The 144179-nt window shown below is 36.5% G+C and overlaps 1 protein-coding gene and 1 long non-coding RNA gene across 2 annotated transcripts; one reads left to right on the plus strand and one right to left on the minus strand.

Moving 5' to 3' along the window:
• Nucleotides 1-41727: 41727 nt before the first annotated feature.
• Nucleotides 41728-100671, minus strand: HGF (hepatocyte growth factor). The gene is made up of 19 exons (XM_027711479.2): nucleotides 100643-100671; nucleotides 99919-100078; nucleotides 87753-87918; nucleotides 82945-83057; nucleotides 82182-82296; nucleotides 78021-78163; nucleotides 76264-76384; nucleotides 71722-71840; nucleotides 61986-62160; nucleotides 60405-60532; nucleotides 58902-59004; nucleotides 56916-57055; nucleotides 54843-54881; nucleotides 54270-54366; nucleotides 51514-51588; nucleotides 50773-50919; nucleotides 49928-50034; nucleotides 47922-48067; nucleotides 41728-45718 (listed from the first exon to the last, which is right to left on the minus strand). The coding sequence occupies exons 2-19, from the start codon at nucleotides 99995-99997 to the stop codon at nucleotides 45548-45550; spliced, it is 2184 nt and encodes a 727-aa protein (XP_027567280.1). The 5' UTR covers nucleotides 99998-100078; nucleotides 100643-100671; the 3' UTR covers nucleotides 41728-45547.
• Nucleotides 100672-103810: 3139 nt separating this feature from the next.
• On the plus strand, nucleotides 103811-115297 carry LOC120324205. Its single transcript, XR_005565322.1, has 3 exons — nucleotides 103811-103911; nucleotides 105029-105080; nucleotides 115033-115297. It is a non-coding gene; the product is annotated as an uncharacterized LOC120324205 (long non-coding RNA).
• The last annotated feature ends 28882 nt before the right edge of the window (nucleotides 115298-144179 follow it).

Here is a 144179-nt window from a genome sequence, read left to right on the forward strand (position 1 = left end):
TACATTGATATAATGCAAAGGAACAGTTTACCCAAAGCTTTCTTTACTTTAGAGAAAGCACTACGGAGTGTTGTAACTATAAAAGCGTAAACTTTACCAGGTCAGATGAGGTGGGTTTGAATATTAAATAATGCCCTATTCTGCATACTTTGCATTTCTTAGTCTTTATTATCAAAAACTGCTTTTCAAAATTCAAGAAAATGAGGAAGGAAGAATTAGTTCTTTGAAAAAATAACTCTAAGTATTAAAGCTGTATTCACCCCCTTGACAGTGACTGAAAATGTCCATGTGAGCACGTTTTTTGAGTAACATGACTGGACACGAGAGGTGCAAGCAGAAACAAAGGACAAGTGGCCTGAACTCCAGCAAACCCTTTTTTACTGGGAGGGTGCCTGAACAATGGCAAAGGTTGCCCAGAGCAGTTGTGGAGTCTCCTTTTTTTAGGGACATTCAAAAGCCTCCTGGACTTGACCCTGAGCAACCAGTGTTAGGTGGTCTTTCTTGAACAGGGAGGTTGGACATGATGACCTTCAGAGGTCTCTTCCAAACTCAACCACTCTGTGACTTCATGCACTTCTGTGTCTATCATGTGCTTTTGCTTCTGTTTTTCCACCCTTGCTGCAAACTTCTATTTGCTCTCTGTTTCCAGAGTGCTTTAAAGAGAGTGGGTAACTAATAATTGCTTACAGCAATTCTTTTTCAGAAAGAATAAAAAATGAAGACATAAATTACTACCTGTATCATTTATCTGCCACCATTTTCAATATCATCAGCTGCACTGAAAAGCCTTTAAAATTGAGCAAAAACTGGATAAATCCCATTAGTATCTATTTTGGCTGTAAATCAAAAATAAAACCTGGTTTAATTTGGCTTGTTTTTCAAATATCGTTCATAGGTACTACAGTAAAATGTGAGTAGAGCAGACACAGTTGTATCTGTCTCTTGTTTCTAGTTCCTCTAAAGCTCTGTTCTGCAAAATGTTTCAGAAGTTCAGTCCAAGAGGAAAGTATTTTTCAAAATTCTGGTACTTATTTTAACCTTTTGCAGTGAAAATCCTTTGAAAGTTGATCTGGACAGACTCGGAAAATTGGCCAAGATCTGACTCTAAGGTTTTCCTATCTGTTTTCAACCTTAATAGCTGATTAATTTTGATTAATGTTACTCAATCATTATATTTTTAATTTTTTAAAAAAAGAGATTTTTATTTTAAACCAATGCACATATACCCTTATCTAAAACTTTAACAAGAATGGACAAAAGGCCTCATTTTCATTTAATTTAGCTGTAACTGCTGTTCGTTTGTCAGATTCTGTCCTGAACTGTTTATATGACAATAATAAGAGCAGGAAGTTATTGGTACGGATTTCCACTTACACATGAAACATTATAGGAATTAATCTATACAATAACATAAACAATCCAAACTTCTTTAAAATCATCAATAATCAAAAAAAAACTAGTTTATCTCTGTTTCTAAGTAATTTCTTCTAATTCTGCTGTCGGTGGAGGTAGAAGTACTTCATTAAAATGAGCACTAACTTACTGACAGCCTTTTCTGAGCATTCTCAAAGAAAGGTCGAAATATGGATGCTCATAGAGTTTGAAGTTCCTCCTGTGCACGGAATAGGTTACGTGGGTTATATTTGAAATGTGCTAGCAGAAAATGAGTGGGATATTTTATTACTTTGTGTGTTACTATTTCATAAACGCAATAGACATTGTAGAACTGCCCCTGAGACAAAACTAATGACCATATTTTCACTTCTATACCTGAATTACCTTCAGTAGTACTCTCCTGGCCAGTGTTTGTATGCCCAGGAAAACCCAGCTGCACTTGCTCCTAAATGTTAATACAATATTGTCCTGTGACTGACTTATAGCATGTCAGACAAGATGCTTGCACAGGAGCATTCTCAGGGCCCTGTCCTAAGAGAGTCCCTCGATGATTTGAGAAAAGGACTTGATATATGTCTCTGACAAAAGGCAGGCAGGGTTTTTTCTTCTCAGAAAGCTGTTGTCATTTATATTTCTCATTCAGAGAAAAGGATCTGGGAGAAAAAAGCATCACAATTCACATGTTCCTTCAATAAATTTAGGATCAGTGATATGTGGTGTTTTCAGAATATGAGAAAATAGTTATTGTGAATTCCTTTCAAAGAAATCATTATTTCAAGTTGTTAATTCACACCTTTTTATGCCAGTTTCAGGGTCACATGTCATTGCTTTCGATCGAGCATCAATGAAATAGTCTAGCACAGGTTTTCTGGATCAATGACAAACTGTAATTTTTAACCTATCTTGCAACCTCATGTTTTAAGAAAGTAAAAATTCAGGAAGTGAGCAAGGCCTTACAGTACTGCGGCTCATTAAAGTAACTTTTGTCTATTTCTGCTGTCAATTACGTGTAAATATATAAAAACCTTCCTCTATTGAAGTACATTGTCGTGCAATAGGAACATGTTCTACTTGGTCATACTTATGGAATGTTTTTTGTAAAAGAAACTATTTTGGAAGCTACATTAATGGAATGAACACAGATTTCAAATCTGTCTCTGTCCAGTGAGATGTTAATCAGAAATGTGCTTAAATGATTGAGTAGAAAGAAAATTGGGAACTCACTCAAGTCAGTGCTAAATTCTTGCAGGTTTCCAACAACTTGGTAAGATTTCTACTGCCAACAGCAATAGGATCATAAGTTTGGCTTAGTTCTGTGGCAACAGGTTTGATCCTTCTGAGATTCACTGAGTTAGTGATAAATACAAGTTCAGCTGTAACCTTAGAAGACAAAATAAACAGACTGGAGCAAATGAGCACCCTTTTGAAGACAGAGGAAGTTAATGACATCTTTGCAACATAACAAGTAAACTGATGTTCACTGTTAGAACTTCTTCCCTGTAGCATTACTTGAGTCTCTTAGCTGAACATCTTATTTAGATGTGGATTCCCATGCACCAGCTGCATCAGTTTAAGGTCTAAAACCCCTCATCTTTCCACTTGGTTTTTCTTACAGAAGTTATGCAATGGGAGTGGGGTAATAGAAGCAAATATTCTTATCCCTCAGTACAGACTAATTGGTGCAATTCTGCCACTTCTAGCCCCAGAGGTGCAAACACACTTTACTTTGTCATCCTTTTTCAGACTGTCGAGCAAAGTGGTGAGGTAAAAACTACCTTCAGTCAATCAGTTAGATTTACCAACGGTTTTGCTTCTGTTCTTTTTAGTGACTCTTTTAAGTCCCCTTATTTTTAATCTATTTTTAATGTTTCACTTTCATGGTTTTTTTCTGGGTACATAAGACATCAGTTGTGATTGTAATTTTCATAACAAGGTTCCAATGACAGGACAACACACAAGAAAGGAAATTTCCAATTTAATTTATGCAGAGCTGTTCTCTCTGCTATTAAAATAAGGAAATCAATAAAGACTCAGTTTATATAACCTGGCAAACTCATTAGGCACTTTATGAGAACAAGAGACAAAGTTGTGATGTTCATATCCTTCATTTTTTCATTTTGTTCAGATACAAAGAAGTTACCTTCCAAAAGTGAATGACTACCTAACCCCTCTCAGATAAAAGTTAAGACATACACCGGGAATTTGCAGCAGAAAGAGAACAAACTGAAGCTGGTGTGCTGTCATCTCCAAGACTTCATTTTTTTTATTAATTCTCGGAATATCTACACTTTCATAAACAAGATCAATTATATATTCATGGCCTTATTGCCACAGATCTAAAGCACTTGGACAAAATTAAATACATTTTGCCAGGTCCTAACCAGTGTTTCAAGGAAACAACAACAGGTTGGGCCAGCTCAACATGTACTATTTCCTTTGGATGTTTTTAAGCATAATTTACATTTTTACTTGGCTAGGTAGTGATTTTCTGCCTTCAAAGTGCAGCTAAACAAGCCTATTATTATCAGAAGAGAAGGAAAAAAAAATGTTTCAGAACTGTGTTCAAACCTTTTCCTGCATGACATGCTCAGAACAACTGAACGAGAATTTACATTTTCTCCTGCTTCCTTTATATGAAATTGCTTAGAAACAGAACACACTTGGAACAAACACTTCAGTAAGCTCCTTGAAATGACCCACAGCCAGACTTTTTTTTTTTTTTTTGCTAAGGGCCTGCAAACACTTAGGTCATATTACAGTTGATAGCAGTTTGTTTTGTTTGTCTGCCATAGCTGCAGATGACAAAGATCCAAAAGGCATTGACTTGAATAGGCTTTGGATTGACTGTGGGGAAAGGATTTCCACTGTAGATAGGAATGCTAGAGACATAATCATTTAAGCTCCAGTTTCTGAAGAATTATTCCAGCCTCTGTCTTTCTGCCTCTCTTGTACATGCACACATTTGCTTAGCATCAAATTCTCTCTCCTTTGTTCATGTTAGATAACCATAAAGCCACTGAAGCCATGCAAAGAGCAAGGTGTAATACAATGTGAATAATGCTTTAAACCCTTCCTAGAGGTGGAATTTTCCCCTCCGGCCTTGTTGAAAAGCTGTCAGGCACACTCTCAAATGAGGTCAGCAGATTACTACACATTTTTACGTACAGCATTGTCATCAAAAAACTCTATTTTATTAATATCATATTAAAAAGTGCAGTCAGGTACTCCATGGCTAGAGTGTGCCAGAATTGGCGTTGTACTTTCTTCACCAGAGAGAAACAACCTAGCCTCAGGCTGGCTGTGCTTTTCCAGACTATAACTCACATGTGCAGAGTGATTGGTCCAGACAGCACTCACCAACACGTGCATGTCTCAGACTTCCTCAGAACAGCTGAAAACCGGATTAATCCAGTTACCAAGAAAAGAGGACTGAGGCACAGCAGCCAAATAGCTTGCTGCTATCATTTATTTTAAACTTTCAAAAGAAAAGAAATAATTTAAGAGGGCCAGGGGTGCATGAGAGGAGGAGAGTGATGGGGAGGGAGAGAGGAAAAGGGAGAAAGGAAAGGGAGCTCTGACTCAGTCAGTGAATCACTTTTTTTTCCCCTCTGAACAAAAGTTTAGACTTATCATGAACAACTGAAGATCTTCTGAACTGATAACCTAAGTATCCCAAGGAGACAAACAGTAATTTTCAGTTCCATATTTTTTTTTTTCTGTGATAATCCAAACAAATAATAGTTATGGGTTTCATTAAATCCACAAATTTCTATGTTAACCAGATACTAATCTATTAAGATAGTACATAAATTAACTTGAAACAGAAAAAAACCAAAACAAACCTTAAACATTTTTTTGCAAACAAAAAGATGAAATTTCATGCTGAACACAATAAATGTAATTTACAGAATTACCTTAGCAAACACAGAAACTGAAGACACATGAAGGAAATTAAGAGCTTACAAGGTGACTTGGTGCATCCATCAGGACTTGCTGGGTATTCTGGACACTTGCTGGCTCTGTAACTTGCTTGCTGGATTAATATGCAGTAGCACTTCTACTTGTGTCACTTTACTAATACCCTTTAGGACTGATGGCAGAGAAACATTATATGAGATATGTTTCCCTCAAAGTTTTAAAATATCCATTCCCTAAAAACTTGAAGATTAAATGGATGTTGTTTTATTGTACATGAGCTGTATTTATGGACATGAGGTACACAGCAGTCACTGGAGCAGACAAGCAGAGGAAAACAGAGGCTGAAATCCAGCTCACAAAAACACCTAGATTTGAATGCTAACATGAGTGGGGTAAATAAAGATCTAGTAAATGGAATCTGAAGAGCTAATTGGGATGCAACTTATGCATAGGAACAGGGAAGTAGTGCCACTGGACATATTCTGGGGTAGCCCACCTTGCCTCCAGCTGGCAGAAGGATATAGATTTCCTGGACGTGCTGCGTCATATCTGCCAGCTCCATGCAACTGACCAAGTGACAGTGTTACATGTTCATGTTTAGTCAACTGAATCTTGCCCCAAATAAGGGTTTACTTTGAAAGATGGATTGAACAGCCTCTAGCTGTCACTGACTACAGTTCAGTTGTCCTTATTGGGGTGTTCAGTGCCATTTAAGATGCCTTCAGATGTCTTACCTGGACTACAGCTCATGTTCCAGAAGGGCGTAGTGTTTCCATGGGTGCTGTGTCTTACCTGTCTCATCCATGCATGAATTTGGGAGTCAGGACAGCCATCCCAAATGACATTAGAGGCTTGTGTTATGTTAATAAATGTCAATGATGGCAAAAAATGGGTGTTTGAGACACTGATCTCAGATGAAGTCTTTACACTTAGATGCCTCAGGCTATGAGTTGGGTCTTACTTTCCAAAATCCAGCAGAATTTAAACTTAGGACTGGTGTCAAGTTTCTCTGCAGGGGCACTGAGGCAGACCTGTGAAAGCACAGCAGTGTAACATGAGGCACCTGCAGCACTAGGGGGTTGAAAATCAAAATACCCAGATTGTGGTAATCATCAGTTAAAAAGCAATAGAACAGTATTTTATAGAATTAAAATAATGTCTGCAAATTTTACCTACAACCTCAACTTGGCATCAAACTAATTTTTTGAGTCTGAACCTAATTCACTCATCAACTAAAGAAAATTATTCTCTTGTTAGGTCCTGTTATCCATTTAATTATAATTTAATTATAATTTAAAGTAAATAAGGTGGGAACAGGTGTCAAAATTTCAGTTTTCATACCATAGTTCATAGACATTTTCAATCATTTTACACAACTAATTTTTTTTTATTCTTTTTATTTCTTTTTATTTCATGAAAACTTCTGAAATATAATTTCCTGCAGCCCTTTTTTTTCCATTTTTTAAATTTTTATAAAAATGTATGTCACAAGCGTCCTCCCATTCTTATCAACTCTCTCAGTAAAAAAAAATAGAATGGATTGAAATAACTTTAATAACTTGTGTTCTTATTCTAGGCATTATTTTGGGAAATAGCACTCTGTCTGAAACCAAGGCTTCCTAATTAAAAACCAGTGTATCTATTGTATCCCGGTGATAGTTATATTACAAAGACACATGCTTTCAGTGCTATGGATTACATGAGAATTAAACATCTGCCTGGTATTTATTATAACATCAATATAAAAAAACTATTAGACTATCAAATTATCTCCTTACAAAGCTGTGAGATTCATCCTGTCTCTGGGGATTTTCAGATATTAGACTGATGCAATATTTGTTCTTGACCAAGTAAACTCTCTGCTCCTTTCTTTGTTTCATTATGTCTAAATACGTACATGCATTGTTTATAGACTGTATATTAAGCAAGGTCAGATCTCATTCACAGCTGTGAAATTAATCATGCTCTATGTACAGGGGATTTCAAGGAAAAATGTTTTATATCTGTACTCTGACTCTTCACAGTGTTTGTTTTCTTGCGTGGTAAATCTTTAAGGCCAGGCAGTACAACTGGTAAATTAAATCTACGATTATGTAACAGGCTCAAAGAACAGAAGATTAAAAGTAAAAGAAAAAAAAAAGAGCAAAGTAACTTAAAAATGTATATTAAAATATACAGCATTCAAAGTCAACAGCTCAATGTGTTAACTATTTGCCATAAGAAAGACATTTACCCTTTTAACTATTTCTTCAGCAATCTCGTCCTCTGATGCAGATAAGCAGTGTACAACAACAGAAAGTTGGCAGTCCTGCCTGACATGTGACATGAGACACGTGACAGGAGCTCAAATGCAAAAAGATCAGTGGATACCTCTTAAAGTGTGAATCCAGATTAATTTGTCAAATGCTTCCATACATCATAACAGCGGCAACTGCTTTTTGCTGGTTCATGGCCTGAATTACCATTTTTAAAGTTGTGCCATTGCTGATTTTCTAAAATGAGTTTGATTGTGAGGGAGCATAATACCAAGGGTTTAAAATGTATCTTTCTTTCATAGTCAGGGAAATAAAAACTCAGGGATCTGAACACAAAGACAATTTTTCAGTAAAGTAACATCCATATCTTTCAAATGTGGAACAAGTTCTACTTCCAGATATGTCATGTGGTATTATTGGAAGGAAATCAACAATCAACATGAAGAACTAATCAGTGGAATTCATTGCTAGCACCTCATAACACCATAGAAAATGCAATGCCACAGGACCTATGGGACTGACATTCCCCCGGAAAAGAAGTTGTGGATTGAGCAGGATCCCCATAGCGCTGGAAATGACACTAGACAACGAAGAAAACTGAGTCCTGCACATTGGTGCTTCATTTTTGCCAAGCTGATCTTGAGAGACCTCTCTAGATGCCTCTCCAGATGTAGAAGTGGTGGATGGCAGAGTCCCTGGCAACTTGTGCAAAACACGTTAGTTGGAGGGGGAACCTTCAGGCCCTGGGTGCCAGCCCATCACCTGGAGGTGAATGCTCTTCCCCCTGCCCCCGCCACGTGGCCCGGCGACCCCGTAAGGAGCTCACACAGACCACCAGGGAGGGACGGACAAAAGAGAAAGTTTATTGTGGGGTAGGGGTTTATAAGGCTTTTAGGAGGGTCAAAAGGGGACCAATTACAGGTTCAGGGTCATACAGAAAAAAACCAACCAGGTAAGGAGTTAACAGCCAATAGGAAGGGATTAACAAAGACCAATGAGAAACACCTCAGGATGTCTTCCCAGGACACTCCTGTATGGGAGACAATAGTCCTTCACAGGGGGTATCGGGAAGAAGGGCAATGACTTTGCAAAAAGCAAAAGCCATTTTAAAACCTGTTTAAACCGCCTTACAAACTTCTGTTTCTATAACATTTGAGCTGTTTTCTTCTTTTTCTTCACTAGTCCATCTCTGACAGGACTTCTTCCATCCTACATATGGTAAATCCATTGTCACACACGTTCTTTCTTCTATCTTTTTTTTCACCCTTCTGCTCAAGAAAGACTTGTTCAGAAGTCCTCTGGATCAGGGGCTGTGCTCCAGTAACAGTTCTAAGTGAGATAGGAGAATTAGATAGGGAGCTTCAGAGAAGATCTAACCAGCTGTGCTGCCCACTCAGCAGGTTGACTCAGACCTGACAAAGTGGGTGGGGACAGATGCTTCTGAAAAATAATTCAGAATGCTTCTGTACCGAGCAAAGACCCTCTAGTCAGTGGAGTTTGGCATTCCACTGCAAAAGATCTACATCCTAGGTCTCCCTCTAGAGCCAGGTGGTCAGCAACTTTCTAAAGATATCCTAGGAAGAGATAGGGCAGTTCCCTCTAAAACAGTCTCTACCAGTAAGAGTGCAGTCCTTCCTCTCCATAAGAACAGAGTAAAATTTCTCCTGCTGAAGAGGAGGTTACCAGAATATGGAATCCCCTCTAGACCTTCATTACAGCACTGTCTTTTACTGAAAACAGGTCAGGCAAAGAAAGACAGATGTGAATGTCCAGAAAGCATTATGTAAAATGGGGAAAATCACTACACTAGTAATAATGTTTAAGGAAAGAAACAAAAATTTTGACACCTAAGTCTGGAAAAGTGTTTCAAGGACTAAAGTACAGTTTTGTAGACTTTCTTAACTGCAGCCTTGAGGTGTATACCAAAACACTCTTGTGAAAGAATCTCAAAGAAAACTGCTGTTTTGGCACATCCATCAACTGTCTTAGTGCTGTTAAGCCACTTTTCAGAGCCTCTCTCTGTCTGAGTACACAGGATACAGAGCAGAGATCTAACTCCCATATTTATGGTACCCAAGTTTTAAGCAGTGCAGTGCTAAATTGAACCAACCCCTCTTACCTGAAACTCAAGATAATCAAAGAAATAATTCTTTTTTTGACTCATTGAGCATTGGACTACAGAAACTCTAAATATTTTAATAAATAAAATTTTTATGTTGTTTTTTTTAATACTTTTTTACAGGAAGATGTAGATACATGGTTGTACAATAGAGTGGAAAAGATCTTAAAAAGAAGGATAAATCATAAACTTGAGCTGAAATTTGTATAACTCCTGTTCTTCCTGGAGGCATAGACCCACATAGAGAATAAGATATCATTAAAGTCAATATTTTTCCATTCCATCTATCCATACTAGTTTCAGAACTTTACTGCTTCAGACTTTTCAGCCAATTCTTACTGAAATGATGATGTGTCACACAAAATAGCAATTGAAACATGCTTATGTTTTTGGATCATGACAGTTAAGTAGGTGAAATCATCCTGTTTTAATTACGAAGCAACTCCCCCTCAACTATGTTTCTTATGGTTAATGTTTTTCCCCTAATAAAATGCAAACTATTATTACTAGAAAAACTTATGTCATTTCTTGACAAAGAAGAAATATATTTCCTGTCTACCATGTGTCTAAACACTGCTCACTTTTCTAGTTCAACAATACCACTGAGTCAAAAACAGCTTTGCACAAAGAAGGATTTGACCTTATTTAGGTTCCTTCTGAAGAAAATATTTAGATAAAATGAGTAATATGCTAAGAAAAGTTAGTCTGAAGTCACAGGAGAAGAAAAGTGGCTTGGAACAGACATCTTTACGATAAAAGTACATTTCATTTTATTTTAATTAACAAAAGTAAGATGAGCTATTCAGAACCAGGTTATGTTCCCCATTACAGTGGAAATGTACTACAAACTGAAGAACTGTTCCACATCTGACATGTCAAGCATTCATTACACGTTCTCTATTCACACCTTTAAGTGTCAGCTGATATAAAAGACATTATGTCAAATGTTTCTCATAAGAGTTGTGAAAGAGCCATTTTCTGGGCTCAGAAAATATGCAGTTCTGCTTAGAAGTGCTGACTTCTCAATCGCCTGACTTCACAAATGCCATGGGCATTCATTCAGAAGGACAGCTGTCAGAGAAGAAGGAGTTATGTTCTTTTCTTGATGTCTGTCTTGGTGCCAGAGCACGTATTCAGAGGCAAAAAACTTGGTTTCAAAGCTTCTTAAAACAAAACTCTACTAGACATTTCCTTTTTCCAAGAAGAGGTCCTCAGCTACCAAACTCTTGCCTCCTCCTCCTCGTGGACATTTTGAAATAGCCTCTGATTGCAGCTGGAGCAAAGAAACTTACTTTTGTAAGTTTGTTCCTTTTCTCCTACACTATTCACCTGAGAAGAGCCTCTACATCCAGTATTACTTCTGTGTTTTACATGATTCCTCTTTATATAACAAGCATAAACAACCCTGGAGAAGGAAAGAAGACTCATAAACCTTTGCTGATGTTCAGAGTGGAAGGAAAATCATATTCCTTTCTTCACATTCAATGAATTATTGAAGATTTCTCTGAAAAGCAGAATGTTAACATTTTCAGTAGTAGAAAAAACACCAAGCCAACATTTCATACTACCTGAAATATGCCTCAAATATTGTTTTGCTAATGACTATTTAATCATAGAATCATTTAGGTTGGAAAAGAACCTTAAGATCATAAAGTCCGTCCATGAGTGCTTGTCTTGATTCATTTTGAAAAGCATAGCTTAAAGTTTTTCAAGCTGTGAGTCCTAATCTCAAATACGGTAAAACATATGAGCATCTGTAACACAAAATCTCTTTTTCCCTCAAACACGTTATGAACAGATGTCTGCCTCCCGCACATTCTGCAAACTGCTTACAGGTGGCAAGGAAATTGTTTAAAAACACTATAACAAAGTCTTAGACTAAGCTTGTACCACCAACCCAAAGAGACCTTAACAGATCCCCAGAAAGTCATCACGGAAGAGTAACACAGGGTATTAGAACCAGAAGGTCATTCTTCAAGAAGTGGAAAATGCTTTCAAGTGAGAGATGTGGAATTAAGCATAAACTCTGGCAAGTCAAGAATAATATAGGCCAAAAATCACTTTCTTAAATAATTGCATGAGGGATAAAAACTACGCGTAAAAATTCTTTAAATATACCAAAAGCAGGAAGCATGCCAGTTTGTCTTCAGGGTTGATAGTTCATATAAAAGGTAAAAGAAGAATTTCTACAACAAGATGCAGTCACAGCAGAAATACTGAGTGAATTATTTGCATTGTTGTTCACTATAGAGTAATGCAGGTAAGCTCTGACTTAGCCTTTCCTTATGGTAGACAAATCCAAGGAAATAACTCAAACTGAAGTTTGCTTAGAAGAACTTCAGAGTTCTAATGAGTTTTTTTTTTTATCATTGATAATATGAAGAAAATAAAATAGTTTTGTCATTGAAAATTCAAAATCATATTATCTGAGATTATCAGAATTGCTCGAATCAGCTGGAAGACTGAAGGTGCTGGATGAAATGTTATGTTTTCACTGCATGAATAAATACTCATTATGAGTTTTGCTGAAAGAAATTGTGTTTAGCTACAGATTTAAAGAAAAAAAGAATTACAGGTGAACTCCTTCATATACTACACCTGGATTTTCAAAGAACTTTTAAAGTTCCTCATTAAAGTTCTTATCCTAATAGGGAAGGTTTCCTCACAGATTAATGGTCAGTTAAAAGCTGGGAAACAAATAATGAGAGCAAACAATCTGAAATTTTGCTCCTATTAATCCAGGAAGATCTGCACTTCAAGGCATGTGGCTAAACATAAATGGCCTGGGATGAAAAGGAAAACAAAAATTTTGTTGATATACATCTTTTCAAGAGAGCAATGTCAGAAACTGACGTTGGAGAGTTGAATATGTTAGAAGATATTGGATGATTAAGAGGTCAAATGAAAATTAAATGTTGATAAATACAAAATAGTCTAAGTCTGGTTACACATGGACATTAAACAAACTGCTCTTACAGAGGAAAGGGATCTTTGAATCACTGTTGTTTCTCTACAGTCACCAGTTCAGTGATCATCAGCAATAAGAGGAAAATAGAATGCTGTTAAAGACAGAATAGGAAACCTTGTACCAGTGTAGAAATAAAAAACACCTTCTATGCTGCGGAAAGTACTCCTCATCAATCTACTCTCCAAATAAATGTAGTAAAACTTGAAAAGGTATAGAGAGCTGTGACAAGGATGATGAGGGGAAAGGAATGCTTTCCACATGAGGAAATTTTAAATAGTCTAGAACTCTTCTCAGAAAAAGATGGGACCAAGAGTGACTTGACAGGCTGTAAAATCACGAATAGGCTGGAGAAAGTGACTGGGGAATAATCATTCTCTGTATTTTATAACACGAGGATGAGAAAGAGCCAAGTAGAATTATCATGTAGTAGGTCTGAAGGAAGTAACTGGAGCACTTTTCCACACACCACCTCATTATACTGTGGAACTCACTGCCACAGATAACTTCCCATGCCAAAAGTGTAAATGTGTTCAAAAACACATTAAACAAATTAAGGGCTGGAAGATCCATCAAAAACTAATAAACCTGATGATGTGGTGTAATCTTCAGCCTGAGAAAGCCCTAACAAGAGATGGCTGCAAGCTGCACAGCTGTGCAGTTACCAAAGCATTTGCTGACCACTATCAACAACATGATATCGGCACAGATGAGTTTTAAATCTCGCTAAAACCAGATGTTTTTATATTCTTAACTTTTGTCACAGTTTCTAGTGAGTTCCTTTCACCCTGAGCAAAATTGCTGAGGTATAATACCCCTGTGTTCTGTCTTTAGTGCCTGTCTCCATCCGACAATTTATTTGGGCCTTTGTTTCGCATATGCATGCCCCTCTTCCTCTTTAATGCTTGGATTATACTCGTGGAGGGAAACCAACACTCATTTGATGTTGAATCAGTCCAAGCAGGACCACATTTCTCCCTCCAGAAGAACATGTCCCTTTCCCCTGACCACCTAAATTTTTAAATTAGGCATCTTAGTTCCATCATAAGAGACAGATAGATCTGGATTGCAGATTGGTTTTAGATTCCCTTAAATTAAATTAAAATTAAAAAAAAAGGGGGGAAAAGAAAGAAAAAAAAGGTGTGAGAAGAAAGATGAGAAGTATCTAGAAACAGAAAGGAAGCTATGAACACTAAGTTATAAAAGAAACTGGAATAATTACTTATTGTTAAAATTTGAACTGGTCAAAAATATCAAGATGTAGCACTTTTTAAATATGTAGCTGTAGCACTATACCTGATGAGAAACTTGTTTAAACATGTCTTAAAATGGCTCTTTGTGGTCCCTTTGCAAACACGTGTTTCTTCTTCCCAACACCCCCCACAGCAACTGTTATCTCCCATGCAGGAATGTCCTGGGAAAGGTGTCCCGAGGTGTCCCATTGGTCCTTTGTTTAACCCCTTCCTATTGGCTGTTGACCCTTTACCTGATGGTTTCTTTTGTGTGACCCTGCACTTGTGATTGGTTCCCCTTTGACCCTCCTAAAAGCCTTATAAACCCCTTCCCAACAATAAACTCTCTCTTGCCTCCTCTCCACGCCCGGTGTGCTGTCTCTGTGCCTGCCATGGAGCCACGTGGGTGCTGGGGGGAGGGGAGGGCACCTCTCCCCTCCAGGCTCGGGGCCTGAAAAACCCTGTTTCTGGAGTCCCCCTTCCCCGTCCAACAAGACGTCGGAAATGGTTCATCAGACGGAGAGGGAACTAGAGCTGGGCTCCCCCGCGTCGAGGATGGGGAAAGGGAAACCCATATGTAGCACATTTCCACACATGAAAATTGCAGTCCTTAATTTTATATTTAACTCACCTTTTCCTGTCTCCTACGTTTCAATAAAACACTGAAAATTATTTATTCATTTACCCTTGTCATTGGACTGCAGAGGAACGCTACTGAAGGGGGGGAAATGTCACCATTTATAAAGAATTTAACTGAAAGTACTATAAAGTTTGTTGTTGTTGTTTTGTTTGTTTGTTTGTTTGTTTTTTAAAATATATTTTGTAGAGAAGACCCAACAATACCCACTTTGGTATGCCATCAGCTCCACCTTTTCCTTTTTGGTCCAGGCATACCAGCGACCTCCTCTTGTACAAGAGCTCAGGAAAGCATATGCTTTTGTCCATCAACAGATTTATCAGTCAAAAAGAGATTTCTTCTGCTTTATAATACCTTTAAGTTTACTGGTAGCATTTTCAGAAGGACTCTTCTGATTCCAACTCCAATTCATCAGAGAACTGGTAAATGACTGATCAGTGCTTTAGAAAATGTTATTTTTCTTCACAAATAGACCTATACTTACGTCATGCTATTGCTGTCAAAGAATGCAAGAGAGGCAAAAGCTTTTGTAGAGTGTGTTTTCATACTCACTTCATAGGCAAGTCCAGCCTCATCCAAAACAACTCACCAAGTTATCAACTCAGTCTCACAGACTCTGGCTCTTCACACCTACTGATCAGTTTACATGTGTCTTTGTGGGTCTACAGGAGTCTCTTTTAGGCCTCTGAAGTCAGTTTCCAAAATCGATCACCCATAAGCCAGGTAATATCTTGAATAACTTCATGTATGGCTATAATTTCAAACTATGGGGAAAAATACTTACTTACAAAAAGTGTCCTGACAATCATAGGACCTGTACAATAAGGCTGGATAAAAATTGAAGCCCAAATTGCAGAAGATTCTTTAGGGGCTTCTAAACAGATTAAAATGGTCTATGTTTGAAAATGTTAAATGTTATCATACCTTTTTTTTTTTTTTTTTTTTTTTTTTGGTGTGGGAGCTTCTGCGACAGATATTCTGCCTCTACCATGTCAAAGCGAAAAAAGGGTATGCTTTGATAATAGCCTGCCTGTCTCGTTGCTGGGATGCTATTACTTTGAGTTTCATACAGTTGGAGATTGAGAAAAGGTGTTCCCTTTCAGTACTCAAATTTCACGACACTCTGCTGTTTGTTTTTTTTCCCATCATATGGGAAATCCCACTCAAGGGAGAAGATATATATGACTACAACTTGCAGTTACTTCGAGATGACAAATATCATGGTGAAACAGAAGAAATTTCCCATTAAAATAAACCACATGTCAGATTTCAGCTCAGGTTCAGCTGGAACTCAGCTAAGGAAATATGCCTTAGCTGTAGATCATGGAGTAAATACATATCTGCTTTACTCAAAGTGGCCCATAGAGAAACAAACAGAAATATGAGCTAGCGCTGACTATGAGAATGAGCAGAAAAGCCTTCCAAGAGCAGGCCATCTCGTGCTTTTACTGGTGTACCCCTAAACGAAAGAGATGCACACATCTCCTTGCCTTAGGTAATGTTTAATTACCTTATATCAAGAAAAGCTGTGGAATCCAAGGCCAAACATATCCAGTGAATGCTGGACCTCATGGTGTTTAGGGTATTCCCTGTCACTGGATATAAAATCCTGAAGAACTGATGCTTACCACAAGGTCCAGCAAAATACAGTATTTTTCCTTCACCATAGCTAAACAGATTTCTGAAGAGATCTATTTAACCATTAAAAAATAATAGAAAATAGGTTTAGGAAATAAAAGAAAAACTGGAAATAGAGAAGAAAAATTAATAAAAACACCCCTGTTACAAGTTATTATCTTTCTCCATTCTTTAATTAGGCAGAACGGGGAGAGAAACTACATGCTCAGTATTCAGTTTAGACCCCTTGACTGACTCTATCCTCACAAAAAGAAATATTGAAGTGCTTAGGAATTTTTTGATGGATTTTTTTTCTCTAGTACTTCATTGTTTCAACAAAAGGAAAAGATTTTTCAAAATGTACACATTAACAGATTTTCTTTGGGCAAAATTTCATGTCTACCAGTAAGACAGCTGAGAGCCTGAATGCTATTATTGCTTCTACCTTGCCTTTCTTTTGCTCCCCCTTAATCATCCTCCATTCTCAATTTCATAAAACCTGATTTTGTCTTGACTCAGACATTCAACTAAATCTACAAAATGATTGCTTTCAGGTCAGCCTGCTTTGGTGTAATTCCTTAGATACACATTGGGGAATAAAGTATTCCAGAAAAAACAGGTGAACTAACTTTCCTGACGTGAGAAAAGGAAGTCTTGAATAGCTGATAGGGTTTCAGGCCTGATATTTGAAATATCCTGGCCCTAAGGTACATCTTGTCCTTCTTGGATGAAAAGTCAAGATTAATATTTTTTTAAAATATTCATTTCATTGAGCTCAAGACCCAGTCATGAGTAAATTATAAAGACCTTACCAGGTCATCAAATGTTCTTTTCTCAGCTGAAGCAGTCAAACAGATTATAAGGAGTTCTTCTATGATTGGTACCATCATCACCCACATACCTCATTGCAAAGAAGTAGGAATGGAATGCTGGAGGGATTTTAATCCATATGTAAACCTTTCATTCCAGTTAGAAGTAGCAGAATACAGTAATGGAAGTAACACCAATTCTATTTGTGGTCTTCTTTAGAAAGAAAACCAAAACAAGTGGAAAAAAAAATCATCCCATACATAGTTACATTTCACTGTAAAACTAAATTTAAAATAATTTCTGGTAAAACTGACTTTAAACAAAAGTCAGATAAAGCAAAATGGCTATTGTATATTTAATGGGTATACAGTGGTGCTTCAATGCTCACTGTCCTAAATGTAAGGCTATGACTGTGAATAGTTTGATGACGATAAAAGTGACCTTTTCTATTATGATGTTGACTTTACATTTCTTTAAAAGATCCATTTGATAACAGTTTTACTATTTTATATTTTTGTCTCAAACATACATTTGCTAATGCCTCTATCTAGACATCTTGGGTTTAAACTTAAATGTTAAATGTTTACTTAATTTTTGAAACATTATGTTTATTACATTTTAAAAGCACACACATGCAATCACTGATCCTTTTTGGACCATGACTTGAATATAAGAGCCAGGATAGATTTAAATATAAAATTGAAAATCAAAATGTTAAAGTCATGAGCAATAATAAAACACAGATTATCATTATTCCCAGATTATTATTTATTTCCACAGAGAGATCTGTTTTAAAATAAATTGTAGATCTTGCCGAACCATGAGTGGGTAGATTATGTGATGACTCCTCTGCTCAGAGGGACTTTCCTCTTGAACATTACTGCTCCCTCAAAAAAAAACATTAAGATGACTCCCCAAAAAAATACATTTTTTAAATTCTTATAATCTGTATTTCTAACCCATGTTAAAAAGTAAAAATTTAAAAATTGCTCTTAATCTAACAATGATAAAGTCTGTAAATGATATGCTGACTAAAACCTGATGAAGAATGAACATAAAGATATCTTTTCTTCCAATTTTTTCAGCTTTAAATGCATTCCATGATTGCCTATATTTTTCAGATTTTATGCTATGTTTGGTTTTACCTCTCATAGCTATTTGGAAAATGAATATTTCACATGAATATCCTACCAGTGTCTGTGGGACAGTAGTCACCTGCCTCTCTTTATCTCTTTATTCTCTCTCATATAACTTAGCCAACTTAGCAGCTATGCAGATACCTCCTCCCTTTTCTTTGTTTCACAGTTACTAACTATATTTTCTCCCCACATGTCTAATTCACATGTTTAGTAAACCCTGGAGCAATCTCTTTCTGGCTTTGAGAATTGTACCATTTCATACCTGAAGAAAGGCTTCTATGTTGAAAATCATGTTTATTCAAACTATCTCAACTGCTCTAGTAAAGGCGTTCCCTTATAGGAAGCTGTCTGTCTCAGTGACATGAATTTACTAATAAAAATCTGAGTTTTGTTATTCATTAGTCTATCATTTTTTTTAGCTCAGTAATAAAAAAGAAATGTAATGTGACTAGCAACTGATACAGTGCTAATACAATGTGGTTAGCACAGTATGGTTGGCAAGTAATCACATACCACTAAGAATAAATAATTCATGATGGAGAACAACCACTGAATTTTAATACATTCACAAATATAATGATTAATGGTAATTACAAGCAAAACCAGAAATATACAGAAGTATATAAATGATTTAGAAAAGACTAGCTTTTCAATGAACAACCCAGCTGAGCTTAGTCTATATTGAAAAGTGGGAGGCATCATCATCACAATTGTAGATGGAGCTGTATGATTTCACCTTTTTTGGTATTATATTTCAAAAACCCTTTGTTGAAAGAAATGGCGTGATGGAGACAGAAGTGATGAATGCATTGAAAAATTGCTTCCTGTCATAAATGACTTTATAAACCTACTGGGAAATTTTTCATGTCTACATCTGGTAGATGGTGACTAATGCAGGATAATCAAATTAGAAATCATTCAGCCAGTAGGGACTAGTGACCACACGAAGGTCCAGTGACTAAAGCAAGATTAGAAGTTGATATGTGTAAATCACAACTGATTCTAATCAGAAGCAGATGCCTTATTTCAGACAGGTCTTCACAGACAAGATGTCAGAAAAGATTAGAAATAATTGAGTAGATGGAGACAATGAAATGCAGACATTGTGGTGCAAACAATTGACAGAATTCTTTGCAAATAGGTATGCATAGCTTAAATGCACAGTGTCCCCAGAGAATATATATTTAAAATAATTTCCTACCTGAAGACAGTATAATTTAAATGAATACTATTTAGTGTGTACATCATCTGTAAACACACTTTGAAGATGTGGAATAGTTTATTAAATTGGACATATGAGATATTATTGTCATTCTCTGTTTTTCTTTGCATTAGCACCATTAGATTAAAGCATTTTTTATTAATTTGCAGACTTTTTATATGCTTTTGAGTATTGCATGCTTATATTTATCCTAATATAAGTTGCATTTTAAAATGTTCCTGCCAGTGAACATCCATTAAAAAACATAGAATAACTGCAAAATAATTTTTTATTATATTTATTATCTCATTATTTGTCTTTCTTCTGGAAATTTTACAGTGAAATCTTTCTATAATTATTGACATATATCTTTGTTTTTACTTCACAGTACTACATATAATGTGTATCAGTACTTGATAAAGAAAAAGGGAGCTAAATAAAGAGATAGTATAATTTTTGTCTATTTTAATAATTTTAACAATTCATAGTCATCGTTTAGGAGTACTGGATATAGATATGTGTCTCCATCAGTACATTGAAGAATAAATGCTAAACATAGAACACCTCCTTTTCCTACTACCTTATTCACACAGGCACAGAGAACAAAATATAATGAATTGTATATTGTATTATACAGGTTTGAATTTATGCAGTGCATCTTACATAAACATTGTTCTCAGCCGTATCTGGAAGGAGATGTTTTGCAATAAAGGAATTTCTAGTGCTAGAAGAAGAAAAGTATACACTATCTATAAAGCCATGACAATATTTTACCAGGTTAATAAGCACAATGGTGAGCACTGAGAAAGTAAGTTTTTAGAAAGAGATTTTAGAAAAGTGATTGTGAAAAGTCAGAGCATAGGTTGATTTTACTAAATGAGATATTTGTATGATTCTCCAGTTTTTAGTTATTTGCTGTTTTTGATTAGGTGATTTCTCAGATTCTGATGTTTGCCAGCTTCTCAGTCTGAATATTCATTTGACTCATTGCTCATCCCACTTTTTGATTGGCCAGCTAAGTCTCACATGGCTCCATCTCCTGTCTGGATGACTATTTACAAATTATATTTGCTGATATTCAATTGTAGTTGTCTACGTAAATACTACTGTGAATAGAGGTTTAGAAAAACACATGCAGAAACACTACGCTGACATAAATGGTCTTCTAAGCCAAAGAACAATTTAGACAAAATAAGAGCTGGAGGATATTAGTATAAATGTGAGTCAGAGGCTTTTATGCAAACTGGGTGGGTGGGTAAGGTTAATGGGAAGGACTGAGCTTACAATAAAGTTACACATTTACTTTCACTGACTGAAAAGGGCTATCAAATCCACCAAAGTCTTTCAGCAAAATGTTCTTTATAGACTTTGACAGTAGGATCTTCAATATAGGCTTGGGTATAACACAAAAGCTGGTTTCCATTATCACATTTATAATATGCCTGGATTCCTTCTTGCAGGTAAGAGCAATGACATTTGAGTTAACAATTCTGCTCAACTGAAAACAATGTCAGTAAGAGCAGGCTTTAGATGCTGGCTGCTGCTACAGCACACATAAGTCATGTATACTAAACATAGTGTCACTAATCCAGGGATGAAATCATACTCCAGTGCAGAAAAATAGGAACTTTGACTTACATGGCTATATACAATAGTTTCCTAAAGATCAAGACAAATGTTTGTACTTGTGCTGCTTTTATAATGACTGATAGAATAAGAAAAAAAAAAAGGAATTTCTGTAAGTGTATATAAGATATATTTAGAAGGATAAATTCATGACTCAAAATACACGTGCAATTAACATCTAAGCCCTTTTCAGCTTCTGAATGCAAACATCTAGAAGCAGGATAAATTAGTGAAGGCAGCAAGTATATCACACACACTCAGCAGACAGGATTTTAGGGCAGGAAAAAAACACTCTTTTGTTAATTCTTTGAATCAACAACATATGTTGTTTACTTATTGTTGCATCTTGCAGAAAAAATAAAGTTGGCTTCAGCAAATAATGAGCAGATGAATTCTGAAGAAAGAGGACTGTGTGGCTAGAATTACGAATACCAGACAGTAATGCCATTATACTGTGGGCTTAAGGTTTTTCCACAGCAAAATAATAGCCTGCCAGGCAGACAAACAAATTAGCTGATGATGGACCTCCCTTCCACAACTAAGCTTTAATCCAAGACAGCCAGTTTAACTAATGAGGAATCGTCCTCTTGTACTACAAAGATAATATGAGAGTGGTGTGGAACTGATAAACTGAAAAGAGTCAGTCAAGATTTTGACCTTTCTCAGGAGTGTCTTTGACATCAGCTAGACGAGAATGTGACTTACTTTTGAGTAAGTCTCCAGTGATCTAGCCCCTAGAAAGTCTCAAATAACTTCCTTAGTCATAACAGGCACTTTGGCCTGACTCACAGAACAAACTAGCATGTAAGTTCAACTCCCACTCAAAATTGCTAGTGGTTTGAGTTCATCTCACTTAGTTTTAACCAGCTTAAATGTAGGAGCCTAGCCTAAACTAGACACTTTCCAAGATGCCCACATAAGCTCCTAAAAATCTCTCAGTTACTCAATTTTCCTTTGGAAGTCCTTAGAATTCTGCTCTAAGACATGTGCCCGATTTGAGTAAACTATTATCATATTTTACTCCTTTTGGACTCACAAATGACATCTGTTGACCATCAGATTCAGAGTATACACAAGTCCTCATGGAAGTACTGGGAGACAAAGTGCTGACCTTCTACACAAACTTTTTGCTATTTGATCACTTGGATGGTGGAGCATTCAGCAATTTATTTCACTGTCACATGATACAGCTTGAGCTCACTTCCATCACATTACTGTGACTAAGAACTAGTAAATGTTTTAAGTAATAAGCTCTTTGAAGAGAGGGCAAAAAGAGAGAGAGAGAAGACAGTCTTTCTCTCAACTTTTACTTTAGCCAGTCTAATTTTCACAAAATGAAATAAAAGTAAACCAAGAAGTAGGTGAGGGTGTTTTGCCCTGAGGGTTGTGGAAACATGTGTGAAAACATGTCTTAAATGTAATATAAGTCTACTAATCATAATTTGCATGACAAAAGCAAGCCACTGTAATGGAATTGACAATGTAAAATTAGTACCGATTAAAAAAAAATGGATAGATTTGTAGATGGAAAGTACATGTTTTGGGGCAGATGTGATTTTTACTTCAGTTGCCATTGAGTGCAATTTTACTTTGTAGCAGCCTTGTAAGAAGATTTAGTGTTAGAAAAGAGGAGAAATGACAATATACAAAAGTTTCTTTGCCTGTAATTTTTTAAAGTCCACATTATAAGACACTGCACAAAAAAAAGGAAAGAAAACCAAAAGAAAAACAGAGAATGGATTTAAAATAAAGACCATGGAATCAGAATTTTCCTTCCAATTCAGCCCTTGTGTGACAAATGGCTCAGCAGGTGATTCATTTTTCTCATGCAGTCATGGTGGATCTTCATTGAAGAAACTTCATATCATGTTCTGATACTCAGGGAGGAACACTGTAAAAAAGCAGTAATGGTTGGTTTGTACAAGAGATAAACTGCTGTGATAACTTTGTCAGTCTTGGTTTGCATGACTGTTCCTAATTTCTGAAGATATGTTAGCCACCTGATCCAGTACAACTGTCCTTCCAACTATACTTAATCAAAGGCAAAAGGGCCTGACAAGCATATCATGAAGAGGTTAATGCTTTTGGCTTATTGTTTGATATAATTAACAGGGCTACAATGAAAGATTACTGCTGTTATTGTCCTCAGCTCTTGTTATACCTTTCACTACTCCACGAATTTCCAGAGAATATAAAGTGGACTATGACAATAAGACAAAAATGTAGTGCAGATCTATGGTATTTTTTTTAAGAAACCACCTACCCAAATTGAATATGATTTCAAAGGTCAGAACAACATGGGCTGTTGAAAAAAAATTCTTCAAGATATTTCAGACAAACACAACCAGAAATAAAACATCTGAAGACCCCAAAAGATGAAAGGTTTCTCCAATAATTGCAGGGTTAAGTGTTTTGAATGACTGAAGGAGAAAAGGGTCTTATAAGACTAAGGTAAAAAGTTTGATGAAGATAGACCACAATAGTCAAAACCTGGGAAGAAGTAGTTTTTGGTCTAGAATTCCCTAAAGAACACTAAATGGACTACAAATACAAGAATTTACACTAGAAAGCAGCATACATGGAAAAAACCCCAAAACTTACAACTCCTTGCTCAACATATATACCTTCCCTCAGCTTATTTGATTTTATTGGGAAAAAATACTTTTATTACTGTTTGATCCACTGGTCTAAGAGTTCTGAAGCTGCCTGTAGATGCTCTACCCTGCTGTGTACAACTGAATTAAATACATAAACCCAGTCAGCTTAAAGCTGTCAAAAATGCTTCTAGAAACAGGCTGTGCATACAAGGACAGCAGATGGAAAAAGCTTTCAACTGTAACGAAATAATTTACGCCCAAATCATTCATTCCAGTCAGTCAGTTCTGCAGCATCATTTTTCATAAGACACTTCAAGATGGACTCAGCCTACAAAGTAGTTTAGAAATGAATTATTGTAGGTTTAAATGGCCCTTTAAAAATGCAGATTCTTCCTTTCTCATATACACATGTCATCTACAGGCATTCTCTGTTCTGCTGAAATTCTGCCATCAGGCTGTTATTGGAGGACAGATACAAATGTCGATTGTCCTCTAGATGGATAGGACATGACAAATTTTGTTTTGATCTGCCTTGGGGCACAGGAGATTTCAGTTCTTGTCTTAAAAGGATGCAATGTAGAAGTCTCGATGTGAAATAAATTGGAATAATTACAATAACTGTCTAATTATACATGGCATGAAATAAACCTCAATTTCAGTAGAGTTCAAGAAAATCTAATGAGGTCTGATGTTTACACCTATCTCCTGGCTCCAAATCAAGTTAATGTTCTTATGAAATCTGATTGGCTCTGGCAGGATCAAAATATCTGGTATTATAGCAATACAAACCTTGAAAATAAAGTTTTACAACACAGTATTGTAATCCATATTCATGTTAAAAGTAAAAAGTTTATCTGACTTTACTATCTTTTTCTACTGCTTGTACTTTTTGTCTATATTTTAAAGATTTGGTTTCATTCCCTCAGCAATGTTAATACACAAGGATGCCTTACTTCATTGGCAAGTGGAGAAGTGTGGCACAGGGTGAAATAAACAATTTCATTGACTTAGGGAAAGTATAAAACCCAGAAATCTCAGTTTTGCTCAGTAGTATGGTTTGATGCACCTGTACTCATCATCTGCACCTAACTAACTAGAGTTGTTGTATCAGCCATCAATAATATTCTGGTGGAGAAGGATAGAAGAAGCAGTTATATTCCCTCTTCCACATAAACACCATAATTCTATCTGGTGCTCGAAATACAGGACAAACCAAAAGCAGATGAAATCCTAGTGCTGTTAATCCCATATCAGTTGGGACTTAGATCTCTAGAACATACCACATCCAAAAGAGTAGAACTATCTTCCAGAACAGCATAATCTGTTTTGTAAATTAATCTCAGGTTGATCACAAGTACTTCTGATGACATGGCAGTCTTTTAAATACCAGCTAAAGCTCTGTTGCAGCCCAGTTTATGAGCAACCATACTACAAATCTGTCTAAATGTTCTGGAGAAACCTGGAAAGTTTTATGGTGTCATAATTGAAGCCAATTTTGATGGTGGACAGATACCTGCATTTAGATTAGGTAACTAATCTGGTCTAGCTCAGTGCCTGAAAAGTGATTCAGGTCAGCAGACCATGGTCTCAGTGAGGGAAACATTCTGTTGGGTATTAGACTGTATCCTGAGCAGAGCCTGAAGTCCTGCATATATGAAGTCTTACTTGTTTTTTAGATTTGGATATTTCAATTTCTGCTCAGAGGAAATCAGTAGGGTGCATCCTAGGTGAATGGAGATGAATATTTCCTATTACCTTACTGTATTCTCAATGGAAAAAGGTAGGCAGGTACCTTAGACTGGACTATTCTCTGGTGGTACCTAAGTTACAGGTCACACAGCGGACATTTGATTTCTGTAGCCTGGAACTCCATTTGTAGATCTCAGACGTGTTTATTTCTTTTCAAATCTGTTCAAGGGATCCATGCAGCTGCATTAGGGAAGATCAGATAATCTTTCTTCCTTTTGCTGGGGCCAATGATTTCAAACTGGAAAGGAACCAGGCCCTAAACTGACTAATCTAGACACCACCCTATTATAGTATTACACAGGAAATCCTGGAAGAAGGAACCCAGGTCTTTGGTTCACAGGAGAGGCTCAAGGCCTTGTCTGGGAGGAAAGTTCCACAATTCTGATCAACTTGCCAAGACTCAGCATAAGCAATGCCATGTCAAGAATAAGCACACGCATATGGAAATGGGAAAATCTGTCTGGAAAAAAACTAGGCAAGTCAGATTTTATGCAAAAATATGAGGAAAAGGTTAAGGTTAATCCTCAGCTTCCCATCGGCTGCCAATTCCCCTCTCTCTGTTAGAAGAAATCATTTCTTTAGGATTCAATTTCAGAGTTTAGTACAGGGATTCAAACTTCATCTAGGTATTGATGCCATTGCAGAAATGAATCAGAAGGAAAATTGTGCTTCTGCGTAGTTATGGTGACCCATTGGCAGATGTATGTGGATAAACTGTGGGGAGATTATCTATAATAACACAAACACTTTCTTTTGCCAGCCTAATCTTTCTCACCAGATCCTCACCCCGTCTCATAGCCAATAGTGAACTAATATATAAACCCCAGAAAGGAGTACTATCATTGCAAAGTCAAATATTAGTGTAGGCTGTTGGAAGTACAGCCTGAACAGGGGCTGAGTGTCATGAGTGTCCAAAATAATTTTCAAGGGAAAATGTGCTGTAATCCCACAAAGCTGATTGAGAGTTGAATTTTGCACAGAAGTTAATTTTGCAGAGAAACCAGAGAAAAATCAAGCAGAAGTCAGACTTTTGAACTCAGAAGGGATTTTTTTAAATGGTGTAAATTTTTACGCCTTGGAAATCATATGTACTGTTGTCACTCTTTGTCAGCTATAGGTTTGGTCTTGTAGATTTGGTTGTTCATACTATCAGGAGATTGGTTTGGGAAACTCTGTACATAATATAGACATTTAAAGAGAACTGGGGAATATATGAATATATGATATATGAAAGCTACAGGATATATGAATATATGATATATGAAAGCTACAGGATATATGAATATATGATATATGAAAGCTACAGGAGGCTTCATTCTTGACCAAACAGGTCCACACAGAATTTTAAGACTGGTGAACACCGTTTTATAAACAAAGTGAGCACACTGAAGATACACTACAAATTGAATTAGTATCTTTTCCTGTTTGTCATATTAACTAAAACACAGACTTAAATTTACACCAGAAATCTTTATAGAAGCTTGGCAGAAAAATAGTACAAACCCCAGAGAGAGTCAGAATAATTGTCTTATATAATACAATGAAATACATTGGTCATGATTCAGAAGACATGATAGAAGACTGTACTCTCCATGTTATTTCAATATATTTAGGATAAAATAAGAAGCAGACAGAATAGTACTTCTCAGTGAGGATAATTTTACTGTTCCAGAAATTAAATGATCTGTAGAGGTAACAATAACATTTTCATAACTGTGAATGAAATTTCACTGCTATACAGTTGGAACTAAACCATAGTTTTCTGAACACAGTGATCTCCATGGATTATTTCTTCCAAATGACTACTGTGTATTAGCCAAACAAGATTTCTTCAAACAATACATTTTACATCACTGTGTGCATGTTTGTACAGATGAGTGTCTACGTGTGTAATTCAGATTTTTTACAATAGTCTCATCTGAAGAAAAAACTCATTAATAGTACAGAACATCTTACAAATGAATAGGTATTGTTCTTTTCTGACTAACAGCTGCTTTCAGTTTAAGTAGTTTACTATAGTTAAAAGCTCTGACAATCCAGATACTTTTTGCTATCAAGGTTTATCTCAACCTGCTAAAGTCTAGATAAGGGCTTGCCAGTTTTCCTTCTTCAAAGGAGACAAGAGTAATTGGAACTATAAACTGTCCCATTCATCATTAAAATGTACATTTTTATAGGACCACAGAAAGCATCAGTATCTTTACTAAGACAGGGCATGCATTAGACAGATTTAAAATGAGACTGCTCAATACAGCAGATCACTTGTCTGACATTTACAGATGTTAATGTGCAGACACTCATTTCAGGAGAGGAGAAAATAGCACACGCTTAATCAGAAGATTATTTCACAAAGTGGGGTCCTCCTTCTGATTTACTCTTTGCTTTAGCTAAAGCCAAGGGCCCTTAGTCCCTCACCAGTCATTCAGTACCTTCCATGATTAGGCCCTGCAGTTTCTCTCACTTGTGCCTTGGCATAAAGAGAGTTTTGTACAGCTAGATCCAAGACCTACACAGTTCTGAAGATTATTATAAACACTATATCTTGGCCAAGTCTACCAATTTTTCATTTCCACAGTCCATTAATAAAAAGTGGAAACTACAAAGTGACTAATAGCCCTGGTTTGTACCAGATGTACATACTTCCTAATGGTCAATTTGGTGGAATCTTCACTTCCTTTTTAATAGTTTGCAAATTTGTAGAAGAGTGAAACAGTTTTAAAGTGAGTTAAGATTACTCCTACAGGCTGCCATTACCATCAGAATTTATAAATTCTGCGGGTTTTGTTGGAGAATGAGTAAAGAAAAAAATTGCTTCCTTTCTCTTGTGCTCAATAGTACTAAAATGACTCACTGCTTTTTTCCACTGGAACACTGTTAAGAAGGTTGTCTGATAAGATGCCCATTGGTTTTGCCAGCAAAAGATATTTTAGTGTTCTCAGAAGAAGATTTTTGTTAACAAATCATTGTCAGGTAAACGTATGGCACTTCTAACAAATCTAGGGTTTTCTGACAAGCTTTTTCTATTCAAATGTTCTCTCTGTGTATTCTACAAATAGTGGGGTTTACATGATATGTGAGGAGTAAGCACAGTAAGCAAAATTACTTTTTCCATGAGAATGAATAAAAAAGAACCAGCTACACAGATATTTTGATGATTTCATATATGCATGCTTAGATGAGCTTCCCAAGGAAACAGGATCACAGGATCGCATAATGGTTGAGATTGTAAGGGACTTGGGGAGTTCATCTTGTCAGCTCCTTCTCTCAAAGCAGTGTCACCTACAGCTGGTTGCTCAAAAGCCTGCCCAGGTGACTTTTGAGTATCTTCAAGGGTGCAAACTCCATAACACCTCTGGGCAACGTGTGGGGGTTTTTCTTATCTTCAAATGTAATTCCCTTTATTTCAGTTTGTGCCCATTGCCTCTTGTCCCACCACTAAAAAGTCTCTGCTTCCATCTTCTTTACATTCTCCCATACTCACTGATAAGATTCTCTGTGGCCCATTTCTACCCCAGGCTGCACCGTCCCAGCTCCCTCAGCTTCTTCTCATATGTGAGATGCTCCAAGACCTGACGTGTTTGTGTTCCTACAGCACTGGAGGTCGTTGATCTGCTTTGCTGTGATGGTGCATTGCTGGCTTGTTGTCAACACCCCACTGTTCAGGTATCTGCTGGTCTGTCTTTCTCTAACAACTTTTGAATCTTCTGATCAAATTCACTTAAGGAAGAGCAGGAGTCTCCAAAACAATTCAGTTTCAGCACACACAGGTCTCTGGACCGCTCTCATAACTGCTCCCTGTTGTACAGTGAGACAGATTTGGTGTTACCACATAGAAAGATATTTGAGGGAGACACATCCACAGGAAATCAAACTTCTTTATTTCCTTTGTTAGCAGAACATCATCTTGTTTATTGCAATTACTTGGGTTACAGGCATACTGTAGCCATGCTCGCCGAGTCACAATATACGACATTCAACAATATACGAAAACAGACTCTAAAATCAGTAGACTCCTGGAAAGTTTAAATAAGACTAGGAAACTGCTCCTAAGTTATTCTGTAATCAATATTATTGCTTACACCAGATAATCTAATGAGCCCAAAAGAAAACTGTGGTTTTTTCCTGTAGGATTCTGACAGCCTGTTATAAAACTGTGTGTACCTCTCCTTATGTTAGATGTCCTTCTAGATAGCTTTGTAATCAGTTTTTTTAAAAATGTGTTTTGCCAGTCTCTTAACCTCTTTATGATGGGAATCTGTTTTGTTTGCGTTTTTGCTTTTATCTTTTATACTATTTGCCTGCATGAATGTGGTTTGACTTTTTCCTTTTCTAGACCCCAAATGTTACATAATCGGAGACCAAACTTTATAACAGTCTTTGATACTCTAATCTGAGCCTTCAAGTAGATTTTATATTTGAAAAATCACATAAAAAGAGAGGTCCTTTCATTGTTCTGCAATTACTTTATACATGTACAAGGCCCTACATGTGCCTGGCACTTCATACATCTAAAGTCTTGGGTGTGGTTTGTTCAAGGATACTAAAAAAATAGTGCTGAATTTCCTCTCTTCAAAGAGTTGTTGCATGGTAGAACTGAATGAATTTTAAAACTCATTTTAAGATCTGGCAATATGAACAACATTGGCATATAGTTTTTCAGCAAGATGAAATATGCATGTGGAAGAATAAAGAAAAAAACTAAGATACTTGCAGTCTAATCCATTTAGCAATCTGTCTCTAATTTTAATGATGTATTTGTCATTTTATTACTCACGAAATGTCATTTATATGAAACTGTCACTATGATATTAGAGAGGAACAGCTTGTGTTAAACTGTATAACATCTTTGCCAACTTTCAATGTTAGTTGCATTCTACCTCTTTAAAATTTCCTTTACGCTTTCAATTCAGCTTGGATATATTACTTCAAGTACCAAACTTTTGTACATAATGGCTGTAAAAAATGTGTGCATTTCATCTTCGGGTGGATACAGCTACCATCATGTTTAGTTAATTCAACAATACGGAAATTATTCTGAAAATCACTGTGCAAAAATAGCCGGATGTGAAATTACAAATCAACAGGATCCTGAAATATCTACCATAATTTTTAACATTAATACCAAATAGATGGATCTGTAGTCACTTTCAAAGAGAAAGAATAAAAAAAAAATAAAATAAAGCAAGTCATAGTACATTTCCTTCTCTTTTAAAGATGCTTTAAAATCATTACCTTCATGCCTGGCAATCTCTAAGCTGGAGAAAGGGTAGATTTCTTTTTTTTTTCTCCCCATATATTTATACCAGTAACTGTAATATGCAGTTCATTCCAGTTAAATGTAAAACAATCACATCTAGTCAATAAATATCAAATTTGTAAAATTTTCTTCGGGAAATACAGACAAACACAAAGGCAAAGCTTATTGTGTTTTTACACACATAAGGGATTTTGGGGTCCTTATGTTCAGGTCTGCTGCCTTCGAAAACTGTGCCAGTTTTCTCGTGTTTCTCATGCTCTAGTCAAAATTTTTGATGTAAGTAGGTAGGAGTAACTAAAACCTTACAAATCTTAGAAGCATGGATTCACCTATGTCTTCTTTGTAAATGGAAGGCAAATATCTGCTAATTACCTTTCTACGGTCTCGTGCGGACTCAGGAGAAACCAACAGCATCTTGTAGAGCACTTTGAAGCATTACTCAGACCTGCAGTGTCATTGAACTCAACACTGATATCCAACTGTAGCACATCAGACCTAAGCATGATTTGTCTCAAACATTGAGTATTGCTACGGGAAAGGTGTGATTGGAGGACAGGGTCCCATGGAGGTGGGGTAGTGCTGTTCTGAGCCAACTTCCTGCTCCTCCTTGAGACTCATGCTTGGTCCCCTCCCACCCCCAACTCACTCCCTGGGGAAGGGCTGGCTGTGCATGTGTGAACAAAACATGTGAAAAGTCTAATTTACATGAGAGGTATGTGCCAGGTTAGCTATAAAAGGGAGCAGATCAGGCCCCCTTGCTCTCTTTTTCTCTCTCTTTTCTCTGGGTCTCTTTCTCTTTTTCCTCTCTTTGGCTTTCTTTGTTCTCACAACCCCAACTCCTGACTGTCCATGCAGCAGGACCGATATGGGATCTAAGGACTGGTGATATTCTTTGTTTTCTTCCCTTGCCTTGCCTGGGCAAAGCACAGCTAGCACACTCTGCCCCATACCTCATAGTGGACTTCATTGTGGGAGTGGGGAGATTGTGGCTGGGCGTTGTGGCTTCTTAGCCAGCACTCTGGAATATTGGTGTGTTGTGGCTTGTGAGCCAGCGACTTTTGAAGAGTTTATTGTGGCAGCTGAGAACTTACTGAAGTGTATTTAATTAAGGGCCTGTTGCCCCCACTCTTGTGGAAGTGTGTTGTAAGAATTTAAGGGCTGGTTAACCAACACCTTTTCAGTCTAAAGAGTGGGTTGATTGCTGGGGTCATGGCGACTGAGTAATAAAGCATAAGGGTTCTCTGACATGTGTCCAGTGTCTTTGTTCAGCCTGATGAGAACTTATAATGAACATCACACCCCCTACCAGCGGGTTGTGACATCAACAAAGGAAGTGTTTTTATTACAATTAGTTTAAATTATGCCTGAGTTAAGAATAAAGATATCTGTAAAAGGGGAACATTTCTAAAATTAAGCTTTCTATTTAGTAGGTATAAGCAACTTGTTTTCCCCCCACACTTTCTAATGAGCAGTCTTTGATTTCCATTTTGAAACAAAGTCTGTGCCTCAGAAGTTAATAATTTTTAGTTGAAAAAAATGAATTTGAAAAGTTAAATTACTGAATAGGGGAAGGATATGGAGGTTGTTTCATATCAAACAGAATTATCCAGGTTCACACTCCACAGGCACAAGACCTTGACTACAGCAGAAAGGAGCATCAGGAGTTTTCTTCTTAATTTTGTAACAAGAAATGGTATAATAATAATGAAAAAAAGCTATTGCAATAATTAGAAAATAAAGAATCCATGTTATCATGGTGCTGGGAGGACTGGTGGTTCTCTGGGCCAGGGTTCAGGTGTGTCAGGGTCTCCCTGAAGTAGTAGGGCAGGCAGCAGGGCAGACAGGGCAACCCTAGCCCTGGGCATCAGCTACCTCCTTGGGAATGAGCCTGATATTGGGATGGGGCAAGACAGGTGGTGATAGTGTCCTACAGCCTCCCTGGGGCAAGGACTGACAGTTCTAGCGACTGGAGTGGTATCCCGGGCTATGGGCAGGACAGGGGGAGCCCCAGGAACAGGCAGGGACATTAAGGCCCCTGAATGCACTCAGGATCTCAACAGTCAAAGATAAAGTGACTCTTGACAAGCAAGAGGCAAAGACAAGAACTGAATACAAATCAAATTCTAGTTTAGTGATTAAAAGAAATAAACTCTTAATACTGATAAAAATTATACATATATTGATCACAAATAACTATTTAAGAACTTATTCTTTCTCTAGAGAGGAGCATATCCTCAAGTTCTTCCATGTGAATCCTCACGTGTCATGAACATTTGGTTTTAATGCACAAATCTTTCACGCTAATCTCAAAGCAATTGCCTTGTTTGTAGAAATGTGGAATTGAGATTCACTAAATGCCTTAGCATAACTTCTTGAATATAATTCAATTGGCTTGATCAAACAATTCACATGACTTAGCTATTTGTAGTACATTTTTTCAAGAGTACTTTTCAAGTCTTTTTAAATCTTCAGAATTCCTTCTGAGGATGGACATGAGTCTAATGTATAGAAAACAAGTTTGGAAAGTAAAGATCTGATGCTTTTACTCATGTACAGCTATACTTTTATTCTCTAATGTAATCATAAAGGGGTGTTGACCCTGCCACATGTGAATGTTTTGGTCTTCATTCTGATCATAGATGAAGCACGTATCAGATACAGTTATCATCATGTTATAAATATATCTCTAATTCAATCACATAAATGTCAGGCCTGGTATACAATCTGTCATTTGTAATTCTGAATCCTAAGAGATGTGTCTAGACAAGTAATATAGATGCTGCAGAGATATAAAATCTAAATTCAGGTCCAGAGCACAGACCAGTTATAGGTGCTCCCCACAGACTCTGAAGTAATTGGAACGAATACCATTAAAATGCAACCATATTAAAATGTTCTCTGCATTACCTTTCAACTACACGAAGACATGTAATAAGGCATCTAATAAGGCCCTAAAGACTAAACCACACCACCACATCTATTTTCACAGGAGTCCCACAAACTCTGATTAAAGTAGAAATAAATTTCAATGTGTTTCTCCAATATAGTTTCCATTGTTGAGTCTTTAAGTGTCATTTTAAGCTGTTATTTTGAAAAGAGAAGAGGAATTAAAGGGAGTCACTAACATTTTTAATGTCAGTTTTAGAAGTCTTTTTTATGTTTATAGTGTTCCTGTCTTAGGCACTGTATAAACAAGTCCCATCCCTAACTGGAATCCTTGCCCACATTCAGCCAAAGTCACAAAGCTTTATAAATTCACTGGATTATTTGCATCTTCAAAGGCAGGCACTTGTCAGTGGGTCTTAAGTTTATACTTGAAGTTAAACATATGTTTAATTATGACCCCAAGTGAGGACCTAAGTGCTTTGTTACAACATAATCTATTAATGTTCCTATTAGGGTGCTAAATAAGTCATAAATGACAGTTTAGCTATTCTTGCTGAATTTCTAGAGAGTACATTCAGTGTTTAGGAATAATGTCTATGCAAGAGATCCTTTCTCAGCACTTCGAACATTATGATAGAGTTTGGAAAGCATACAAAACCACAGCAAAACATGATGTGATATGTGGTGGTAACATGTACAGATTCATCTCTTGCTACAGATATGATGGTTCCTGCTGTGGATTTTTAAAACTGGGCAAAACCTATTGTGTTGTTAATCTGGTTCAACTATCTTGCACACTATAAACTGACTGCTTCCTCTCATGTAATCTCCCTAAAAACAGTTATGTTAAGATTTACATCAAAGATATTTATCCTGTTAGGATAAATATCCATCTTTAGGAAAAAAATCCATTTTATTCTTGCATTCTTCCAGCTACCAAAGCTTTACCCAACTATCAGTCTCTAGGAAGGACATCTTAATTTTTTAGTTATCTTCATGGTTTGACAGACTGCAGTGCATCTGCCCAGACAGAAGAATTAATCAAATGAAATATCTTTGGCAAAATTTGCCATCTGGTTTTGACTGCTACATGGCAGTGGAAAAGCTCTGTAAATACATTAATTGAAGACATTTATGGCAGCTCTGTATCATCAGAGCTACGTAGCAATAACAAAATCCAGTGCTGAGCAGGACCTTGGAATATTTCAGACTACTTTTATCCTTCACATCATTATGAAACTGTTTCTTACAGAGATCCTAACTACAGAGATCACATTAAGTTTCAGATTGGTAGTAGTGTCCATCCTGTATGATTCAACTGACCTATCATCTATTACAAGAATCACAGAATCATAGAATCATAGAATTGTTTAGGTCGGAAAAGACCTTTAATATCATCAAATCCTAACCAAGGTGGCAGAATCAGGTCCATTCTATTTCATGTTATTTATTTCAATTGAAGAAAAATTCATTTTGGAGGGAAAACCAAGCCTAGTGTGTCGTACTTTAAATAGTCTGTGCTCCTTTGCAGATGCAGTTTTGTGCCAGATGACAGGCCTGAAATCTCTGTTGTGCAAAAAAAGTCTACAAAATTATAGTTCTCAATGATGTCTAGTACTGGGCAATATCCTGTAGGTTATAAGGTGAAATTTTAGGTACATAAAGATCTTTTTAGAGTCTATATTCTGTGAAATATTTTCCTTTCCTCAGAGCTCATATTTTATTTGTTTTGAATGTAAGACAAAACATTAGGAAAGGCCTGGAGGGAAGTCTAGCACACAAGTGACTATTAACAACCTAATCTCCTTTTACTATTGGAGGAAAATATGTTTTGGTTTCTTTCTTCTTAGTCAAGTAAACAGATAAATATATTTCCCCTGGCTTCCATTACAGCAAGTTGGCAGTTACAGAAGAATCCTTTCAGTTTTGATTTCCTGTCAGCTTTACTAACAAATGACCGCAGAGTACAGTATTCTCTTGGTGTGGTTTTTATAGACTCTGTGCTTTAAAAGAAGCATTTTTGAATGAAATTGCTATATGTTCTCACTTGGAGGGCTTGGTTTGTTTTCTGCATGAGTACATTTCTCCTTTTAATGAATGTGTGAAATTGGGAAAACGATAGGAAGGATGTGACCTGAAAGAGAACATTTTTAAAAAAAATTTCTCTTCCCTTCATCTTCTAAGCTGGAGTCAAAAGACTGGCTAAATTCAGATACAGACACAAACTAGTTCAAGCCACTTTTCCAGTTTGCCCATAGCAGACAGAAATAAGCCAACCAAACCAAACCAGCTCCATCTGCAAAGGACTGATGTCAGGGAAGTCAGTGGTGTGCTGCTGAGTGTTTTCAGCAGAACTTGCTGAAATTTCTCCCTCAAAGTTGAATTTCTTCTCATAGATTGATCTTTCAAAGAGAGAGACCTGACAACGTCTCGTGAGCTGTGGTCAGAAGCTATGTGGTTCCTAAGCTCCTCAGTGGCCACTCCTGTGGCCTAGGACCTAAAATTATTGCCCTACTTCCTCACATCTAAAATTCCCCAAGGGTAGCCCCTAACCCTTTCATTTGTCTCTGTAGAATGTCTCCACTTCAAGCCAGACATCCATTCACTACTCATGCGCAGGCAGTAGCCCATCTTGAAGGGCAATCAAAAGCCTACAGTATGAGCAACAGTCTTTTTTAACAATTCTTCTCTTTTCCAGTGTGAGTTTCCTTTGTCTACTCTCTCATACACCACAGGACTCTGTCTTTACGGGCATGGTCTCTCGAGAGACTGAGGCAAGTGTTGTAGAAATGCCACTCCCCTCAGTGCCTTTGCTATATTTTGTTCTTTGATACATGTGTGCCCAAGTATCCCTTTGCTCCCTTTCTCTGCATTTTGCAAAAGGAAAATGTCCTGCAGTGAGTGCTCAGTTCTGTTGCTGAATGTGTGCTGAGGGACACAGATAGCAGCCTGGGGGATGGAGGGGTCGGGGGCGGGGGGAGAAATGGGGGGAGAGAGACAAAGTGACTTCATCACTTCCACCCGTACAGAGAAGATAATGAGGAAAGCACTTTCCAAATAGAGAAAGTGAAGTGTCTTCAGACAGCAAAGGAGGCCAAGAAAACTGGCAAGAGAGGAGTGAAGAGAAGAGCTTTCCAAAAAGCTGTCCTTAGCAGACCATAAATCTCACCCAGCAGACAGTTCAAACACATCACTTGCACCAGCCCTACTCTTCCCTGTTTATTTTCTTCCTGTCAGCATTAAAATAGAATAATAAAGTACCAGACAAACAAACAAGACAAAAAAGAAAATGAGCAAGAAAACTCAGTAGAGAAGAAAAAGAATTGGAGACCTTGTCAATCAGCAGTGTTGAGGAGTCCCTTGGATCACACTGTGCTACAGCCTCTGCAAGTACCCCTGCCTCACCACGTCTGATCCAAGAAAGGAATTCACAAACTCTTCTGAACTGTCTGAAATAACCATTCAAAGGAATACAGGAATGCCAAGACTATATTCAAATATTTAACAGGGAAGCATATCCAAAGTTTTTGTTTTATGCTAAAGTGAGATGTTTCCCTGTAACTTTTGGCTGCCCAAGATTGCATCGACTTCACAGTTTCCTTCCTGCATTTAGTTGGAAATTGCTTTAAAGGTAAGGAGTATTTTACTCTCCTGAAGAATACAACAGGGAAATGGGAAGAAAAATCCATCCTCCCCAGGGAGAGTGGGGAATATAGGAAACTCTGCTGCCAATTTTGAAAGGGAATGCACAATGCATACCCAAATAGGCAGGGAAATACCTCTTTGAAGGAAGCCACACAGAGCGGGAGTCTGGGGAGGTAAGCAAGCATGCTGGAGGGAAAACAAATGGATTTCACTTGGAAACCAGCCTGGTCTCTGTCAAAATTACCAATAAAACTGACATGTTCCTGCAGACTGAGTTTGTAAGATCTGCATGTCTTGATGGGAAAAAAGTACCGATAAGAAAATTTAGCAGCATTAATTCTAACATCAGTTAAAGAAAACTAATGTTTTCTTTATTTTCCAAGCATGTGTGTAAACCAGGCAGAAAGGTAGGGTTTAAAAAAACCCCTCAGCTGATGGAATTAATGTCAGGAATTAGTTCAGAGATTACTGTTAGGGAGTTATATGAACTAAAAAGTTGCTAACACTAAGTGGCATCATAGGGGATTAGAAAACAAAATGCTTACAAATAAAGCAAGAAGTCAGCCTGCGAAACCCATCCAGAACTTCAGAAGAGACTTCTAACCAGAGTAATTAAGATAACAGCCCAGAAAAAGCTCCAGTAAGGAAGCAGGTTTCTACAAGAAGAATATTTTCTTTTAAGACAGCTTTAGTATTAAGGTCAGACTCTGGTGATACCTACCTAAAATTAAAGTGGAATAAAAGAAAAAAAAACCTCTAGAAGGGTCTCCAAAAGCCCATGCCTTATTTCAGTGTAGATGAAAGTGGTTATCACTGATTTCCTAAAAAGTTTGAGCATCTTAAAGGACCAAGGCTGAGTTTTTTAATTTCTAACTTTTGGATCTTTCACATGCATGTTTTAGTTACACTGATGTGTAAAAACTAGAACACAGATGCCTGAACACCAATCAGGTCTACTTGTCTTCTTCCAGGACGATAAACAGCTTCTATATTGCTCCAGGAAGAATAGATACCTGTGTATCTGCACACATGAACACACACACACACACAAAACATATGTAAACATGCAATCACTGCAGAACTGAGTTTAGATGCAGCTAATCCAAAGGATGGGCAGAGGATATGAGGGATGTAAGACTTTTTATCCCAGCTCAGGTTTACCCTACAAAAGTTTATCATCACAAATGTGCAAATTCAGGATGGAAAAAATTCATAATCCTAGCTGTCATCACTAAGCTTCCCTTTGTTATTCTTGGTTAGTTTGGAAGTGAGATAAGTACTCCTGGTGGAAAGACCTCTCTTCTCATGTTGTCCTGTTCCTATACTAAGGTGCATGTGTTAGCACAGCACTTGGACAGGGAAAACCCCAGGTTATAATCGTTTTCCTGAAGTATGTGTGTAGACCAAGCAGTTCTGAATTAGTCTGAAGATGCGTCCATCATTGTGAAGGCATCTATGTGCACTTGTGTGGGTGTGATGTGCACTTCTTTCTGTGCCCATGTGTGATTTGTGGGCTTTTAGTGCTCAGCCACATCAAGCCTCTGGCTACGTATAGATGGTTTGGTATAGAGGGCTGTGGAGCACGTCTCCAGGCATAGCTAAACCTTGCTGATGTGGGATGTGTAGAATCCATCTAACCCATCAAAAAGTTCTCCTTTCCATGAGTTAATGTACTTGATGGCAAACTGAAGCATCAGGGTGGATAGCTTAAGGCTGATATCTGACTTTGTCAAGGCTGCAATGAGTTTTCACCTCCTAAAGGTATTCTTAGGACTTGTTTGGAATATGTAAAACAGAAAAAATCGAGGCTATGTGTGAACTTTGCCAACAGAAACATAAACTTCAAATAATTACAGGGTCAGGCAATAACTGACTCGACTGTCTTGTGAAGATGCACAGAAATGGAAAACAGAGGCTTTCAAGTGAATGTTTAATGCAAAGCTTCCACAACTCACAGTGCTGTGAACAGCAAATTTTCTGAGCTTTCATTTAATAAAAGTGAAAAAATTAAAAAGAAAAAAGGAGAAAAGGAGATCTATGATGGCAGTTTTGTAACTGCTCTGCGAAGTTAGAGCCCTGTTAAATACAAAGCTGAACAGCAGATGGCATATTTACACCCAAGACATAAGACTATTGTTGACATGGTTTGTAATAGCAATGTTGATGTAAATGCATACTTGCTCAGTCTGTGTATCATGCTGACATTAATCCTCAAGAAAAGAAAACCATCTGGAAAATTTTCAGTTAGCATAATATGAACTGAATAAATACTATAAACTCATGGAAGGCAAAACTTCTCCCAGCTGAAAAGAAGGACTATATTCTTATTTGTGTTTTACACTAGCCTGGTCTAATCCAATGTATATCTCTAATGCTGTATTTTTTGACTTATTTCTGATGAATTGCTATGAATTGTACTGTCCTGTATATATTTTTTCTCCCATTAGAATATATCAAATAACCCAACTGAGGTCAACCCTAACTTAAACAGACACAACTTGAGATATCTTGAACAAATACCAGCCCTTGGACTACAAAGTGGTACATTTTTTTGCTCTAGTGGGGAGGTTTTCCCTAAAGAACTTATTATGTATATAAAAGCTACATTAAATAGAAACTGCATTTATTGTGGGGTTTAAAATTATTCTTCCTATTATTGTTATTTTTATTATTGTTATTACTACTACTACTATTAGTAGTATTTTAATGAAAAATATTTAAATAGTAAACATCAATTATTCAATTAGACTCTGACTGAGAAAAGTTGATAGTCTGAAGTGGAACTTTGATGCTCAGCTTTGAAATGAAACATGTGCTTTTTTCCTCTGCCGCTCATTAACAGTCTGGAACGTGCCCTGATCACTTTCCTAAGTCAAGATGTGAAAAAATCCCGTGAAAAGGTCTAAGGGACTCAGAAAGAAGATTTAGGACATATCCATTAGCCCTAGATGGGGTTAAGTAGTTCTTTAGAAGAGTGTTTTGATAGTGATTTGAATGTAAGTAGTATCAGGTCTTCAGCCTCAGAAGCACAACTTGTCCTACATCTTCGGTGACCATATGGAAAAGGCATTTCATCTTCCCAAGAGTTGTGAACCAGAGTGAAGTAGATTTAGTTGTTAAACTATTTTATTACAGCTTTTCATACCATATATCCTACGTTATAAAAACTAAGACAACATAAAAAAAAGAAATTATTTGATTTTAGGGCTTACTTTGGTATCAATCTTTCTATGGTTTGCCTTTTTCCACCCAGCTGTTTTCTTTCTTATTTATTACACATGGTTTTTATTGGAACATAGCTGTCCAAATCGGTGTTTTTGAAGGCAGAATAGATACACAACTAAACTCTACTAAATGGCCTGCTCTGTTTACATGAGGCTTGTTAAAAAACAAAGAGCAGAACCCAAGCACTGAGCATCAGTGTGGGTTTCCATCATTTATCATATGCAGATTATAGTGTTCCTGCAACTACAAAAGATAAAGCCATGACAGAGTGTAATATGAAGGCAATATTTCTTAATAGGTTTTTGTGGTGTAAATTGCTGTACAAGCAGTTAATTTTCATGGCTCCCAGAAGACAGACAGGTCACCTGAACATACTAAATACTTAGAATGTAAAACTGTAGCAAAATATGGTTTTGACATATGGACAATTTCTAGATTTTTATAACTTTAGAAGCATTCCTGCATGGGTGAAGTTATTGTGAAGCTTTCCCCTGATTTCAGGAGCTCCTGATAAAATCCAATGATTTTATGAGTCAATTACAAAATCCCTTTCTTGGACTAAAAACAAAAAGAAAACAATGTTTGCCATGGAAGATTCAAAATCAGATTTCAAACACTCTGCACATAAGTTTATTTGAAGAATGATTCACTGTTGGTATAGCTGGAGCAAATATATGTTTAAATCACCAAAACCACAGTGTAACCAGAAATACTTAGAACTTTGAAATTTCAGCTGGATAATGACAAAGAAGTAATGAACTTACTGTCCCTTATTTGAACTTACCAGAATGCTCTGATGCTGTAGGGGCTTGACAATACTTGGCTGAATGCAGACATTAGTCTAGTGGGGTTAGTAAGGGGATTACTTGCTTCCTTTTTTGGTAGCTGCTGGCTGGTTGTGATATTAAGCGCAGCAGCAGCACCTATGTTTGTTGTAAGTTAGTGGTCCCCTTTACATCTCCGTTTGCACCATCAGTAGTATTAAGTGATACTGTGAGGGGAGCCCTTTCCACTAACGTAAAGTATATTTATATAAAAAATTAAAATTCCAAGCCTCTCATAATGAAATTGTAAGGAACTACAAAATTCTTGGAAAATATTCATGTTTGTGTTAAGTACATCCTTTGACTGCAAATATACTCTCGGTGCACTATGCTTAGGCCATTCTCAGTGCAGAATTCAATCAGAAAGGTCTTGGGGAAACTCAGCAGGATCACCATGGATTTAGCTCTATCTTTCATTTTATTTGCAATTTTGTTATTGGACACATGAAGATCTTTAAAGTACCAGTCCTCCTTACTATGCACACTGAAATTAGAACTGGGAGCCTAGCAGTGAGGGTCCAACCGTCCTCTTTAAATAAGAAATTTAATGCTAATTAAGTTGTTGTTTTTTTATAAAATACTTTATTAAGAATAATAAGAGTAAACAAGGTTACAAAAATACCAACTTTATTAACTAATGAAGATGCTGTTAATTACAGAAAATTTGTAATACAAGTTATAACCGCAGTGTTCCCTTTTCATTAGGCATTCAGCAAGTTGCATTTAATGGGAGATTATTTTTCCCTCTTAAATATGAAAAAATACTCTTATCTTACACTAAATTCCACAGGCAGCTCCCTGAAGTTAGATCCCACGCAAAGTAACACCACACATAAATGCCCAAGAGTATGTTTAAAAAGGAACACTGCAAAATTTTAGGGTGAAAACCCATGTTAGTTCCCGCCAGCAGCCCCAACATTCAAAACCAGTAATATACCAGTGCACATGAGGGAGGAAGAAAATAATTGATGAGAAAACAAGGCTAAACAACCAATCCAATAGGCTTCATACAGTCTCCTTGGGGGTTGACTGGTTTACAACCAGCCTTCCAGAAAGATGATGGTAAAGCCTTGACTCCTGCTGCAGTTGCCTTGAAGTAGAGAATCTGTGTGCTTTTCAGTGTCCAAGGATCCATGTGGTTCAGTGCACAGCCGTTGGGAAAAGCACTGAGCAACTCTCAGGTCCCACTCTATTGACAACCCCACTCACTGAATTCAAGGGATATTTTGCCTGAGTAGATTTTGATCCTTGGAGATATATTTGGACCCTCATCTGAAAAGATCAACTCAAGTGAGTAGCTCTGTCAAGTACATTGGCATTACCTGCAGCAGTGGATTGCAGAATTCCTCAGAGAATTTTAATCTTAAACTAGAGAAGAAGATTTCAGCAGTAGCAGCAAAAAATCTAGACCAGTACATTCCCAATGACAACTAAGTTTCTCTGAGGGTCATGAGGTTTATGAGAGAAAAAGAGACAGGGAAAAAAGCTTTTTAAAGGGGAAAATGTTTTCATTAATTAAAGGAAGAAATGTCAGCCAGTTCCAATGCCCAAAGAAGAACAATAATTAAGTTAAACTAACTTCAGTAGCAAAAAAATCAGCTCTTATATCTTAATTCCAAAATTTTATAACCAGATTTTACATTTTTCAGAGACCAAGGATTAATTACAGCATTACAGCAAGGAGAATGAAGATGAAATTCAATGAAGTTTAAGAATGTCCTTAGATAAGAATTTAAGTTCTGTACCCTTTATCCTAATATGAATAAAATCATATTTATGAAGTCCAGATCTCACTGAAGTTAGTAAGAGGTTTTCCAGGAATTTAGATGGGCACAAGATCAGGTTCCCTTGTTGGAGAGAAAAATACTACAACAGTGAAAAAAATATCTATAGCATGTCCTTTCTTAAGAGAATCCTGTAGTTATAACAGTTGCCTGGTACGGTACCATTGGTACCAACAAGAAATATTCACAGGAATAAATGAAGTACAAATTCATTACCACATGTCATTATTCTTCTCTTCCCTTGCTCTTCAGGGTCTCAGGTGCCCTCCATATTGAGATAGGGAGAGCAAAAGTACCTGGTAAGCAAGTGCATACAAACTTGTTAAGTTCTGGAGCATCAACTCTGCACAATTTATTTTACTGAGACACTGCCCAGAACAAACAGGTAAAAATCCTTACACATTGTCTAACAAAAAACAGTATTTTTATCATATATATATATATGTGTGTGATATATATATATAAAAATCACAGTCTTCTGCACAGCAGAAGCTTATAACTAAAATATTTTAGGATTCAATTTTTTTAGATAGACATAACAAAATGCCTGCAAATATAATACAATGAGCACATAACAATTCTTAGAATACAAAGAGTGAACATGAAATTGTATATTTTATCCACATTCTACTTGTGGCAGAAAACAAAACTCACTTGGAGTTTTTTAAAAGTCTCTCTTCAAAAGTTAATCCTTTCTATAAGATATGGTCAGTATATACTTAGTAAGAATACACTCTTCACATACATGGCAATAATTAACTGTAAATACAACTGGCTAAATCCTGCCCTCATTAGGCCTCATAAAGTCTTTGGAGGTGGCCAACACAGACCTAGACAGACTGTCTGTGTAGCATCCACAACCTCGAACCTGCTGTACAGAGAAGTCACATCTTGTCCAATGAGACTATTTACATTGGGAGGAATTGTAGAAGCTCTGCTTGCTGAAAGACTTCTTCCTATGTGCCAGTAGAATCCGCTGGATGCTTGTCACAAATCTCAGCAAGCCAAGCTACTTAAGCACGAGCTGAAACTCATCCCAGTTCACCAGGAGATGTGAAGTCAAAGTGCACTGCTGAAGAAAATTCGGTAAGTCAACACGAGGGTTGGTCTCCCAAGAGAACTCCCCTGAAGTGGTTACTTTCTGCCAGGGCAGAATTCAGCTCTGCGTCTTCTGCATGAAATGTCCTTTTGTATGTCTACACCACGGTGTCAGCTTGGTGGCTATGCAGTTAGACATGATACACATACCCTACTGGAAATGCTACTGGAAGCATTTACAATTTATGCAGCCACAAGTGAAGTAACAGTGTTGTTACTTATGCAATTACATGTACAGTAGTAAAACTAACAATTGTATATATGTTGCATCAGTTTTCCAGAAATTGCAGGGTAATCAGTGCCATCTATAAGAATGTATTGGTACAATACTTCCAGCCATACAACTAAATGCCTAAAGGAGAACAAACCCTTTTCACAGAGGCTGATTTTTTGTTCCCTTTCCCCATCAACATAAAAGGAAATGATGATTCTACATGCAGGCAGGAAACACAAGCTACTAAACTGTTGATGATGTTTTCCATACTATATACAAGATCATATCAATCTGCAATAATTTTATTATCCTGAAAGGAATTATACAGAGGATAGAATTTTGTCCAAATCTAGGTAAGGTTTTAGCAAAGAACTCAAGCCTCTGAAAAACTATTAATGTATAACCTACTTTTCCCAGTCTTAAGTTTCCCAGCCAGGTGCCAAATTTAACTGTTCTTTTTCCTGTTGTAAATACAGAGTTACTTTCATGAAATAACTAGAACCAAGTGAATTTTTAATACTTGTCTGTTGAGAAAGACTTGGGCATATTTGATTGAAATTTATTTTAATGTCCAAAGTCTTCCAGAATTACTTTTCAAACTGTACAAAATGCTGTCTTTAGCATTGGAAATTCAGTTATTTCTGGGTCAAACTTTAAAGAAATGATCAATGGTTTGCTAGTCAAAAAGTGTTTTGAAACATCTATTAGAGGATCACATATACAGTGAAGGAACCAAGTGCAGAACTAAAGTCTATAAGCACTGTTAAAAAAACCGAACTGGTAGTGACTTCTATGAGAACTCTGCTTATGGCAGGCTTGTCAAAGTCCTTCAATAATTAAAAGATTAATTATTAAAGGATTATTTTTTAATAAAATATTGCAATATTTGACCTCTCATAAGGGGGGAAGAGAAATATGATCATATATGCTGTCCTTGACAGTTGCATATATCTCTCAGTAGGTCTTTTGTCATATATGAAGAGAAATATATGGCTCATGGAAAGAATGTGTTAAATAAAACTATAATTTTTTTCTCCTTCTAAGATAATCTGAAGAGCAGCATAAAACAGGTCATATGATCTATTTCTACAGAATCATTTATCATCCAGTAATAGTGTCATTGTGAAATTGTTTACCCATTCAAGTATCTTCAGGAGATATGTCACCATACTTGCATATACTGTAAGTCACTCCAACATTTATAAAACAACACTGATAGACAAACAAAAACACCCATAAATATTAAATGAAGCTCAACAAACTTGACTATCAAGTAGTTAAAAAATTGTTGATCTTTACATTAGACATTAATTCCATGCTGTCCAAAATCTTTCAGTGAAAGTTGTTGAGTTTTTCAGGGTTTTCTGTAGGTCATCATAATCTTGTGTATCCACCGGGAATAATATGAGACTCGAACAAAAATCCCAGGACGATTTCGAATGGCACATCCGCGGCCAGGAACAATGACACCAACAACTATCTTCAGCCTGTTTTGTTCACAAACCAAGGGACCACCATAATCTCGCTAGGAAAAATAAACATAATGGATGTCACTTCTCAAAATGCTTCAAGACATCGCTCCCACCTGTATCCTACTGAGTGGTTTCTTTTGGGGATGACCTTGCTCAATGAACAGGTGATAGTGTTATTCCGCCATAGGATATAAATCAACTTCCAATATCTTTTTCATAGCCAGAACTTATAAGAACCAATGACAAAGCTGCCCTCTGACCCTTTGGTTCTTTTCCATGGAAATTAAATCCTGTGATCCATCTTTACATGTAGTTCAAGAGACTTCAGACTATCAGATCTTATTCACCTCTTTTAGCTACCTGCAAGCTTAATATTTGTTTATGTAAATATAAACCAGATGAGCAGAATGTGAGGTGACTGATAAACATCTTTGTTATGATAACAGGCTCTGCATCCAAGACTACTGACAGAGTCAGGTTAATATCTTTCAGTCAATCATCTTGCAAGGCCCTAGGATGAGAATCTATGTGTACTAGGCATGTGGGAGGATCTCAAACATAATAAAAGGTAATATTTTTTAGACATAGTTTTGAGACATAACTTGTTAAAATGCTCATTATTCTGAACAAATGACACACCTATGCACCAGTTTATGCATTCTGTGAAAATTCGGAGTATGAGCCACTGAGATCAGGATCTTATTTAGCACTACAATACATCCATTCTAAATTAGATTGAAACAATAATTTAGATATATGCAGATACACTTCGGACTTGAACATAGACTCTACAGTTTTTACTTGGGCTAAAGGTACACTGAACCCAGAAAACTAGTTGCAAAACTAGACAGTAAATATTCATATCAGATAGCGAGACATTGTTTAAGAAAATAAAAGTAGACAATTAGCATTGTATTCTCTCCGGATCACCAGAGAAACAACAATGTTTGACCTTTATTTGGTTTGGGGTTTTTTTGACTGATGGCAGAATAGTTCCCACTTGAACAATGAACTATGTCAGTGCCATCGGAGTAGCTCATAAAACAGTTTCAAGAGTGGAGTTTCACCTGTCAATCTGATTTTGTTCCTCTGCCTGTTCTCTGCTAAGGAAAGTAGCTTCAAAGGGGAACTTGGGGAGCAGGAAACCATGCAGCGATTAAGACTGATTGCTAATATTAATTCAGTCCATTCCCCTTGCAGGGGAAAACAAAGTGCAGGATCCCCAGCAGACTTCCATGCAGATGTTTCATTTATAAGCCTTGACAAGCCTAAGACCTCATTTACAATTAAGTATAAAATTCTTATTTTGAAGAAAATACTTTGCAACAAAAAAGTGATCCTGTGGAATATTAATAATAAATGGAAGAGGTCTCAGCTTGATGAACATGATCTCTGTTTTCCATGGTTTGGTAGTACTCTTGGGTAGAGAAAGTTTCACTACATGGTTAACATCAGTATTAGTAAATCAACTATTCTACTCCAGATATTAAATACTTAGTACTGTTCATGACTGCCCTCCATCTAGATATCATTTCATCAGTCAGATTTTCTGCAAAAAAAAATTTATCTTTTCCTGTAATACATTATTTACAACATTTCTTCTCAGATGTCTTTTCTCCATCATCAAAACTAGTCCCAAGCAAAACACCTCTATCAAGCTATATGATCACTGAAGTAGTGATTATATAGCTCCTGTCCTCGCTGACATGTTGCTCAGTCTTGGTTAGAGAGACCAAATGCTCCAGTCTTCTGAGTGATATGAACCTCAAAACATTTTTGTATCTTTCTCCTTCCTTCATAACTTTATCAACTCTGTTGGGTATTAACTCATATATTTTGCATGAAGTTCCCCATCTAACTAAGAAGCTAAATTTGCTCCAGTCTTTTCTTTCTACTCAATCAAAATATATTGCTATTGCTAGCATTCAGGCCACTTCGGCCCTTTCTATACAGAACACAAATTTGTCTCAGACAAGTATAGTGTTCAGTCATATGAGCATATTTAACATTCATGTACATCTTTCACTGGTGTGGTGGCACGGTGAAGTTGAAGCAAAGGAACCTCTTCCTGCAGTCTGGCAGATAATAAAACACTTGTAACACAAATCATTTTCCAATGCAAAAGATGAAAATAATTCTTCATGCATGAGTGTAATACAGAGAGAATAATTATAAAAAACTCCAGTAAATTACTTTTTGGAAAGAAACAGCCAGGTTGAAAGCTCCTAAGAATGTATCAGGAAATGCAATATTTACCTCACAAGGCCCAGCACCGATGGTTTCAGCCACAGCACAGATTTCTGACTCATTCACAGTGATCTTCCCTTTTAGATATTGGTTACATTTCTCGTTTCCCAAAATAAACAGGTTTGCTACTCGGAGCAGGCCATCGTAGTTAACTACTAGGATTGAAAAGAGAATAAAAAATTTATTCTATTTTAGAGGGGAAAAGATAATTTAAGCTGCAGTCTGGATAAACTTACTCATGTAATTTGAGTTATTGTCCTTTCACTGCAGTATTCACATTTTTGTCCATCCCCACCATGCTTTTGTATTTTGGATTTCTTCTATTTTCTACAAATTAGATTTTCAAGGCATTTGTTTGGTTTGCCTGTCTGTTCAGTTCTCTGAGAATATGTGAATAAATTTTTAGTATTAGAATAGAGGGCTAGGTAACTGGGCTTACTCTACAGCTCACCACCAGCTCGCCCTGTCATATCAAAGAAATCAGAAAAAGAGACCCTGAAAATGTTCTCTCTTCCATCAGTGGAGTAAGGATTCTGCTCCCTGCCTTAAACATGAGTTAATGTGTAACAGTGCCTGCCACGGCCCCTGGAAGGACGTGTGACTTGAGAAATTCTGTAGCAGAGTAGAGTTTTTCTCATTCTGTGCTGGCTCAGCTACACTGAATGACTTTGTGCCCGCAAGGGCAGAGCCACAGCCTTGTGTAATCTCCATTCATCAGTGTGAAGGTCAGGAAGCAGGAGCCCTGTGGAGCTTACTCTTGTTCTACATGTTGAAAGACAAGCCCGTACAAGCTGCAAAGATAAATAAAGGGTCTGGACCTGCCCATTCTCTGCACAGCCATCAAAAGAAAACGCCAAGCCTGCTCTCCACTGACTTATTATCCTGTTTTCTTGAAAAAATGGATGTAACACTTCTTCCTTCCCTGACCAGGATTCTGTGAGGATTATAATAAGTAGTGCATAAAATATAATACAAAGTCCTTGGATGACAGATGTTATGTATTTACTGTGTTACATAACTCCACAGCATTGCAAATTCCTTATCAGGTCTGTTAAGCTAAGCTTTCCTGTGATGCTGTGCTCCAGCCCTATGTCCCTGTCCCCCAGACAGCCGATGGCCCCAGAGGACGGCTGATGTGGACATGCTGGGAACATCAAAGGCAGTCATTTGGGAGAGGGCTGGGACAGATTAATTGCCACCCACAAAGAAATGCAGAGTGATGGCTACATGGAAGAGAGACTCAGAATTCCAGTCTAGTTTCTGCCCTGCTTCCAGGACAGCGTGAGTATGTTGCTGCTGCTTACTCAGGGTCTGTGGCAAAACAACATTTGAGCACAGTAAATATTGGAGTAATTATTGTCAACTGGCAGCTATTAACTTTATTATCAACACATAATTAGCCAGATATAGCATTTACCAGACTAAATAAATGTCTGTTCTCCCACATATTTGTATTTTCTTCACACAAAAACTGTGTTTAATAAACACTAGGAAGGTTGCAAAGTCAAGTATTCAAAAGTTAGGAAATACCAGACCTAGGGTTGCCTGTGCATCCCTAGTTCAGTGTCATTGTGTATATTAATAAAGTCTTTGATTACATGTTTCTGTATGAGTTTTTCCACAGGGCGGCCAACTTTGGGATACAGAAGGAGACTGCTCATGATGAACCAGATGAACCAGATTTTTTCAAAAACCAGCTAGCATTCTGCAAAACAGATCTTCTAATTTTTTAACATGTAGATCAATGTTTTTCTCTAGTTCATTCCTTGAAATGTTTGAATCATTTTGCCTGTCACTGAAACAAAAGGATAGACTAGTAGAAAATATTCCATATTAAATGAACTTAGATAAAATGGTCAAAGATTTATAAAACTAGAAAAAAAAAAGAAACTGTATTTTATAACAAGAAGTGTTGGACAACTGTGGCATCAGGCAATACCAGCAGCCTCACCTATAATGACAAGAGGAAGTAAGTTGTCAACGTATTCATTTAGTTTTTAAAAATAGTTTCTTACATCCAGTGTATCCCCATCCATAAACACTGCAACTGGTCTTCTCTGGAATGGTACATCCAGAAATTGGCAATCGGATTATTTCTACAAAATTTGTCAATATAGCAGGTCTGAAATGAGAGACAAAATAATAGATACAATGAATTTTGATCTTCTAAAATGTATCTTAAAAATGGCATTAAGTCTATTATATACCACAGCAATCAAAAACTGTGCCAATTCTTTTTCTTCATTTTTTGTCTTTAAAGAATGTGATGGATTCTTCTACCTAATTTTTGTGCTACAGCTGTTAACTGTCAAAAGATTTCTTGAAATGCTGTCACCACTTTTATGCTATTTAACTTAGGTTTTAATCTTAAAAGTAAGTAATAATGGCATTTCATTTGAATATGTAGTTTTGTTAATCTGGAGAAAGTTTGAAAGCTTGTACATACACAAGGATTTAAGTTACAATCTGGTGCTTATTCTATAAATTAAAACCTTATACTTTGCAACAAACGTGGGTAGAGCCCTTCTCAAATCTTCGTTCGCGAAGCCTAGCCATGAAAACCTTATACTAGTCCATGTGGGCACCTTGTGGGTTGGTTGTTTTTTTTTTTTAAATCTCCCAACAAACCTAAACATGGTTATCAGGAAAAAAAAAAAACTGATATTTCAGAATCTGAGTACTGTAGATGGACCTGTATTTTTGCATATATCAAGTAAAATGTCTTTGAATTGGAAGTTTAGCCCATGGAGACAGCATCTGTAGTACTGGAGATAGCAGAGCAATGAACTTGCAAATCTTATTTAGGAAGAATCTCATCCATCAGATGAAAATCCTGGAATTCACCATAACAACTACTAACCTGCTGAGTTTCAGTAGGACCAAATCTGACCCTGCAGGGCCATATACCAACTGGGAGATATTCCGGACTTGCCTATGCTTCTCCTCTCCCTTTCCTTTGATATTATGGACTCCAAGCCAGGCTTTGTAGTCTTTCAAATCTTTGTACCTAAATGAGACAAAGTTGGTTATGACTTTGCTGAGTATAAGATAAAATAACTCAAAAAACTCTGCTTAATATGATTAGGCTACAAGATCTTAACTAATGCTCTTCAGCAGAAATGGCTTTATGCTGCCAACTGCTATTCCAAAATCAACATGCTTGAATGTAAGTTTTTGGCCTGAAGCCATTACATAATTTTATCTTTAACTGTTACTAAAATCTAATTTTTGTTTCATAATAGTATCCAAACATTTAGATCCTTGGACAGTATGAACCTTTGAACTTTTTGAGATTTGCCCAAGTTTCCTATTTTATTCTGTCAAGTTAAGCAGAGGCATGAGGTTATTCTCATAAAAAGGCAATTGTCTAACCATGACACTTGGAAAACCTATTTATGCTTCTATGTAAAATAGCCAGAGCTCTTTTAGATTTACAACAATAATAACAGAAAATACCAAGGTCCCGTGGGCCTTTTATATTAGAAAAGCAGTATTAAAGCCAAACAGGAGGGAAAATTGCTGCATTTAAGTTGAAGACGTGTTGTGCTAAGTTCCTGAAAATAGATGGATTTTAATATTGCAAAGTTACAGACTACTGTACCGAGAAGGGAAACACTGTCTTGCTGTAAGAACCCACTCCTCCTTTATCAAAGTACCACCACAAATATGCTTATTCCTGGGGGGAAAAAAAGAAAAAAGGTTAAAAAAAAAAAGGAAGGGTATTAATTTCTATATAGTCAAAATGTTAAAGAGTACTTTGCTCCCTACATATTTTTGGTGGTGAAAAGTGGCAGACTTAAAATACACAGAAACATGTCTCTGTCCCTTTGCTGTACAGTTTTAACACTTACAGTAACATGACTTAGGAATGATTTATTCTAATGTGTAAAAACCAGAAAGAAAGACCAATTCAGTTACTCTGTTCATTTAGTGGTTTCAAAGCTGAATTTGTAATAAGAGACCTAATTTAAAATTAAAATTAAATAAAAAATCCCAACAACCTAATTGAGCAAATTCTTTTAACAGAAGCTGGACTCAAACATTCAAGCAAGTCCCCAGACTGCCACCAGATGTAAACAACATTTGGTCATTACTCATGTAAGTATCATTCAAAGCATTGACCTCAAGGTGGAGAGTTCCTACTTGATTACAAGCCCTAGGAGATTTGTGTCCCCACATACTTCAGTTGGAAACAATCTGCAGTGTATGACATCCTACATGTGATTATAGAAAACCTGAAGCATAATATATCAAGTAAAATTAAAGCAATTAGGCATGACAGTTCTTTCAAAAAAAAAAAGATTACTGTGGAATGTAGATTAATTAGTTTCCTTCATTGTGCCTCCAAAATTACATTTATTTTCTGCAGCATTTTGGAAAGGGAATCAGAATTGTCAGCAATTTCAGAAAAGCTTAAAATCTCACAATTTATAAATTCAAATCACACAAATGTTCAAAGCTTTGCAAAGAACTGCTGGATGGATACCAGATTCTATATGGAGCCCAAAGACAGCAGAATAACAAAAACGTTTGATTTTTTTTTTAATTGAATTTGGTTGAGCAGAAAAATATCTGGTCCAAAAGGCTGTAGTCTTTCTAAAATAAAGATTCTCCCCAGTTTTATTATAAAAATGTCACAATCAGGAATATAAATGAGTTTTTTCATGTTATATTTGCATCACTTATTATTTTACTGTACAAGATTTCATCATCTGCTTTAGAAGATTAATTAGTACACTTAGAAAGGTTAACTTCTTATTTAAATATGGGACAAATTTAGAGCTGGTTCCATGACACAGATGAAATCCATCAAAATCTACTTAAATATACTTGATACTAGAATCTGGATTTGATATATAACAAAATTTCGTTGATTAATCTAACATTTAGAGGTGTGCTTTGGTTGCCAAATAAGAATAGTTTCTACGTATCACTAAGTGTTCACCATTCAGACATGGCAATTTCATCTTGAAGTGTAAGTTTTCTTGCAGAAAGTTCTGAAGTCACTAGGATTTTGTTTCAGAAAATATTCTACTTGCTTCCTTGGTAACAATACAAAATAAAGCTACATTTTTATGCCCACATGTAATTGTTCAAAATATATTTTGCTGCTGGAGTATTCCAGGAATCCCTTATTCATAAAAGGATCTGCAATCATTTAAGCACTCATCTATTTCACAGAATTTTGTCACATAGCAAAAAATCCAGGTTCAACTACCCTAATGTTAGCTATTTAAATGTTGGGTACCTAGACATAATTCACCTTACCTGTCTAAAAGTTCCTCAAATATCAAGGCTGCTTCTAAAACAGAACAAAGTTGAACTTTTTCAGAGTGATTTAGCCCACTATCTGGTTACTCAGTCTAGGAATATAGCGATGTTCCTTTAGAAATGTCTTTCTGGACCATTCTCTACACTTCCAGAAAGGAATAGTTCTGATGGGATCTCACAAGATGCAAAGATTACTATGGATGAGAAGAAACCCTGGAACTTCTCTAGCAATGAAGCAATGTAGAAAATATTTTTTTTTATCTTTTCCTTTGTTCTCATGTTTCATTTAAGCAGAATTCAGTGGCCCTGTCTGGAGTCATCACTTGGACTGTATGTGTTTTTCCCCACAGAGGTTAAGAGGCTTTTTACTTTTTTTTTTCCATGATAGAAGATGTAGGCTGATACATGAGATATATCCTGTTATAAATTAATGATTCACACTTCCAGCTGATGAGTTATGAACCAGTGTAATGAACATAGGAAGCAGCAATTCTGTGTTCTGGCTTTTACACAGTAGCAAAGTAAGATTTGCCATAATGCAATACATGTGTTAAACATAAGCTGTACGTGTTGGGTCCTGTTTTACAGAATGAAAAGGGTTTCCTTATAGCTCCTACTTATTTTTTTTTTAATAACAAACAAATTTTAATTGCATGCAATTATATAAGGGGAAAGCTAAATTTGACCTGGGTATAAGTCCTCAATCCTATACTCCGCAACTAAATGCTCTAATGTCACAGTGAAAATGTCATGAAATTCAGCTTTTTCCTAACGGTCTTTAAAATAAACAATTTAGTGCTGAATGCTAAACCAATGTTATGAAAACATCTGCAGTAATTGAAAGAGTAGAACACTATGAATGCTTTACAAGTTCATGCGGCTAAGTTAGTAATAATGAACATATAAAATACTTCACTAGCAGGGTTCATACTATGGCATCATCTGACATCACAGGAATCCTGTTTCTCTGCTTTTACAGAATTTAACTGCAATGTAGAATTATTCTTAATATGTTCAACATTTTCTACAATTCCGAAACAAATGTCCTATTAGATGTATTGTCCTTCTAAGCAAAGTAATAATTACCTGTAGGTCAAACTAACCACCCATCCTTCGTTAGTTTGTGTTGGGATTCCATTTACAACTCTCAAATGTTTTGTTGAGGCACAAGGAATGGTAGTATCTGAAAGCAGGTCCAGAGATCACATTTTACTAAAAACAGCGGTAGGAAACCTGCGCAGTTGCACATAAGGGCCACAAGAAGATCAATATTTATTACGGATTAACTTCCCTATGCTAATGAAATATATTTCTAAACCACGAAAACTACTTCAATGAAGCTGAGTATGTCTATATAAATATCCACAGGGAATATAAAATACATGCATTTAAATAGTTTTTTTGAGATTTATGTAGTTAAAAAGCAAACATTGTAAGTCACTACCAAATCTTACCACTGGTAAGACATAACAGTGAAAATAGATAAAGGAGTGCAATAGAGTTGTTCCCCATTTTCGTCTGGTAAAAGCAATTTTGCTCAGGCTATATGTTTTTTTTTATAACTTTAACTGATCTTTACTTGTTTCCCAATTGGAAAGAAATGGTTAGTCTTAGAGGATACAGTCATGCATTGCACAGTATAAACACAAACTTACTTACCATCCAAGCTGGTTGTAGTAGGAGTTGTATCACCTTCACCTAGACAGACACATATGATAACCATAATACAAAATTAAAACGCATTTAAAAATTTAATAGAGTAAAAATCAACAGCAAATGGCATATTGTTAACTTTAATGATACACCAGGTTTTAAACTTCAATGATTTCTTTAGTACAATTAAGTAAGAACTAACAAGAAGGCAGAATTTTATCCCAACAGAATGAAATAAGAAATAAACATTTTGCAATAGGACTTGTAAGCATTTTTCTACTTGGCTGAATTCTGAATACATCAGGCTGCCTATCATGTTCAATTTACATGTTTTATTCAAACAAGCAAATGCTGAAAAATGAAGTTGTGACTTTTCTACAAGCTTTGAGGAACTATTGAAGTCATGTGATTAAATCCAAATCAGACCAAAATAAATTCTAGTTTCCTTAATAACATTTGAAACTTCAAAAGTCCTTCTATGTCTCCTATCAACAAAAAACTTATCCTTACCAAAATGTGTTCCCCAAAATCTGGTTCAGTTCTTCCATTAAGTCCAAGTAAAAAAAAAAAGCAGTTACAAAAAGGTTCCTTAACCTTCACTTAAAGTTTTTGCCTTCAGTAAAGTCTACAGAGTGACCCAGCGCATTGAGCTGGAAGCACAGTGGAGGTACAGGTGTAGCTACTGAAAATTTGCACAAGCAAAATTTAAACAGTCTCATCCAACTAGACTTCCACCATTAAGCAAATACATATATATAGACCCACATATATATGTATATATATATATACACATGTATATGTATATGTATGTATAAAATATAAAGGTATAGAGTTATATACATAGTTTAATTTATATACATATAAATATATACACATATATACATATGTGTATATATATGTGTGTGTGTATATATATATATGTAATGAAGTCTGAATAGACCAGTTAAAGGCACCAAGTAAGTTAATTGGGAAACTGTCAGAATTTTTTCTGTACTTGTTAAGCTGGTTATAAGTAAATTCCTTAGGAATTCATAGATTCAGATAATGAACACAGAATAAGTGAACAAAAAGTATATTTCTTCAGCTGTTTTTTTTAATTTACATTGACACAAATAACCTTTTGCACAGTTTGTTTACTCCTCTCATAGATGCCAAAGCATCACCTGAGACTTCAAATATCACTTTTTTAGAGAGGCAGGAGTTCAGACTATTGAGGAAATGCAGCAGATTGCCACTAGGAATGAGTGTAACATTATCCTTAACCTCTAGAGATCACAGACGTATTCAAAAGCCTGATTTATCATTTAAGTGTTCTCCCAGGATACACAGCAAAGTAATTTAGAAATAAGAATTGAAGAGAAAGATTTTGAACATAAATATGAATTGTGCATTTTTCAGCATAAAACTGTCTTTTCCCACTTATGGTCTGTTTGTTACTGAGTTCCCTCAGATTTTTAATTCTATTAAAATTTAATTAAAATTTAATTCTATTCTCAGATTTTTTTAAGCTATTTAGATTTAAACATTCAACTTTGGGGGTGTTATTTTCCTGATTCTTGCCAGGAGTTAAATCCTCCCAGAAACATCTGAAAGCAGAATCTAATCTGTATAGCACATATATACATATGTGAGTTATACATAGTGAGTTATCCTAACTTTACAAATGCAGATACACAAAGAGACTCTGAAGCTTGTAGTTTAGAAGATAACTCTCCCTGGGTTTCTTGAGGCCACAGCCAGCATTCTGACCACCAGACAATTCTTTGTCTCCGTCCAGCCCTCATTCAATAGCTAGATCTGCTGGAAAATGTTTGACCATCTGTAATAGCCCTTTTGTGCTCCTGCTGCATAAATAAGCCTTGAAATCTCCAAGCTGGTCAAGGAAAAGAACCCCTTGTTCATATATTGCACAAGCAGCTTCTGTCTGCTCCTTCTCAGTCACGCACAATTGATTCTTGATAGAATCACACATTTTCCACTGCCACAAAGTGACAATGGAAAGGTGTGCATATGCCTGTGAAACCATGGCTTTACTGGGACAGCACAGCTGACAATGCCAGAGGCATAGCAAGTACTCACATCGAGAAATAGGGCAGTAATCCCAGGGAACAAGAGGATCATCTGTGTAACACCAGGGACCATGAAAATCATCATCTGGATTGCGGCAATAGTTTTTCTTCAGTTTACTAACATCTGGTTCTCTGAATATTTGTATATGCCTACAGGGAAAAAAAATTCAAAGTGCTGAAAAGCTTTATACTATAGCCCAAATTTTCAAAGGTTAAATGTTGCTTTGCTCCACATTGTACTATTAGCTGATTGAGAAGCCTACAGGTCAGGGTTTAGGGCTGGTTAAAATCAAAGGGAAGACGAGACACAAATATTTGGTGGATCTGGGTCCAAGTTTCCTCTGGTTGGTATTTTAAGCACAGTGTGCACTAGACAGCTGTGAGGTTTCTAGATCTCCCAGTCAAGCTAAAATCTCTAGATACCCTCAGGAGGGACTGTTACACTGATTGGAAGGGTGCCTGTGATGTCCTCAGCAAACCTGCAGTCCTCTCTGGGGAGCACAGGTACCTTCTCCTTGCAGGTTAACAGCACAAGGGAGTGTTGAATCTGCAAAGATGAATCATAGGCAAAGGAAGGGCAAACTAAGAAAGTTAGCAAGGCTGAACAGCAGGTAAGCAGAAGGATGAATGGCTCAAACAAACTGCAGTGATAGGTCACCTAAATTGCTTCTACGTGGGGCACTTTAAAGGGGAAATTTTGGGGTCACAATCTGAAGCAGAGAAATCTGTTTATTTCTGACTTGCCAGACACAAGGATATAGGCTTCCCTGGTTACAGCTGTACTGCTCTTTTAGTTCATTACCAACCACGTATGCTGCCTCTAGTACATCCATAACCAGAGAAACTGTTGCAGTGAGACAGATAACTCCCCAAAGAAGTTCCGAGATGGAAAATGTGTGGGAGTAAGAAAATCAAGGCTGATCTGTGCTCAATTAAATGAATGCAATTGCATCAAGCATCCAGTAGGTTTATGCTATCTCATTCTAACTGAAGACTTATCAGGTTTCTCAGAAGGCATGATCTTAAACCTCTGCTTCCCTTACATGGACAGCACACTGGAATATGCATCCTCTCTCTTAACATCTGTGGGGAAAAACACATGCAGTTCAAGTGATGATTCCAGACAGGGCCACTGAATTCTGCCTTTTACAATACAGCTTTCCCAAAGGCTGACTTGCTGACTTACACACTGTCCTGACTAACAATAACATCAGCAGAAGGAAACAGGGACAGCCAGATTACAAAGGAAAATAGTGCCCAATATGTTGGTCACTACGACTCAACAACAAGTACCAAAGCCAATATTGGCATATTTGCATGAGCCTCAGAAACCAAAGGAAAGTGAAGGAGAAACTGTTTCCATCAGGGCCACTAGTGTGTGTGATATCTCATACATAGCAAAATTTTAGATAAATCCCTTATTTTGTACTTCCTGCTGATTCATTTTACTTCAACAAATAAATTAAAGTAACTTGCCATTTCCACTACTTGAATATGAAGCCGAAGTAATGATAAACAACAGAAATTACAAGTCTTTTTAATGGCATTTGATGTCAGTGTCATTAAACTGTAGATTCAAGATTCAGTTTCAGGCAGCAAGGGACATTAGGTGGTTTCAAGTCCAACCTCCTCTTTGAAGCAGTGTAAGCTATGAGATTAGGTTGATGAGATAATAATTTCCTGCCTCGTTCCTGCTGTCGTCTCATTGCACAAAACTTTTGAGGACAAAGATGGGGTAAAACAAGCCAGTAAACTAAACACTAAGAAACATCCCAAAGCCTGCAATTAGTGGTTAGCTGGAACAAAGTCATGTTGTGTAACGTATTTAAACACGAAGAAAAAAGAAAAAGATAAAGATTAAAAAAAAATAATACTAAAAACTCCAGGGCATAAGGACCTGCTTTAGAATCACTGCAGATGAGAAAGAGTTGTCATTTGGAGGCAGTATTTATTCAGGACTCACTGAACCATCTCTTCCTGTTTCATATGTACACACCTACGTAAGTCTTCAATATTTTTGTCCCATGTGGAGCAAGTTAGCCCAAATCTTGTCTTGGATAGATTCCCCATGTAACTCTTGCCATTGCCACGATAACAATCTGAAAAAAAGAATGTTGAGTCAAAAAAGTAGCGGGTGATTGTGCAACACTGAGAAGAAAACTCTTCCTTTCCATCAGTAATTCAAATTACTAAAGACAAGTGTTCCATTTAGCAAATGTTATATAATATAAATCAGAAAATTGTATAAATCAATTCAGAAAGAAAATGGGAAAAAGTTTTCAAATTTTAAATTCTGTCTTACTTAGATAAACTGGGAAAATTTCTTTTTTAAATAGTTTGTTTATGATTAATTTAGAGAGGTCACATAGAATATCCTAAAAGTTGTTAGAAGCTGGGTTATACAAAACAAAGCAAAAATGCTCCCCTATTCCTCCCTCCTCAAAAAATAGGCACTCAGCCTACTTGAAATAGCCTAGCTCTGTGTAGGTTCTGGATACTGGCAACTGTGTATAATCCTAGACTTAAGTAATACTTCAGCAAAATCGAAAAAATCCACATGACTTTCATTTTAATGTAATTCAAAAACTTGCCTGTTCGCTCCAGCAGAAGTCATGTTTAATTCATAAGCTTTTATCACAAGCCTTTTTGAGACTTTTCAAGATGATTGTTTAAAATTATCACTACTATAAAGACTTTTTGCATAAAGCATTTAATTTCATATTCATCAGTAATTTTACTTTTTGATAATTGATACTTTACAAGAAATACAAAATGAAAGTAAAAGTTTAATCCTTTCTCTGATATAATTCTTGCAACTGCAACTTTTTCAAATTTACAAGAAAAATTGTCTAAAATTTAAAGATGGAGATGTTAATGCAGCCTGCTGTAGGGTAATAGGTCTGAAGTCTTAGCCTCAGTTATGATTGACATCAGTTCTCAGGATACAATAATACTCCTTAGAGTAATACCAAGACTTCATGGGAAAAACATTTGCATGAAGACTCAAGAGTGGAGCTCACAAGCAAAGGTATCTAAGAGAATCAATTCCTTTTAGACAAGGAGGGACATACGAAAAAAAAACCCAACAACAAAACCAAAAAAAAACCACAAACAAACAAACAAACAAATCCACAACTTTTGGTGGCCTCATGTGCAATTACAGAAGGACTGTGAACCAAGGAAATCATCTCAGCTCTGGCAAAAGGCCTTTCAAACTAAGAAAGCTAAAGACAGTGGAGCAGATACACAGATTCACCTTGTCTAAAAGTCAGATCCAATAGCAAATCTTTGCTGCAGCTTTCCCTGCTGGAATCGAAAACTGAACTGAGAAATGAATCTCATTTACACCACGATGAATCCCAAGTATGCAAAGAAAGCCAAAGCAGAACCACACAGGTGTAATACAGATCAACTTCTCCAGCTTTCAAGCCTGTCTATCTGCTGTTTGGAACAGTACAGCATTCATTTAAAATCACGTTATCACCCTTTCCTCTGTTACCTTGTTCATTTGATACATCGCACTTAGGAATCTGGGAGCAATAACCAATACGGATGTTTGGGTCAGTGGTAAAACACCAGGGTGACTCAGATCCATCTGGATTTCGGCAGTAGTTCTCCCTCAAATCCCTATAAAAATAAATATGTTAGCTCACAGCAGGGATAACTTAAACCCATTGATGCATTCCATTGTTTTTTATTATGAGTTAACAATTATATAAACTCCTTCAGGTCTCTGTGTTACTGATCACTGTCAAGTGCAAGGAGATGAGGAGTCAGTAAGAACACGGTGTCCAGAAAAATATAGTAATTGTAATAAGAATATGTTCATGGGAATTTATTTTCAGCAGACATATGTTTTGACTGGATACAAGATTTCACTTGAAGATTAACAATATCTTCAATATAGCTTATTTTTATTCAGGATTCTCCATCAAAATTTGCATGCAACTGACATTTGGATACACCTGCAATCCATTACAAGTGCTTTTAAATACAAACATTACCAAAGTGCTTAAAATTCCCTGTATTTTGAATGGTTCTACTGAGTTTAGAGAAAGAAGAGTCCTGTAGACTATCAGTGACTCGTTTAAGAAACTGAATCTTGGAAAATAAAAAAAAGTATGTTGAAATTCTATACAGCTGTTACCTTTAAAATAAAAGTTAGTCACAAGGGAACATCTTTAAATGTCTTTCACAGCTTGCATGAAATAGTCAAACCTCTTAAATGTAAGTTTTATTTTCCCATCTCCTGACAGTTTTTGCCATATTCTGTGCATCTCCATATTTCACTGTATTTTTCCATCTGCAACACTTACTGATAACAGACTATGGAAAGAATGGGCCTAATACTGTAATTCTTACTGATATCTACCCATCAGTAAAGACATTTAGTACAAACTGAGCTGTGGCTCCATGCTGGTCAGCAAGGTTTCTTCTATACTCAGTTAAAAAAGTACTGAAACAACATTACTAAGGTATCTGTTTAAAATTAATAGATCATTCACATCCTGGGAAGTTTTGAACTGCACAGAAATGTTTGATGATCAGTGACCCCTCAAGTGAAAGCAGTCCTATTGATGCAAGTACTGTTAGTAATGAGACAGAAAAAGGACTTAAAATATAGAAAATAAAAGAAATGCTGTCAAATATTATAAATGTTAGTACTGAGAAGAAGTTTACACTTAGGTAATATTTAGGATATATTGAGTTAAAGTCAGCAATCAAAGTGTGAACAAGTATTTAATTCCATGAAAGAAAAATGGTGATAATGTACCAGCACTATTGGGATTCAGGTCTCAGTCTGGAAAACATCCAGACACTTAAAATCATGCTTGAAGAAAAAGTTCATAAAAACCCCTAGGGTTTCACACAAGTTTGTCTAGAACTACTATTTTGAGATCTGAAGAACTGATTTTCCCATGTTCAAATGGTTTTCAGCATCAGCAAGTCGAGTGAATGCATCAGGATGCAGAACAGGGACAGGGACCCTATGGCTTACTTCAGTGTTATGACTTTTTAAACATTTTAAAACTAAACTCTTTTCCCACTGCAGTGATAGTACCTACACATCTCTACTCACTTGCATTTGAAGTTCTCAGGAGTGATGTTGTGCTGGTGAGGAAACTGAGAGTCCCATCTCTGGCATTGAATTCCACTCCATATGGTGCTGACTGTGCCACGGTAACCCTCACCTTGGCCCTGGATGCATGTTGAAGTCTCAGCTGCTGCCTCTGTGCTGTTCATGATGCTTTCATCTGCAGACCCAGAGAATAAATGCTATTTCACTCTCTTAAGACTGGCTGAGGATGTCAGGTTTGAACTCTACTTTGCAGTTCAAATCATGACAATTGGAGTTCTTTGGTGAAATTGCTGAGGTGATTACAGAATAATTTTCTCCTCTTCACATTTACAACATCCACAAAATCAAAGTGCTAGACCTTATGCTACTTTATCCACTTGCATGCAGAGAACCTGCAACATTTAATAGCTTTTTTTCTGTGAGACACCTGGCCTATGTTCTGTCATGGAAGGTCAGAAGATATTCCTGATTACTTTTTCCTGTTCAGCAAATATCTTCTCATTTGCTTAGCTTTACAAAACTGAGTGACCACCCACGTGTGCACTGTTACACATGTTAATACATATTTATAGTAATAAAATACAATTGATTTTCTCTAATGAATTCACAGAATATCAAATCACAAGAAAAAAGGCTGCAGATAAAAAATTAAAGCAAAAATAAATCCTATTATAGAGAAAAGTACTAACTTCTTGAAGTGTCGGGGGTTTTGTGCCTCATATGGTTTAAAGAGGGGAAAAAGTCCAGTTTTTAAAATCAAAGATCAGTATGCTCTACAGAGAGAAAAATGCTTTAAAGACTAACAAATTCAAGAGACTCAAGATCTTTTACAGATGTTGATATACTCTGTACTCACCTGGTGTGGGCTGTCTTGAACTAAATTCAGAAAAACAGTGGTTTTCAAATGACTCATTCACATAACTTGAAAGTCTCTTTTTATTTCTTATGCAATTTTCATAATTGCAAATTAATGGCACAGATATTGCATCAGATATATACGAAGCAGTACAAAACAAAATACCCTGCAGTGAAAGCAACACTTCTACAATGTCCCCAAAGGTTCCCAATACAATATTTCTGTAAGTAACTGCCCATTTATTGGTAATTTATATTGTTCACAAGACTAATTTCATAAATTACTTTAAAAGTATTAGTTGCTCACAATAAGTATGTTAATAAAGTTTTTTAACTAGTTTTCTTCAAATGGTCCAGTGAATAGAAAATATTTGTGTGCTACTCATAATATACTTCACTCCTGGTAACTTGAGCCAGTTCTATGAACTTAGAGAGAATATGGATCTTAAGGAAACCAAATGTCATAACAGATGGTTTTGGCTGATTTGCTGACTGATCTTTGATGTTAAAGATCACTTCCCTGTCAAATGATAACATCAAGTTGTGTAGTTGAATTATACATTTATCCACGCATCCCTTTTTCTCTTCATCTGGTTGATGTTTTCAAACCAGTATTTCATGGTCAAATTCATTTCCTGTCCTTCCTTCCCAAGGCACTTTTTCTCCAAATGTTGTCCTGTTTCAATGCGATTGTGAGTTCCAAGCTCATTCCAAAGTCAAAAGGATGTGGCACTGCAAGTATCACAAGTAGGCTTCTGCAGGCTGACAAATGTGCTCTTTCTAGTGGATTCATCAAATAGACTTGCAGCTAGTAACTATATTTTTAGTTTTTATAGATTACTTTTTAAATAATTGAACTACAAAGAGATGAATTCATACAACTAATAGAAATAAATAGATGCATATTTCAGTTTTCCATCATAAATAATATATAAAACATATTGGAATTATATTCTAAAATAGCTCCTAAACTGATTGGAGTGGACATTGCTATGCCACATTCAAATATATATTAGTCTTTTCAAAAAATACATGCAAATGTAAGAGATGTAGTGAATAACCTGGGGAGGGAAGAGTTTCCTAATATGAGAAATTTCAGCATAAATCCTGTTTTCATATTATTTTGTAAGTAAATTAATTAACTATAACTACATAACTCCAGCAAAAAGTCTTCTTAAATAATACTACTAATATGGCACAACAAAAAATCAACCTAATAAAAGCTGTTGCAAATACCAGAAGTGTTGTATGCACCAGAAGTTACTATTTCAACTGTAATGAACTATATAGTACATATGCTGTGTACTCAGTCATACTAGTGAAAAAATAATTGGGTTGGTGTTTAGATATCATTGTGTGGGCCTGGGTTTTTTAAATCACGTGCGTGAAATGAAGTAAGTAATGAACCAATTGATTTAAGTAAGGCCATAGTCACTTTGTAGAGCATTCCTGCTTGTACATTGACAGATGCACAGCTTATTGTCAAACCTTACACTGCATGTCTGGACAGTGACCTCTACCTGTAGATCAGATTTTACAGTTTGTCCATGTCAAAATGTCCTACGTAAAGGCACCAGACAAACTTAATTTTCACATTGCCATGAATACTTGCACAGCCAAGCCACCTCAGGAAAGACTTACATTATAATGACTAAGAAAAAAATTATTTCAAAATCTACAACGTGATTATCTGCTGCTACTTTGTGGCAGCTCTCAATAAGAATTCCAGTAATGAAAAGGATTGCTAGAATGTTCTCATTTTAATTAATACAACAGTTCCTTCATTCCAAAAGGTCCACAAACCCCTCCCCAAACTCTTCTTGCTGTACCACCTGCATTTCCTACAAGTGTCTCATTTTAAAACATGAAAAATGAGACTTCAAAATATTTGTGAAATGTATTTCTGAAGCAATTCCCTTTCTGGTTATTGAGTCTCACAGAAAACTCAAAACTTACCATTAAAGGCTCGAGAAATCCTTCATTCAGCTGGTGGTTTCCTCAAACAGTCATGATGGGAACAGTCTCCCTGTTCCTGTTAATGAAAGTTGGGCTGGATGTGCACAGGAACATGCAAGAGCTTGAGGAGCAGTGCCTGCCTCACCAGGCATCACAGAGGGGCTCTGCAGACTATAAGGCAGTGCCCAGGTTGTCCAAGCCTACAACTTATATAGTCATCTCCATTCACTATTGGTCTTGTCCTTGAGGCTAATTACTCATCATCCACATAGCCAATTATCTAAAGTTTAATAATTCTGAGCATGAACATCAGATGTGCAGAGCAGTCGTGAAAGAGCCCTGAGACCACAATCACCAGTTCTCTTACAAGGCAAAATCGAGATCAAGATAAAAATCCATAAAGCTGAATTCCCATCCTTATCCCAGCAATTCCTCTAAAATATAAATCAAGATCTGCAAACCAAGGGCTTGTTCCAATGAGAAAGACATTATGAATTAAGCTAGATTAATTTAAAATCAATAAGCAATCCTTACTTTGTATTACTTACTAATATTTCATAATATAAGTTCCCGGGATTTTTTTGCTTCAGTTCAACTTTTACAGTTCTGAATCGAGATTAAAAGTACTGTTAAAGGAAGAACACACAATGTATCATCTTATGAAAGACTACTATTTATGATTTATTGATTAAATGTCACTTCTTACTCCTGTATAAAAGCTCATTATGAACAGAAGAATTTGGTAATTGTCAGCAGCATTTTGCTACTTTTGAACTTTGTGGTTTGGGTTTTTTTTTCTAATTCTGGATGACTAAGATTAACCATGTAATTCAGTCAGCTACATGAGGGGATTTCCCATTAGTAGTATCTCCACCTCCACATGTTTACTCTGAAGTCCTCAACCAAAGTGCAATTATGCAAAGGTATCCTTTTTCCATAAAACCCTCCCTATTTTGATAATTCAAAATACATAGCTTTATTAATAAGGGCCAGTATGTGCATTCATAGAAGTTTAAGTAAAAAAAATGAAACATTATCCAGAGTTTCATGTGTAAAGCCACAGACAGTCTTCTCAGTTCTGGTTCTCACAGTAACACCAGCATGAGGGATCAGCAGGGGCCTTGAGTCACTCGACAGCTGAAGTAACCAGTTAGAGTACTATTTCTGTCTTTAATCCCAGTGACCCAGAAGAAAATCCTGCACAAATTTTAGGTCAATGGTGAAGCTTCTACTGACTTAAAAGAAGATAGAGATATTACTGGAGAATTCACGTTTTTTCATTGCAATACAATCTATGTATTTTCGGGAAAAGACATTGCTGGAAAATAAGCAGGATCCTAAATCACATCATGAGGAAAATACCTGCTTTTGCTTATATTCATGTAATGTCTTTTCTACAGTGTCAGTCAGCAGAAAGAAAATGTGCCCCGATTAGCAAAAAAATATTTTAAAAAGTAGATTTGAAACATGATCCATGCAATTCTACAAATGTAACTAAGTAAGCTGAGGGATGTTACGAAGCTGGTCATGCTCAGTTGTATTGCCTGCAGGCATCCCTACCTCAAGCAATGGCATCTACAATTCTGGACATTAGATTAGATTACTGGCAGTTCCTTCCTTTCCGTATTTTCTTCAGCGTACTATCTCACAATCAAAAAAGATGTGGAAGACCCACTCCCTGATTTCTAGTGTTTTGCTTTTTTTCAGTAAAAACAAATGAGAAAGTGAAGAAATCAATTAAAGCCAAGCTCAAGAATCACAATACTGAAGAACTCATTGTCACCTAAACCCTGCACCTAAAACCTTCACATGTACAGTTCATTTGTCCTTGAACAGAGAGAGATCTTTCCAGGTAGTTTCAATGTCTACAAGAAGACTTTAAGTCCAAACAATTTTTATTTTAAATACATTTTTAAAAAAATAGTAAAAATGGATCCCCTCAGGTTTAGAGTTCTTAAATCTGACTTTAAAAACTATCATAGAAATGATGAAAAGGATTTGAGATGGATCCTTTTTGAGGGAATGTAGATTAAGCTGATGAATAAACAGTGAATGCTGGACCTATTCTATATTTCTGTGTGAAGCGAAATAGAAGATAACACTTTATCATCTACTAAATATCAATCTCTTTTCACTGCCCCCTTTCTATAAAAATCTTTATCTTGTACAAATATTAAGCTTAAACTGAGTGTAACTTTTATTTGTTTACAAACATACATTCAACAAATAAATTTTTATTCAGAACTTCCCATTCAAATGGGCAGTTGAAATCCCTTTCTAAAGAATGAGTAATTTAATACTGGTGAGTATTTTGCCTTCCCAAAAGTTATAGGTACGCTGCAATGGTTCATTTCACAACCTAGAGTCTCAATTTTGATGTTTCATTTGCTGTTCTTTCCCATCAAACTTAGACCTTTATTGAATTCTCTCAAGGCTTTTCAAGCCTCAGTCACTCCTGTCTATTGTCTATGAATACTGACAGCAAAGGCTAAATCCATAGTCAAGGCATCTGGGTTGATTGGAAATCAGATAGGCATCAACAATACACTGTCCTTAATAATTCCATGTAACTCTGAAGCTCTTAAATGACTGACACGAGCAGTTTCATTTCTGCGCCTCAGCATCTCTCTTATAGCCTTATAATGCATCCATAGAAGAGTTGTTATCCATTTTTTTTTTAATTATTTTAAAGCAGCATTAGTTCCCTGCTCCTGTCTTCCCTGTAGTTCATGTCCTCATTCATGCCATAATAACAGTCATTTTCTTTTTTCATGTTTGCTGTCACTGCTTCCATTTCTTCATTTCATCCTACACTTCTTCATTGCTGTTAGTTGTCCTTTTATCCTCTCTTCTAACTAAAAATTGTCTCAAGCCAAAACCACAGACACATATGTGAGCAACTTCAAACCAGTCCTGAGGTCCCTGAAGTCTTAATCCAAATCCAGTTTTTGCAGCTTGAGCCATCTCTAATTCCTAATTGTTCCTGTCATCTCTTTCTCACAGCCCTGGCTGTAAGCCACAATGTTTTATGCTGCATTCTGTGCTTGGAAGTAAAATTACAATGCCCTCTCTCTCTTCAGTTTTAAAACCATATTTATTTTCTAAATGCTTCCTTCCACTGACTTTTTTGCTGAAAATTTTGTATATGAGCTGTTGTCAGCATTTTGGCTATAGAGCATACTAGCCCTTATGACATGTAGCAAAAGCCACAAGCAGCATGCTGCCTTGTGGTCACTCCCCCAAAGAGAGGACACCTACATTTTTGTATATGGTCCAAGAACTCGGATTTGCAAAGCATTTTTCCTAATTAGAATTTCTTGTAAATTAAATAAACAGTCCTCAGCATAGGAATTAAAAACCTGTGTGAGAATCCAAACCACAAAGCTATAAAGACCTATAACTCATGATGTTCTCTTTTTAGTGTACTGAGATTGCAAACAGCCACAGCTTCAGAAACACAGAGCAGCCACCGAAACTAAGAATAGCCAAGTGTTTTGGGCTCCCTGCTAGGAGGTGGGAAAAGAGTTTTTCTATGTGTCTCAAAAAAGACAGAAAACTGAAAACAGGGCTTTGATATTTTGTGTTGATATTCTGGCCATCGAGCTGTTGGTACAACAATAGTATCAGCAATAAATTCCCTCTCTGGGTTATAAAAGAAAGCACTGAGCAGCATTGCATCTTATGTAGAGGGCAGTGCCATACGCCTGTCCAAAACATTCATTGAAAATACCTGCTGGATTAAGCACTTTCAAGACTACTACTTTTTTATACTTCTCAAATAGATTGCCTTATTAATTTACAAAAATACAAAATTTTCTGCAGTGAAAATACAGTTTCATATGGGAAATTTCCACTGATTTTAATATATTTTCTAACTGAAGATAAAAGAAAGAATTTCTAGTTACTTCAGTCAACTTTTGCCTATATACAAGACCAAAGACTTTCATCACAACATTAAAATAATTTCACTGTGGGTTTTGTTTTTAAATTTCATTATGATCTTTACCTTCTATTAAGGACTTTAACTGTGATTTGGTAGACAGAGGTGATAATAATCCGGTAATTTGCAGGAGATCTCCCACCCAACTATTTTATACAGCTTTGGTCAGACTGGAGATACTGAAAGTTGCATGGACTGTAAGTTTACGTGATCAACAAAGCCAGATGTGAATCCTCAGAACACTGACACATCAGCTCAGGAAATGCCAAAGGATAAAGGTTTATAAAAGTTGCATTTGTGAAACAGTCAGCTGTAACGTAGGAATATTTTTCTTTCATAATAAAAACATATCCAGCAGGGGAAAAGAACAGATCTAGTATGCTACACATGATTCATACGTTATCTAATAACTGGAGAAGTGTAGGAAGCACAGTTTAGTTTTTAAAAAAAACACAAAACAAAACAAAACCCAGACCAACACAAGCCAAAAATCCAGAGCAACAGCTCCTAAATTAATGGATTAACTAAAAAATTGAAAGATGATTCAGTTGTATAGCTAAGCAAGCCTGTGTTCACAAAGGGGATAGACTTAGCTTCCCCTATTATTAAAGATTATCAGTAAGTCTCAATATAATGACATGAACTAGTGCTGTAGTTCATAGGTAAGAATTTCAATATAGGTGTGACTTCATGGATGCCTGACCCAAAACAAGCAGTGGTCCATTTAAGTTCCCTCTGTCTCTAGAAAACCTGATTACAGACATTGCCCAAAGTAGCAAATTATCCTCACCTTTTTTACAGTGGAATAATTTTGATAATGTAACTACCTTATACTGGGTTTATAATGCCTTATGAATAAGCTCAATTACTCTGCATCTGGAAGTACATTAAGAGTATTCTTACTCAACCCTTGGATTTCAAAAATTGATGAATTGAAGTGACTGAATCTCCAAGACATTGGACTGGCCTAAGCTAAGAACAACCAAGGAGAGAAAATTCTGAATTACTGGTGGTGGAAGCAGAAAACACAGCATAATATTTTTTTGCAAGAATCCTAAGTGAAGATGAAGAATGCTATGTTTCCTCCTTTAGATAACAACTGCTCACATACACAGCTTCATGCTGTAGCCATTACCTCTTCCCCTCCTGCCTGCCTCAGTATTTATATATATGCTAACATCATAGGGAAAATACAGATTACATTATGGAAACAGATTTTTGTCAGACTCACGCTGTCTCTATTTTACCTGGATTTTAGAGACCCCAGTAATGGGTTATCTTGATATATATATCATCAGCAACAAAATATAGAGAACCTTGAAAATTAAACAGTTATTAAAAATCACTCCTTTTGTGCTTGAGATTTTTTTTTCACTTTTTGAATTCTCACATGAAGCCACTTTCAGGTGAGCTTTATTGTTCTTTTCAGTTGATTCTATTCTCTTCTTCTATCCTCCTCTTAAGAGAGACAAATTAATTTTACAATGAGCCTACTGAAGTGACACTTAGAGCTAGATGAAAAGGAGAGGGTCTGGTTTCGAGGACAATTTTTTAACACTTTATTTTGATCAAAGTTCAAGCAGGACAACAATATAAATTGTAGTTTCAAACTGCAGATCTAAGAAAAACTGACTTTCTCATGAGCTAATATGACACTGAGTTTGACTGAGAAGTTTTAGAAGCTTCGTTTTGCCTCCACTTCATGGAAAATCCAAAAATACTGTTTTCCCTTTTCTACTTGTTTTCCTGGGGGGCTCTGCCACAGGGTTGGGGCACATGAAGTTGAAAGGTTTCCACAGTATGGGTTCAGTTAAAGCTATGCCTTGTTTAAAGAAATTGTCTTTGTTCCCATGATGTTGTAAATAGAGAATTTTGAGTAAAAGGAAAAAAAAAAACAGTTTAGGTATTAAGAAACTGCCATTAATATGATGCTTGCACATTATTTCAAATGTTATCCATTCACCAGGGCAAAATAATGGCCCCTAAATATGCCAATGAGAATTATGTGAGATAAGATAGGATATTACCACCTGTAGGATCCATAAGCTGTGAATGAGGCAAGGAATTTCAGGGATGTGAATCCTGGTTTCCTGATTAAAGCATGTCTCAACAAAACTGAATTCTACCATCTGCCTTAGCAACAGCATTACCATGAAAGTCTAGAAAAGTTTTCAAGAGAGGTCCAACAGTGTTAACTTTCTTATTTTTCCTGCACAACTCTAATTATCTATTTAACATCTAATTATCGGTGAACAGAGCTGTCAGAGCTATCACGAAAGTTAAGATGATCTGGGCTTTGAAGATAGAGCATGTTGCAGGATGCTCTGAAAATGCTGAACAAAAGCATCTCAAAGAGGACATCTAATATTTTTATACCTTAATGTCATTTTGATGCAATTCTCTGTCTGTAAAGTAAGGATAACAAATGCCACCATCTTATAGCTAATGGATGAAAAGAAATTAATTGCCTGAGGAGTGCTTTGATATGGAGTGCTGAATATCAGAGAAAAATCCATGGGGAAATTAATAATTCCATGTTCAGCACAAGGGTGGATAGTGTGCAGGACCCAAGGCCTAGAACTGCAAAGCAGTGAAGAGTTGTTGGCAGAGAACTCTGAATAGGAATGGTGTGTATATGCAGCTACTCCCAAATGACAATGCAAATGCCCAGTATGGTCAAAGTAAGAATGTAAATGAAATCTCCATGATTTTGTTGCCCCTCTTTTTCTGTTTCTTGATTTTCCTACATTTTATTGCAATTTCCAGTATGTAAGATTTTCACATATTCCAGTGGTAAGTAATGCACAACTCTTCTTTCCTGTCCAGATTAAACAGAAAACATTTATAGGAGACCCTCTTTGAAAGCTATATTTTAAAAGCCAGAGAGGGGCAATGAACGAACTAGCGGTGGTCCTATACTGCTTGAAATATCTGTGTCCAGATTTTGGAAAGGAAAAGGAAGTAATAAATTTTGCTTGAACTCACCACACATTTTAATTGCACAGAACTCCCAGGGGGTGTTAGGGTCAAGAGTGTAGCACCATGGTCTCAGCTTGCCATCGGGATTGCGGCAGTAATTATCATCAAAGCCCTTGTCAGGATATCTGTAAACCACAATGAGAAACGTGTCAAAGAAGTCTTCCTGGCAGCACTGCACAGGTTTCTACAAGGTACTTAAAGGACAGACTTCAGCAGAGGCAAACAAGAACCAATTCCTATTAACCTGGGGTCTGATTACGTAAGATGGATGCAACTCTTTTAATACTGTTAGAAGGCTAATAACTTATAAACACTTTCCAAATATACAGCAGAATCAGATCTCCACTAAGGGGATTCCCTGCTGTGCTAATGCACAGGGTACCGGATGGGGTAACTCAGCTAATTGCTAAATTCTTGCACTTGTGTCTGTCAACTGATGACCAGACACTGAAGCCTCTCATTTTTTTTAAACAACCCAATTAAGTGTGGATTATATAAACACTCTCTGCCATGCTGGACTCATTAACAAAACAGGTTCTTCAGTGCAACAGCCCTGGGTTCAAACTGGAAGCTGTTTTGAGCAGCAATGTTACAAGTGATCCATTTTTGTAACAGAGCTCATTCTTGGTCATGCCCTCATTTCAAGCACTGGGGGAAAGAAAAAGAAAAATAAGGAATTAACTTCTGTCTCACTTTATCTCATTAAGATTTGATACTATTGTGCTATTTCAATGTTTCCACATTCCTGCTGCCATCATTGAACGGTCAGAGAGATAGTCAAGATGAGAAGGGGCTTTTTGCATAAATGTGCGATGCTAACATCTGTAAGCTTAAAGAGAAGGAGATAAATGAATCCTTTTTTTTTCCTCTAGTGAATAAAAATTGTCTTGGCTTTCCAATTTTATTGAAATGTGTTAGTAAGAGAAACAAAAAGTAGATTTGCCCCTGAGGGAATCATGAAAAGTATGTAAGAGAACAATAAAGTTAACTACCTGGGAACTTGAATCCATTTACAACTGCAAGCAGATGTGTTTCACAGAAGCAGAGGAAAATATGATTTACAAGTGCGTGTCTTTGCTAGGATGCTTTTTATGTCAAATGTTCATGCTAATTTTGACTCATGTATTTGCAACTTGATCTCCCATTCCTTAGGAAATTTGAGTTCCTTCAACTATACAAGGGACAGGGACAGGATTTAAGTAGAATTAAAAAAAAAAAAAATACAAAAAAAACAGCAAGGAGAAACCTCACCAAACTGAGAATTCAATGGCAGTCAAGAATGTGGTAGTTTCAGATCTAGCAACAGTACCCTGTTTTCTGCTAGGTAAAAGACGAACTGTAAAGGAACAAATTGTGTCCAAGAATTTCATTAGGAAGCAGTTAAGGGGCTAAGAATACAGTAGAAAACAAGATGACTTTGGCCACCCAGTAGGTGCAGTGATGAGCTTTGATGTTGGTAGAACATGTTCCGTGTCAAGTAGCATGGAGAGTTCATGTCGCTGCCTAAGGACCAAGATGAGTCCAGGAAACAAATGGGGATGTAAAGGATCCACTTTCTAGAATACAAGTGTCTTTCCACAATATTCAGACATACTTCTGCCTTCCTTCATATCCAGCAAGCAACAATTTCTACAAAAAAAGGCAAACTAACACCTTTAAGACATAAATGTTAGATAAACAACAACAGGACTTCAAATTGTTCCACACAATTCCATAGTGAGGCTATGGAGGATCCCCTGACAGTTAGTCCCTTTGCTCTGTACACTCCTCCTTCCCAAGTACATTGGACACAGACTCCTTACTTAAACCTAACAAAGAGCCTGAGGTTTCAGAGATCTTTCAGAACTCTACATATTTTACTTTTTTCCCCCTTGAAACAGCAGTAGCTGTACTTCATTTATTAAACTGAAATGAAGGATCAAGATACACATCTGGTGTCAAAATCAAGACTTTTTCTCAGTTTCTAGAGAGGGAGGAGAGTATTAGTTAAAGAGATAACATTTATTCTTTTTAAGGAGGCAGATACTGATCTCTAGCTATCCTGGAACTTAAATTTAGTATCTAAAGCTCTTCACCAATATTTATTTCCCCTTTCTTTTTTTTTTTTAAAGAAACTTGGAAACTTGATTTTGTATAAAATAAATTTTCATACAAGAGATATAAACCAGGGTATTAGTAAAAGGATTTCTGCAGTTGTTCATCTCTTATGCTACACTTCAACCCTACTTTCCTCCTTATAATAAGTATTTTCACAGAATATTTGAGCAGAAAATACGAACACAGAAGGAGAAAAATTTTTCCCCTCTACACTGCTCTATGCCTAAGTCATTACCCTCAACAGTCTTCCTTCCATGGTGCCTGTGAGGAGTACACAAAAGAACTGGAGCTTCAGAATACAATTCTGCATCCACTAGTAGCTAAAAATGGGCCATGCAGGAGTTGTTTGGGGGGTTCTTTCTGCTAACTTCAATCAAATCTGAGTAAGCAAGGGTTGGTTATCAATTCTGGTCAGGAACTGACCTCTGAGGGGAAGGAATGTGGAACAACTTACTGAGGTGACAAAAAACAAAAGTGAGATTTATTCACCCTGAGCTGAAAGCATTGTCCAACAGCAGGTAGACTGGAGCATTTGAATGACTACTAGCTTTATTTCCTTTTCTTCATAGCTGTGACTGGTGAAGCCATGAATGAAAATAGTTTTAAATCTGCCCAGATTGTCCTTCCTGGTTTCCAAGTTATTCACATTACACCAGGATGATATATTATAAATGTCTCTAGAGATTGCTGTGTTTTAATGAATCATTTGTTCCAAACCTCTTCTTTTATTTTTAATTTATGTGACCATTAAAAAAAAAAACACAAAGCAAATCCCATAACCTTTTTAAAATCTAGTATAATCAAAGTATAATTGTTACTACCTTTAGTGACTGTTCCATGAAGGTGATTAACACCAGTGTATTAGAAATGCATTGGGCCCCATTACTCTTCTGAAAGCTCATACGAATCAATTCAATCTGGATGGGTGTGTTTTTGATAAAACCCCCACTTTTATTACAGTCTGAAAACTCTCAAGATGATGTTTTCTGAAGGAAATAGTTCAAGGAGGAAGACAATTGTTCGTAAGACTGCTGTTAGTCTGAAAAGTCATTTTGCAAACAATTAGAAATTAATGGAAAAAAAGAAATTTCCTCCTGACAGTGAAATTGTTATTATTTGTACCCAGAAGTTCTACAAATGTTTCACTCCCAAGGAACAAAACTCTTTCAGTGACATGTTCTAGAATGTACAGTAAGTGCATGGCAAAACTCAGATTATCTTCAGTCCCAGCCTGTTAATACAAAATATTTATTGTAGCAGAGCTGTGGGATGCCTGCTATTATTCATGAAGCAGATCATCCCACCCAAGGGAGAAAAGAGGTTATATCACATAAACTCCAAAACTTCAGATCCTTAATGTTTTGCTGAATGATCGGGCTTTCTAAAATCTGGTAGTATTCACATTTCTGAGTATAAAAATAATGCTTTATTTAGTGAAACACTTTAACAAATATAAAGATCCTTTCAGTGAAAGATCTTAATCATTCTGGGTTTTTTGATTCTTGCAGTCTTCCTCTAGTAGTTTAAATTTATTTAATCCAATTTATAAATGGAGTTAATCCAAAATCCAGAATAAAACTAAAATGGAACTGTAGTCCAGTTTAGATGATCACAGAGGCCTTCCTATGTGGCCTAACCCCCACCCACACCCGTGCCCCAAAATCCTTCGAGAAGGGTGTATTATAGATGACCATTTGTGGTCGGGTGAATTTTGCCCTCTAGGACAAACCCTAGCAGGGATGAAATTTGTCTTTGTATTTCTGACTCAACTTTTGGCATTATGCATTCATGTCTAAATTAAAAAAAAAAAGAAAAAAGTCTAAGATAGAAATCCAGTCATAAAATACTAAACAGAGCAATGAACTCCTTTCCCAGGCTGCAAAAACATATGCAGTGAATAAATATTTTGTTCAAACAAATTGGGCACTTAAATGTGATTATAATAGAAGATCATCCACAGTTTAAAGGCTATTCAATATCTCAAAAAGGAGGATAATGTTACTTGACGATATTGCAAGCTTATATTCACAACTGTGTCAAGAAGTCTAACAAAAATGTATGACTTTTAATCATTATTTACTTTGCGGTGACTTTAAGGTATTTTAAGCTCACTGAAGCTGCAAATCAATATATACAGAAGCATTCAGGGGTTAATTTTTTAGTGTCAATGAAGTTAATTTTGATCAATTAATGCAGCACATGAACATCACTACACTAAACTGGCATGGGATGTAGTCACAACTGCACAAAACAGCCTCTAGTCCCCATCCTGCATTTCCACTGTGACAGTAGCCAGCCTACACTATGGACCAGAAGCCCAAACATCTAAAACTGGTGACATCCATAAATTTCAGTTGAGCTCATGCTAGTTTTGCTCAGCTGTTTCCAGGATGTGTGCAATTTTCAAATTATGACCACATGGTCTTGCCTGGGGGGGGAGGGACAGGTTACCTCTCTGGTCGAAATTTGTGCTTGTGTGGTCTCTGAAGATCCCAGCGCTGACACTCCTTGCCCGTCTCGGTGTGATCCATTGGCCCTCTGTAATTCTCTCCATTGCAGGTCATGCATTCAACTAGGAAAAAAAAAAGTAGACACTAGTCATTTATTACACTGATGACTTACACCACAAAAAAAGAAAGTTAAAAAGAAATAAATCACATCCCTGCTCTTATGTGTTGAAACCAAACTGAAGAGTTATAAAAAAATGATACCTTTTTGTGAGTTGGTGTGGGTATTCTATCCCTTTGGAACAGAATAACATCTCTTTCTTAGATCTAATCCATGAGCTTAAAAGTGATATCACTTTATAGGACACTTACAGTTTTGAGGCAGGTAGGGGTCAGCTGTTAGACGTATTCATGTTCCTAAAAGATTTTTAATCTTACTTATGGTTAGTAGCAGAAAGAGGCACATATCTAAGGAAGAAGTATTTTTTAAAGGTGGTATTTTCCAATTAAGTATCATCCATTATTTCAAATCACTCTAAGTCTACTATAATTACAGCACAAGTTTAAGTGCAGAATAATGGCTGAATCCCAATTTCAGTGCAGTACAGTATATTTTTTAAATTCCCAGCCCTTTCAGCTACACATGATACTGTTTCTTTTCAGTGATAATTCCTTTTGGCAGCTTACACTAAGATAGATTTTCAGCCCTGGTTTGGGAAGGTGGAGGGGGGTAGAGGGAGAATGGGCAAAAACTATCAAAGGGATTTGAAACCGCTGTTGAACAAAATTTAGATTTAGAAGTCTGAAAATATAAAATAAATTCATCATAACTAACTGTAGACAAACTTCTCAATTACTCACTAATTAGAGTAATTTTAAAGAAGGATCACTTAGAAAATACTATTTTATGCATTTACAGATCTCACTCTTCAGTCATAACATCCGCTACCAAAGTCTTCATCCTGCAGTGAGCTCCAAGTATTATCCCATTTGAAGCTCATTTAAATTTATATTTAAAGGTTAGGTTTTAATAGATTTTCAAGTTCCTTGTGAATTATTTGCTTTCCCCTTCTCTCCCTCTCTCCCTCCCTCTCCTTTTAATTCCTCCACAACACCACAGCTATTCCATGTGACACATTAGCAGGAAAATTAAAGGCATCATATCTTGAGGATTTAAATGAGTTGATTGACTGGAACTGAATTGGCTGATTAGCAAGATATAAGAGCTTAGTTTGGAGGTTAACAAAACTTAAAAGTCAACAAATCCAATAGTGCACATGAAGTGTCTTTCAAATTCTGTGACTTGAAAGTCAAATGGGAATGGATTTATAGTTACATTTATTTACAGTATTTATTTGAAAAACAAAGGGCATACTTATCTTGAGCTTTCATCCTGTAATTCAGTATCTAAATTTTCATCAAAAAGAAGAGGAAAAGCTGATTTTACCATGGAATGGAACTAGATGATTTTATCACAGAGTAATACTGAGACTGTAATGGATTCACTATGGACTAGAAAAGCAAATCACACTTGTGTGATCAGCACAATTACATTGTTCAAGCTCCTCCATGACCTGAAAAAAGCTGCTGAGCCTGAAACCTTGTTCAAATATTCCAGTGTACTGGAACACACAAGAACTTCTCTTCCTCTTAATACCTCCTTTTCTTGCTATGTGAATTATTCTTGCTGAGAAATCACCTATTCTTTATATAAAGGCCGCAGAGCAAAAGCAACTTTCTGCAGAAGTCATGCCAGCTTACCTTCTGAGCAGAGGGGGATGTCACAGACTTCGTGGCGCATCTCTGGACTGGTGGTGAAACACCACGGGCCTCCCTCTTCCCCTCGGGGGTTTCGGCAGTAGTTTTCCCTCAGGTCTTTTCCCCGATAGCTCGAAGGCAAAAAGCTAGTTTTAAAATGACAATCATTACAGTATAAGAGCATGCAAACTTTGGGGTTAATCATACTATTTTTACAAATAGTTAGAAAAAATCACATTTCTGCTTCCTTCTCCCTCCATCCCACCTAAAGAAATGTACCCCCCAAACATCTGTCCATGCACAAATACACATCTTCAATAGGGATTACTCAACCTAAATGGCCTAAATCTGGGACAATTTGTCTATCCTGTAGCATGCTGTAGTGAGTTTTATTCCCATTCCTCAGATATCCAGAGCCAACTATCTGCCACAGAACCAAAGGCAGCCACACACTCTCTGCCAGCCATCCCTTTGTTCTCCTTCGTGAACTGTGGGTGCATAGGGGAAAAATTCATTGTGTCTGTAGCCAGACCTGTCTTTCCTCTGCATGTTGGCACAAACAACTGGTCCATTTGGGCTTAGACTAAAAAGTCCACAAGCAGAGAAACCTTTTTGCATCCCTGCTCAGGCAGCAGCTAGAACTGATCATCAGCAGCATGTGAGCGTGACTGAGTGGTGTGATACACCTCGCCGAGAGGCTTTCACTGCGTGAAACCATGGACTGCTTTGCATTTCAGCATCAGAAATTTCCCCAGATGTCACTTAAGCTGTCTTGCTTCAAGTTCTACCACAAACCTGACTGTTGTCACCTTAGGGTCTGCTACTTATAGACCTATTCATCATTGCTATTGTATAAATTAGGACATTTAACAGTAACCCAGTTGACTTAAACTGACCAGGTGCAAGGTGTTGTCATCCCAACTATCTGTAAAAGTGTTTGTTTACCTCTAGAGAAACCCTTACATGCATACTGACATATAGAGATATACATAGGCATACATATATAGATTATATATATATTTATGTATAAAAGATTGTTAGTCAATTTTCTCCTCAAACTAAGGAACTGCTAAGTCCATAGCAAGGAACCAAACCCCAGACTGGTCTGTTCAATGCCACTGCAACAGGTCACGACCACACTCAGGCTGCACGTTGCAGACAAATCCAGTGGCATTTTACTGCCAGTTTCACTGCAGTGATGTTTAAACTGCAGCAAAATTCTGTAGCTAGAAAACACCTTAAATTCAGAGTTGTGATCCGTTCCATGAAGATTCTTTATTAATTGAAACGCTGGGCAAACCGCATAGGGGATCACACAAAAGTTGTAACTGAATTAATTAAATGATTTAATTTTTGAGCTTTCTAAGATTTGTTTCATTTTTTTTCTGTCAGTATATTTAAGTTATTAAATTTAAGAAAAATTGGACATGTGACATTTTAATCATGTTTTATTCCTGTAATGAAATATTTGAACTAACTGAGATGAAAAATACCTCTGTTAATCACGTTGTGGTTCTAGCCAGTATAATGTGGAAGCATTACAGAAAAGGTTGTTTGTGTTTTTTTTTTTTTATTTTTGGAGCTTTAAAAGAATAATTTTGTGTCATTACTGCTGCCTATAAAATTATTGCTTCTGTTTTTCCTCTATGGTCTTGTAATATAAATATCTTAAATGTTTTTTAGTTAAAGACAGCCCTGGGGAAACGTTTCTGATAGGATATTCCAACTTGCAAATGTTTTAAAGTAGTATGTCAGTGCATACAAGATCATTTTATTTAACTCTTCTGCTCAGAAATTATGGACATAAGAAAATATAGGGAAAACTCATCTCAAATTGTATCAGATATGCTATAAGAACATTAAAAAAAAAAGTCTAAATGAATAGCCTTAAAAACACAAGATGAGTCAGATAAACAAATGGCTTCGACAGGTACTGAAACAATGTTCTTGAGAGAGGAAAAGATGAGTTGCAGTGAAGGCCAGTCCAGAAATGGAAGAAAGGGCCACTCCTAAAATTGTTTGATGATTTAGTTCAACTACATTAGGTAAGGAAAAAAGAAAAAAAGCCAAATAACTGAAGCCAGTAAGAGTAATGGTAAAAACAGATTCAACCACACAAAAGTCATGGAAATTAGCCAAAAGCCTGTGAAGCACTGGTCTACTCTTTGACCATTTTTCTTTGAGCCCTTTTTACATTGGGTTTATCCATTTAATACTCTCTAAGAGTCCTGCACTCTGTACTATGATGGAGATGAAAATAATAGAACCCTGGGTTTTGCTGGGAGTCTCTGTGTTCTACTGGAATACAAATCAATAAAAATATGACTCATTGAATTCAAGCACAACTTTAGTCTCTAGTTATTTCTATTCTGTCTAGAAAGAGAATTAAAAATCATTAAAGTACATTGTCCTTTAAATATGAAATGGGGATTTATTTTACAATGGCACATTGTGATAATCAGATGTTGAGAAAAACTGACCTAAAAATCTAAGCCTTTTGTACTAATAAGTTCCAAACACACCACTACTGTCTGCTTCTTCCCATCTCCCTCATGTCTCTGATGATGAAATCATATTTTCTGATGTTGAAAAACAAAATTAGCATGCAGCCACCTCATTTATCCGGTGACCTTTTAAAAAATAAACTTATTGCACAAGGCAGGAGAAAAGTCATTCTCATAAAATTCATCGTAGAAGAGTGGCTGTCCAAATGTGATAAAACTGTGTATGTTGTGTATTAAAATGCAATTCAGTGACAATGTGCACTATAAAGACACTTTCCATTCTCTAATTATATAAAGTCATATGTATATTACATAGAATAAATGCTCATTCTTGCTTAGTTTGTAATTATTTAGAATTCTTTCCCTTTTGAAAGATGAAGATTGTATACTTCAAGGTGTTAAGTCTCAAAAGGTCACTGCCCTGGGACCTGGTGATATTTATGATATGCTCCCAGCCAAGAACAGGTCTGACCCCACTCTGAAAATCAGACACACTACCATCGATACTGTAAGCAGCCAAGTCCAGTAAGTCCAAGCCTGAGGCTCAGCTTTGTAACACATCATAAGAGGAGAGAACCAAGTATCCTTTGCTTTTTCATGTTGTTCCAAGATATCATCTTGTACACTGGATTGATTTGGTCAGGACAGGACTGAGCAGTTCCTCAGCCCAGTTCCTCATTAGCAATATCCAGTTTGGCTCCTCCTAAAAAAAGTGCTGATGCTGGGAGTCTGGAGCAAAAGGCAGCAACATAGACAGGAAGCTTATGGGTCGGAGGACATTTTAGTTTTGTCTCTTAAAGTTTTACTGTCTAAATGGCTAAAGCCAATACAAAAAGGTTCAAAGAGAAATGGTCAAAGAGTAGACCAGTACTTTATAGTCCTTTACCTAGTCTCCAGCAATGTTTGTTGTGGATGACTCTGCTCCTACCATTATTCTTACTGGCTTCACATTTTGGCTTTCTTCTCCTTTCTTTAGATAATGGAGTCTAATGAGCTTTACTCTCAAGATGTAGATTTGACCTCAGTTTTTCGCTGTATCAGGTCTTAACCTGAAAAGTTAAGTCCTGTACCTGCTGCATCAGTCTTTAGTTATTGCCAGTATGATGTGAAGGAAAGGATTTCAATAGTCTCTTCAGTCCTTTCCGTGTATTTGTTGCCTGGCCTAAGTGCTCTATGCAGTTTAATGTATTCAACAAATAAAAGAGAATTAACAACAACTATGCAAATGATAGTAACAATAAGTATATACTAAACAAATAGGTGGGCTATCCCCCACCTCTTAATAATGGGGTTTTTAAAATTGCTCATTCCCTGGAATTTGATTAGAAAATTGTGATAAACTTCCAGACCCCAGGCTGAAGTTATGCAGATGTTTTGTTCCTGTCAGTAACTAAGAGATCAAAAGGATATAAACAGCTAAAAACACTGACACAGGAAAGGAAGGGATACAGACACACAGGCTGGCATTAAAAGAGACCTCTTTGGAGAAAGCCCATGAAAGTAAGGATTTTCTGGGATCTGGAGAATGGCATCTCTTGGAGAAAGGCAAGAAAAATATCTAAGAGATTTTGTTGTCTAAAGTTAGTTGTCCCATAAATTCTTATGCTTTATGGAAGCTGTCTCGACACTATTCCCATTGTCTCTGCTCCTGAACTCTTACCTGTGCTCATGGGGGATCATTGAATTCCAGGCCTGACACTGGATACCACTTTTGGTAACAGATATTGTTCCTTTATAGTCTGCTCCTTTCCCGATGATACAATTCCTGACATAGTCTATTGAAATAAAAGAGGGGTTTGGTTATTGCAATTTTAGGGTTTTGATTAATGCAATATAAACTAAAGTTCATAATCTCTTTTCTAATGAACTGTATTATAATAAATATTATAATAAATAATATTATCAAAATAATATAATTTAATAGCCTTTAAATTTCTAATTATTCAAAATACTGTTTAGTTGTTGGCATACATTCATGTCCCTTTTTTTTTTCCAAAATACTGATCACTAACTGACTTAAAAAACTCTCCTGAAAATGTTTCCAACATGTCTGATTGAACAAAACTCTTTAAGTCTGATGACTTAAGTCTCCCACTCATTAATGAGGTGAATAGGAACAATATTAAGTCAAAAATGTTAACATACAGCTGAGCTTTTAAGTAGTAAGATGAAGTAACCATTCAGGTTAGTACGTATGATGGTAGGCAAATATGTACGTTGGAAAACTGATCAAGTATGTAGAGGAACTAACATGACAACAAACTCAGGATATGTGTAAATAAAACTGTAAAATGCAACTTTCAAAATTCATAGAACTGTCCCTTGCCCAGGATGTTCCTACAGTCAAAAATCACTGACTGACCTCAGGGGTTCTTTTCTCCTTTCATTGCTGGAAAAACAAAATCAGTAAATAAATCAGTTACCCTTCTTTTCATACAGATCAAACGCATGGTCTTGCTTCTTTCTCACACCATTTGTCAAGCTGTTGAAGGATAACCAATGGCACCGTTTTGTAACTCTGTCATAAGCAAAGGCCCTGAAAAGAAAATCTGGATGAGAAAAAAATCTCTGTGTGGTTTATAATAATGACACATGGCCTGCCAAAGAGCATGCAATGACATCAGATTTATTTTTACTGGGAAAATCAGAGAAACAGTCCAAATTACTATTTAAACCCACAACTCTGCTGACAAGAGCAAAGAAACAAAGAAATTAAATTGATGTGGCCATTACATTAAATACCAGCTTAGTTGTTCACACTAATCTAAGAGTTCCCTTGTCATTAAAGATCTTTATTTTAAAAGTGAGATAAATGTGACTGAGACAGCATATGTGTCCCCAGTTATGTTGCTTTCTGGGAAAAAAAAAAAAAAAAAAGGAAGACTCTAAAATATCCTTTTTTACTATGCTTACAATATGGCTCTGAAATAGTTCCATATCTCACACTAGTGGCTTGAGGAAAATTCAAGAGCAAGAAATCTGTTTCTTAACTAGATCAACAGAGCTGCTTAAAAACAAGATTCTTTTTATTTTTATGAATAAACTAAACTGTGATAGTGTATCTACAGTTTGTCCTTGCCTTGCTTTTGTTTTCTTCTTTTCTCTTATTTTAGCTGCTTTCAAGGATAGAGCACAATGTATGCTGAATTCACTGGGTTGAGGGGAGGGCAAGAAAGACAAGTAGAAATCAGAAGAGTAAAAACACCTTCTTTCAATATTTGAAATGCAAAATGCAGACTTTTTTTCTTAACATCATTTTGAAAAGATAGACTTTAAGTGTAGGTAAAATGTTTTGAAAGATTTTAAGAACATAATTGACTGCCTTGGAGGGGGCAACAATTATTCCAATAAGGATAGAAAAATAAGACAGAAAAAACCCCACAGGTGTTTTTTCCTTAACTTTTTTCATTAGAACAAAATAACAAATCATGGACATCATACTATTACCTCTAGCCTACCACAAAATCTACATTTCTGTCAGTCATCCCATACCTTCTGAGATATTTTATTCTGATCTGAGAAGGCATTTTATCACTACTTGATAATACTGAAAAGACACACAGATTTCTTACACTTCACCCATACTTTGACTGTGCCATATTCCTGAGCACTGCATCCCTCAACAAAAAACTGATCTCCATTTAATTTACCATACAAGCTTTCTTGTGTGAGATCTTGCTGGTTTCGCTTAAAAATATTGCACGATCCAATCCAATCTCCCCAGTCTTCTCTCTTTCAAACATCTTCATTATCGTTTCCATCACCAAACAGATTTTTCATCCAACTGCTCTCTCTACTCTGTTGACTCCAAATGTTTCCAACCTGCTAACCTTCATCCTTCTGCCCTTGTGAAACCTTCTGTTCTCTTCTGGCTGATTCTCAAATATGAGCATATCCAAGTGCCTCTAACTCCATCTTCACAAAAATATCCTTGACCTTTCCTGCCTTTCAGATTACATTCTCCTTTCCACTCCTCCCTCTTAAAGTGGGAATGCAGAATGCACTGTTTACAAACAGTTCTTTCAGTTTTTGCCTTTCAGTTGCCTTTTGGTTTCTTTCCAGTTTGGCTTCAATCACTTCTGCACATAAAAGTTTCTAACAATCTTTTCTTGGACCCAAATCTGGAGATTTTTTATGCTTCCAAAGTCAACATATTTGAGAAAATTCTTGGACTTTCTTCTACTGATACTGATGATCACAACCATTTTTTCTTGTTGCTCTTTGTACTGAGATAGTCCGTAGATTTTCTCATCAGGTACTGAAATTCTGTGATCTATACTAGAATCCCTTCCTTTGTAAATGCAGAAACTCCAAGCAGATAACAAAGGATGAGACAGGGATGACTTTGTCGCTAAGAAAGGGACATACCTGCAAAAGTCACCTGCATAGATAATAAAATAGTAACTACATTATCTTTTTCTCCTCCATACTAAATGTAGTGGGAAAACCTGCAAAGATTACTGAAAGAAAACAATGGGAATATGGACTGCAAAGGGTGATGAAACTCAGGAATAGAAGAGCTTAGCAGCAGCAGGTTGATAAAGCTGATTGAGATGGCAGAAAAAGATGCACAGAGATTTATGAAGTTAAAATGACAATGCAAATTAATCTAAGGAGTTCTTTAATGGAAGGTTTTAGGAATAATGTTATAAAAAAGAAACAAGTCTAGATAAGGATCTTGTAACTCAGTTGGACAGAACAAGATCTGTGCAAGCATGAGAGCAAGGGAACAGAGGAAACATCTGTTCTGAAAAGTGACATATATTAGTTCCAACAAAAACGTGTCAGAGATAAAACCAGCAAGGATTAATTATTAACTGATATAATACTCAAAATTTACTTGCAAGTGATACAGAAACTTATAACAAAGGAATCAAAAATTGTCTTATTTTTTTTCTCCAGAAAATAAAGAGTGGTTGATCCTTTAATAGGCTGTAGTGCCTGAAATCTTCTTCTTTACCACTTTCTGGCAGAAAAGAAACTTAATCTTCTTTCTGCTTGTGTATCTCACAGTGCACAGACTCAGATGTTGCTGCTCCCAGTGCTATTGTCACAATTATATTAAAAAATAATTCCTTTTTATTGGTTAATAATGCTTAAATAAATTGAGTTTGCATCCAGAAAATAAAATATCAGTGCTGTGGCCCAGACGATGGAGAACTGCTACATGGGTATAGAGTATGAGATACAAGCCATGAAAACGTCAACAAACAAAGGAAAATCCAAGTCTTATATTTCAAATATTTAAAACGTTATTTTGTGTTACTTCTCTTCTTATTTTAGAATGCTCCCTCAGCAAGCAGTAAACTAGTTTGCTTTCATTTTAGTTGGTAACAAATTTCACCTTGTAGTAATCATGTGCTGGTATGAAATTAAAGACTATGATCCTAGGAATAAAAGGAAAACATTAGTAATAACTTGTCCTTCAAAAGGGAACACATGTCAAATGTGTGTTTACAGTAGCATCAAAGAACTGTACACACTACAGTGGGACTCCTCTGCGGTCAAAGGGAAAACCACAAGGATGTTCCAAGATCCCGGAAAAGAAAATCCCACTTGCTCTGCAGCATAACAGTAGTAAGACAAGACCTGATCACCTACACTGCTTCCTTGCTAAAAATATGGAAGGAAAAATAGGGCATTCAGAGAATGAGTCGTCAGATTTGTAGTTCTTTTTCATATTCAGTATGAAGTAATTGCATGACAGATTGTGATTCTGATATCTGTGAGCACAAATTTTCCAGTTGTGTTCTCAAAGTCCCTCATGGCTCCTCTATGTCACTGTATTGACTGATTAAGCCAGGGAGAATTTGCCCCTTAAGAAATCCATCAGACACTGTCCCAATAGAAAAAAAAATCTACAATAACTGAGAACATTTTAACAATTCAGAGAGAATATAGATTAATATTAATGTAAAATAGAATAGACAAATACATTAACTTACCTTTTCTGTTCAGAACACAAAAGATACCACCCTGAGCAGCCACAACTAGCTTGAGGTAATTTTCCTAAACTGATGTTGGAATATAGAATTGTTGTTTGTTTGCATTATTCAGAATTTATTTTATACTGTGAAACCTAATTTTATAATACTCCTCACTGCTAACCATCAGAACTCAAGGATGTCTCGCTCTATTGAATATAACCTGATTCCCTTGGCAATAACAGCAGTGGAAGCTCTGCCAATAAGAAAAGGAGTGGCTTGCACCATGTGAAAAATATTAGTGCCTGGAAAATATTTTCTATCAGAAAAAAGTAAACTCTGTTCATTGTTTACATATATAAATAATCAAAGTACAGAACAATACTAACTAGATCTTGCAACACTGGGATTAAAGGCTTACAGAAGAATTAAATCACAGTGGAGAACCTTTTCTGCCAAGGAGTTTTTGTTATATTTGTTCTAGCTTTCGTTTGTAGCAATTGTTAAAACTTTTTTATGTCTCAAATTCAGGCTCACATTTAGGCAGGTATTGACTAGTATAGAAGTCATCCATTCTCTCCAAGATTCTACTGCATTCATGGTCTTTCATTTATTGCTAATGGTCCAGACTAAGTGAGGCCAAGGGGATCTTTTAAATCTAACACGTCAGAAAAATAATAGTGATTTGTTCCAAAAAATAGTAGAGGATATGTACGAGGCAGACAAGTAATCAGCTGCATGATGTGTTTCTAAGAGACGACAGATGCTGAAGGATAGCTATCCACAGCCCAGAAGGTTTGATTCCATTGTATCAGTTTTGCAGTGCTTGCCAGTCAACTTCAGCAGTGCATGTATCTGTGCTCCATGTGTGAGGTTCTCATTGGTTGCAGCAGGAGTAATGTGCAAAGAATGAAAGCAGAGTATGGTCTGAAGTGGTGCTGAAATACTGCAGCTGTGATGTGTGACAATAACCATTTTATAAGAGACATAAAAATCTCAGAAATGTTCACCGACCTCTACAGCACAGCCCAAGTCATCCACATCTTAACATGAGTACATTATTTAAGCTATGTTATGGAAAAGATCAGAGACTGGACAAGTTAAGACAGATAACTCATATAAAGCTTCAGAAAAGACTGACACTCTCTGGACAGGTAGAACAACATCACTGAAGTCAAAAATCACAATCTTAAGGTTGTTCCAGATACAAGCTACCACTGATGACAATTACAGAAACACCTTTGGTCAAAGGTTTTTATATATGTTTCATTAGGGAAAGAAATAAATAAAAGAGATACATAACTTACTTGCAAGTGAACGAGAGGCCCTTGTTCCTGCTGCATCTCTTGGCACATTGCTCAGTGGTATTTAACAGCTTAGTTTTTACTTCCAGTGTTTTGTTTACTTTAATGAGCATCAACTCTCCTGTCTTTTTGAAGTCATGAAGAGGATTTCTCCTTTTTCCTTTACCCTCTAAAAAAGAAGCAAAGAAAAAAAATTAACAAAAGATACAAGCAAAAAAACGCTGTAAAGAGAGTGCTGACATTAAAGTTGGCATTGGATATGGACAACATTTAAAAGGAATTATAGGATCTTCGTTTAGTACCTAAAGCATAGAGAATTTCATAAAAATAAGGTAAAAGGAATTACTGAAGAAGAATTGATTACTTTAGATGATCTCCATCCTTAAAACCAGAAATAGTAGGAATTTTAACAAAACTAATTTTAAATAAATATTTGTATAACGCTGTAAAAGGGTAAGAGGAAAGTTTTTCACTCTTTTTAAATTTTTTTCAGACCCCCCAAAATATGTCTGATAATAATCAGAAATCTTGTAAATATTTCCATGAAAAACTCAAGTGAAAAATATTATCACTAGCTGAATGTGATAAACTGTTATTAGAAGAGTAAGTTTATCACAAATAGTGAAAAGAAGTGGATTTTGGAAGTGACACAAAATAATCATTTGTCCTCTCTCTGCTCCAGTGAAGTCTCAGGGTGAGTGTTGTGTCCAGTTTAAGTGCGACTGAACTTCAGTTGTTAGCTTACAGAAAAGATTAGGAGGTCAAACAGAGGCTGTAGCATGGAAAGTCTGCAGTGTTGCAAACATTCCTGCAAAAGTGAACGCACTGATCTGGTTTCCATGTCTCTGTTGAAAGGCCCAGAGGAAAAGGTATAAAATGAAGCGAGGAAGATTGGCTGGAGATGCTTGGCTAAAGTGTAAGAGGAATGATCTTTGATATTTGCAAGAAAACCCCAGAATTTTCCCAATATTTATTTATACTTTTACTTTGCATTCCATAAAATTCAACCTGCCAGTGTAGGCTGCTCCATCATCCGTGAAGGCAGATAAGTACGTCTGGAGAGTAATTGTCTCTGTCAGATGAGTAACATAGGGAGGATAAATTGGCTTGGATCTGATTTTCCTATTTCACTCAATGATCCCAGATGATCTTTTTGGACTAGATGGCTAACTCAGGTAAGGTTAGGTGAATAAATTCCTCCTCAGTTTACAAAGTAGATAATAGTATTTTCCATAACTTATTTCCCTGTAACTGTATTCACAGATGTCCTTTCATTTTTCTCAACAGAATCTACAACAATAATGGAACACAAATACTCAGGTGTAATTCATTACATTTTGCCAGAGTTTTCCAAATATATAAAACCTCAGCCTAGTGTTCTGTTATCCTGAATACATAGTTCCTCATGTAAGTGCAGAGTGCACTTAGGTCAGTGAATTTTTTGCTTAGTGCATTTTGCAGAAGCTCAGAATAACTGTAAAGTGCAATAGCTGAGGCTCTGGAGGAGTTACTGACAGCTCCACATACTGTAAAGCCAAAGAGGGCTTAAGGGTGTTCCCTTTGCAAAACTTCCATCCTGATCATTGAGTTCATATTTTCACTTGATGCAGCTAAATCACACCTCTCAGTGGTGAGTTATGCCTAAGACACCTAGAAATACTCTAAAGACATTGAAATCAGATCTCATCAAGCTTCAGTTTTTAAAAAAAAAAATATGAGGATTAGAATATCTATACTACACTGTCCTTATAAAATAATCTTCACCTCATCCTAGTCTTTCTTTTTGAACTGATGAAGGCAAGCTATGCTATTCCCCAGCATCTAATACTCATATTTTTAATTCCAATCAGAAAAAAAATTAAGAAAAAAAGATTTTTTTCTTCAAATCCATGTTGTTATTATTATATGAAGAAGCTTTTGATGAAAAGATCAAATGCTAATAATTTTGGCATTGTGTTAGGGACTCATATCAGCTCTCTTAAGCATTTTCAGTCTTCTATTTGTGCAGTACACATGCACCAAAAATGAATCACTATGCTTAGGGAAATTCTCACCATAAGGATCAGCCTCCTGTTACTAGAAACTGTTGTGTCCACACTGAAGCTGCTTTATTTTTTACTGTACCAGTGATAGAGGCAAAGTGCTGCAAAAAAGATTACATTTGCCCTTTAAGTCAGTCACAGAAAAACAAATCTTCTATAAAGCTTTCGTGGTATATTTCTCAATCTATTATCTTCCAAGACATACTTGTTAGTTCTATGTTCTCTCAGCCAAGATTTTTATGTCAAATGGTGGTAAGAATCTGTATAGAAATATGAAAGTATTTTCTTCCAGTTGCTGATGTTAACATTTCCCATCTACTGATAAGCATCATTATCTTAATTCCCAATGATAACAGCTTCTTAAACTCACCAGCTAACATGCAAGAAAATTATTTTAAAAATCAAGAAATTCCGTTCTGCCTGAAAAACACAGTTCATAGTTCTGCTTTTTTTTTCCCATCTTTTCTTAGCAGTTGTCCAAAGAGGATTATGGGTTTGATCTTGCATTTAGCAATTCATAACAGCCTGATTTACTTTAGCTTTCAAACAACAACATTCTATGTCTTGCCTATAATCCAAAAGGCAAAGGGCCAAGTGCATCTGTGGTGTAACTGTTAGAAACATCAGAATAATGCAAAGCACGACTTTTACAACTCTCACAACAAACTATATAAAAATAATAGCCTTTTTGTGTCAAATTAGGTGCTTTTATTATTAAAATGTTCAATCAAATAGTGTCTTAGACATGCTCTACATTAAAGATTAGCATGCAATATGCTATAACTAATGTTCCTGATTTGTGATTGTCATTCATTTCAGTTTCCTAGACTTTGATTAATCGAGACTTTCACCTATTTTGTGGGCCATGTCCTCTGATGTTTCTTGTAGTTGAATATCATATTACTGAGAAAGTCTGACATTCCACTTAAATTTGAAAATAATAGCAGCTGATTCAGACACAAAGGAATCCAGTCAAATATGAAACCAACATTTTTTTCTTCAACAGAAACAACCACTAACTCAAAATATTTCTTCAGTCAACTTATAAAAACCCTCAAAAAGGTGAGAGCAGTGCCCTTTTCTATTTCTAAACATGAAGTTGAACAGAAAAGACAAGAGCTCAGTCAGTACCCAAGGAAATGGAAACTGCCACATTTGCTCTAGTAGGATGCAGCACTGGACAAGTGTTCCACAATCTCATTTGGGATTTCCACAGTCTCCCTGCTGGAGCTCTCCCATTTTCATAAAAGGTTTCAAATATTTGCTTAAGAAAAAAGGTTCCTCACAGGCAAAGACATTTGCCTGGGAGATGCGAGAACTCACCTTTGGGTTCCCTTTCTACATTTTCAAGTGAGGTTTCTGTACAGTCTTCTCAGATAAGAATTATTGACTGAGACTGCTCAAACTATAATGCACCTGGGGGAAAAGATTTCCAACAATAGCTTTTCTTGGGGTAATTCCAGACCACGCCAAATCAATAGTCAGAGATAAAGAAAACTGTCATTCTGCAACATTTTTGTAAGAAAACTTATCAGGAGTTTGCAGTGCCTGTATGCTAGAAGCTACTTAACTACGAGGTTAAGTATATTTATACAAAACAGAACCAGTAACACAGAGAACTGAAAGTAACGGACACAATAATATGCAGTATCTTAGAAATTAAGACACTTTCTTGATTAGCAAGAGAAGTAGATTTGAATCTGCAAAGCTGTTTGCATTTTTATCTCTTCTGCTCTCCAGATATTCTCTAATCATTGGGCCAATGGGAAAATGGCAGCAAAGTAGCTTCTTTTTTCTCTTCTGGCCTTGTGTCCCACACCAAAAAGGGCTTTGAGCTCCCACACCACCACATCACTCAGCCCTGAAATTGCCAGATTATGTTCTGTGTCTCAAATTAAAATTCACACTTCACAGAATACAACAGATCTGATACTGAGCTATATGAGAGTCAAGAAATTCAGTATAAATCTAGTTTCAGGTCATTTAGAGTTCAAATACAAGTTTGAACTTGAACAAATAGAAGTCTTAGTCTGCCACAGAAAAGGATTTTTTGTTTTTCATTACCTACTTAGTAGTAAAAAACCTAATATAGCAAATACAATATCATTGTTGTGGTAATCAAAATAACATACAGGATGCCAACAGGCCCAAGGATCACCTTTGTCCATTATAATGAGATTAAAACACTACTTGTTTTTTCTGCACAACAAAGTTTTACAAGGAGACTATCTGACTTTATCTACTTAGTTGGTAATCCCTTTCTCCTTCCTCCATCAGTCCAGCTTTTTCTAATGTAGATGTATATTTTAGGCTTCAAAGTTATGATCTTACAGAGTACAACTGGAGCATACTGGCTGCATCCCCTAGAAAAATCTCTGCTTCTATGGACTTGTCACAGATTCTACAAAGCTTTTATTAAATAACAGATATGATGCATTTGGCATGTCAGCTTCCTGGGTTTCCAAGTTTCACTCCAGTATGTGCAAAAGTTAGTACTTTCTTAAAGAAACACATTGTGTAGTCTCCTGATAGTGTGAGAAAGTTTATTCCTTTAGTTTCTTTCAAATTTTGCATCCCACTTGATTATATAGAACAAACACAGACACTAGATTTTCCAAATGTGAAGATAAATACATTTAAATTAAATTTTTATGTTTAAATTGAGATTCTTAATGAAAACTTGATGGTTTGGGATTCAGTTTTATTTCCCTATTCCATTTGTTTAGACTTGCAGAACTTGAGCATTTATTAAGTAGTTATTTGCTTTGTTGTGGTAAATTTTCAACTGTGTGGGATAATGAATTAGTTTATTTCTTATGATCACATTTTTTGATACAAATAAGCTGGATATAGGTCTTCATACCACAGATAAAGACCTTTTATAACTTCCAGTTGTGAAAAGAGTACGGACACACACAACGGCACCATTGTTTTTCATGTTTTTCAGAGACAAACTAAATCTATGGGAAAATAAAACAAATCAAGAAAATTAAGATACTTGAACTTCTTAGGCTAGTAGATGCTGTCAAAGAACTGCAGGAATCAACTGCAGTCCTTCCAAATGGAGGATGAAATACAAAATAAGATGGCATGGGGAGAAAAATTCAAAAGAGGGAAATTGTCCATGCTCTGTGCAGGAAGAAGCTAAAGATTCAAAATATATTCCAGTGAAGAAAAATGGTCACATAAATTGACACAATTATTTCAAAAATATAAAACAGATATAGCCTCTTTCTTTAGTATCAATTGGCATTTTAGATCTCTGTTTAATATTTTGTGCTATGTTTGTAATGAAATGAAGTCACTTGACCTTGAGCATTTAACAGATGGACTAATTAGAGATTGAATTATTTGTGTTATAATTGATAAACAGGTCAGAATGTTAAAATGAGATTAGCTATTAAATTAATTTTGCAAACAATCATCACTTCAAGCCAAAGTAAACTGGATTTCCCCAATGAGTTAGGAAAAAAAACAAATTTTGAGAGATGAATTTCATGTGATTTAAAACTTGGGAGGAGAAGGGTGGGAAATTAGAAATCTACCATTGTATGAAAGACCTTCAAGGAAAAAACAAGAAAATAAAAATTACCCAACCCTAAACACATGTGAAATGAATGTAGGAAAGCCCAGTCCAACCCAATAAACATATCAAACATTTTATCAGAGAACACTGTACTTGACAAAAATTACATGGCAATTTATATTAATAAGTATGTATCTGAATGGGAAAAAAAAACCCAAACAAGCAAATAAAATGTGAAAAGAAAAAAATCTGCAAAAACATGCATTATCCCAGTGACAGATATATCAAAGCTGAATGCTTACCTGGGTACAAACAGGGTAAATTTATTATGGAATTAAAATTAAAGTATGTTTATATGCACAAAACAGCATTTGGCAAAATTCCATGAGGAGAAAAATCAATGAGTAGGGTTTGAAATAAAGCAACCATTGCTGTCATGTATAGGCTGAACAGTATATAAATACAGTGAGGTGTTTAATTTGTTTATAAAATACAATACAAGGGATACTTTTAACTAAATTCAATAAAGTATTTCCAAGACAATGCTTTTCAAAGGATACAAAACATCAAAGGTAAATTGAATACTGGTGCACACCTCAGTATGATAGCATAAATACTGGCTCCATTAAGAAAAAAATTAAAAAACAACAAACGCAAACTTGACCAGATGGTGAAAATAGTTCTTACTAAATGCTTTCAGATACCACAGTATTACTGTAATAAAAGAAAACATGTTAAAGGTGAATGTTGATACTAAGATCATTAAGAGTCAACAAAGTATTGTTATCTATGTGAACAGTTAGAACTCTTTGAACAAATACATTCAAGGTAATTTTGCCTCATAAATCAAGTCCTAACAGGCTCACTCTGGAAAAAAGGCTTAATGCTCAACACTTTTAACTTGCTTTCATTTACTTTGACTTTTCCTTGTGTCTGTTTCAGTATCAGAAGTGTCCGGATTCCTGGCTGGAATGCAAAGCGAACACCTTTTCCAAATGACTTCTCATTTGGGATAAAAAAAAAAAAAAAAGGAAGAAAAGCAGACCAACATAATGAGAAACTAAAACAATCTTTATTGTGCCCAAGAAAAGAACTTTGTAGATTGGATAGACTTAGATGCCAGATTAAGTTTAATGCGGTTATTTATGTAAGACAATAATTTGTCATGAAAGAAGTTTAGCAACCATACCCACAAAATCTGCAGTCATCTGTGTAGATGGAAAGTCACCAAAATAAAAACAGCTGTCCAAGGAGCCATTTCTAGCTTGTCACAACTAAAGTTTATCAGAAAGGTACCTGGAGAATGACGTGAATATTTTAACTCCTGAAATTTTCTTGGCAAAAGAGCCTCATGGGAAAAAAAAATCTACAATTTTTAGAAAGAGTTTGAAATATATATGACTATCCATATAATATCTATGTATATTGAGATAATGATTTCCTTATTTTTACATTGGCTCTGGACGTAGTTGTTAGGCAGATTCAGGAAATTCATGAAAAAGATATTTCTTTTTGGCTTTACATTGCATATTACCACTCACACACACACACACACACACACACCCCCTTGTTAGCAATTGCAAAGATTGCCATGTTACTGGGAACTTCATGTTTTTGCTAAGTCCTGCCTTTGAAACCCACTCCTATAGTCAACATAAAAGCTCAAGGAGCTAAGGATAATGTTAACAACTGATAGTATATTCTAAAATTGGATGGTAGCTGCAAAAGGACAGCTCTTTCTCTTCCAAGAAAAGGTTATCCACTCTACAGGATGCTGGGACCTATTGGCAGAAACAAATGTGCTGCAGTTTGTACTCTGACTTGCTGTATCTAACCTCTGGCTAAATTACTGAGAGGATTTCCCCTTCTAATATTTGTCTTCTTATGCACTGTGCACAAGAATTAAATCCCCACCATTTCCCATTTCATTCCTCAATCTTCACAAGATTTGGTGTCTCCTACAAGGCACCCAGAAGGTTTTGCGCTTCCTTTGTGATGGTATCCCAGCCACTGGATGTCCAGGCATGGAGCGAGGGGGAAGGAGAAAACAACAAGTAGGCAGGGCAGGGGTTTGGGCAAAACAAAGAATGACAGATGACTGAGGGCAGCAAAACAGCCCCTGTGCTGAGTGATGAGGACCTTGCTGCATGTTGTATACATAAAAATGGTGCTGCTGGCCAAGGCTGGCAGTCATAGGAAGAGCTGGAGCTGAGCAGGGACAGAGGGAGCAGCCAGTCCCCAGCTGGGCCAGCAGCAATGAGGACTTGCCAGGCACGGCTGGGCTCATCAGACAGAACATGGGTGGAGGCCCACAAGCCACTGAAAACTCCTACAGCTAGATTTTGCCAACACATTTGACTAATCTGGAGCATGTTCCCAGCTCTGCTTCGCTGCAGCGCTGCTTTATGTGTAGGTACTAACTATATTTGGGAACAGCTCTACATCCTCTGAGGGCACTGTCACAAAACCTACAGAAAAAGATGGGGAAACAATGAGGATGTCCTCACACCTTCCCAGTTCTTTGTAACTGCCACGCTTCCCCACTGCAAGGTTCAAACATTGCTTGCATTATGCCAGTTCTCCTACTATTCATGCTTCCCAAGTAAGTATGGAGATCCATCCTTTCTCACCTCTATGATCAACCCATTCTTACCTCTGTGCTGCCTTCCAGCCTCTGCCCTTCCACCCCAACTCAATGCTGATGGGGAGAAAGTGAAATTCCAACACTCATCCAGTACAAAAAATTGCAAAACATTCAGGGCAATGGTTTTTTCTCCACATCAAGCTTTTACTCAACAAGAGGCCCAGTTATCCTGTTTTCAAATCTCCTTGGAAAAGTTCGAAATGGTTAAGTGGCAAACTAATGTTCAGCATAAAGATCCAAAGGGGAGATATTTTGTTCTCTGAGGGAGACTGCACATTTCCCTTCCAACCCTGGCCTCAGTTGAAGTATTACAATAATGACAGATGAGCTCCTCCAATAAGAGGCTTTCCTTTCCTTGACTTCAGTGGTCGATTTTCCAGAGTTTTATGCAACCTTTTAATCTCGTGTCTTTCAACTCTATTCTCCTGCTATGTTGCTTATGAAAATGGCATTAATAGAAACAGAAAATCTGTTAAGCAGGGTAAGTGCTGCATTACATGTGAGAGCAAAACAAGCAGCCCCTGGCACTGAGCACCAAAAGGATTCCATTAAACAGAAGGAATACACTCTTCCAACTGGCAGAGTGTCATTTCGCTTTGTTGACAGTATATAGTATAATGATTATCTACAGCTGGGATGGGAAAGTATAAATCACATTAATTTTTTAAAACATACTTAGCTATGCAAACCACAGGAATACACAACATTCATACATAGATTATGGCTATGGGATTTGATTTTATTTTTTTTAAGCAATAATTATATATCGGAACTAAATGCAACTCCCACATCTTCATTAGCAACTACTTCAGATCATCCAAACTACAGAAAGTGCTGAGAAATTAGAATAAACACACTTGCCTGACAGTCTTTTCACAGAAAAAAATATATCTTTAATTTAAATAAAACTTTATAATTCACTCCTCTGCAGTATGCAAGTCTACTTGTTGCTTTGATTAAAAAATAATTTTTAGTTTCACTAGATGAACATTATTAAAGAGATACTGTCTAAGACTACTGGATTATAAAATATCTGAACAAGAAATAAAACTCCCTGATAAAGTTATTAGCTACATATTAATTTCTTTGTGCAAGTGACAGAGACTTACACAATATGGATAATGACTAGGCAAGGACTCTATAGGAACCATGCACATTTATCTTTCTTCAATCACTGTCTTATCTTTTACATATTAAAAGGAAACTCAGAAACTGATAATGTAGACAGCTTGATGACATTTAAATTTCTTGCGTTTTCTTCACCCTCTTTTTTCTTTACCCATTAATATAACCCAACTGTATCAGTCAGCAACTTCTGTTACACAGGACATTATCTTTGCACAGAACTTAGGGCATGGCATTCCAAACCCAGAATACCCATTCATAAAAGAAACTATATTCAGAATTATGTACATTTGAAATCAGGTTTGATAGAATAGCACTAGAAGAAGTATGGACATACATTAACAAAAGACTTCTCTTTTCTTCCTATTTTTAAATTCTATTTTCATAATTTAGCTTTGTCTTTCATATACAAAAATCATCATAGGTAGGCAGATCTTAATCTTTGTTAAAAACATCTCAGTAAAAAGAAATCAGCATCCCATACAAAGATAATATGTTTGCTTAGAAAGCAATCACTGTATTTTCAGAAAGAAATGTCACGACTTTCCTTTGCTTACATTGTTAATACCCAGACACTTTTGTTGAAGACCACATATTTTTAAAAACAAAGTAAGCACAATGGCAGCACATGATAAAAGTCATCTTTCTTGCCAATAAGGCAAACAATAGGATTGATTAATATTTAGGCAGGTGAGGGAGGAAAATTAAGAAAGGGGGAGTTGCCAAGAAACTGTCGCTATGAAAGTTGGCCAGAAAACAAGTTCTACTCTGAAAAATGCTGATGATTTGGAAATCTAACTTTTCTCTTCATCAGGATGGACCATCCATTCCTTTTGTGGAGAGCCCATTGGAAAGGGCACAACCCACTGATACAAGCAGTACAGAAGCTGTGTCTCAATCTCTCCTGTTGGAACACTAGATAGATCAAATATTCATTGAGCTTGGTAAACTACAGACCAGTGCCAAGAGCTTACAGTCAGGGAGAACAAGGACTTTCTCTTGTTCAAGAAAATCATCCTGACTATCAAGAGAGCAAAGCATGACCAAGCTTCTTATGAGCTTGGCTATAAACCAGTTTTGTATCTTTGGCTCCTGGAATAAACTGTGGGTGTGGATGTGTCTGCAGTGTTTATTTTGTTTTTTCCTTCTAACTAGCCCATCAGTTGTTGAGTTTCTATCACAGGTAAGGGTTTCTCAACAGCAGGTACCACAATCTATTGGGAATGTCTCCTACTGCATATTTCTCTCTCATATGATTTGAGAGAAACAAACCAAATAAAGTTTCTCTTTAGCAGGAATTATTTTTGTGAAAATTTTTGTGTCAGCATTTTCCATGAAAAAAAAAAAAATCTCAGAAAATTCCTAACCAGCTCTAGTCGTCACTTTTCAAAGAAGTTGCATGTCCAAAAAAATGGAAATTGAAATGTACGTGGAAAAGGAGTTGAGAAAAGTGTGGTATCATAGTGTCTGTATCTCTGTGTCACCTGCTAAGAATGCCTGTGAAAACAATATCCTCAATGAGCAGACTGAGCACAGAGGCTATGGTGAGATTGCTCAGCATCCTACAGAGCCACACTCATACTTGTAGGGGGAAAACAACAGGTTTTACAGCATGTGATGCTGCCAATCTTTTTTTGACTTGCCCACTCACATCAGAAAATATTCCACTTTGAAATCCTATTTCAATTTTTTTTTGTTTTACTAGAAAATGTAGTTATATCTTGGAGGCCATTGACGTTCCTTGCCATACACACTGCCTGATGCCCTCAGACCTTGCCCCAGGACCCAGCTGCCACATGTCCCTGTCCTTCCTCTGCACAATCGTGGCAGATTTTTTCCCTGAAAGAATTCTTTCCCTCTTGTGCCTGTCCTTTGTTTCTGTCTGTGCAAAGGTCTGACCCTAACAATGTTGCCGGAAGGAAGGAAAGGTTTGCAGAAACCTTTACAAACTTTTTTTCCTTAAACGTCTTCCCAGAGGGCCAATAGAAGGACAGAGTTGGCTCTTCAGATATCCAGTCCAAGGGGGACAATTCAGGAAAGAAATTCAGCTAAAGAGCATCCAGCACTTGATTACTTATTGTTTGTTCCTTGCCCCCCTTCACCTCCCGGATTTCATCGGGAACATCTAATGAAATTACAAGTATTTCAGTCTGGAAATAGCATGTTCATGCTGCTGAACTTCAGCAAGGACATGCCCTTTCAGCAATGCACTGTCCTGCGTTTGGGGCATTCCTTGTCAACTACTGTTACTTAACACTCATTCTACCCCTGGAAATTGAGGATACATGGTGGTGTCCTAAAAACGGCCGGGGAGAACCTTTTGGGCAACGATGAGATTCCCTTCTCCTCTCTCCCGGATTCCAGGTCTGCCCGTTGTGAGCGAGCCCCACGCCCCGCTTACGCGGGAAGGCTGTGGTGGGAGCTCCGGCTCCTCCGCAGACCCCGGGACGGGACGGGACGGGACGGGACGGGACGGGACGGGAGGTGCCTCCCGCAGAGCTGCCGTGGACGCCCTTCGCGGCCGGAGCGCGGCTTGTCCCGACCACCGCACGCTCCGCTCCTCTCTCCCCCGCATCGTCCCGCACTGCTGTGCTCCACGGGATCGGGATGAGTGGGGCGGGCACGGCGCACACGTCCCCGCCCGGCCGCGCAGGTGGAGCTGCCGGGAGCTGCCGGGCGCTGGAGGCGGCGGGGTCTCCCCGCCCGCTCTCCCACCCCACCTGCGGGGTGCGCCCCGAGCACCCTCCCTGCCCCGGCGGAGCGGGGGAGAGGGGACGTGATGCGGTTGCGAGGCGCAGGGGGGTTCGCTATCGAAGTGATAGAAGCACTGACCTGCCGCGGGGATGGCGGTGGGCAGCAGCAGCAGCAGCTGGTGGAGCAGCAAGGCTGGCAGGAGGTGGGTGGCCCGCATGGTGCTGGCGGCCCCACCTGCGGCTGGCGGGGAGGAGAAAGGGAGATGGCTCCTCGGAGGGACCCCGTGCACCGCCGGTCACTAGAGGAGGCAGAGTGAGCCGAGCTTTTTATTGCGATGATCTAAGTTTGTTGTGTGATTAACTGGAAAGATCTGGGTCCCAACTCCCTCTTACGGTAAGAAACTGTTTAACAACATCCCCTCTCTGCCTCTTCTCCTCCTCCCCTCCTCAGGAGCTGCCTCCCCTCCCTCCCGCCCCTCAACCAGCCCAGGGAGAGGGCTTCCACCGGCTCATCCCTCCCTTCATCTTTCCCTCCCTCTTCCTCCCCACCACCCTCCCTTCATCCCTTAGAGACTCGGGAGGGGCAACCGGGTCGGGCCCCTCAGCTCTTGCCCCGGGGCTGGTGTCTCCTGCTGCACCGTTACCCGGAGCACCCCGTAGTCCTTCCTGGCCTCACAGCCCCCACTGCCATCTCTCCTGCAGCCAGAACAAACTTCTCCTTCCCCGCAGACATTTCCCTTCACTATGTCCCACTTTCTCCACCTGCCCCTTGGCCTCATCCCCAGACAGCATCCTCATCCATAGCTGTTTCAGTGGCACTCTCCCACCCCATGGCCAGCACCTTTCCTCCGACCTGCCCATACCTGTCCTTGGCCACCAGCCTGGCCTTTCCATCACCCTCTTTGGCCATCTGACAAATGCCACTTCCCCAAAATTGTGGCAACTCTGGGGAACTTAAAGGTCAAGTATCAGCTGCTGGCATCGCTCCATGGAGACAAACTTCAGTCCAAAGCAATGCCTGACCTTCCTTCTGTTGCAGGCAAAGTCGTTGTAATTCTTCTCTTGCACTTCATTTTAACCTCATGGAAGCAATGACATCGGTTTCTGTTTAAAGTCATGAGACCGGCCTTCATGACATGCAAGTGTTCGAAAATAAACACTTGAGGAGAAGTTTTGCCTTAATTTAAACTGTTCCTTTCTCCCATGCATCCACCTACTGTCTACAGCACAAGTGTGTGACAACAGAGGAAACTGTTTCCCTCCATTTTCCTCAAATAAACCAGAGACCTGCATGTGGCCTCATGCCATGTGAGTCAGAAAAATGTGTCTCCTTGTCCAGCCCAGACTCCTTTGTCCATAAAGGAGTGAAACGGCTTTTCTTAAAAAACAGGTTGTTTCCCCAACCACAAATAACTTTTAATCAAGTATTCCCAAATATATGTATATATATATATATATATGTGCTCAGTGGTAAAACCTAAAACTTCCACTTAGGAATTACTGCCTTGCCAAGTGAAAGTAAGGGCACAAAAGGGAGTTGAGAGATAGTCTGTGAAGAAAATATTTTGAACATTTGGCATTACAGGAAAAACATATTTATGTGAGAAAAAATAGTTTCCGTTGCAGAATGAGCACTATTTCTAGGATTTTTAGTTGATTTTATTTGGTTTCGTTGTCGTCCTTGTTTTTCTCACAGGCATAAAAGTTAATTTACAGGAGTTTTTTAGAGATGTACAACCTGAGAAACAGAGAACGTGTATTCCACTGGTCAACAATCTTGTGTACAATCCTTGTCCACTGCAACTGACAGAACATGGATATCTTGGGTTTTGTTTTCTGTTTTTCTCCCTGTCAAAGATAGACATAAGTATAAACAAAAAACAACAAAAAATAATCATAGCACCGTGCTGAGCCTGAAATAGCCACATTCTGTTAACCAGATGTATTTGACTTGTTGTCCGTGCATGTGTTGAGTGACCTTTTTTGTAGAGCACAGAATCATGCGCCATTAAAGTCGAGTAGATTTTTTTTTGCCACTGACTTCCCTGAGGGGAATATTCAGCCTGTAGTCAGATTTTTCCTGAATTTTAGGAAGATTTGTTGCTGTGCCTCTTGTTGCTGTGCTCCTTAATGCAGAAAATATTTTGCTGTGTGGATTTCTATTATTAATACATAGTCCTGTGGGTTATTCATACTTCTCAGTTCTGAATGAGACTTCAAGTCATGGTCATAAGCTTCTTTGGCTGCATATATTATACTGGGCAGGTGCAACTCCATAATCCTGGTTCTCCATTTGTCCAATTTTGGGGCACTGCTGGAGGACACCTCTACCTTTTACATAAGCCCTATATATCTCCCCTCAGTGGAAACCAGGTCACACTGAGTAGAGGGCCAGGGACAGACGGCGCATTAGAAAGGGAAAGATCATATAGAGACTATGTTCAGATGTTCTATTTGTAGGCAGTCAAGACAAAGATTTGCATCTGGATCTGTGAAATGAAAATGCTCTTTGGTCCTGCATTGTATACTGCAAAATGTAGTATGATCCTTTTTCTTTGTCTTCTTTCCCCATGTATTTAACAACTGAAGCTTACTATTTTAGTTCAGTTCAATGAAATTTTACCTTGAAATGAATTTCAGTATGAAGGAAGGCTGCAAAAATTACATTTCATGCTTAAGTTTTCATAGAGAATTCTGTGTTAAGTTTCAGAGTAACTGAAGACCTAAATACGATAATCAAATGTAATAGGTTTTATGCAAGAATATTCTGTTATGTTTCCTGACCTTTTGAGGGCATGTTTTCTGGCCTATAGATCTCCTACTCTTTTTCTGGTTTTGGGACTTAGCCGAGAGTGGGGATTTTGGGGTTGTTGGTTTTGTTTGTTTGTTTGTTTTGGGTTTTTTGGGGGGGAGGGGGGCATTTCTATTTTTTTTGGCAGCTTTACAAACTTGCCCTGATAACCTGACTTTCAAATCAGTGTAGCTCTGTATTAGGAAAGTAGCATAACATTTCTGTGGGAGTTATCTAAAGAGAAAACAGTTACTGCACACTTTACCAAAGATGTGTTTTCTCTGGACTGCCTACATGGCAAAAAAGATTGAAAAACTTTATTTTGGTTGGAAAAGTAAGCAGACATGACCAAATATGTACAAACTGCTATTTTTATATTCTCTTTTCTGACCATAACCACAGTTAGGTCTGTTTTTCAGATCTATTCAGAAATGCTAGATATTCACAGTTTGGGCAGGAGTCTTTACATGTATAGTGAGTAATACTAAGTCACAATTAGCTTTAAAGAAAAATTTTCTAAATGAAAAAGCATCTGTCATATAAATCACCTCTTTTAATCAAAATAAACCTTTTTAATTCTTGATTTATCTGGTATAGGTATCAGTCTGTTAAAGTCTTACTGGATAATAAGACTAATAAAATAAGCAAGAGCTTGCAGTAATTACTGTTTAACATAGAGTTGGTTGATGAAAAAGTCTCAGGCTGCCTGAGTAGTTTAAGCCAAGCAGTTGTGCTTCACATTTCAAGCAAGATAAAATTTTATTGTCTTTTTTTACAAACTGGTCTTTAGACTAGGATGGGAAAAGACTGAGATATATACTGCAAGATTTGGCACTGCTGGGAAAGGCAGAGTTTAAGCAGAACTACAGCACATGCCAGGAGTCAATACTTGCTGTGGTACCTCAACCAGAGCCCCAGCTCTGGAGACGTGTGGTACTTTCCAAACTAATCCCCACACCTTCTTCATGCAGAAAGAAAAAGGGAAATAGGGTGTAAAAGCTGAGAGGAAGAACAGGAAGAAGGGGATAACAAGATCCATGCACAGGGATTAATGTCCAGTTGAAAGGGAAGGCTCAGAAACTTCATAGGCTACTATTTTAGATTCAGTCAAAAGGACTTAGCGTGTCATCATACTAAATGTTGCAGATCTGAACTGCAATCCCAGAGGGCAGATTCACCACACCAGTCAAGTGCAGGGAAGCAGGAAAGTGGCTCCTCAGATGAGGCTCCTTGTTGATCACCCACCAGGGAAACCCAAGAATGAAGACAAGCCATGCCTCGCTCTGCACTGTGGGCACTAACCTGCAGACATGAAGCAGACACCAAATGTGGCATTCACAGGTAACATTCCAAGTGTATTTACTAAACAAAACTGTCTAGCTTTAAAACACCTTGTAGTCCTTCGGCTCATGTCAGAGCTTACAAAATAATAAAATTATTCAGGGGCTGTTACCCACCTTTGATACAACTTGGCTTGAAACTATAAAGCTGCACTTTCCTCTACCCCAAAACAAACTGGTGCAAGCAGCTTCACACCTTGATGAAACATGTTCATGGCACAAACACGCAAAATAATGCAGTGCATATGCAAAATATGAAACATCCTAGGTTATCATGTTATACACAGATGCATGCTCCTGGGGAATGGAAAATATGGGTTCGAAGTTGCTGAGGTTAAAAAGGAACACGAGCTCCAAAGTGACTTGGATGTGCTTGGTTTCCCCCATTATATTTCATAATATTGGAACATACATAACTCACAACTCTTCCTGCACCCAGACTCCCAGGTGTTCAAGTTTGGTTCCTAAACCCTAGCCAGGTAATCCAGCATTCATCCATACTGACAGTTAATAGCATAAATCCTTATGGATTTCCTGTGTGAGACACATTGTAACTGCTTTTCACATCTATGTGAATTAGGATGAATAACAAAACAATTTTTAACTTCTGGTATGAAAGTCATTGAAGTAATTTATAGAATGGTACCCAATGACAGCAGATACAGCTCTTCAAGACCAGTTCAGAAATTACTATTTCCAATAGTTTGGAACAAAAAAACAACCCTACAAAATGACACCAAAAAAATCCAAACAACAACAACAACAAAACCTCCCATACACAAGGCAAAATCTATATTCAGCACATTATTAGTAGGAAATATCTGTTCAAATTTTATCTGATCAAAATTTATATATTTCCAAACCTAAATTCTTCATCTACAAGATCAATTTTGCAAACAAATGTGCATGCAAAATTATTATTTTCATAAAAATTTGCAGCAATATCCATTTGAAGTTTTGGGGAATGTGCTGCATTATGTCTATGTGCTTTTGGAAAAACAAAAAATCCCTCACTCAACTCAGAAGAATTTTATTCCTTGTATGTGCTCTGAGTTTAGGTATATTGACTGAGCATGTTAAACTTTGTGAATATATTTGTTTCTTTCCTCTTCTATTAGTCTCTGCAGTGCCAAGAAAGTCCACAAAGAATAAACATCATTGGTAGTACTGGTAAGTAGATTCTAATGTACTTTGTATTACTCAAGGCCTCACTTGATCTGCAAAACTTTACGATAGCTTTTTATTTATTTTTTTTTTTGTGCAACAATGTAAGAAAAAATGAACCTCTCTTTGACCTTGGTCTACTAGAATTAAGTAGTGGTACTGGCCTTTGGAAAAAACCCAGAAGCTGAATACATTTGATATGAAGCAATGGCCCCAGAAGCCCTTAATTTACATGCCATAGTTAAGAGTTACTTCTCTGAGAATAGTTGGTCTCTATACTATTCAACCATTCAAATATGCATCCACTTGTGCTTCTCCATAAGTGTATCATTTTTGGCAAATAAAGAAGTGTTTTTTTCATGCTTATTAAAAGATATATCCTCTAGGACAAAGTAGTCCGAAAATCAAAGCTTTGACCAAATTCATCTGTGGTAATCACTCAGTCTTTGGATCTCCCTTTTTCCAGCTGCTGGTTTGTTTTCGGTTCAGAAAGTCTTCATTCCTTTGAATATTTAGGTAAAATACAAAGTTTAACCATGATCAAGGAAATCTACATTTATATATGTACTTTTAAATATACTTAAACTTCTTTATTGTTGAAAAGCTTGTAAATATCAACCCAAAATATTCAGCCACTAAGAAAATCTCCAAATCATATTATCCTTAGAATTATCTGTCTTTTAAAGCAGTTTAACGCTTTTAGTTTCTGAGGTAAGGTGTGTGTATATGTTGTCTGGACCATACAGTAATGTTTACTCTGAACCTTTTATATGTACAGCTAATTCACCCTTCCATCTGTATTTTTTAAGTCAGAGAAAACCAAGAGTGTACTTAAGCAAAAACCACTGAACATCTCTAGATGAATATTTTTTTTCATTTAACTGGTTAAACCATAAAATTGAGGGTAGTTTTTCTAAGATATTTTTATATGTTAAATCCCAAACTGGAGAATAATTTTTGGATTTCCTAGAGCATTTTTTATTTTCAATAATTGCTCTTATTTAAAAAATATAATAAACTTCTGATGAATTTCAAATCATGACATAATTTTTGTCTTTGAAATTAAAAAATATATCATTTACAAGAAAAAAATCTAAACTAACAAAAAGTATTTCTAGAAATGTTTTGACAGCAGCAAAGCAGAGATGCAAGCCCATGTATTAGTCTGTTCAACTTAAATGCTTTTAAATTGGAAAAGTTTGCTTCTAAATTGGAAAGGTTTAAAACGGATTCTCTATAGGATACATACAGTATATAGAAGAGGTAAAATGGTTGGCAAACAGCAATATGATACTTCTGTAAAGGAAACGTTATTGTAAGGTATGCTGAGAAAACACTACCAAAATTGATGCTGAGACCATCTACCAAAAAAAAAAAAGACAACATAGAGTGGTTTAATAAAAACGAGATATAACTATAAAGATACTTTAATATATCACAGATTAATATAATTTAAAAAAAATATTTTCAATATATTTAGAGTACCAAGGAATAGAATTAAACTGGTCTTTGACTGTGGCCTATATAGTATGGAATAACTTCAGCATTTCAAAAATCCAGAGACAAAAGCATTAGCTCTTTGAATTCCAGAGACTGAAGACTTCCAGAACTTGCTGTCAAGAGTAAATTCTCTAGGATTTCATATCAAAGAGGAGAATTTCTACCTAGGGTGCTGTTAAAGATTTTAAGAAGAAACCTAAATGGGGATTCATCAGTTTCCTAGCAATCTCTCAGACACGAGGACATATTAACAGCAGCTCAGAGAAAACACAAACAACAAAAAAGAGCTCACAATTCATGGCCATAAAGTACTGATCTTTCCTGCTTTAAGGTTTGTAACTCCAGAGACAGAAAGCTTGCCAAGTTATCAGAAAAGATGTTATCAGAGGAGGAATCTCAGCTTGAATTCTTTTCAAGAAGAAACTTTGGGTACTTTATTTGAATCAAAGTCTCCTTGTTTGGGATATGAGCTTTGTAATGCAGCTACTGGAAAATAGTCAAGTAGAGAAAAGGGACGTGTGACTGCAGAATCAAGACAGGAACTCTCAAAGGAAGAGTAGGGCAAACTTACATTTCTTTGCTGTGTCATTTCTTTATATCCTAAGGAAAAACCTTTTTTCAGCATAACTTTCTCCCTTAAGGTCTCACCACAGGTAATGCTGGCACTGAAATGATGCTGATAACAGTGTGATTGCTCTACATTTGCTGTGCCAATAAAGCATATGCACTTTTCCGTGCTATTTTTAGTAATCTATACCTCAACAGTATGGTATCTATTTTTAAAAAGTACCCAATCCCCACTTTTCATAGAGATTAACTGTTGCCAATCTTTTTTGTTATAGGTGAAATTTGAGCATGGATAATTAGGCTTCATTGCACATCAAACAGTGATAGAGTATATTCTTGCCTCAGAGTACTCTGCTGCTGAGGATTTTGCTACCAACTTCTGCAGCAAAGATGAGATTGAAGCACAATTTAGAGGTCTATGGGCTGTTCTAAAACCGTCTGCAGCTTTGCTCAACTTTCATGGAGTTTTGATCCCATTCTTGACACCAAAAATTAAACTTGCCAATTAAAGAATAAGTTTTTAAATTTAGAACACTACTATTAAGCCTATTTCAATATTTTTTATTAAGTTATTAAATAAGATTTTCTTATTAATAAAATCAGATTGATATAAATAAACATTAAGCCAAAAATGCACTACAGTAGTGGCATAGAAAAAAACTATGGAAAAGTTTTGTTTTCTTTTTTTTTTTTTTTCCTGCTGAATAGCAGGTGTGGTCTACCCTAAACTGAAACACATAATTTCTGACTTTGTATTATTACTTTTTTTTAAAGTCTTTCTTATAATAGTGGTATACAGATTAATACTCACTGTATATCTAACTCCCCAGATCAGTAACCCTGGATTTTAATCAAAAAATCTGCAGATTAGGTTCAAGGACAAGTCCACGTAGACAAGAAATTCTATCTGGCAGTAATCAATGAGTATTGCCTAGGGAAAAGTATAAAAACAGAGTAAGTTTGCAGTGATATTTCCTTAGAATGTTTTGCAACCTGCCAATGTTTTATGGTCATCCAACTTTTGGTGCTATGAAATTAATTATCTTCCTAGTGATTCATAATTTTTTTCTCTCTCTACGCAACCTACCGAAGTTCCCGTGTAAACACCTAAACATGGGATGAATCATCTGGGCAAGGAATTTTCAGATATACAATTTTGTGAGTTGCTTTTTACTTCTGGTACAAAATGTTTCACATATAAAACACTGAAAAGTAATAGCTTTTTTCATATACTATGGAACAATAAATATTCCGTGTTAAAACTTAATTACTTTCCCTTAAGAAGAAAAAGACCCAAACCCAAACCGGACCTCAACAACTCCCTTGTCCTTTACTTAATTTTCATACAAACCCTTGAATAAACAATTTTTGATAAGGGAGTAAAATCAGCAATACAGAAAATATGTAGATTTACATGCTACATATCAGCTATTTTTTTACCATTTCAATGTATTTCATCATTTATTCCCAGTAGATAAACCAATGTGGTTTCAATTCATATATTAAGGAGCAAAGGAACAGTCTTTATTTTTGCCTAAGATTATTTTATGCACATGTCCTTCAGCTATGGAAACACTTCAAATAACCCACTGATAATGCGCATTGAGCACCCACAGGAAATACAGGGCTATATCACTCAGCTTGAGATGAACAACATTCAAACTATTTTTCTTATAGCTTCTTTGGGGAAAGGAAAGAAAAAAAAAATAGATCTGATATTTGTTTCCCAAGATTAAAATGGCAAGCACACTATTGAAAATTAATCTGTGTTTTATGACAAGGATGTTTGATATGGTCCCATTGAAAGGACTGGTGAAGAAACCTGGCTCTGTATCTGGAAAAAATCTTCCAGTTTTTAACAGGAGGTATATTTAACCAAAGTGTTGAATACTGTATATCACATTTTTAAAAAACTTCAAATGCTAATTAGTCGTGTAAACAACTTATATGTCTCATTGGCAGCAGCAATGAGACATATCCTTTCTTTCTTTTTTCTTTTCTTGTTTTTTTTATCTTTCTCTTCTCTCTCTGTCTTTCCTTTTCTCTCTCTCTCACTTCATCTTCTATATTTTTCTATCTCTTTCTTCCTCTCTTTTTATCCTTTTCTCTCCATCAGCATCTTCCTTTAACTTTCTCTCTGCTTTTCTGTTTTTCTTTCCTTCTGTCTTTTTCTCTCTTTTAAAAGTTGTATTAAAGCTCCACAGTCTTCCTGTGTATTGTCAATTTAAAAATACAGTTATGTGGCCTAAGATTTATTAATTCAATTTTGGCCTTTTTAACAAACACTAGAAGAAAAGTTAACAAAGTATCATGACTCTGAGGGCAAAATTTAGCTGCTACAATTCCAGATAGAGTGCATTTTAGGTGGCAAACTGAGGTATTCTAAGTGCCATACTGCCCGTGGTCTTCTTTCCTGACTTTGCTGATACCAGAACGACTGCTGAAATACAATGTTACAATAAAACCAAAGATACCTCTCTGCGATAGATTTTCAAAGAAACTTTTTAAGGAGGTAGAAGAACAGTAACAGCCCGGAATGGTTCTATCACATCAGTGTATCCATCTAATACAGATAAAGTACCAGCACTATAAACAGCAGTCTGTCTGAAGATGGAGATTAAGAGCAGAGATCAGCTTTTATACTGATCACAAAGATCACATCTGAATAGCATAAACTAGTTGTTGTTCTGTGTGACACACTTAAAGAGATAATAAAACATGCTCACAAATTTACTTATCTCCCATTTATATCTATGGGGCTACTCATGTTTTTAGATATGTTCAAAAGAACTTTATTTGGCTCTAGGCATACGGGACTATTTTTATGAAAAGCTAGAGGATACTTCAAAGCATGTTGACTCAAAAATAACTTTAAAACTATTGATAAAAAACTCATTAAGCTTTATTCTGAGTCAAAACACAATAAAATTGATAAAATATAAATATCTGTCTTGTAAAATCCAGTCTGAATGAACAGCTAGCTTTTGTGATATAATTCGAAAAGGAGATTGTCAGGACAGAAAAACACACATTCAAACTGAGAATGACAGGTCATCCGGCCAGCAAAAATTCCAGTGAAGTAGCAACCATGGTGAAATGAGTATTCAATCAAATATGCCATGAGTGAAACAGGAAGGAAATTCATTTTTCAGTGGTACCTCACACTGTTTAAGCCAAGACTTGATGAACATCAAGACAATGAGACAACCTACTCAGTAGGTAAAAATCCCTGTAGACAAGCAGGTTGTGGAAGAGCAGCTGTAATGAAGGGATAAAGCAGTTTGTTTATTCATTTTTTTTAAATAGGAAATAGAGCACAAATGTTCTGTTTTAAATAAAAGAGTCACTGTGTCATATCCAAATTTATTAAGTTGGTGAGGAAAAAAAGGATAGTCACAATAGGCTGTAAAAAAGGTTCCAGTTAGCATGTCTAAACAATAAATGCAGATGTACCATCTGTGTTTGGAATGGAAGGTTGCCTACCCACAACTACATTTTAAAGGGCGTTTTTATGTATACACCAGGGAACCAGAAGTGAATATAAGGAACATAAGAACACTTCCAGATATATTCTAGGAAGCCTATAAAAATATTACTAGAAGAGAGGCAAATCATTATACCTATGATTCTATCACAAATAGATGGGAAAACATGTATTTCTGCTTGTCACATTGTATTTCTGCCATGTTATACCCCATATTTCCTACATATTTCTGCCTTGTAGACCTCCAGCCTCACCAAAGGAAGCCCAGGTTCCTGGGTGCACGTCTACTCCTGAGAATACACCTGTTTGTCCCTGAGGTATCTGTCACATCCCACAGGAACCAGTTGTGCTGGTGGGTTCAGTGGTGGACTGTGCAGTGCACACACACCATTTTGCCAGCTAACATGGTATACACATACTGACTGATCAAAAACAAACTTAATAAAATACATTATGACTCCACACTAAAGGATCTTTTTCCAATGGGCCTTTCACTTGTACGTAGCTACTAATTTTTGGTTCTATTCATTTCTTCTAACACCAGATATCCAGGAGTTTGGCATTTAATTCTGAGATAATCACTGTAGCATTGTTAGAAATAAAAAAGCATTTGGGGTCACAATTGATCTAACTGGATAGAATAAACTTTCAGGGCAACTTTCAAATTTGCCCTTAAGGTATTCTGGAAGTATTTATTACCTCTGAGTCAAATACCCACCTTTCTGAGCATCCTCAGCTTAACTTCTCTTAGCTGAAGTTTGCTCATTGATTTTGATTTCAAGAAGTTAAGTAAATTAATAGGAAAAAATGCTAAGGAAGTATATCCCATGAGGAAAGGCACAAAGTAGGTAAAGGGCAGAAATTATGCTGGTTTAGTGCACTAGAAGTGATCTGATGAATTAGAAAACCATCCTAAAACCAGTGGTCACACATGAAAATGCCATTTTCATATGTTTATTATGTAATACAGAATCAGTAGGAATTTGTAGAAAATTTACTGTGGACTTCAGATTTTGGATTGAATGATGGCTTAGAACAGTACTCAGGCTTGAGTGCAGCCTGCAACTCAGCAAGCTGAAATGAAGATTTAAGTCCTAAGTTGTCAATAATCATTTTGGGGACAATGAGCTGATAGTCCACATTTCCTGAGTGTCCTTCTGTGCACACTACAGCAAAATAAAAGGACCCTAGCTACACTATTTCAATATTTGTTTCGAATATCCATTGTTTCATCTAAGGATTCCAATTCCCTGACACTGAAAAGAAATCCTTCATCAAGAATTTAACTCTAGAGAAAAATATGGATTAATAGCCATACTTAAGCTTTTTCAGCTCACTGCTTGATTTAGCATCTAGGTTCATTATATCTTTTTTTGCACGTGCACGTCAAAATTGCACCTGTCTGTTTCTAGAACTAGAAACAAGAAATACAGCATTCTGGTGTTGGATTTCAGCTAAATACACTTTCTGAAGTGAGGGCTGTTAGGCACAGCATCATCTAACACATCCATATTTGCTTAGGATCAAAAGGCACATAACATGCTCTGTTATGTGAATGTACCAATGTAGCCACAGGCAGCTAAGGAAATATTTACAATTTGGAATATGGTGCAACTTTTAAATTTATCTAAGTAGCTCAAGCATATAGCTCCTGATTATAAATTTTTTTAGAAGACTAGTTCTCTAGTTTAAAAACAAAAAAAACTACAGTCCTGCATTTTACATTTGTTGTTGAGTTTATCACAGCTGATAACAACAGAGGTGTATTAAGCTCCAGAAAGAGAATGATAAAAAAACTACTGGGAGATTTGAAGCATTTATATGATTAATTCAAAATTTAATTTTGACTGCATTAAATGTCCAGAACACAATCAATAAAGACATTATATCTATTGCTAATATATATACATAGAACTTACGTCAAACTGCTTAAAGGATCTTGAGCATTATTTGAAACTGACTGAGAATTTGTATATCAGATATATGAAAATCAGAATGCAATCACAAAAAAATGGTGAAAGGGTACATTCTCCGAGTTTATTCTATTTTTAAGGAGCTCTGAAATTACAAAACCATCTGAACTTTCTGAGAGATATCAGAGTTTAAAATTACATTTTCCATTTTGAAGGTACTTTAGGTTAAAGTCAGAATTAATGTGTAACATAGAGAACTATAAAATAGAATAGAATTAAAAGAAAATGGATCACTTTAATTGCTGCAATTCAGTAGATTTTCAATATTGGACACCCAAAATATCATATTTTGACATTTCATCAGACAGAAAAAAAAGCCTTGAAAAGTAAAAATAATAAAAATAATTCTTATGATGTTAAAAGGTGATTTCCTGTGTAGCTATGTTTCTGATTGGATAGGTCATGAGTCAAGAACTCAAGAGGTCAATGAAACCAATGTTCTAGTCATGAGGACAACACGCCAAAGTTGTAAATGAACCCTCAACTACACATTACCTAATTTTTATGGGTGTATTATCTCTCTGATAATTCTGTGGTTTGTGTTAGTGTGGGAATCCATACGGGAACATGTGAACATAATATGTAAACCTGGATGTGCATTATGTCCATGAATAAATTCCTTAATCTCCTTTGCCTGAGTTTCTGGTTCCAACAATTCTTACCCATAATAGCCAGAAGGTGTTGTGAGGCTCTCTTCGTTCACTAAAACCATGAAATCTGCTGTGACAGCTTTGCATGAGCAGTTCTAGAAGTCTATAACTAAAAAGAAATTATGTGCTTGTAGGATTATAACCTATACAGGAAAAGGGTATTTCTTCCTTCTATTTGCATAATCCTGTTTCATAGACTTAAACCGTATTCATTAAACTGGGAACTTCCTTGTTCACATTTTAAAATATTAAAACTATTATAGCTTCTTGCATTTTGATATTGTCGCTGACAGTCATCATCTTCATTTATTCTTCAATTAAATTGTCAATCCTATTGATAATAATACAATAGTTAGAAGATACAAGAAATGCATTGTTTCTTACTTCCTTAGAGATAGAATTTCACTCAGAATATTTGTCTTATTTTGTTAAGATTAAAATGTATTTCTTCTTGTCTTTTGTTTTCCTCATATCACTTTATAAGTTTTGGTTTTAGGACTTTTTGTTTTGTTGTGTTTTAAGCCTTCTGGAGAAGAACTTTCTGGGGAAAATAAAAAAAAGAAAACTGGGATTCAAAATGAACACTTCTCAGCTGAACCACCCTCAGCAGAACAGCAAACTGCTTCCTTTAAACATTCAGATATGTGACTGTACATGAAAATCAGATGGGCATAAGGAAATGATTCCATTTGCCAAATGAAGTTTCGATCCATATGGCAAACAGCTGCTCTCAGATGAGCAAAATTCTGAGAAGCTAATTTGTTATATCCAAACAGAGGGTCTTGCAGTCAAAGGTAAATACATCATAGCACCTTGCAGTTTTTATTTGCTTTCATCACTGCTGATAATGCATAGTCTCTTATGACACACTCTTTCTTTTTCTGACTAACCTGCAAGGCAGGCAATAACAAACACACAACACACAGGATCTGAGTGTTTGCCACCACTGACATAGGCAGTAAACAGGAACACAATTCCTCATAGTCATAGCAAATTACCACAGACATTTTCAGCAATTGTGATATTCCTGAGCTTACAAGAGGGCCACTCCAGAAAGATTTCTTTTGGTTTATGGTGTTATCGCTGTCACTCAGTGCTAACCTGTTTTTGCCTCAATGTATCTAGGGTAAAACCTGCCAATTGATTGTATTATGAACAGTTGTAAGGGCTGTTAAAAATCCCACACTGAACAACTTAGAGAACATATGTGAATTGAGGTCCATGCTGTTTTATTGCCTGCAGCTTTTGTAGCAAATCCTAAACTGCTTTGAGTCTATAGTGATGTTTACAAATTTCTTAAATAGTGGTTCCGTGGGAGAGCCACATCATATTTCTTGTGCTCCACAAAACTGCCTCATGGAGGGCCTTTCCAGACATGTCCAGCATCATGTTAATTTGTGGGGAGCTGTGAGGCAGGAGGCTTGGAGTTCTACACTGAGACACCTTCCAGACATATCTGAAACCATGAATCCAAGCCAATGAGCTGCATGTCTTTTCTCAGATCTTAGGTCTTGAGTGTCCTCAACAACACAGATTTATACCATGTCTTACTTACATAATATATAATCATATATTGGGAGAGATCTTTTGCAGAGATTTGATTCACAGGTTGTCAGGAACACAGTTTGAAAACAGCAACTAGTCTGAATTGTATGTCTTTCTGTTAATTTGTCTTATGATAATATTAATTTGATGTGCTATTTTTCTCATGAACTTAAGATCACTTGTAGAGTTCAGATCTTTCATTGTAAGATTCAGTAATGGCACATTCTTTTTTTCCACAGATGTGCTGGCAGTATATGAATTAAGGAAGTCACAGACTGGGTGAAAAAGTAATAAGATATTTACAGTCAAATTGTCTCTGGAATAAGTCCATAAAAACTAAAGGAGGAAGAAAAAGGGAAGAATGAGACCAGAAGATCCATTGGAAGGTTTACCAGTTCTAGTTTGAGCAAGACAATATCTGAGAAGATGGCTGCTATATAGATACCTACATAGTTAGGTCAGTTATTATTTCAGTTCATTTTCTTTTTGGTATTTTTTATAAAAAATGAAAAGTAAGAAGATAAAATTAATTATATTTAATTTTCACATACATATTTGTCAAGAATAGTTAAAAGTCAAGTTAGATGCCTGTTTAGTTTTGCTTACAGATCTAACTTCATGATTTAAGTGTTTGAATACATTCCTTTGCCTCTCACACTTCAACCAGTTATAAATCTGAAGAGTTTTAACCTTACATGCAATAACATTTTATGAGGACTTAAATTTAAAAGTGTTTGTAATTTTTGTCTGCTGTGAGAGGCTATTGTTCCACGTCTTTTTCTGTTACAACTTTTTCAATTATATTGTTTCTTTCAGCCTTTTCTTCTTGATTGGAAGTGCTCACTAATGATTATGGGATTATTTTATATATGTGTTCCTAATTTGTGACCCTACATCATATATTTCCTCCATCAAAATCCCTAAATTTGGCTGCTCAAGGTGAAATTGAAGTTATTAAAGAAATCTGGAAAGCCTAACTTTGAAATTCAGGACTTGTCTTGTTTTCAGTAAATTAATCCCTGTCTTCTTACATTCACACTCAGAGATTTGGCTGGGCTTCGCGAATGAAGATTTGGGAAGGACTCTACCCACACTTGCTCCAAGTGCACTGATGGCTAAAAAGGCCAATACGAGATAGACAAGTCCAGTTGCAAAAGGCACAGCAGAAAGACTCCTTAGGTGGTATCGACAAGACACGGTTCTTTCTACGTTGTCTTTTCTCCTCGAGAGTGATCCTGCTTGTGTTCTCAAAAGAAGCAGCAGCGTTATAGATGGTGTGTCTCCAGGCCTCCCGATTTGAGGCCAGAGTAGACCAATGATGATGATTGATATGGCCAAGGCTGAGACATTGTTTCATGGAGTCCTTGTATCTCCTCTTTGGGGCTCCTCTCTTGCAGCAGCCAGTGGCAAGTTCACCATAAAGCAAGATCTTAGGGAGGTGGTGGTCCTTTATCCTTGAGACGTGCCCTGCCCAGCGCAGCTGTGTTCTCATCAACATGGCCTCAATGCTTGTGACTGTTACTTGTTCTAGAACAGATGTATTGGTCACATAATCTGACCAGTGGATGTTTAGGATTGTACGGACGCAGCGCTGATGGAAGCGTTCTAAGAGTCGTAGGTGGTGGCGGTAGATGACCCATGATTCGGAACCATATAGAAGAGTAGACAGCACAATGGTTCTGTAAACACTGATCCTGGTACTTTTCTTCAGATGTTTATTTCACCAAACTCTTTTATGGAATTTTGATATATTTATTATTTAAATAGTACTTGACTATGAATGGAATCCATATGATTTGAAAATGTTTAAGGTGGGGTTTGCTGTTTTTTTGAGGGGAGGAGGGTTTAATTGATTTATTTATATTCTATTCAATATACATTCTACAAGGTATCTTTTTAAAAAAGTCTCAATTAATAATTTTAAATAAAAAGTAATATTAGTCACCTACTTAAAAGAATTACAAAATCCATATTCTCAAGAATATTGTAAAAAACCTCCAAAGCATTAATTTTAAATACAGAGCATATAACATGTATTTTGAATACTCTGTTTGCAGTAGTGTTCTTATTTAAAGAGGATTTCCAATTTCTTTTATAATTATTATTTCAGCCTCAAAAATTTGCTTAGTTCTTCTGGTTACAATTCTTTAAAGAAAGAAATTATGTCAAAGGGGTTATGAGACTGAAAATTATCATTTTTGCAGAATCAGAGTCACATGGAATGATTGAGGTTGAAAGCGACCTCTGTAGGTCATCTAGTTGAACCCACCTGCTCCACCAGGTTTCCCATAACTATGTCCAGGGGACTTTTGAATATCTCCAAGGATGGTGACGGTCTGGGCAACCTGTGCCAGTGCTCAGTGACCATGACAGTAAAAAAGTGTTTTCTCAAGTTCAGACCGAACCTCCCATGCTTCAGTTTGTGTCTGTTGCCCCTTTTCCTGTCACCGGGCAGCACTGAAAAGAGCCTGGCTCTATATTCTTGTTTGTATATATCTAGATTGATAAGATCTTCCCTGAGCCTTCCGTTGGTAATGGAATCTTACACATCCAGCTCATAAACAGACATTTGTATCACAGGCAACTAAATTTAGGTATATAAATCTCGAGTTGAGTTTCTTTGCAAACATCAAACTTTCATTATAAAAAATGCTTGCAAAAATGTGGTTTATTGCACATTATACAATAAGCACATTATAGTATTTAAAAAAAAACATTGAAAATTAGTCTTAAAAATTTTCATACCTTTCAAATATATACTATACAAGTATTTTAGAAATCAGAAAAAAACAAAATGTTCTTTGTCCATTTTTCAGTGAAACAGAGGGCAAAACTTGCAGAGAAAGTATGACTGACAGTTCATTTAGCTAGATGCTACCCAAACAATTAAACACTTGCTTCCTTCAGTTCAATTAGCACCCATTCCATGACAGGTACAAATCACATTCCCTTCTTCCCTTAGCTCCTGGTTTGCAGACAATAGCACCTAGGATATTGGATCAGATCAGAGCAACTGTTCAGCCTTGCTCCCTGTTCTGAATTACCAGGAATCAAGACTTTGACTTCATTCACTCCTGCATTCACTCCTGCAGTTCAGTTTAGACACAACCTGTAAGACTGTTATAACCACCCACTGAAACCTGCCAATACTGTAAAGAGGAGGAATGAAGAAATAAGACACAAGTGCCACTCGTCAACACATGGTGCAGAAAAGCTGGTTAGCTCATGATAGGACACTATGCCTACCATAATAAGTTTAATGCTTTTTTTTTTAGAACAACAGGAAGCAGAAAGTAAAGCTGAAATGCAGAATGTTGCTCTCAGATTTATTTTATCAATGTTTAGACTTATCAGATGTCAAACTACTCAGTTGCACACTGCCTCACAGTTGGGCTTGTAAGAAAGTCATGTTTTTTAGCTTTGAATAACAGGAATTTTTATTGTAAAGCATTTAAATCCCTCTAGATATTAATGCTCCCTTACAGTTTCCAACTTGGGGTCAATGACTCCAAATCACATTGTATTTTGCCAGTTTCCTGTTACTAATAGATGCACTACCAACAAACAGTAATACTTCTCTGTCCTTTACCAAAAATAAAAGGGCTGAGTTATTTCCAGCAATGTTTGTAAAGTTTAAAGTATCTGATCTTTCTCTGCTTCTGTGTTTACGACTGTTCAACTATATGATATTTCTCTGTTATGAGATCCACATGTAAGTCTAGGCACATTTTACTATTAAATTTAATTTTATTCCTAGCACTTCAGTCATCTAAACAATGTTTGCATTTAACCTGCTTCATGTTCTCCTAACACTACCTCAGAGCAAGACCAAGGCACACAGCAGCCTCCTTTCTGCCAGATACTCAGATATCCGGACAGAAGGAACTGTGATCTGTTCCAGGTAGGTCATCAATGCAACCAATTCAAGAACTGGGACTTTTGGTAGTTCTGAAGTATAATGTGACATCCAGTTTAAGAACATTCAACATGCAAATATTAACAAGCTCCATGGAAATGTCTACTTTTTATTCTCTAGCCACTTATTAGAAATACTGAACGACATTAGTTCCAAAGAATTGCAGTGATTCTACATTGACAGTTACCTTTATCACAATCTATTGTTATCTTACTCTCAAAAATTCATAATTTTATTGTTGTAAAATTAATAGTTTCCTATGTGACATAATATCAAATGCTCTTCAGATATGTGCACTGTCTAGAAAACAGTGATATCAAAAGTTTCCTGTTGGCAAGCCATGATTAACTTTGATAAACTCATTGTGCATTATGTCATTTTCTGTTTATTGTGAAATCTTCAATTACACTTACTCCAGGTGTTCCATATTACAAAGGTTAAACAATTGCTCCTCAGCCACCCAAGACCTCATTTTTCTTCTTTTAAATACAAATTCTGCAATGTATAGCTTCTAGCTATGAAGAACAATCTTCAACTTGACAAATTCTTTATTATTTCTTTCTACATTCTGTAAGTCAGTTTTCTTGAAGGTCTGAAATGATGCTTACCAGCTCTCCCAAAATCAGCCTATCACTTCACTACACATAAATGCAGGCACTGCCCAAAGTCCTTCTACTTGTCAATGGAGAGACAGGAATTTTCAGACACGCATTTAGCTCTTAGTTTGAACTGGACTTTATAGAGGCCTTTTTTTCCATTTATTTTAAAGGAGCATGGGAAAAACAGGCTTTGGATTGCTCTGCTTAACTCTTAACGCTGGGGAAACTCTGCCAGGGTCCTGAGTCACTCCAGGGACCCAAATGCCCATCCTTGACCCCAGGGCTCCCCTTGGCCTTGCCACAGTGCAGGACCCCATTCCAGCCCCCTGTGCCATCAATCCTTGTCCCAGAGAGGCCATAGGACACATCTCCAGCCCTGACACAACTGGCTGCTGAGGTGGACCACCCCACTGGCTGATGGTTCAGCCTGGCTTCACCCCGGGTCTGTCCCCACAGCCCTGATGGGCCATTCAGGACAGGGACAGACCCTGTTTCCCTTTGCTGGCCTTGATCCCAAACCCTACCTGCAGAACAAGGTCTGAGCCTGGCCTTGGCCTTTTGCTGTGTCAAAGGATTCAGACTGAAGCTGGTCCCTGGCCTATCCATCTCCTCATTCCACTAATTACTCTGTTGAATACTGGGTTTTGGTGCCATGTTAGGTTGTCTTTTATCTTGAGCCTTCACTGAACAGGAGTCAGACTTCTACATCTTAAACATTATTAGAAGAGCCTTTTGCTCACTTGTTTTATTTTCCTTTGTAAAGGCAAACTCAGCTTGGCTTTTCAAAATTGCCACTTTGTACTTGCTCTTTTTGACCTTTAAAGTAAAGCTTCCTTTAATGATCTATCCTTTTCCCATTCCAGATAGACTCCCTGTTTATTTCTAATATCCTTTTTATGAGATGGCTGTTTATCCAGTTAGGCCTTTAAAAAGCTTTCTTAAAAGGTACTTTCTCTCTGGATGAGATGTGAATACCAGATAATTTTTGAACATTTGCCTTAAATAAATTCCAATCTTGTTCTCCGATGAAGCTTTTGAGCTATTTTGTCCAGTTAACTTCATTAATTAATTTTCTTAATTTTCAAAGTCTGTACTTTGGAAACAAAAACCAAAACAGATCCTTAGCTCCTGGCCCATCCTGCTGAAGTCATTTAGAGAGGAATGAGCCCAGGATGGTAATACTTCCCCCTGTTTGTACAATGTATTTGCAGAGTGATTTATACTAGTCCAGTCAAAATGCAAGCACTTCTGTTGATATTGAGTTTAATTGGGCACAGTAATGACTAAAGGCTTTTAAAGGTCACTGCATCCAGATGTTCAGCTATTAGTCACCATCACCCAACAAACTTTCTACAGTAAATAAAGATAAAATAAAGAAACACAGCAACCTTTAACAAAATTAGTGTCTGGGGCTGGTAGGATTATATCCTTCTGCTTTCTGGTCAGCTCTGTTCAGCTCCCTGAGAACATAAAATCTTACTGAAAATAAATTTTGCCCTACAAGAAGGAACCATCCTTGGCTTTATTCAGACAAATAGGCTTTACTTTCATGATTACAGTTGGAAACTTTTGGTCTTTATAATAATTCTGACAATTTACCCTTTGAATAATCAAGGTCTTTCTTTTTGAACATTACAATGTGTGTAATCCCTTGCTTTGGAAAGTATAAGTAACTCATTACAGATTCTGCAGTGCAGTTTAGGTACTAACACTGAAAATGAGTGGGTTTTAAGTTTCAAAAATTCATCCTAACGGAATCAACATACATGTTCCTTTCCTTTGGCTTGTTAGTAGCTAATTTATTCATCTTTCAAAAATCTTTACAGAAATTGAATAAATAATTTCTAGAAATCAGTTTTTAGAAATTGACTACTACTCTGATAGTATTTCATACTCTTATATCATATTTTCATATGTTAATCTAAAATTATTTAGATTTTTTCTACTCTCTTCTTTTTTTCACTCTCTTCCTAAAGATGTGCATAGGCTTTTTAGAAGTTTGTAAGCTGTCTGTATTTCAGCTTCTCATGTTACTCAGAGTTTAAATAAATATAAAGAAATTTTCATCGCTTAGAAACTAGTGCAGGATTTAGTCTTCTGAGAACTCAAAAAATTCCATTGAAGTTGTTTTAATTTTAGGAATGTTTAAAATCAAATTATTTAAAATGTCAGCGCTCAGCCTGCTCTTATATTCATAAATTAGTGAAAATTACTCATTCAGAGTGAATTGAAACTTAAGTAGGAATTGAAGCTACTGCTGAGCAACCATTCAAATCATCATTGAATTCTGTACAAATGCTTTTCATATGTAATTAGAATTCACATAATCAAACGTTATGAGGAAGCAACATTTCACAGATCTTTTTGCTTATCATGTTAAAACTTACAGAAATGCTATGAGAAACCTGTAATTTAATGAGATACATACCATGGAACATTCCTACACTGAAGCAGAAAAGCAAAGCTATTGAATCTTCTTTCCAATCCATCTTTACCATGTTTCATCCAAAAGGCTGTGCTCCTTATTTATCAGCACTCTGCTTCCCCAGTGAGATAAACAGCATTCTTTAAAAGATATATTGCCAGAATTTACAGTAGAATTCATTTGCTGAAGTGATAAATCTAGAGCTAAACCAGAATACAGCCTCATTTAATCTGAGAACATTGTCACAATTTATGTAATGGGCTGCTCTAAAGGTTAACAAGAAAACATCCTATCTCTTTTTTCAAATGTCAGGCAAATATTTTATAGATTTCTCTCCATCCCCTCTTGTAGCCCCTTTATTTAAATTAGCGCAGCTGTCTGAGAGATCAGATTTAAGGCCTTTCAATGTTCCCTTGATCTGAGAACAGATGCCTCAGGAGCATTGCCAGGCAAAAGGTAAAGTGAACTAGTGCTGCACATTATTTTCTAAGCACATTATATGCACAGAACTGACAGGTGGCTAGGTAAGGATACACACTGTCTATTAAGAGATTTTTAAAATCCTGGAAACAAGCTTACAGTGTCTAAAAGCAGATCTAGATAAAACACACTGGGTCAATGCTGCCCTTTATAGAAATAACCCACAGTATTTTGGTTGGTTAAAAACCCATTAAAAAGGTAGTTTAACAGGATGCTAAAATTTAGCATCAATATTAAATGACAATGAATATACAAAAGAAAACTTTGAGACTCTGGAGAGCTTAGATGAAAATATGACCTCTGGGCACACAACAAGGAAAAAGTCTTTTCCATAGTCTTGTTATTTTACCTTTTCTAGCTGTTGAAGGCAAATTTTCTAAAATTACTCTTGCAGTCTAAAATGGAGTCCAGGGTTGTGCTTTGGGCATGATCAGTGGTTGCCTGTCCTCTGGTGCCTCCACAAATGAGACCCTCCAGCCATGGACAGCTTCACCAATTCATTTGAAAACAACCAGCCACCAAAATAATGGAGGACAAGCTTTCTTTCCTTGAGCTTATTTCCCATAAAGGCTAGCTGTATCCTAAGTAGGTTACTTGGCTCAAGGAACAAATAATTTGATTAGAAAATTAGGCCTCTGACTGTCCAGCTACTAGAGTTGATGCACCAAGTGAAATTAAGAAAATGTAATATAAGCACTGCTGACACCACCTCCTGTAGGTAAAAAAGGAAATTCGCCCTCAAATCTCTGATCATTAAACAGAAGAGGAAGCAGTCACAAGTATAGAAGCCATGTTGATGAGAACACAGCTGCGCTGGGCAGGGCACGTCTCCAGGATGAAGGATCACCGCCTCCCTAAGATCTTGCTTTATGGTGAACTTGCCACTGGCTGCCGCAAGAGAGGAGCCCCGAAGAAAAGATACAAGGACTCCCTGAAACAACATCTCAGCCTTGGCCATATTGATCACCATAAGTGGTCTACTCTGGCCTCAAATCGGGAGGCCTGGAGACACACCATCTATAACGCAGCTGTCTCCTTTGAGAACACACGCAGGATCACTCTCGAGGAGAAAAGGCAACGCAGAAAGAACCGTGTTTTGCAGAATACACCATCTAAGGAGTCTTTCTGCTGTGCCTTTTGCAATCGGATATGTCTCTCTCGTATTAGCCTCATAAGTCACCAACGTGCCTGTAACAAATGTGGATAGAACCTTCCCAAATCTTCGTTCGTGAAGCCCAGCCATGAAACAGAAGAGGAGTAGCATAAGTTTCAAAGGAAAGAGTGGTCCTCATCCTACTCCCCCAAAAGAACAGACATTTTTTTTCCTCAAGAGTCTCTTTCTTCTAGCCAAGGGCCCCCTGTATGTGGACCACCGATGTTCTTAGTTCTGCTCTGGTCCATAAAGGGAGTGGTCATACCTTAGTAAATGGGAAGAGATCAATAAGATATAGCTGGAGCAGACACAGTGTATCTTAGAGGTATATCCTGAAGTACCTACTACAGACAAAGCAGTTAAAAGTGTTATTCTATAGTGCTGATGCTGGCATCAGTCAAAATAAATTGAACTTACTTTACCAGAAATTGTCATCAGTTTCCCATTTGTGCTGTAAAATTAGCAACTCCAGCACTGATGGAAACAGCAAGGAGAAGACACACTACAGTTTAAAGTTTTCTGAGTTTTAAAAATGTTTTTTCAAACACTTGATGTTTTACTACATTAATTTAAGCATTGTGAAACATCCCATCCACCCTTGTAATTAAGCTACTGTTTATTTGTTTTTATGGAGTTTAAATTAAAACCATGATTTTTCCTACCTAAAGGGAAGCCAGGGTTGAGCAAACATCAAGAAAATCATAAAAGAGAAACTTCTGTATGATGTTGCTTGTTTTTTCCTATAAAATATAAAGGGTGAAATCCTAGCCTATTGAAGTCATTGGGAGATTTGTAATTGACTTTGAAGGGCTGAGATTTCACCCTTAAGAAACGAGGCTAAACTTTCCAAAAGCAGTCTCTGATTTGGAGTTGCTTGTGTGTGCCTGCTTGATCCTTTGACTGTACTGAGCTTTAATGCTCTAGAACTCAGACTTGCTGATGCTCAGCACTTCTAAAATAGGCTCTCACTTGTCTTAATTTGGATGCTTAAATCATCACTGCACGAGGAATTAAAAGCTGCCTTTGGAAATTTTTAACCTACTTCTTTAAAAAGAGTTTCAAAAAAACCCATACTGTACATATCAGGAACTTAGTTATTGTTATTAAAAAAACTGTGTGGAATAAATTGAGAGCAGAAGTTAAAACCGGCAAGAGATAAGATCATGCAAATAGCAGTTTTTCTGTGTTGCTCTGGTTTTTGCAACCCTACTTCACTGAACATGTTGAAAAAGGGAGAAAGAGTTAGTGGGATATTTCCATCAAACTCTATTAAGAGATAAGAAGAGTCTGAAACTACAGAAAACAGAAGTGACATATTTACAGTACTTGCAAAAGGGAGGTAGAGACAATGGATTTGTTTAAAGGGCACATTTAAATTTAGATTGGCAGTTTCATATTGTTTAAACAATTTCCTTGTCGCAACATTTTTTTTTTCTTCCAGAGCTCATGTGCTTACTGCATTGCCATCAGTCATTATCAATAGAAACCTGTAAGAAAAATCATATGTACTTGGAAATAAAAAGTGCTTAGACAGTATGACTTGAACTCTTGAAGGTGTTTGACAAAATGCACAAAATTATCTCTGCTTTTCTGTCTCCAGAAGGTGTTACGAGTTTTTTCTCGTGTTTCCCCCTTCATTGCAAACACAGGACTTGGCAAATGAGAAAAAAGGGAGAATTTTTTAAGAAGGAACAAAAGAGGAAGAAAGTTCACAGTGCAGCTGACTTCTCAATTGATGGATTTAAATGAAGATTTTCCATATCAGTGGAAGCAGAAGAGGTCCAGGGATGTTCAAGTATGTTTTTCTTCGGCTGGAAGTATGCGATTTTTGGGAAACCAAGAAGTAGCCAATGCCAGTCTTTGTTATGTTGCACTGTATCAAATATCTGCAAAGAAATGTGAAACACCCATGAGGATGTTACATACTTTACTCAAAATTCAACTCCTTTCTTCCTGCTACAAGAAAGAGAAAGCGCAGGCCTGGGATAGGTCAACTACCAGGCCAGGATAGTTATAGGGCACCAGATCCGCAGGAAAACCAAGACTGGTGTGGTTAACAACACCTTTGATTCCTTCCCAATAACCTTATACAGCTGAGATATACATGCAAGTCCAGAGCAAAGCTTAAACTCATCTTCAGAAGCTAAGCAAATGGAATTTCAACTCTCCCACCAAAACTTTACTCCAATACTATTCTATGCCCCAAATGCAAAGAAAGGGTGTTTCTGGCAAACAAGAGATGAATTGATAGCATTTCAGATACAGAATACTTCTAGGAGACAAAATATGTATGTTGGAGATGTCCTGACATTCTCCTTATAATATATTTTTTTAAGTAAACCAGAGGTATTGTTCTGGAAGAACAAATGAAGATGTGCCTAAGCTGATGTCTCTTTTCTTTTCTGAAACACACTGCAGAAAGTAATGAGTTTCAAAACTATGTCAGTTATGATGTTTATTGTTCAGATCATCTTAGCTTAATAGAACATCCAGTTCTTGGATATCATTTCTCACCTCTTATGCTGTAAGTGTTCTGAGCTCCAAAAGACAAGATTTCATTGATTAGAATGAAAATGCATATACATATACTTTTTTCTCTGTATTAAGACATTTCAACATCTTGTGCCTTTTTTAAAAAAACTCAGCCCAAGAAATAGCTGAGGTTTAAAAGTTTCAACATGACATGGAATTAGTAGACACTGTACTGCAATGTACAGTCTTATTCCAGACAAAACCAGATACATGATTTGAAAATTGCCTGATGAGCACTCTTAGGACTGAGGTTCTTTGGTGGTTTTGTTTTTTTTTCTCAAATAACTTGTTTAGGGCTTTCTTCTCTTTCCAGTTCATTTTGCACAGTCTTAAATACATTTGCACAGAATGAAATTAATCTGGGAGATAATAAGCCAGTGTGTTTTCAGCAAACTTTGTAAGCAAAGAAAGCAAATCATACTATTATCTCTAAATTAATTCATCACTAAGATTTATATTTCAGTAATATAGAAGCTATGAAGACACTGCGAAGACACTTACTATTAAAACTTTTTATTAGGCAATGTCCATTTTTCACAATATAATGTTAAAAAAAAAGAGTTTGAAATATCTTTATCTCATATCTGTTTCATACAACTGATGTATCTAAGAGTAAATTCTAGCTTATTTCTCCTGAAAAAGTATACATTTTTTTAAAAAAATGAAATCATATTTTAAATGAAGAACAATCCAACAAGAAGTAGCAATAATGAATATTGAGAAATGTTTTCCAGTGTGTACTTCAGAAAGATGTACTCATTGTGTATAATCTGAAAATCTGTCAAGATTGTAATCTGTCCAATCAAATAGGTGGAACTAGAGCATGTTCTTGTGCTTAAGAGAAGTGCTATACAGGATCATTGTAAATGTCTGCAAATGGAAGCTCAACCAAATTGGACCTAACCACATTACACAGTCTGATACATCGGTATCAGAAAGGCCAAAGCTTCTACAACAAATCTACCATATTACTGGAAACCCTGGATGAAAATAAAATTAGAGCAAGAATAGAAAAAAAAAAAAACAAGTAAGAAAATACTACACATAAATACAAGAAGCATCAAAAGCAAAAATGTTCTGTTATGGCAGAGGAATTTTTAATAGCAACTGAAAACATGAGCTTGCAAAGCAATTGTTAAAGAAAATATCTTATTCAATTACATATGTTTTGTATTCTGATTGTCCTGAATGTATGTTTCTATCTGTATATTTTATCATGGAATTTTCAAAAGAGCAAAAGTAAAACAGGTAGCAATGTTCAAATAACACTGACTTTTCCTCTGACTCCTTTGAAAACCCAAAGGAAAATGTGCAATCTGCTACCCTCGTTAGCCTGCTAATTAGTCTTGTTGAAGACAGACAGGAATGCTGAGTTGTACTGGTTTTCCATGAAGGTATAAGAAGATGGCATATTTGTGACTACATTCACATTACCAGAAATGGTTTTCCAAATCAGTTATCACACTGATTCACCAAACAAGAAACACGCGTAAGCAGTTTGTGTCCCAAAAGTGACATGTTGTTATGGTTGAATTTTTTTAACAACTTCATCCCAAAATTTGAACAACGGAACCAAATTCTGACCTCCATTATACAGTGGCATATTTAATAAAAGAAAACAGTTCATGCAGTAAGACATTCTCAAGCAGATCATGAGCCATTCAAATATTTCTGCTTTACAAATCAATATATACTCACATGTTAGATCTCATGGACCACTATGATGATTTCGAGGAATAATTACATTTGCAAATGTATAAACAAAATAGCAATAATATTTATATCAACATTGTGCAAGAGAGGAAGAAATCAAAATTTAGTTTTATTCCACATTTGGAGGTGATTGGAGTTGAGAAATGAGTTGTTTTGGAGATAGATTTTGCACAGCATTTCACTGACATTTTATTCTCATATTTATAAAAACACAAGTAGAATGATATTGTCCTGAGGCCATTGTCATTCATTACACTTGTAATTGCATTATTAAAAATAAAATAAAATAATTCACCATGTCAAGAATCTTTGAGTGTGAATATGGAATTTTTTCTTTCTTTGATCTCTGTTTTCAATATTGTAATTTAAATTCGTGTTCTTATAGCATCAGATAAACAACACTAACAAAACCAACTGATCAGTAAAATAAAGAGTACTTGAGCTAAAGATTAAAATGGAACTAAAAAGACACAGTCTTACCATGGGAAATCTGTGCAAACCTGTTTATGTCTGTTAAAAAGAAATCCGAATTCTAGGACTATATTCAGAGTTAAGAGTTATGGAGGAATAATGGTGCCTCACACTTTTAAGAGCACGATTTCACTATATTTAAGGAAAGAGGCCTTTTTTTGTGCAGTGCAGTCAAAAAGCTGTCTCCAATTGAATAATATTAATTAGTAGAACTATTGGACAGATATTCTTAAGAGCATAAGAGTTTATACTTGCTTTGAAGGTCCACTGTTCTAATTGAGCATTGTATTCTAGCCTGTCAGTAAATTTCCACTCTAAACTTTGTTTCACAACCAAAAAATTCTTCTTAGGCAAGATATTTGTTTAAACACATCTGTATACTCTATGGTTTGATCTAAATTAGCCACAGTTACAATAACTGTGAGAAAGTGGCACGTTAGCTGTTTGTGCTTTGTTCATAGATGATGTTGTTCGAGTTTGGCATCAGGCTTCATTCTTCCAGGAAAATCATTATTGTGATATATCTGAGTGAATCTGAAGTGGTATTTTAGCTTTCTGATTATTTTCCCTTTTCAGTGATTGTTCTACTACTTTCTTTTGAGAACATAAAGACTGGCAGAAATCATAAAAACAGATAGAGAACCAGTAAAAAGCCACCCATTTCAAAAAACCCAAATCAACAGAGAAATAAAAGTAATAGGATTCAAGATGCCCTTTTACCCTTTAATTTTCACCATGACATGATATCTCATGAATCATCTGTGTAAGGGACACAGCTGATGTCAGATGAGAACATTTAGTCGCTATTTTTTTAAAAGGGACAACAAAAGAAGAGGGTCACATATTTCATTTTTAAATTTGGAAAGTACTGCAAAGATGATCCAAACAAAGCAATAAAGTGGTACAACAAACCATCAATAAAAATAAGCTTCATAGGAAAAAAGTACCAAATGAAAAGGACTGCCTTAGTGTTCTAATTTCCCTTGGTGACATTTTTCTCTCCTTTTTCATACACGCTATGAGATTATTGTAATTGAATTGTGTTAGACATTTTTTATACAGAATTGGCAAATAGAAAAGAAAGGCATTAAACAGAGACCTAACTTTGACCTAATGTTTAAGCATGTGATCAGTTCCCTAAAAATTCACTCAGGTACCTCTTTTAATTATTTGAATAATTGGGAGAGACAAGTCAGGCATTGAAGTTTTGGGGAAAGATGGGTTGAGCTTCCATTCCTGTGGTTGTATCTGCTGGTGGGAGCACACTCTTGTCAATGATACAATGTCCTATACACATCTCAGAGCTCACTACCTCACTTTGATCTTCTTGAGTCCTATTCTCTAGATGCTGCAAGCTTATTTTCATATAGTAACACCATTGAACTCCATATACAAGACTACAGACACTAATTAAAAGTGCCTAATACTATTTAGCCCTTATGATGCATTCCATGTTTTCATAAAAAATTTAGTTCTACAAAAAAAAATAACCTGAATATTTAGTGAAACAAGTACTTCAGGTACTCCTTCACTTATCATGTGCCTGTTCAGAGCAATTAACAGTTAGTACCCATGCTTGCTGAAGATGAAAATAGAACTATTAAATTTATATTGCTCTCCCCTGTGTGTTTTAAAATTCACTTTTTTTATTTCAGTTCCCTGGCATGATCTACATAGGGTATTCTTAGACTTAGTTATCATTACAATAAATCATTTCAAGGATTTTTAGATCCAAAAGGAAAAGGTATTTGAAATCTGTTAGTCCTGGGAGACACCATCCATATAATTCATTATTAAATGTAGACCAAGTCTAGAAACATATCAAAACTAAGACAAAAAAATCAAAGATTGAGGATACAGCTTTTTTTTGTGAAAAGAATTTTAATCCAAAATCTTCAGGTGTGTTTCTTTCTGCTCAGAGAGCTCCTAATATTATGGACAGAGATTACTTTCCTGGTAGTGAATGAGTGCCAGAGACACCTAACTGTACATGTGCTAAAAATTAGCTCAGATAAAGACTTGTAAAGTTAGGTGAGGTCAAGCCCACCAATTAGCCCTTGACTTGTAAGACCAGCAGATGAAACAACTGGAAAAAAAAGGTAACTTCTCATTCTATTCCTTTCAGTCTTTTAAGTATGATTGCAATAACAGTTTTCTCTTTCCAGAAAAGTTGTTCATTTCTCCTTCAGTAGGCCTCTTTCTGGCCTTTCATATGTATTTCTGGCTTTTTGTCAAAGGCTACAAGGAAAACAAGATTTCTTGCGTCAAGTTTGCATCTTCTTCATTCTCTCATTTTCATTTTCCCAGAGTATTCTCTTCACTGTAGTGTGTCTTTAAGAGCTTCACAGAATCACCAGGGGTATGATGCTCTCTCTTTTCCATCTGCTGAACCAGCTGTCTTATTCTTCCTTCCGCCTCATTCTGTTGTTTCTTCTTTCTCATTATCCCTGTGTGACTATTCTTGCTTTGCCTCTTTACTATATTAATTCCTTACTTTTCACTTACCTCTCAGAACACATGCATTTAGGTGATTTTGCAGAAGAATAGATCTACATAGTCCAGTGAAATGGAAAGGAACGTATAATTTTCTGATTACCATCCAGCAGATCAGTAGAAAAATTAAAGCCTGTGCTAAATTGACCTGAGATTGTGATTATCTATTTTCAAAACAGATGGAGAACCATAGGAAAGAACAGAGGAATGCTTATAGCTTTCAACAACTGACCTGTTGTCTTGTTGGTGGTATTATCCTGTAAAAAGATCCTGGTTCAATGTCTGGTTTAAAATTTGAAAATTGCTGTTCTCTAACTAATTTAGGAGTCTCAAGCTTACCATTACTTGTAAATTTACAGCTGTTCCATCCATCATCAACTTGCTAATAGGCAGTTGTGCAACTCTCAGGAGCCTGCCCTAAGAAATAAGAGCAGTAGGTAGCTGCTACAGCTGGAATCCCATTCCACCTCAGGAGCTTCTTAACAACATTCTCAGATGTGTAAATGATCCATTAGTAACCTGAGGGAATTGCTACAAGTATAAAAAGCTACTAGCACGGAATGAGATGAACCTTTCACATTGTGATGAGAACCTGCTGGAACAGAGAATCCCTGTACACCAAACTAGTACTGCACAGGTCAGGAGAAGAAAATTTGCAAATAATTATCAAAAATAATTATGAAAAGCCACTGAACTTTGACGCAGGTCTGTTCTCTTTCATGGGATCTGTATTACCTGTTTTTTCTTCTAAATCTCAGACTGCTTATAACATCTCAGTTGTTGCTTTCACTGCAGAATAACCATTCAATCCAGCACATGAGCCATGGTAGCTTCCCTCTGAATCTCTTTTTCTGGTCTGGCTCAAAGCCTAGTTGATCTTCCTGTTGTCCTTAACGCATTTAGTCATTTCCCTTCTTCTTGGCAGCCAGTTTCTCCCTGGCCCTCATGATTGTTCTTCACTGCTCATTTCTCTAACTGCTCTGTCAGCAGACCCACTGTTTCCTCATTATCAGCCTTTACATCAGGACTCCCCCTTTTCCATGTTTATTTCCTTATTTATTTATATGGATTTTTGGCTGCCATGCCTAGACTAACTACTTAGAATTTACACATCTATGCTCCAGAGCTTTTAGAATTATGTTCTCACTCATACTGTTCTCATCTAGAATAGCTCATCTAGAATAATTTGTCTGTTAAGTCAAATAATCAAGGTAAGTTGTCTACACTGCTTCCCTTAATAATCACATCCCCCTAAAGTTTCTGCAGTGACCATTTCTGCTGCTGATACATCCATAATATAATTCCAACATCTCTTCTTGCTTTCCAGTCCATACATCACATAGCCATTGCCAACCTCTTATTCAAAGGGTGTATTCCTTGTCTTAGCAGTTATTGCATTTTTTCACCCCATTCGCTGTTCCCATGCTTCTTTCTTGAGTTCATAGACATAAAGTTGGAAAATCAGAGTAACTGAAGAAAAGAGGAGGAAAGTCCAGGACCAGTCCTTCTGCTGGGTAATTATATGACCTCATTGTCATGCTTTCCTCTCCCCTCATGAGTTTCTGGATTGTGACACATTGAGTTTAAATGACATATTTTTGAATAATTTTTTTGGTGAGAATCCTATAAAATTCTTGTCCAAATAAAGATCAAAATGATAGAGGCAATTTTTCTGGTTTTAACATTAAAAGAAACAATTATATTAGGGACTTGTGAAAGCTCAGAATAAATTGGTAGAATTGTTGGTTGAGATTACAACTCTGCTATGTAGTGGGGATTCCTTCACAGATCTGTCTTAAACAGTCATAAATTCTTAAGGACAATCGCTATAATGAGAAAAAACCAACCAATCAAACAAAAAAACACTTTTTTTGAGAAGACACAGACATAGTCAGATCATATAATTTAATCTTGTCTGGGGGTTCTGGATGGCTGCAATACCCAAGTCTGCACTTTCACTTCCTAAACATTCTTCCAGGGGCAGAAATCTCTTGATGACTCAACATCACCTTCAGAAACTACAACTATTGTTCTCTGGGGAGTTTAGTTCCCGTTCTTTTTCTTTTGGTTAGATAATTGCAGTGTGTTTTTAATCTCTAGGTCTAACTGATCCAACAACCATGTTAGCAAATATTCCTTTTCAAGCATGATGTGCAAACATCTCTGATAAAATGAGAAAATCTAGACTGTTTCAAGTGCCACTGTTTTACATGTCTCCACTTATTTGGTTGTTCTTTTTTTTATGGAGTGCATAAATTACAGAGTCTGCTTTAGCACCGAGTAAGTATACAAGGTGTTAAGAAATTTAGGTGTGATTGATCTGACCAAATGTTGATGAGTTTATCTAAACTAGTTAGTGAGGCCCCTGTCACAGTCAGTGCAAGGAAGCAATCATGGTACTATTATGTTCATCATAAGTTGGATATCTAAAACAGGTTAGAGAAATGTGCCCTTTCCCCTTTATTAATAAAAGAAACATGGAGAGATTATTTCTGATGTAGATAGCATTTACTGATAAAAATGTTATCTTTGTAATTTAACTCCTTATTAGCCATTGTGGGCCTAACTGTTTGTTAGCAACAGCTCTACTGATAACTGCCACTTCCTCCAAGATTCTGAATAAAAACCTTTCAAGAAAATCAAATTACTGATCAAGTGAAAGAAAAGCAGTCATGGTTTAACTTCACTTTACCTGAAATTCACTTTGTAATTATGACAGAAAATGTCACCAAACCATGCAGAAGTGTTCAAAAGCCACTAAAGCCACTAACAAGCAGCCATAGGACAAGTCTTTCCCGAATCAGAGGACTGAGGTAGAGCTAGATACACGTATTTTCCTTTTCTTTAACCAACCCCGCCTTTCCGCTTCACAACCCAGTATCACTACTGACTCAGATCTCAAAAGTATATGTTATCCAGGAAGGAGGACTTTTTTTTTTCTTTCATCTCTCATCTGCAAGTAATTCCAAAAGATGAATTCCCAATAGCCATGTAAGTATGACTCATAAGTGATTCTGTCATTCGCTGATGAGTTACATTCTATATGTTCACCAAAAACCCAGGTAACCTCTGAAAGTGAATAAAATAATTGCTTGTAGAAGAAGACAGACACATACTTGTGGTAGGTCTTACTGAAATGATGTCCAGGCTACCTAGAAGGCCAGTATTGGCCAAAGAATAAGGAAAACTTTCTTCATCAATTACCATGGAAAGTCTACCAAAAGCTGGCAACTACCAAACAAAATTTCTAGAGATGATTTGCCACCGCACATACTTAAATCCCTTATCTTCAAATCCCTAAAATATTTATATGTTCTGCTTTTCTTGACATATCTGCATTCACCTTGACATCACATATACTGGTGATTTAATGCAGAATTAGTTTGAGATGAAAATACAGTAAATCATGTTACTGTTCTGAATCTTGTTCATAAAAGCCTGTCTTTTCCCAGACATAAGGGATTTTTAAAAGAATTTGGAAGGAACTGCTTCTTTGCCATGGTTTATTTCATTCATCTTACCAGAAAAGTGGGGTTAATGATGCCTTCTTGAAATGGGGAACAGATGGAGATAGGCTGCCCATGCCATGCCAGCTTGCCAAAGAAAAATTTAAAAAATTAAAAATTGAGTAGCTCAATTGTAAAAGCAAGCAACCTAATTTGCCTCTTCTGGTAAAGTAAGATACTGAGCATTAGCCATCTACAGGATAAAAGGTGAAAGGGGACTGAGAATCTTAAATACATAAGAGTGCATTAAGGCACACCCAATCTCTTTTTTGTGCTAAAACATGAAAATGTCTGAATTTTGTTGAGAAACCACTTCCTTCTAAAGAGATCTTTTGTTCAGTATTTCTTAATTTATTTTTTATTTTATTTCCTGTAAATTTGAAGCATTTGCTATTCTATCTCTTATATGTACATGAGACATTCCATTGTCTCAATTTCATCAGTATTTGCTCGTAGGGATCCATCGTCCCAACATAGTTAAACTAATTAAAAATATGAATAAAAAAAAATCAGTTTTATTTTAATGAAGATGGATTAGCAGTTGGGACGGGGAAGAAAGAGAGAGAAACCTCCAGCTTCTGCTCTATCTGAACCAGGAGCAACCAGTTTCACAAATGATTCTTTCACTTAATGAAATAAATGTAAGAAAACTAGTAAATTCTATTAATGCAATGGAAAACAGAAGAGGATTTTGAGTAAAAGCCCATGAAAAATATTATGTAACACAAAATTGAACATTTTACATTAATATTAAGGAATTCTGCTATGACAACTAAGGACCTCGGTCTTCAGAGTTCAGACACAGATCTGAGTTCTGAGTGCTCTTGTTTTCAAAGTCTGCCTATCAGCTTCTCTGATGTTACTGAAGCCATCAATTTTAAAGCTTGCACTTCTGAAAAATAACTCAAACAAGTGCCTAAACATGAATCTAAGAATCTAGTTCTAGCCATCTGGTTTTGAAAATGTTGGTTCAAAATTTCATGCTTTTGACTGTCTAACAGGGACATTTATTTGACAACACAACACACATTCTCTGATCTTCCTGTACAATTTTGAAACAGCAAAACATGTTTTCAAAATTAGCTTAGTAATTTGGCATGCAATTTCCATTAAAATGAATATGAGTGGGATGTCCAAATGATGTGGCATAGAGTTACAAGGCACTTACTTCCTTGATCATCAAGCCCAGAACTATTTTATTACAGAAAACAATATCATACAGTTCTATCCATCAACATATTAAAAATAGGCACATTTCATGTCACTAGAAGCTTATTAAAGTTATCGTAAAATCTCACTGTGCTAATAGCTGAAAACTTTCTTTTCATGCCTGGCCTATCCATTTCATATTCATGCATTCTGTGTTCTGTCCACTTCTCTTTACAGGATGTTTCTGCTCTCCTGATGCACTTAAATAAGAACATCTATTTAGACATAGTAAGAGAAGCTTTAGACAAATCAGAAAAAAAAAATTTGGATCCAAAATACTGATTTTAGGGAGCCTAATCCTTGATTGGAAACACTGTGACTGTGGCAGCTGAGAACTTAAGCTGTTTTTCAGAAAAAAAAGAAAGTGTGAGTAAAGATTTCTAAAAAACTATTTCCATTGCTTTAATCAAAATTCAATTTGTTCTTCTCTCTAACAGCACAGTATCCTCATGGAATAAAAAACAAAGCCTTTCTTCTGACATCATCTATATTGCTAGTGATTCTGCAGATTAAGAAAGCTCTGTGTCGCTGTTTGGGCTCATTATGACATCTAGTTTTATATTCCTAAAGAGAACAAGTAAACTTGATTCTTGAAAACAATCATTTTCCTTAAGTCATAGTCACTCAGGTCATATTTATGACCATACATAGTGAAATATTTTGTACACTATGTGAGTATGCAAAAGGGAGAAGGAGACTTGGAGAAATTCAGTATTATATGGAACATTTTGTATGAAATTTGGAAAATAACTGAAATAATGGCTTTATAACACTTAACATTATGATTCCTATAAGATGATTTATTTAGTAATTCTGATTAGCTTAAGCAAGGATATTTTTGCTTTTGACTTATTGGGGCATTTATATTCCATGTAAATGGTGTCATTCTTGTCCTGGGGAAGGATGTAAATCCACAGATCAGCCTTCCACTGCTTATGGAGCAACAAAAGAATCCTGCTATGCGGTCTGAAATATATTAATCACTCCTCCTACTGATCAAGACTAGGTCACTAGGTGGACTAGATGATCTAATAGTATTTTCCATTCTTAAGTAATAGGATTAAAATAAAGCAACTGTACAGGGCTGAATTAGCCACTGGTGATATCATTAACTAGAGGAGACAAAATAAAAGTCTCAAGGATTCAGGACATACTTAACTTTTGAATTACTCAGTAGAGACTATTCAGGTTATGTATATATTCAGGAACCCAAATTACTTGTAAATGACTAAGAAAAAGTAAACCTATTTCCTAATGAATCCTTTTCAAATAAGAAATTCTGGAAGGATATCTTGCAAATATGGAATCAAAAGAAAGTGAATCTGTATTTTAATTATGTCAGTAGCTGCTATAAACTATTCTTTCAACACATGTTTGATACTATGATGAAGACCAAAAACTGCAGATTTAAATCATTACCAGAAATCTTTTCAGAAAATATTATCTCTTTAGTGAAATCAAATAGCTCCTGATGCCAATTTACCTTTTGGAAAATATAGGAAAATTTGAAAGTATACCTTGACTTATTGACTCTCCACTTCTCAAGTGATCCCAGCTTTGAAAGTTTTACCTTCTACAATAAGGGGCAATTTCCCAGAAGTGGCTATCATACCTGTATGTGGACAAAAAAAAAAGACCCTCACGATATAACTATGCTTAGCAAGTTTTAATTTGGTTCACTTTATAAGGAACTTTTTTAATTTACCCCTTCATAGCATTGTGTAGCAAGAAAAAAAGAAAGCAGAATACACTCTATGGAGCTGAGTTATCATTCAGATAAAAATACTAAGGAAATTTACCGGAAACGTTCCTCTGTGTGGTTACATCACTGACGTCAATTCAGAAGTTCTGTGTATCTCAAGAACAGATGTCAGTTTTCAAATGTTTTGTATTATAAATAAATTGCCTTTTGACCCGAGGAATGAGATAGTTGTACTTTGACTGTAAATACAATTGCTTATAGCTAAACAACTGCAAATTTCCAGCCCTGTGATGTGTTGACTTTTGGAAATGCATGACAAAAAAGAAAGAAGGTAGAGACAAAAAATGTTCCTCTGAGGGCAGGAAGAGTATTACTGAGAATTACATAAATTATTTTGCATAATTTTTTTAAATTAACATAGTGAGAAAAAGTATGAATGAATATATGATGAGGTATAATGAATGAAATCTTAGGGATTCCTCATTTTACTTTACATTTCTTAGTTCTTTGAAATCTGATCAATATGTTAAGAAAAAAAAATAATTACAAAAAGCTCCAACAAAAGTCCCAAACTTCAAACCTGAAATGAAGTGATCCAGTCTAAAATTACCATTCTCTGATAAAACTCTGTCTTGGAGAAGTGAAACAATGTTACTTTCCTGTCATTGTTTCAAGTGAGTTCTCCTTGTTCAAAGATTTTAAAGTATTTAGTTGGCATAGGAAGCTGCAGTTGCCACAACAGAAGGACCTATAGTCAGTTCAGTCAGGGGCTCTGGATCAGGTTCACAAATTCTCACTGAAATATATCAGTCCGATCTTCTAGACTTGCAAGGTAAAATTTAGATTAAAGTGAGGGACAAAGTCCAAAACTGATATAAAGGCATTCACCACTCATTCAGTGCCAAAATATGAATGGGATCAAAACTGGCCTAATTCCATGCCTATCATCTCCAAACCAAGTGATTCTGAAAATCTGTTGCCATAACTTTATGTTAAGTTCTGAGTGACACTAACACCTTTCTATCACCACCAATCTCTCAAAATGGAGCTCCTCGGTGCTTTTCTGTCTTGAACCATTATAGGGTAGATTATCTGTTCTTAGACTTGATGTTGCAGATGACAGAACTGCCTCCTGAGTTCTTTGCCTTACAGTCATTACACCAGTTCTGAAGATTTGTATGGATGGAAACAAAACAGCGAGTGAATTTGCACCCTCCTGCTGAGATATTGCTTTTCCACAGTAGACTTGGCTTTCACAAGAATTTTATCCTGAAAGATGATGAATCTGTTGGTTTGGGGAGCTTTGATGTCTTCCTTTTTTCTTTTTTCAGTGACTTCACAAGGGACTATCGGAGAAATGAAGCAAGTGTTTGTTGAGAAAAGACATTATTCTTAACGATTACCTATCTAGATGAAATACTCTAAATACAATTAGTAGAGCTACCAGAAGTATTTCATAAAAAATGCTTTTCTTTGAAAATAGCTGCTTCAAGAAAATGTGTCCATGGACCTATCCTTTACTATTCTTTTTATTTTGTTTGTTTTGTTTTTCTTTGGGGTATAAGTGTGTGTGAGTGTTTTATTCTGTACTGAAAAAAAACAAAGCAAAAAGACTGAAAAACTGAAACCAGATGAATCAATAGGAAAGGACCAGGAAAATTTTTGTACATCTGCCTAAAATGTGGAGTTGGAGTTTTTCGGTTAGATGGGAACTTCTTTTTTAAAAGAAAAAGAATGTATTTTCAGCAATCCTTCCTTTCACCCCTTCAGCACTCCCATTAAAAATGCTTCTTAAGAGCAGTTCCCAACTATGTCTCCATCATGGGTTTAAGCCAAGGCTTGGTGACCATTCAGAAAAATGAAAGCCAGATCAGCAAACCCTTGTTAGCACAGGCTTTCAGAGATTTTCTGTCTTGTTCTTGTCCTGTAGACAATTACTTCTCTTTGTGTCAGTTCCACCTTTGGAAGAATATTATCTGGTGAGAGCATCAGTTCATTATAACTGGATATCTTAGTCCAAAATCTAAATCCAAACTCACCATTCACTGATGATTATTTACTATCATTAATTCTGGAGGAGCTGAAATTCTTGAGGACCCAGCTTAATTCCAAAGTATGCTGAACACCTTGCTACATCCTGGTTTAGTTCAATGCCAGAACTACTCAGTGACAAACTCACACTTGATGCAGGCACAGAGACTACACTGAAACCTTCCCATACATAGGCAGAAGGAAATTTAAAATATGTTGCAATTTCAGGCTCTATACATAGGAGAAGGCACTTTAGTATAAAACTGATTGGGAAAGGTACAAAAGAAATAGAATGTAGGGGGTTTTGCTTGAAAAAGTGTCCTTGGTCCACAACCGAGTGTGAACTTTCTCAAATCCTGTATCCACAAGGTCCGTCTCACATAGAACAGAGAGATCTATAAACTATGATATGTGTATCAGCAGGTCCATTAGTGGAACTCTTTATAACTGAATTGATAGAAAACAATAAGGGGAAAGTTCACTGTTGTTTCTTTTGTTTGGAAGTTTTTGGTTGCTTTTGGAAACTATACATATAGTCTTCAGAATCTCTTTCTAAATGTGCTAGGAAGACTTAAGGGTAAAAAAGAATTAGAGAGCTATAATCTTGGACTTCCATCTGGACCTTACTTCAGTAGAAATGCTATCTTATTTATATGGAGAAGAAATTAATAATGACAATGCATAATATATATTAACCCTTGGAAAATCCCTTTGCAGGGTATATGGAACTGACATTGATTAAAGAAGAAATCCCACATGTGTTTTTGTCCTGTTCTAAATTATTCAGGTCCTGGCAAGACAGTGCTTCATGTACATACAAAAATAAATAAATCTTTGACAAACCAATTGGGTTTTTAATGCTGGATTTTGAAGGAGGAAAGAAGAAATTATATGTCCACCCACAAAAATTAGGAAAATTAATTTATTGGTGTTTGGGAGAAGATTTGTTCCTTTCTGGAAAACAGAAGGATTTGCCTTGTTATCTTAATAAATTCCAAACCTTTGGAAATGTCAGAACCACAGAGGGCTGAGCTCTTCTCTTTTAATCAGTTTTAGCTTTCTTGCCTGGGTTACCTTTACAAAATTCAATAATTCATATTTTTAAGTACCCACTCATTTCCACTGAGAAAGTATAAAGATTCTTAGGAATCATACACTGGGTAGACCTAAAGCTATTTACCACAAACCTGGACTAAAGGTTACACTTTTTTGATCACAGAGCTGCATAAGCGCTGAGCTACACCTCCCAAAGAGGGTTCTCTCACTGTCTTCTGTACAACTCACACCTTTCTTTTTCCTCATTATTTTAACTTTGCATCATTCTCAGCACTTCACATTTTCAAGGTGTTTTAGAGAATATTAATGAATCCATAGTATGGCATTACAAATTATGCAGTCAGTGTAACACTTCATAGCTCCAAATAAGAGTGTGATTCCACTCAATAGAACACAATCACCTTCTCTGGCCAACCTCTACTCTAATAGAGGGGTAGAGGATAGCACTACTATTGTGTGAGCAGAGAATGGTTTATATATGGGGAATGGACAGGAAATGATGAGATTTTTTGCCTAAAATCCTACAGGATATCTCTGACTGGATTAGGAGTACTGTGTGGGATAATTCTGAGCACCCAGTGAAGCCTATACTGTGAAAGTGTATACCTCTCTCTTATACTCAGAAGACAGAAGGCAGCATTGTTGGGGTGTCTGTCATCTCATCCTACAAAGAGACATCTAAATATAAAGTAGAAAGTGTCTAAACGTATCACTTTGATATATCATAGGCAGAAAGTCAAGTAGTGAGCTCAACTGCAGACATCCAGAATACAGACACAAAAAGTTAGGCAAAATGGAACCCTCTTCTTCTTTTATGTTACAAGACTGCTCAGCTTTTCTTTGGCCATTCTTTGAGAGGAAGAAAAAACCAATTCCTATTTTAAAGATGAGAAATTGGAGAGGAGAAGAAAAAAGGGAAAAAAGCCAAGAAAAGAAATAATACAGATCTACTGTAACTTCTTTGTAGACAGGAAACTATTTGAATGAATCCAGAACCTTGATTGAACAGTGAAAAGGCAGAACTAGATATCTCAGAAAGGAATCAAAGCAGCTATATGACTTTGGGACATTTTCCATGGCACGTCTTTTTCTTTTTTAAAAACAGATCCCTACATTCTCAGTGCCTCAGTCCTCTGTACAATGCTCTGGCTCTCTTAGATGCCATTTCCTTGCACTTTCCTTGGAAAGTGTAGTGGCATCAATCTTCAGCCATGTTCCAAATATTTTGCAAGCATTCAGAGATCTCTTGCACAAAAACTCTGCAGTGATACAATGTGTGCCTTTATACAACAAGTCCCCGCAAGGAAAAAAAGACTCAGATCCTACAAAATACCTATCATCTCCATCACCCTCAGCCTTCCCTGGCTCTACAGTTCCCTGCTGAAAACTCAATCTTATTCTGCCTCATAAAGCTGCTATTTATTGTTGCTACTTCCCATCTCTTTCTTTCCATGTTTGAAAAGCCTTAGGTAAAGTTGATATCTGTGGACTTCAGGCTGTTGAGGACATGACATCCAATGAAAGCATTACATTACACAAGATGTAACATTCCAGAATACCCTTTTATGATTGATTTCACAGAGCAGAAGTGTTATTACCTGGAACATCTTCATTTTCTTTTTTCAAGCATGAAGGAATAAATTGTGATAGCAGCTGATAGCAAGTAAAAAAGGAGGTAAATTCCCGGGTACTTCGCACAACTGGTGTTTCTTGCTGTGTAGAATTGTTTTGACATAGGTGTTGTCAGCTTGTTGGTGAGAAGGCAATTCAAAACATCTCCCAGGATTCCTTATGTGACAGCCTGAAACTGTGTAGTGCTTTAGTCTACTTAGATGAGCTTTGGACTGTGTATATGACAATGTAATATGGGCCTTTGAGTAAGAAAATAGCTTTGAGTAAAAAAACAGCTACCCGTGGACAGTGTAGCTACATGGGGAGTCCTAATGACTAAATATTCAGGATTCTCAAGGTTTTCTTTTACTTAGTTTTTAATTAACTAATTAATTTTAAGAATAAACATGAAAAAGTACTTTTTCCAATGGGTATTCAATTCTGGAATACTCTAGAGCAAATGTTTTCCTTAAAAAAAAAATTAAAGAATTCAATTGAAACCTGCATGGTTCCTGGCAGAGAAACAAGCTTTAGAGCTAAGCTTTGCTCACAACTCAAATCAAACCAAATGCTCAGCCTTTTTAACTTTCAGAAAACTTTGGCTAAGTCTATTACATGCCTCAATTTTGCCAAAGATGTAGATACCTGAATTTATTCAACTAAAGATGTTTTTCCAAGACAAGCCAAATTCTGTCCATATGTCATGGCTGAGCACCACCAAATTTACCTTTCTGAGCTTCATGCCATTTACAGCATAAATGGTTAACATTAGAAGCAGCTGTAAACTAGAGCCTGTGTATCTAAGCACTGGTTTATTGAATTTGCATTTTAAAAGCCCACAGTCAATTTGAATTCAAAATATGCAGTAAAGCAATCAAATTATCCTTTTAGCTTTCTTTTTCTCAGTTAAAAGAAAAAAAAAGAAAAGCGTACACGTAAAAAACCAATGGTCTAGTGTTATAAACTGATTTTTTAATTTTTTTTTTTTCCCCCAGAACTTGTAGGAAGTTTCAGTGGCTTTGCAGCCTGGTAATCTGAAATGAGAAAACCAAAGGACTGCTGAGCTGTTACTTCAAAATCAAAATCATGAGTAAGAGTCATGAGTCCTGATGCAGCTAAGCACAGACTTCAACGAAGTTATAAAGATTTACACCAAGAGGGGCTGTCTTCCTGTTTAACTGGATCATTGTCAGATAAGCTGTCAAGCCATTTTTCTCTTTCCCTATCCATAAACACATCTTTCCTTTTATACTGTCTGGCATAAATACGCAGCCCTCAGAGTCACAGAGGCACTGTTTTTCTATGAGGGATATTTCCCCTTTCAATGACTGATTCTTCCTTTCTTGGTACAAGTGCCATGCTGACACTCCTGGAGGACTAATGCAGAAACTGCTAGCATGGATTTCACTTATTAATGGCTGTTTGTCTTTTATATCAAGAGTGAAGTACTTGGAGCAAATGAGATGCTACTCACAATTTTGTGACTTTCATTCTCTTCCAGGAGTGCTGCCTCCAGCAGTTAAGTTGCTGAGATGCTGCTTTCCAAATCCTGCCTTGTGGCAACCCAAGTCAGTGATTTGCACCCACCCTGGGATGTGACTGGTCTGCTCATGCAGCTTCCCAGCCTGTACCAGACTCTGAGCAGCTCACAGCTCTCATAAACTCACACTGCAGTTTGCTTGAAGCCAGCAACACATCAGTATGGATGTCACACCACAAGTGTTCGTTCCTACCATACACATCTGAAGTGACTTAGCTGAGCTACTCGCTTAACCTTTTCTGTTCATTATACCTGCGAGAGGTAAATGGACTTAGTCTGTGCCACAACCATTTAATATCATCTCCCAGCTCTTGTTGTCTTTAAGGCAGACTAACTTCAGCCTCAGGCCCAAACAGTGCTGTTGGGGAGAGTCCTGTGAGTGTAGTTCACAATTGCTGTACATGTTTCCAGCACAAAGATGAAGTAATAGGCACTGAGCTCCTCATCAGGATATGGAAGTAGGCAAGCCCTGTGGGCAGGGACTGCATTGTCTCGGCACTGAGTGTGAAACAGGAGGAAAACTACACTCCTATGCACAATATGAGAAAATAAAAAAGCAATAATTAGCCATGTTGAAATGCCAACAAATTCTTGGAGAGATACATTTTGTCCCAGACGAGTTGTGAGTATGAACTAAGAGTGTGACCCATACATTTTAAAGTCAGAGAGAATATCATAGACTTTTGGGTCAGTCACTTGCATTACACAGGTTGCACTTGTGCAACACGGTCATGTATATTCACATTTGGATTTGGGCCCATTTGTTACAAGGTTTCTCTTGTTTCTTCCCTGAGGCTGATTGTAATTAGAAATGAGATCAAGGCTGTGAAGTACAGAGTTTACATCTAATGTACCGCACATCCATGGGGCTTTGCAATTTAGATTTGCAGCTGGATGTATCCATCAGCCTCATTTTTTTATTCATTCTAACTTCGCAGAGTAACTAGGG

Source organism: Pipra filicauda, unplaced genomic scaffold (assembly GCF_003945595.2).
Source record: "Pipra filicauda isolate LSUMZ 115617 unplaced genomic scaffold, ASM394559v2 scaffold101_size5749837_pilon, whole genome shotgun sequence".
Classification (NCBI taxonomy): Eukaryota; Metazoa; Chordata; class Aves; order Passeriformes; family Pipridae; genus Pipra; species Pipra filicauda.

What these genes read in the sequence shown, in the direction of transcription:
- HGF (XM_027711479.2), bottom strand. Translation starts at nt 99,997, where the DNA reads ATGCGGGCCACCCACCTCCTGCCAGCCTTGCTGCTCCACCAGCTGCTG. An exon ending in GTGGTTAGTTTGACCTACAG is followed by an intron (nt 51,589 to 54,269) that starts GTAATTATTACT and finishes TTTTCCCCCCAG; the next exon opens with GAATAAGCATATTTGTGGTG. An exon ending in GTCCTACTGAAACTCAGCAG is followed by an intron (nt 50,035 to 50,772) that starts GTTAGTAGTTGT and finishes CTCTCATTTCAG; the next exon opens with ACCTGCTATATTGACAAATT.